Source organism: Cryptomeria japonica, chromosome 5 (assembly GCF_030272615.1).
Source record: "Cryptomeria japonica chromosome 5, Sugi_1.0, whole genome shotgun sequence".
Classification (NCBI taxonomy): Eukaryota; Viridiplantae; Streptophyta; class Pinopsida; order Cupressales; family Cupressaceae; genus Cryptomeria; species Cryptomeria japonica.
The window spans coordinates 627,364,542-627,508,720 of record NC_081409.1 but is presented as its reverse complement, the minus strand read 5'-3'; the positions used below and the strand labels follow the sequence as shown (position 1 = coordinate 627,508,720).

General features: G+C 35.7%; 1 protein-coding gene across 5 annotated transcripts; it reads right to left on the bottom strand.

The window, feature by feature from the left end:
- Window positions 1-47,833: 47,833 nt before the first annotated feature.
- Window positions 47,834-103,413, bottom strand: LOC131055051 (protein ENHANCED DOWNY MILDEW 2). Of its 5 annotated transcripts, none has more exons than XM_059221548.1 (21): window positions 103,202-103,413; window positions 102,666-102,814; window positions 101,928-102,454; window positions 101,693-101,833; window positions 101,493-101,589; window positions 100,743-100,796; window positions 100,435-100,598; window positions 94,159-94,255; window positions 93,953-94,051; window positions 93,586-93,827; window positions 93,394-93,477; window positions 92,785-93,288; window positions 92,530-92,677; window positions 92,311-92,412; window positions 91,880-91,972; window positions 85,463-85,504; window positions 72,488-72,598; window positions 50,185-50,256; window positions 49,875-49,993; window positions 49,596-49,659; window positions 47,834-49,485 (listed from the first exon to the last, which is right to left on the bottom strand). In XM_059221548.1, exons 3-21 carry the CDS (start codon window positions 102,263-102,265, stop codon window positions 47,932-47,934), a joined length of 4,125 nt encoding a protein of 1,374 aa, XP_059077531.1. In that variant the 5' UTR covers window positions 102,266-102,454; window positions 102,666-102,814; window positions 103,202-103,413; the 3' UTR covers window positions 47,834-47,931. The 5 variants fall into 5 exon arrangements, with proteins under 5 accessions (XP_059077531.1, XP_059077532.1, XP_057845647.2 ...); XM_059221549.1 differs by having other exon boundaries at window positions 102,635-102,796; XM_057989664.2 differs by having other exon boundaries at window positions 102,639-102,796.
- Between the last annotated feature and the right edge of the window lie 40,766 nt (window positions 103,414-144,179).

The window sequence follows — 144,179 nt, the reverse complement described above, 5'->3', positions numbered from 1 at the left end:
AGATATCGTGGGGTCTACCAATCAAATGGGGATGCATTTTGAAGTGCATGGTGACTAAGAGTACCCATTTTTCATGGGGGGTATGTATGTTATCTCACTTATACTATGAATTACATCAGGTGGTCTACGATGATGCAACTAGTTTGTCAACTGGAGTCACACTACTTCGGATTTGGGCATGGGAGCACATCCCTATAACCTGACCAATTTTTGAGTGGGTGAGGGCTCTTGTACAGCTATATATATGTGCATATTATGGATTTGTCTCCCATTCCAAACAAAGAAAGCTAGAGTTCTAGAGATATGCTCCTAATACCATGGATTATGTGATATGGAGGCCATATGTAGATTGTGAGACATGAACAGATGATCCGAGAGTGATCTTTATGTTTATTTGGCTTGATGGTTGATTGGACACACTCCATAAGTTATTGAGAGACACTTGGTTTAACAATTTTTTAGATAGTTCAGACACACTTAGGGGATTCCACAAGGCACAACCTTGTATGCTCAGACATACAAGGATAGATTAGATTGGGAACCATCAGTTTGTTTTGAGCTTGCATGAGCAGATTTTATGGCACTACCTTATCAAACTTGTGATCTGTTTCCACATTTTTTGGATCCCAGGATGACTCATTATTTTGCACAATACTTTGCAGAGCATCCCTTTCCTAGGCTTATTGATCCTACTCAACCAACACCATGTTTTGATGATGAGGATGACCAAGGCCACCCAGAAAGGAGGAGATGATAGATAACTAAGTTAGGTGGTGACGAGGGTCGGGGTGATGAGGGTGGAGTAGATGATGGAGGGAGAGGAGGTAGGGAGAGATGGTGGGAGGAGAGGTGGAGGTAGAATTTCGGGTAGGATGGGTGTGAGGGTAGCAGACAAAGTATTAGTTAGAGGAGGTAGGGATATTGGCAAATGGAGAGTTCTTGTTAGAGTTGTAGAGGAGGTTGGTGGGGATGGTGGGGATGGTGGAGATGAGGAGGAGGGGGAGGAGGGACCATTTTTGGTCTAGAGGAGGAGAGTGGTTCGACCAGGTGGAGCACAGGTACCTGCCCCATCTCAAACACAACAAGAGGGATAGGGACACTAGCTAGTAGGGGCACAATAGGAGGGATAGACATAACAACTAGATGATAGTGCGACTTTGAGAGCACAGATACCCAACTCCATGAGAAGGTGTGGGCACTTACTTTAGAGAGGGGATACATCTATTGAGCACTATGGTAGAGTTATGAGTCTCCTAGAGCACATTGATTAGTTTGGAGCCTACGGTCTACATGGTGATAGTATGATGTCCATGCTACATGCTGGTAAGGAGATCGTGTACTGATGCCAACTGTATGAGGTAGTTGTACTAGTTGATCAGAGAGCAAACGACTATGTTCCTAACTAGCAGTGGACATCTCGATGGACACAGATAGAGAGTGTGGGTGTCATGGGACCTCCATGAGAACTACGAGATGATCCAAGAGTCAGTCCATCGGGTGCTAGAGGAGCAGAAAGTTGGTAGAGATCAACACCTTCTCAAGGGAGCACTTCTTAGCTTTGACTTGATTTATTTGTTGTTGTACCATTTTGGACTAGATATTTTAGATTATCGATGTCATTGTATACTTGGAATTTTTTTTTTTTAATGATGATATACATATGGACATTGGACTCTATGTGTTATGAGTCTATTTGATTTTTTGGTGCATATGATATGATATGATGATAATGGCGTTTATGAGTTAGATGATGATTTTGTATGATGACATTTTATTCTATCATGCTTATATACACTGATATGATGAGCTACATTATGATGTTATGATGATGATGTTTGCAATATTTAATGATGTTCATATGCACTATGATTGACTAAATGATAATGGTGAATGCTTAATATTCATATGGTTGCATGCTTATAATGATTTCTATTCATGCCTATGATTCTTATACCATGCAACGATGTGAATTAGTTGATGTTGATGCAATGATATTTATGTAATGATGATGTTATATACATATGAGATAGACTTAGAAATAGATATGATGATGTTATATGTATATGGATATATGATGTACTAATATAATTTATTGATGTCATATGATGAAATGGATGCATCTATCATGTTCTATATGCATTGTTATTATGATTCTATATATGTTTGATGATTTGACCTATGATAATATGATTAATGGATATGTTCATTTGATGATATTGACAATGGATAAATACAAATGCACCTAAATGATGAAAATAATACAAATGATGTAACTAATATGAAAATGATAAAAATGATGCAACTGATAAAAAAAAATAATGCATTTTGATTTTGTTATATCCAAGTATACTCAATAATAATTTTACATAACAACCATTGATCCTATAGCATAATTAAAGGATGGCCTTATGAATGAAATACTTATAATGAATGATAATGGAATGCAATTTACAGAATCTAAATTAATTAATTGTCATCTTTTCAACATACTTTTGTAGTGCTTTTTCATCATTGAGCTTTAAAATATTGTAAGAAAGTACAAGAACCTAGGTATAATTAAACCAGGATGACCTGAGTATTTCTTACATGGATTTTGATATAGCAAGTTAATACAAGCATCTAGGTATAATGAGATCAAGATGACCTGATTATCCCTTGCATGTAACCATACACATGGATTATCCCCTTTCATGTATAAACCCATAATGTCCTTGATGATCTTTTGTCAATCATGTCCTACGATGAGTGCATACATTACTAAATAATAATCCACAAGCAACAAACAATGAAAATAATCATGCCCCATCATAGCTCCTCTAGTCTAAGACATCATCGAGTAGCAATAGGAAACGTGATTAACAAAAATCAAAACACAACCGTTGAAACTTCTTTTCCAAAGATATGTTTTCTTGTCAATATAAATACGAGCATCCTGATAGGTATTTTTGATGTGTAATGTTAATATTGTATGATTGAGTTGCATGTCAATATTCAATGATCCATGTCATGATTTTGTGTTAGGCTCATTATTAGGAATGCGAATAGGATTACGGATATGATCAAATAGATGAAAGGAGGAGATTTTATTATGTATATATACAATTGTTATGGATATGGATGAGAACCTAGAATCCAAATAGATGGAAGGCTAATTTATCACAAGTAGCACCTATCAACAGGTTTTCACCACTTGTTTTTATTGCACTTTTTCTTGTTATTTGATTTTTTTTGTTTCTTGTTTTTGTATTTTTTCCCCTTGCATTAGGGTTTTTAAAAAATCTTAAGTATAAAACTTTTGAAGATGCATACCATTGATTGGATCATCCAAAAACTTACCTTCTAGTGTAAATAGTTGATAGGCACACGATCCATAAGCATCTACAATAACATAAAGACCAATCCATTTGGGCTCAACTTTCCCCTTCTCTCTGTCTTGTTGATTCCTAGGATTTTCCTTTAGTACAAGATCACCAACTTGAAACACATGGGGTTTAACTCTATGATTATATCTCTTGGACATGCATTGTTAATAAGCTTTTATATGACTAAAAGACTTCTAACATCGCTCATCCAACAACTCTAGTTCTTGTAGTCTGGAAATACGATAATCTTCATTTGGTATCAAGTCTTTCAGTGAAAGACAAAGAGAGGGTAACTCAACCTCTATGAGAAAAGTAACTTCAGATCTATAGACATTGGAATAGGGTGTGGCATCAATGGGTGTTCAAATACTTGTTTGATAGGCCCATAATGCTAGATTTAATTGGAAGTTCCAATCACGACCAACATCATTGACTATCTTCTTCTTTAAGATTGTTTCATTAGAAGCCTCAGCTAGTTCATTTCCTTGTGGGTACTAGAGTGTGGAGAAAAAATGTTGGATGTGGAATCTGATTCTTAAAAGGTCTTCCAATATCAATGATAATGGTTAGAGGGATCCCATAGTGACAAACGATATAATCTGTTTTCCTGTGACAGTAGTGAGGGGTATGTCTTCTATCCACTTTGTAAAGTACTCAATGGCAGTTATGATAAACTTATGGCCATTAGATGAAGGTGGATGGATCTTTCCTAGAAGGTCAAGTCCCCATTAACAAAAGGGCACGGAGATGCTTAAGGTTGTAACTCTTGAGCTGGTGCTTGTACAAGGTTATTGTGAATTTGACACTTCTTGCATTTCTTGAGAAAATGGAATGAATCTATTTTCATGCTCGACCAATAATATGCTAGGTGAATGAGTTTCTTAGCCAAGGTAGGACCAATAGAGTGAGTCCCATAATTACCTTCATGAACTTCTTTTAAGGCGCTTTGATATTCATCACGCTCCAAACACTTGGGGAGAGTACAGTCAAGACCTTGTCAATATAGGGTATCAACAATTATGGTATAGAGGGAGGCGTTTTGAATAAGGGTTCTCTTTTGGTTATTAGATAGGACAGGGGGTAAGGAATTGTCTTTCAAATATGCATAAATGTCACCATATAAGGGGGAATCTTGTCCAATAAAATGACTTATAATGCAATATTCGAGATCTTCATATGCAAAAGTATACAATTGTTGCACCAAAAACTCATAATGCGCTTAATTTTCTGGTATCTCAAGAAGAGAAGCAATTGTTGCCATGGAATTGGCTTCTTTATTTTCCAATCTTGGTACTTGTTCAAAGTGAATGAGGACAAAATACTTCTTTAAGTCATCTACCATACACTTGTATGGCATCAACTTTTCATCCTTGGTCTGATATTTATCATTCACTTGATTAATGACTAGTTGAGAATCTCCATAAACATTCAATTCTTCTATCTTCCACTCTATTGCCATTTTGATTCTTGTTATGAGTGCTTCATACTTAGCCATATTGTTAGTACAAGGAAATAATAATCTGTAGGATTTGGGTATAGTATCTCCTTGTGGAGTAACAAATAAAATTCCAACTCCTGATCCATGTTGTGTATAAGACCCATCAAAGTAGAGTTTCCATGTTTGATCTGTGATAGTAAGAATAGATTCATTTGTAAATTCTGAATGTAATGGATAATTGTCAACTAGTGGTGCCTCTTCCAACTGATCTGCAATCACCTGACCCTTGATAGCCTTCTGATCCCCATATTTTATGTTAAACTCACTCGGAATTAAAACCCACTTTGCTAATCTTCTTATGATAGCAGCTTTACAAAGAAAACATTATAATGTATCTATCTTGGCCATAAGTTTGATAGGGTGAGTTAACATATAATGGCATAATTTTTGGGAACTAAAACCAAAAATGATCACTCAACTAATGTATAGTTTAGTTTATAGCCAACGAGAGTCTTGTTGATGTAATAGATTTCTCTTTCTTTTCACTCAAAGTCTTCTTGTGCTAGAAGATCACCAAGAGATGTTTTGGTAGCCAATATATAGAGAAAAGTTGGTTTTACTTCCATTGGTGACATCAAAATTGGTGGATTCATTAGATACCCCTTTAGTAACTGGAATTCTTGTTCATACTTTTCATCCCATTTAAAAGATACATTTGTGTGTAATAGATGGGAAAAAGGATGACATCTATCTACCAATTGCAAAATCAACCTATTGATGGATTACAACTTGCCTTGAAGTGAGTGCAACTGACTAATGTTCTTGGGTGGGGTATCTCCATTATTTATTTCACTTTTGTCAGGTCCACCTCTATTCCATTTGCAGAGACTATATATCCTAGAACTTTGTTGGATGTGACTCTGAAAACACACTTCTTCAGATTTAGGCAGACATTGAATTTCTCCATGCACTGAAAGATCCTATCTAATATAGTTAGATTCTCCTCTTTGGTGGATGAATTTTCCAAGATATCATCTAAATAATCTTCCATAAAGGTATGCATCATGTCATGGACGATTGTGGTCATTACTCTTTGGTATGTTTCTCTTGCATTCTTTATCCCAAACAATATCGCATTCCAACAATATTTACCCCGTGGATAGGTAAAAGTTGTTTCGTCTTGATCTTCTAGAGCTATCTTGATTTGATTGTAGCCAGAAAATCTGTCCATTAATGATAACATAACATGTCCAGCTGTAAAATCCACAATGATGTCTATGTTGTACAAAGGAAAATCATCCTTTGGGCCTGCTTTATTTATATCTCATAAATTTGTACATACTCTGATACTTTTGTCTATCTTTGAAACAGGTACTATTTTGGATATCCATTTTGCATAGCCAATTGATCTGATAAATCCTACATCTAATAGCTTCTTCAATTCTTCTTTCACCAAAAGGGCTATATGTGGATGCATCTTTCTTAGTTTTTGTTTTATTGGCTTGACCCCTGGAGCTATTGATAAATAATGTGTGATGAGATTTGGATCTAAGCCGGGCATATCCACAAAAGACCAAGCAAAATAATTTGTGTCTCTTTAAAGAACTTGAAGAATTTTTATTTTTTTGTGGTGATAAAGAAGATGTGAGATGAAGAATCTTAGGAGTCTCCTCTATTCAACTATTGATAGGTATTGTTGGTTCAATAACAATTAAAGATCTCTCCTAATATTTTGGTTGGGGAAGAATGTCAAGCCTTCCATCATTTGGTGCCTCAAAGAGGTTTTCACCATTGGATGTGTCCTTTATTTTTCCTTTTTCTTGATCTAATATTGTCGTATTATGGTTTTCACCGTTAAATCTATCTTTTATTATCATATTTTTGCAACTAGAAGGCTTAGAATTTTCTCCAAAATAATTCATGTTGTTGAGTTCATAAGTTAAGTGCATATCATAATCTCATGCAAATGAAAGATCCTTGGGATTCAAAAAGTCTATTATAGCATTGTCATTGTAAAAGGTCTCAAGCTTAGGTGTGGTTTCTTGCCCCCAATCTATGAGTTCAGGGTGCATAAGTGGAAGGGGATCATTGGGTTGATTGGTATCAAAGGATATGATGGTTAGGAAATAGAGATTTTGAAGGTCTATGATGATATCTTCAAGGTCAAGATCAATAATCACCTCAAGGTTATTAGTTATCTCTAACATTCGACCCTCCTTGTAAGAGTCACTCTCGATATACTATGGATATTTCTCTAACGGTCTAGACCTTGAACTTTGTCCCTCATCTTCTAGTCTATTATAATTGTAAAAATAAATCGCATATATCTTCTTGTCTTCAGAAGATACCTCAAAAAGTCTCTCCCATTCATGAGAATTTGTCTCACTATCATCTTGCAACTTTTGAATTTGGTCAATCATATTTGTAGTAGCTTTTTCTATGATATCTCCTTTGTATCCCAATCCTTTTGTGTCTTTTGCGAATGAAAAATAGGTTGTATGGGCTCAATGAGTCCCTCTATTCTCAATCCAATTGGACTACGTCCATCGTATCCCATATTTTGTATTATAAAAAATCCTTTACCATATTGTTAAACTAATTGTATTTGTGATTCAGATGTCCTGAAATTATCCTCCTCATCTCTATATATCCATTCTTTGATATCTTTTCCTCACTTTCATCTGATAGAGTACCCCATTTATTAAAAGGACCATGAATTTGCTTCTTAAGAGCCAATGATTGTTGTTTTGCCTTAGATGGTTTTCCATATGACTTGGATGAAGGTGGTAACTGGGATATGCATAAAGGTATTTTCAATGGAATATTCTCCCACGACTTGTCTTTAAGCTTAACTTTAGGTTCTGTTTATTTAGATGTTGATGGTAATGAGGTAGTCTCAGCGTGATAAGTAGAGGATGATGTTGCACGATTATTTGGGACAATCATTCTTAGGTTTTGGCTTGATGGTATTGCAATACTAAAAAGGATTGGGATCTCTTTGGATGGTTATTTTTTGTCGATTACATAGAAACTTCAAACATTGGTGATATGTAGATGGCATTGCTTGCATTGTGTGAATCCAAGACATCCCAAGAGTATATTATATGCTAGGTCAAGATCAAGCACCCTACAAACAACATATTTTCCATTGGTCCAACCCTTATTGGAAACACAAATGCACCACAAGTGATCCTTTTGATGTTCTTTCTTCTTCATCATAAGCCTTAATAGTGATCTTGTTTTTGGGATCCACAACATTTTTAGAAAACTCCAATGCAAGGACTAATTTGAAAGTACAGATATTTAAACCAGCCCCTCCATCTATTAGGACACATTTTATTCTATGATTAAGGATAATTGCTTCTATATGAAGAGGTGCATTATGTGATTGGTTTATGGTCATATAATCATGTTTAGTGAAAGACAAGAAATGAGGAGTGGTAAGATGTCCCACCATGGCTTTAAATTATTCCTGGTTGAGTCCTTGTGGTGTGATGGTTTCTTGTCAAACCTTTTCTAGGATTTTTTTATGGGCTGGTAAAAAACGTAAAAGTTGTAAGATAGATATCTGGGTTGGTATCTTTTTAAGTTGATCTAGGACATTATATTGATTGGGTATGGAAGATGGATTAGGTGGCACTCCTTGAAGGGTAACCTTTTCTCAATGTGTGGTAACATTACAATCAAGTTTATTTTTAATGGTAATCACATCTGCATATGATTCACTTTGAGATATGTGATTAACAACATAGTCATAAGATGCATTTGTGTAACTGACATTGTTTTTACCTGGCTTTGAGGGAGTTCCCTTTTGTAGTTTGGAAGGGGATTCTTAAATTCCACATGCTCCTTATTAGATTTATGTTTGTCGACTGATATATCTCCCTAGTCAATCAAATCTTGAATAGTATTTTTTAGCCTTTGATAGTTGTTGGCTTTATGTCCTTTGCTTCTATGAAATTCACAATAATCTTGATCATTCCACCATGTAGGTTTAACCTTTGGCTCATAATGTCTTGCTTTGGGTCATGTTATAAGGTTGTTTGAAATGAGTTTCCTCAAAGCAGTTTCAAGTGGTTCCCCCAATGGTGTAAATTTTATGTTAGGAGCATATGGAGCTCTTGGTTTAGATGTATTATTATTGTGATTGTTTGTGTTGTTTTTTGGACTTGATAAATTAAAGATGGGTCATTTTGGTTTGAGATTTTGTGCATCTACAACACCATCATTCACAATTTTTTTGTTATTGGTCCAAAATCTTCATTTGTCATTGATATTGCTTGAACTAGTAGTATCCTTATAAATTTTGATTTGTCCCTTCTTTATCAATGCTTTCTCCATGAGAAGGACCTTGTCGATGACCATTGCAAAAGGTGGAGATTGTTGTTGTAATTAATAACTCAATTTAACATTTAAATTGTAGATAAATATTTCAATATCTTGTTGCTCTGGTATGTCATAGGGACACTTGCTTACGAGTTGTCTCCACCTTTGTAAGAAACTAATGAAAGATTCTCCATTTCTTTGTTTACTATTGCAAAGGTCTAATATCAAAACCTCATGCTTAATATTGTAAGAGAAATGAGTGATAAATTTATCCAATAGTTCATCAAATTATTTAATCAAAGGTGGTAAATGATAAAACCACTCTATAGCTACTTCCATGCATGCAACGCAAAATTCTCTAATGTGATCACGTGGATCACCTTTCCCCTTGTACTTGTCAAACTTTGGAATTTTAAAATTAGGAGGAAAGGGTAACATTACCAAGATTCTATCAAATTTGTATGGAGATATATCCTTAAGTGAATATTGTTTTGGTGAAGATCCTGATTGTAACTTGGCAAGTTGTGTTTGTAAGTCTTGAATTTGTTACACAAGTGTACTTAAAGCATTCAATAATGGATTATCATCCTTCTTAATCTTATTCTTATCATTCACATCAGCTTGGTTTATGTCATCATTGGTATTCTTATTGGTGTTGTCATTCGTCTTGGAATTTGTTTCATTTCTAGTTGTTGCTTTCAACTTTGAGAGATCAAAGCTAGGTGGGAGCTTTACACCTTGATTTGCAAGCTGAAGGATATATTTATCTCTATCCTTTTCCATGATCTTTTCCATAAGCTTGTGAAATTTAGGATCTTGTGCAACCTCAAGAAAATGTTCCTCATCTATATCACTAGATGCCTCATAATTACTATTGTTGTCATACAATGGTCTTGAAGTCTCTCCAAAAATATTTATTGAATCAAATTTAGGACCCTTTCCTTTTGTAAAGAACTCCATAGTTTCCATGATTCCCTTTGTCTTATTGTTTCTACCATATGATATTTTTGAAAATAGTATTTGGGTGAATTTTGGTGGATGAATGCTTATTGTTTTGATTTGGATGAATAAAGACTTTAACCAAGGTATCTACAGTTCTATTTTCAAATGATAATCTTGGATTATTGAGGAATAGTGATACAAAGCAAGTCAAATTGGAGATGATAGATCTCTCTATGATATTGACTAACTTTGCCAAGATTTGATACTACTTTAGCTCCTAGATTGAAAATTGATGGAATCCTGATAGGGGAACTAACCAAGTTATGATAATCTAAATCTCAAAAGCACTAAAATAATCTTGATTTTTTCCTCAAGTTGGTTTGTATTTATGGATTGTGTGAAAAGTATGGAATGTTGGAAATCTCCATGGTTTGAACCTAAACTGAATATGTGTTCTCTGAAAATGTAGTCCTCATGAAAAAGGGTATCTGAATCTGATTTTTGTTTTTCCCTAGACCTATGGAATTATTCTCTATCTCAAATTCACTAGAGTACAAAAACTAAAAGAATTTGTGTTTATGATATAAGATTTCTCAAATGCACTACAAAATTACTCAAAATTGTTATTGTTTTTAACAAATGCGTTATTTTAATTGGCAGATGCGTTAAAAGATATGTTGGAAGCGGTAACTGATTATTCAAACATGCTAGAGTATGCTTCAATTGCACAACATTATGGTTTAAATGCACTAAAATGTTTACTGAATGCGCTAGTTTGGGCATCAAAAGCACTACTCTATGTTTCAAAAGCATTATTTTGTGTTTTTCTAACAAACAAAAATTTGGCATGTTTTCTGATAATTTTTTGTTGAGTTTTCCTACTTGTCTAATGTTTTCTGGGATGATTTTCTCTGTTCTAACAAGAAAACATAGCAGACACAAAAGACACAATGTTTGTTTGAAAAATAAAATAAAAGAACATGTCAATCCTAAACAAAAGGTTTGGCCAAGACAATGCTTGTTGAATCTTCTTGCAATAAAATACATCACTCAATTGGATAGATAGAAGCTTGGTAGTGCTGGATCCCCCTTGCACGACACTCACTTCTCAAGAATACCAAGCTTCAAATTTCTAAAAATCCTAAGATTTCTAGAAATTTTCTATCTTAAATTAAGGATTACATGAAAGGTTTCTTCGAAATGCATGTATCACAATTCCTGAGTCAACAAGTGGAAGGTAGGCTGCTAATACAAATGGTTACTATGAAGGGAGCTTTGGTCAAACCGGATGTCTATCCATGCAGCGATGACTCAATTAAGAGCCTATCCCGAAGGAATTGTCAGTGCAGACGCACGTCACCAAGAAGTCACGACTTTTGCCTAACTTTTTAATTTGTATAGTGGGTTGAAGAATACCGCTTGGGTCGTATCCTCACACTTGGTCTTAAGGGCTTCTTGGGAGGTAGGCCCTCCAAATAGGTAATAACAAAAATTTAAAAGAAAAGTGAGTCTAGTTTTCTACACGCAATTAAGGGGAGAGCATATACCTATCACTTTTTTGCAAATCACGAATAACACTTGTTTATTTATCCACCTAAATTAAGCTATGTGCAACTATTCTAACAAAACAAAGAGATTGTATGCAATTTTTTATGTTGTTAATTAACCTCCTACTTAAACTATGTTGAGCAAAAAATGATTTACAACCTCCTAATTAATCTAGGAACCTAAATGCAACTAAATGTTAGAATTCATGATTGTTGAATTCCTACAAGCCTAGATAATCATCTGCAAGAATACTTGTTACATACAAAAGATAAATTGCACAAAAAATGAGAATATTTAAGACAATAACAAGAACTGGATGCTTGATTGAATATTGCTTGATTTATAATGTTCAAGGATATGTCATCCTTATAAAGAAATCTAATTCTAAAGATAGAAACCCTAAAAAGCAATTAATAATTAATAATTAATTAATTATTAATATACCTAAGGGATGCATGCATATTAAATTATTATTAAATGCCTAAAAAAACTTCCTAAATTTAGCTTAAGTGAAAAAAGAAAAAGGAGACTTATTAATTAATCAATATGATTAAATTAATTAAGTAAATAAAACCTTTTACTCTAACACCCCCCTTAAGATGAATTTAGGGAGAAGCTAAAAAGCTAAGTGCATGAATGCAGCTACATACAACAAAGGCAATTACATGCAAATTTAGCTCCCGACAACAAGGCCTAATGAGGTACCCAATCACAACATGCAAATATCTGTAAAGTGGAGAAAAGGAGAAAACCCAATGGGAACAAAACTCTTCTCCAAAAAGAGACGAAGGAAGACCATGAAGCCCTCAAAAAAATGTAGAATCTCTAGTAAATATTCCTCCATAGGAAGAATGACAACTAATGTTGCACCAAAAATGTCAAAGTGTGACAAAACCAGGTACCAATATCGATAATGATGAATCGCTCACTGTAAATGATAAAGATCAGGCACGCAAACCAGGTATTGGAACCATCGATTACACAAACATACTGACATGCTCAATAGAGGAGATAGGTCAAAGGTCTGATATCAAATTCCTAATCTACAATACATAAGGATTGCATCATATGTGTCATCAAAAGACGAAGGGCAAAGAGGTGTGGCACTTTATGATAGTGTGCGTACAACATAACTCAAAGAAGAAGATCCAACATGAAATGCAAGTGTGCAAAACTGGAAAACATGTAGATGAGGTTGCCACCAAATGATGCCATGTAGAAATCTGTGCAGATGATATGCCCTCTAGTTGGAATATAGCCAAGGGTGAAATTAAGGAAGCCAAAACTACCCCCACCCAAGGTTGTCGGTTGGAGAACACAGCATATAGGTTAGGTGAAAATAAAACATGTTTCCAATTTTGCTTATTATGGCAAAATTAATTTTTTAATTAAAAATAACACAAAAAAAATGTCCCCTAAAAAAAAAATTATGCATTAAAAAAAACTTGATTAAAAAAGCAAAAAAGCACATGCAAAAAAAAAACTTTTTGAAAAAACGAAAAAAAAAAAATTGTTTGCATAAAAAAATGATTTAAAAAATAAAAAAGAAATATGCAATCAAAAAGGTTTTTTTAATATAAAAAGAACTAATAAAAAAATGTTTTTTATTTAAATTTGGGGGTGTGAGTATTTTTTTTTCAATTTATTAGATTTTTTTTTTTTTAATCTTTCTTTTTTTATTAGTTTTTTAATAAAAACTTTTCATCCCTTTTATTTTTTTTTAAATCTTTCTTTTTTTATTAGTTTTTTAATAAAAACTTTTCATCCCCTTTATTTTTTTAAATAAAATGTTTGCATTTTTTTTATTAAAAAACTTTTTTTTTTTTTTTTTTAATATTTTCTTTTTTATTAGTTTTTTTTATAAAAAAATTTCATGTCTTTTATTTTTTTAAATATAATGTTTGCATGTTTTTTTATTAGTTTTTTTATTAAAAAAAATTATTTTTTTATTAATTTTTTTTTTTTTTTTAAATCCCATGCGAGCGTCGCAGGTATCTTGTGGACGTAGGGCCTATCTTAAAAAGATGAACGGGGTCTTCAGATATGGAGCTCTGATACCATGTTAGAATTCATGATTGTTGAATTCCCACAAGCCCAAATAATCATCTGCAAGAATACATATGACATACAAAGGAGAAATTGCATAGCAAATGAGAATATTGAAGACAATAACAAGAATTGAATGCTTGATTGAATATTGTTTGATTTACAATGAAGGATATGTCATCCTTATAAAGAAATCTAATTCTAAAGATAGAAACCTTAAAAAGCAATTAATAATTAATAATTAATTAATTATTAATATACCTAAGGGATGCGTGCATATTAAATGATTATTAAATGCCTAAAAAAGCTTCCTAAATTAAGCTTAAGTGAAAAAAGAAAAAGAAGACTTATTAATTAATCAATATGATTAAATTAATTAAGTAAATAAAACCTTTTACTCTAACACTTAAACCCTGCAAAACATTGTTGGTAGTTTTAGAATCTAGTCTTCGACATTCATAAACATCTGCAAGTAAATTTAGATGAAGAATTACCGACACAAGTAAAATAGATTGTTCTTTATAACGAATGCGTTAAAACAATATTTAAATGTGCTACTAGATTTTCTATATGTGTTAGATGATGTAATCCATGCGCTATTGAAACTAACAAAAGCACTAAAATGTTTTACAAATGTGTTATTTTATGCAACAAAGGTGCTACAAAATGAACTAAATGTGCTAAATCATAGTGTAAATGTGCTACAGAATAAACTAATTGCACTAAACTGGGTATGAAATGCGCTACAAAAATGCCTAAATGTGCTAAATTGGGTTACAAATGTGCCAAAATATGGATTTTTCTTAAAAAGTATCTTTTGTTATCAGTTTGAGAAAATTTGTTCTCAGTCACAAAGGCATTAGTCTGGGGAAAAAAAGTGCTAGAATGACTACTTACACCTGCAAACACTAAAACTCAAAATACAATGTTAAAAACAGGGTTGGGTCCCACGATGGGCACCAAAAATGTGATGAGAAAATTTTTACTGTAAGAATACTAAAATAAGCTACCACAAGACTTTAAAATCCTACAAAATGACCAAATCACCAATGAAACAAGTTAAATGAGTAAACTACAAAGTAAAACTCCATGTGTGTCCCATTGTGTTCTATCAACTTTTGATCTTTGTTGATGTAGTTGTTCTCAAATTGCACTAATGCTGCTTCAAGATGAAAAAAGTTGAATGAACTTTGTTGTATTGAAATGCAATGCAACTATGATGAAGGAAATGTTGATGATGCAAATGGAATGGGTAGATTATGATATGAATATTGCTAAAATGCTCCTATACTAAGCCAAAAGCACACTTTTTTATTGCTTTGATTTACTAGAATGCTTGTATGCTTGATTGCTCTAATAGTGACTAGCTTCAAATGTTGGAAACGGGCTTTCTTTTATAGATCTTGCAAGACCAAAGTCCAAGGTGGCAAGAATGAATGGTTGAAAGTGAATCCCGACAAAATAAATGGTTGAGAAGAATTTGTCGAGATGTGAGACAAGAAGGGGGAATATGTTCCTCCTATGATGACAAGGTGGAGGACAAGGTGGAAGGAGATCACACATGGCATCATGCTCTCCTTGACCAAGGATGAAGGCCCCAAGGATGTAGAATAGTTGGAGACAATATAGGTTTCCCAAGACATGAAGGAGTCAACAATTTAGGGAGTTTGGAGAAGATTTAGGTTTCCTGGACAAGTGGACAATGAGTCACCTTGACCAAGTTGATGTGGACAAAACCACCATCTAGGATGTAGGGGTGTGAGAGAGAATATAGGGGATAGGAGGACACATGGGTCTCCTCATCCTATTGACTAGGGATGATGTTGAGGATAATTATGGATTTAAATATTAAAAATATTTAATTTACTTAGCTACATGATGATGAGATGGCAGGATGTCATGGAAGGATGAGATGATGTGGATTTATCATTGAAGAGTTAGATTGGATGATTAATTAAATAATTTAGAATTATTTAATCAAGATGGGCTTTAGAAGAATCATGATGAATTCTAATTAAATAATTAATATTTAATTAATAAATTGGCTTAGAGGAATAATAAAAGTGAACTGAATAAATAAATTATTCATTTTATTTATTGATAGAAGAATGAAGTCATTAAATAAATAATTAAATACTTATTTAATTATCTCATCGTTTTAAGGTGTATACACAATCCAATCTCATCCTCTTGTTTTGTAGTGGAGAGAAATACAAATCCCTCATCCTAAGGAGAAAATCAAGTGAACACCAAGGGCACATCTCCACTTCCCTCTCAATCAAAGGAGGTGAAGAAAGAAGGTGAAACAAAGTTATTTTGTATGCTTTATGCTTTGTTTTATTTATTTAATATTGCATGCATTTGATTTTGGCTAACCCAGATTTTGTAATCCTCAACAAGATCCCACCAGAGCTAGATAGATGATCTAAGAGTCATAGAAGGATTGGCTAACTAATGGAGTGCCTAGGGTTTGACCCCCATTTTCTCCAAGATGCACCAAAGGGGGATGTGAGGCCTCTAGGAGATAGTGAGGAGATGTTATCAAAGAAGCATGTTGAAAACCCAATAAGACTAAGAGGGAGGGTGAATCAATCTAAAATTTAAAATAATTATTAACCAACTAATTCAATGTCAACACTTTAATCATCAACACACCAACCAAAAATACATAAACACATGAACACTAGATTTACATGGTGTTGGAATCCAAGAACACTGGTGGGGAGGGGGGGGGGGGGGGTGGTTGTGAATCAGTGTTCTACCAGAATGATCAATTGTAACCCTATTAAAACATGCATACACCAACCGGTATACCGATACATATAGAATTGAAAGACGTAAAGCAACCAATAAGCCAATCACATGAATGGATACCATAACACAGAATTATACGTGGAAAAACTCAAAGAGGAAAAACCACGATGGGATTTGTGACCCACAATATCAATTCACTAGCCATATGAAGAGATATTACAAAATATAGGGGCATGCACATGCAAGAAGGCTTACAGCCTAGAGCACACTGCTCAATCACAAAAGGAGCCTCACTGACTACATATAAATCTAAACTACAATCCGAAGAAATGAATGAACTATTAAGATAGCATCTTCTATGCTTGAATACATTTCTAGTTAAGCTCTGTTTGTTTCGGTCTGAAACCCTAAACCCTTACCAGAATAACCCTTTACAAAAATATCCTCACATACATAATCTCTCTCATATGTTTCGCATCTCCTTATTATTTCCTTTCCCAATCACATGTCCCAAAAATGATCTAACCTACTGAATTATATGCCCTTTACAATTTATCATGCCTTACGTCAGCTTACAAATATATTTACAATATGAATATACATGTCGAGATAATATAAAACATGAGTATCAAAAATAATTGTCGATGTCAGATCCAAAAGATGTCGGTCTCCAATATCAATAACTTGATTCTAAACCATGTCGGCCTGTATTGTCGATAACCAAAGAAATCCCTTCCAACCGGTAAAGATACATGTCGGTGTCAATGAAGTGTCTGCCAGTACACAACTGAACCAAAACATGAAGCCGGAACAAGTTGTCATGTTTTCATCAATGACAACATATTGAAACCAACCAATTGAGTGCCAATTGCCAACAATCTCCCCCTTTGGCATTGATGGCAAAACTCATGTAAAAAATGATCATAGTTTCATCTTTTAGTTTCATCCTGAGCCTGCTCCCCCTGAGCTGAATATCCATCAATACAAAATACTTCATACTTCCATAGTTTTCCATCTATACTCCCCCTAATGTATACAACTCCCTCTTTTTCTTTTTCACATCAATATCTCTCCCCCTTTGACATCAATGCCATCAAAAATAACCCAAAAAAATACCAAAGATCCAAAACCGGGACGAAGAATGAAAGATATTGTACAATGAATATCCCAAAAATACCTTACCAGAGCTTAATATATTTGAAAATTTTTGAATAGGTCTTCTCCAAAATCTCTAGATAAGTATCCCAACCAGATTTGAAAGTGAGAAATAGATACAAGTCCATTTAACATATGGGCAAATGCCTCTTTCTCATTTAACTTTGTTGGTGTGGGCTCACCAACCATATCTATACACTCCTTATGTACACTAAGATAATCCAATCGGGGACTCACCAAACCTCTAAGACTTCTAGCTCTTCTTATGATTTTGTCTTTTTCCTTCTCAAGAGCAGAAACTTGGGCTTCCAAAACCAAATTCTGACCATCAATGGATGTAGTCAATGAATTCAATCCATCAAAAGAATTAGCTATACCTACAATTTTCTCCTAAGATTCCCTAATCCTCTTATCCAAATCAATTGTAAGAAAACCTATGTTACAACATACTCTGTAAATACTTGTACACTGCTTTAAAGAATTATCTATAAATTTCAACTTATCATTGATTTCCTTCCTTTCAAACTCAATCATTTGATCAATGCAGCTCTTTTTGTCTGTGTGAATCTCTCTAGTACTTATCAGTTTGATATTTGCTACAATAATTGAAAATCCTTTGAAATGTGCTTAGTGATTGTCTTAAGCTTTCTGGATGGGCTCGCTTCTCTGTCAAACTTGCACTTCGGGACTAGTCTATGCAAAAAAGTGATTGACTGATCAATAACCCCTTTATCCATAGATCCCTCCTTCAACATTTTCTATGCAGCCATCATCATTAGTTCAGTTGAGCTCATCTCAGTTATGATTTTCTTTTCAACCTTCAAGGTGTCAATTGACAACAATGATGGACTCACTACCAATTCCCTATCGGATTCCTCTTTCTTCTCTTCTGATATTTTTACCTTTATAGCTTCCTCACTTGCACTGGTGGCTTCATCACTTGGTGCAGTCTCAGTAACTATTTCCTCCTTATGAACTTTATCCTCATCCTGTACAATCTGATCCGGAGGACTGTTGTCCTCAACATTAGTAACATGTTCATTATCAACCTTTACACTTTGTATTTCTTGGTATCTCAACATTTTTTTGTACATTTGTATCTACCAGGGGCTCAATTTCCACTATCTTAATGTTTTTTCAAAATTGAGGGTGAAGTACCCATAATACCCTTTCCTTTTCCTTCAATTGGGATGTCTACAGTATCTTTTTTTTATTCTGGTGAAGTATAAAAACCACGATTCTCTCCAAATAACTTAACCCATGCCTTGTGGGTCTCCATAATTATCTCATTTACCCTTCCTAACATAAGACTCATTATTCTATGCTTGTTGTTAAAGAATTTCCTATATGCAACCTCAAGTGTCTTATCCATCTCCTCTGGAGCAATAGAAACACAAACAGATAACAACTCTTGTATCTTTATATGCTTGTCCTCTTGCATTGTTGATAGTCTGCTAGCATCTAACATATCATACAATTGTGTTAATATTTGGTCTTCAATTTCTAATAGGGCTTTCCTATAAATATCCAAATATAACAAAATTGCTTCCTCTACCTCTCTTTGTTCATTATTATCTAAACATTCATTATATAACTGTACATTCTTTAGCATACAATCTTTAGTAATCTCATCAACTAACTCTACACAAGTCTTTGGTGGAATGATAGTTGCATTACCAAATTCAATTGTTAGATCAATGTCATCCTTCTTCTTTCTCCTTCCAGTACCGGATGGGGCTAAAGGTGTTTCTTTAGGAGCTCTTCTTTGTGTCAGTACCTTGATAGTAACTTTCCTAACGGGTTGCTTCTTAGCCTCTACCTTAGTTTCTTTAGTTTTCTTCCTTATTACCCTTTTGAATGCCAAGGGTGTGTCATCTTCAGATGCAGATTCAGCTGCAATAGGTTCAATAAATATTTCTAGTTCTTTTCTCTTCCTGCCTTTCTCCGAGACAGCATCAATCAATGCTTTGATGTCCTGCGAAACCTTTTCAACAAAATTACTTGCATTACCTTCCTGCTTCTCTCTTTTCTTCTGGTTCAACTCGGTTTCAACCTCTTGCTTCTTCTCCTTTGCAGTACCATAGGGTTTCTCAGCTTCATCAATAGGTGCATCGATCAACATCTTTGCATAAGAATCTAGAATCTATGCATCAACTTCATAACCCATCTCCTCAATCCAAATCTTCTGGGGTTTGACCGCTTCCATGAGTGTTTCATCTTTCTTAACCATGAAGCATATCTCAGTCGAATATTTCTCAACAATGTGCTCAGGAACCCTCATCCTAGAATTCATAGCCTTTTTTAATTCCTTGAATTAACCCCAAACCTGGTCATATCTCTAACTACCCAATGAAGCAATTGACTGTTTTAGTTACCTCCCTACCAGGATATCAAATGCCCATTGTCTCTTCCCAAAACTAGGAGTTTCATTGATGAAAAATAGCATCAAACAGACAATTAGGTTACCATACCAAAAAGTTCCTTTCTTTTCTCCTTTAATCTTTCCTAGGTTTATCAACATTTCATCCAACATCCAACCACATAGATCCAAATTCTCATTTTCTCTAATCATCTTATGTGTTGCATAAATGCAAAAGCTAAAAAAAGAATTTAGATGGTTTGATGGAGTTACCTTATGCCCAATAATCATGCTTCTGAATCTGATATCTCTATCGGTGATAGTACTGATCCTTATTGATCGCCTGGCTGAAGTTACGCCAGTGATTTTGTTGACATGATCATTAGAAACCTTCTTCTTTGGATGCTGCCCAACTTGTAGTAAACCAGTGATTTCCCTAATGGCCTCCTTGGTAATCTTATATGGTCTATCCCACTAGATAAACTCTCCATGCACTCTACTTAAAACATACCTAACAATTTCATCTTTGAATTCTCGAATGTCCAGAATGTCGATAAATCTTAGATCCTTAATGTGCTTCTAGTCGGGCTTAATATTTCCAGAATCTCCCATTAGCTCATTCATGTACATGCTCTTGATATCACTGGTTCCCAAATCCTCAATGTGGAAGTAAATGTAAGCTCTAACATCTTCAACATATACAACTCCTTTCGGAACACAAGAAAATGTGCCAACCGAATTGTCCTGGGTAGCAACATGCGGATATCGCTTGAAAATTAGTTTGGGATGGTCCTTGACCTCAACAACAGTTGGATTTGAAACAAAGATAGGTACAGATGATGATCTTGCTTCCATGATTGAGGATAAATACCTGTGAATTGTTGTCGGTGAAAAACCCTAAAGACCTCTTCCAATTGCTGGTGAAATCTCTCAAGAAGATATTTGATCACATTGATTCGCCTTAGACTCCATCTGAATTGCTCTTAATCGCTCTTAATGCAATGTGAAAAAAATGAAGTAGATTCAACCTTTTAACTTCCAAAAAAAAAACCCTAATCCGTCATTGATATAAATGACTTCCGATGAAAGATATCGGATATCGGTTAAACATCTTCATGCCGGATAAGCATCTCCAATGTCTGGAACATCTTCCAGAACCTCTTCCCAGGGTATATGTAGCATCTTCATGAATTTTGCCTACCCGTAAGGCAGATTAAGGCATCTGCCTTAGTTACTGATTGAGCTTCCTGCCGATGCAGGAGCAACCTCCTCTGTTGGTTGACTAACCGGAGCATTCCCATATGTAGATTGATCTTCTGACTTCCTAACCCATCTCTAGGTATGATCTTTCTGGATTTCATTAACCTTTTCTTTCCCTTTCTCATTTAATCCTCCATTACCAACTGGTGGATTTTGGCTTCTACAGAATTTAGCAATATGTCCAACCTTATTACACGCATAACATGTAACATTGTTCTTTTGAATTGCTTTGCTAAAACCGATATAATTGCTTGACCTACACTGATTAGCCATATGTCCAAATTTTCCACATGCATAATATTTTACATTCATTCTGCAATCTTCTATTTTATGACCATTCTTATTGCATTTAGAACATTGACCGGGAGCAGAATTATTGTTTTGATTTTCTCTATTTCTACATTGCCTAGCCATGTGACCAAAGTTATTACAAACAAAGTATCTACCATTAAATTTGTAAGCATTAAACTGCCTTACCGATGCCTTATGCTTTTGATCTTCATTTGCAGTATCGGAACGTTGTCCTTGTTCAAATCCAAGTCCACTACAATCTCCATTCTGCCTTTGTCTCTTCAATAACTCATCTAGTTGTGTTGAACTAATCTTGAATTTTTCTCTATACTCACTTGCAATAGTTAGATCATCTCTCAAAATTATCATTTGTCTCTCAAGCTCTTGTTCATTACTCTGGGATTGTACTAAATCAATTTTCAATGTATCATTCTCATGAACCAACCTATTAGATTCTTCAAATTTGTTCTTCAGAGATACAGCAAGATTTTCTTCTTTTTTCTTCCGGTCTTCAATCTCCTTATAAATTCTCATAGTTATAGCTTGCCTTTCATTTCTCATGACCATGTTCTCTTGACTCAACTTCTGACACTGTTCCTTAAGTGCATCTTTCTCTTCATCATCTTGAATTTGCAAAAGTTCCTTCCTCCTAGCTTGAACAAATGATAGCCTGTCCTGTAGGACAAGAATGAATTCCTGAGAAGAATTCAATTCATCTTGTAACTTCAAGTTTTTCAACCTTTCAGCATCATAATCTTCAAGTGCTACCTCAAGTTGTTTTTCCAAACTCATATCCATGGATCCTGGATTTAGGGTCTTCCTCAAGCTGTTAAACTTCCTCTGAGGCACAAGGCTCTGATACCAATTGTTGAAATCCAAGAACACTGAGAGGGGGGATGAATCAGTGTTCTACCAGAATGATCAATTTTAACCTTATTAAAACATGCATACACCAACCGGTATACCAGTACATATATAATTAAAATAAGTAAAGCAACCAATAAGCCAATCACATGAATGGATACCATAACACAGAATTATATGTGGAAAACCTCAAAGAGGAAAAATCACGGTGGGATTTGTGATCCACAGTATCAATTCATTGGTCATATGAAGATATATTACAAAATATAGGGGCCTACACATGTAGGAAGGCTTACAGCCTAGAGCACACTGCTCAATCACAAAAGGAGCCTCGCTAAATACATATAAATCCAAACTACAATCCGAAGAAATGAATGAACTGTTAAGATAGCATCTTCTATGCCTAAATACAGTTCCAATAAAGCTTTGTCTGTTCCGGTCTAAAACCCTAAACCCTTACTAGAATAACCCTTTACAAAAATATCCTCACATACATAATCTCTCTCATATGTTTCACATCTCCTTATTATTTCCTTTCCCAATCACATATCCCAAAAATTATCTAACCTACTGACATATATACCCTTTACAATTAATCATGCCTTATGTCGGCTTACAAAGATATTTACAATATGAATATACATGTCAGCTAGATAATATAAAACATGAGTATGAAAAACAATTGCCGATGTTGGATCCAAAAGATGTCAGTCTCCAATATCGATAACCTAATTCTAAACCATGTCGGCCTGTATTGCCAGTAACCAAAGAAATCCCTTCCAACTGGTGAAGATACCTATCTGTGTCGATTTCGGTGAAGTGTCTGTCAATACACAACTTAACCAAAACATGAAAACGGAACAGGTTTTTGCCATCAATGACAATATATTGAAACCAACCAATTGAGTGTCAATTGCCAACACATGGAAACCCCAAATAAGGAAAAACCACGATGAGAATCTAATTCACAATATTAATAACAAGGTTTGCAGCATTTTAGGCTTTCAGCCAAGGAGCACTAACATCCAAAGGACTTGCAAAACTAAGGCACACTGTCTTAGCCAAGATATAAAAAGGACTTGTGCAATTGAAGAACTCTTCTTTTGGACAAGATATAAACTATTGTCGAAGAACTCACTGTCAATCAACAATGAATGAAATGGCTAAACTAAAATTGATAAGGATTCTCCTGGTCATGAAATTGTCCTTGAACAATAATCAAGTGACCAATAATATGGAAAACATCTCTAATGATACCCACTACCACAACACTCTATCTTGTAGAATATATTAGCTTCAAATCTCTTTCAAACTAACTTTCGCATTAGCACAAACTTAAATCTGCTTGAAAATCATTTGCATACACTTCTCACACAATTCACTCCTCATACATACTCAATCCATCCATCTTCACATCTTATATATGAGATACAATATTTATATCCTAATCAAGGGTCGGCCAAAACAGAATAAGCAATATTTCACAAAATAAGCCACCCAAACCTAAAATACTTAGATCGGTCCACTCCAGGAGAAAAAGGGAACCAAAACATTTCATAATACATCATTCTATGAATTATTGATAAACCACACATACTAACACATATTCCAAAAGATGTTACAAAGCATAATGTGTAGATGTAATCAAATAGTAAGCGACATAATTACTTCCAATGCAATAACTCCATGTGGATCTCCACAAATCAAAGTGAGACAAAAATAAACATCTCAACACATCTTCCAACTCATATGGAGACCATAAGAACATGATCCACTAAACTAAAATGCAATTCACAACATATCCGGAGGGAACCAAAAGTATTGTGGACCACCTTGAATACAGGATGACACAACTAACACCAAAAGAGCATCCAGACTAAACTCCATCTAGATAACCAAGGTCTGACAAAGCATATCTAGACCAATATCCATCTAGATAACCAAGTTTGACATCATTGAAAATCATACAATCTCATGCTAACAACAATCTCCAACAATATTTCCCTTTGTTATTGATAGAAACACCAATAAACCAATAACCAACAACACCAATTAAAAATAGATAATCTCACAACAACTCTATCCAATAATCTCACAACAACTCTCTCCCCCTTTGACAACAACGACAAAGAGTGCTTAAAAATAAACAAAATCATATTGACCACTCACACCACTTATCCCCCTTGTTGAGAAAAATGGTGTCTCAACCTTGCATTTATGCGAGGTTACTATTTATAGTAAGTTTTCATTTGAGCACGAAATGGTGTGAAACTCTCCCTGAAGCTTCTGGTTGGCTAGATAAGCATTCCGGTAAAGTTTCGTCGCAAGGTCACAGCTAGTTTTGAAGATATTAAAGTTTTCGTCTTGGAGGGGTGCAATCAAATATTTAAACTTAATTTTGGGGACTTTAGAGGCTCCGAAATGCCCTAAAAAGTGGTCGTAACTGGCGAAGCGGGTTACGAGGTGATAGAACACTTCGCGAGCTTTCCGGCGCTTCAAACGGTTCGTCAATCGGACACCCGGTTCTCAAGTTATGGCCTCCGAAAGTTTGTACTCCTGAAATAGGAAAAATAATTTGTATCGAATACATAAATGAGCAGTAAAAGGGAGCGACATGTGTTGATGTGTGCTTTAACATGTCATAGGGAATCTAGAAGGGAGATAAGGTCAGCTACACTTTATTGGGTGGTTTTAGCCCATGGTTTTGTAATACCGTTTGATGGTTTCTTGTATTGTATCTCCTATTTATGAGGTGTGTGAGATAGAGGTTGTGTGAAAGAGTCCTATGGCTATTGAGTTGCCTCTGAATCTCTGATTAGTGATACTCCTGCGAAGAGCTTGCTCTGCAAGTATTTTGTAATCTGTTTTTGATTGCTGAATAAAATATTGAGCTGCTTTTGGAGGGTGGGGTTTTTCTCCCGAAAGGGTTTTCCCCACGTAAATCATTGTGTTGTGGTATGAATGCTATTATATCTATTTCTATTTTTTGTAACTATTGTAATGATCTGAAAAAGTTTTGCATTACCCTCCTCTCAAGGTTAGTGTAGGAAGTTGTTTCCGCTACTTAACTTCCTTACAAGTGGTATCAGAGCCTGATCACCTTTGGTTTCAATTGTGGGCAGTTGGGTTTTTTGAACTAATCCAGATTTGAGTGGGAGCTTGTGCAGAAGACACTTTTGATCTTGTTGCAAGAATATTCAGATGGCGAGTTCGTCAGGGAGAATAGAGGTGGAGAAATTTAATGGAAGTAATTTTGAGATGTGGAAGCTGAAGATGGAAGATCTACTAATAGATCGAGATCTTTGGGATGTTGTTGATGCGAATGTCCAAAGGCCCTCAGATCCTACTGCGGCAGCTCAGTATGATGTTATGGACCGAAAAGCCAAGGGTCTAATCAGACTGTGCCTAGCAGACTTTGTTCTAATCAATGTCCATGAAGAAAACTCTGCAAAGAAGCTATGGACTAAGCTTGGTGAGATGTATCAAGTGAAATCTTTATTAAATCAAATTTTCTTAAGAAAGAAATTGTATTCCTTGAAGATGGAAGAGGGTGGACGAATTGCAGACCACCTGGAAGCATTCAATATGTTGGTGGCTCAATTAGTATCCGTCGGTGTTAAGATGGATGAGGAGGAGAAATGTCAGATCTTGCTTTGCTCTTTGCCTGATTCGTGGGATTCTCTTGTTATGGCTATCGGTAGTACTTCTGTTGTTTTGAAATCTGAAGACGTGGTGGGTGCCCTACTTGGTGAAGAGATGCGAAGGAAGGTATCCATCAGTTCAAAGGAAGCCCTAACCGTTCGTGGAAGACCTAAGGAGAAAGGCAAGAAGAATGAGAAGCGCGGCAAGTCCAAATCCAAAGGGAGATCGAAATCTCCTGGAAAGTCCAAAGTCATTTGCTGGAATTGCGGTAAACCGGGTCACATCCGTAAGGACTGCAAAGAAGAAAAGAAGAAAAAGAAAAAGTTCGATTCTGATTCTGAGTCCGACAAGGAAGATGGCGATGCATTTATTGCGGCTTTGGCGACTCATGCAGGTAATGATGCCTGGCTAATTGACTCAGGTGCATCTTTTCATATGACTTCCAATAGAAATTGGTTTTCTGAATATGAAGGATTTAATGGAGGTAAGGTGTACTTGGGTGATGATTCACCTCTAGACATTGTTGGTCGAGGTAAAGTTAGAATCAGGTTTTCTGATGGTAGAATAAAAAGGATTAATGGTGTGCTGCATATCCCTGGATTAAAACGAAACCTGTTATCTGTGAGCAAACTAATAGATGCAGGTGTGCAGGTAGTCTTTTCTGAAACAGGATGTAAGATGATTAAGGGTGCTATGGTAGTTGCTAGAGGTGTCAGGTTTGGCACTTTGTATAAGCTTGAAGCATACACTATTGAGTGTAATAGCACTTCTGTAAAAAGTAAATCTGCGGATACTTCACTGGAAGATTTGAAGGTTTCACCTTCAGCAGATGGAAATGGTTTTTGGGTACCTAAGGGTGCTCTTTCGTCTAAAGCAAAGTTACCTGCAAAGAAGACTATGTTATGGCACCAGAGACTTGGCCACATTGGAGAAAAGGGTCTAAGGACCTTGAAAAATAAAAATCTTGTTGAAGGTTTGAATGATTGTAATCTTGACTTTGATTTCTGTGAGCATTGCATTTATGGAAAACAAAACCGCGTTCAGTTTTACTCGAGTTCTCATAAAACTTGTGGTGTTTTGGATCTTATCCATTCTGATGTGTTTGGTCCAGTAGATGTCTCTTCGATTGGAAAATCCACATATTATGTTTCATTTATTGATGATTTTAGTAGAAGGACATGGGTATATTTTCTAAAGAGTAAATCTGAAGTTTTTAGTCGTTTTAAAGAATTTAAAGCAATGGTTGAGTTGCAGACTGGAAAGAAAATAAAATGTTTGAGAACTGATAATGGCGGTGAGTTTTGCTCTAATGATTTTGATAGATTCTGTAAAGACTGTGGAATTAACAGGCAGAAGACAACTCCGTATTCTCCACAGCAGAATGGAGTTGCAGAAAGAATGAACAGGACACTGATGGAGAAGGCTAGGAGTATGTTGAGTGGTGCTGGTCTCGAACAAAAGTTTTGGGCTGAAGCTGTTGCCACTGCTTGCTACCTGATTAACAGGTCTCCTACATCAGCTCTTGTTGATAAAATGCCTATGGAAGCATGGTCAGGTCACAAGCCTTCATTGAGACATCTTAGAGTTTTTGGTTGCGAAGCATATGCACATGTGCCAAAGGAGAAACGAACAAAGTTGGAGAACAAGGCTGTGAAATGTATCTTCATCGGGTATAGTTATGGTGTGAAAGGATACAAGCTTTGGGACCTTGTTGCACAAAAGGTAATTCACAGTAGAAGTGTTATTTTTAGAGAAATTAAGTCTCCTTTTGTTACATTGCAGCCAGAACAGACTAAAAAAGAAGATGTGATTCAACTTCCTTCTACACCTAAAAGAGTTGAATCGAGACCCCTAGATAGGCAAGAATTTGAGGAGAGCTCGTCTAGCTCTGAATCTTCAGAAGAGGAGGAAGAACCTCCAACTCATCTTGTTCGAAATTCTACAAGACATAGACAACCACCTGAAAGGTATTCACCTGATGATTGGAGATGTATTTTTGCTCTGAATACTAGTGTGGATGAACCGAAATCTGTAGAAGAGGCATTAGGTATGAATGATGCAGAATCTTGGAAGATTGCTATGGAGGAAGAAATGGCAGCTTTGAAAAAAAATGATACATGGGATCTTGTACCATTGCCTGAAGGACGAAAACCTGTTGGTTGTAAATGGGTGTTCAAGAAAAAGATTGGTTCAGATGGAAGCATTGAGAAGTATAAAGCAAGGTTGGTTGCAAAAGGCTACTCTCAGGTTGAGGGTGTTGATTACGGTGAGATATTTTCTCCTGTTGCAAAAATGACGTCCATTAGATTTTTGCTTTCTATTGCTACTGCTTATGATTTAGAGGTTGAGCAAATGGATGTGAAAACTGCTTTCCTTCATGGTGATTTGGAGGAAGATATTTATATGACACAGCCAGAGCACTATGTGGTGAAAGGCAAAAGTAATTTGGTCTGTAAATTGAAGAAATCTTTGTATGGCCTCAAACAAAGTCCTAGGATGTGGTACCAGAAATTTGATACATATGTGTTGAGTTTGGGATTTGAACGTTCTAAATCAGATCACTGTGTTTATTATAAATCTTATAGTGATCATTTCTTATTCATTGCATTGTATGTTGATGATATGTTATTCATTGGTAAAGGGAAAGGTATGATTTCAGAACTGAAGTCTCAGCTTGCTACTAAATTTGAAATGAAAGATCTTGGTGCAGCAAAGCACATTCTTGGGATGGAAATTAGAAGAGATAGGGTGAACAGAAAGCTATGGCTAGGCCAGAGTAAGTATGTGAATTCAGTGTTACAGAGGTTCAACATGCAAAATTGTAGACCATTGAGTGTTCCTTTTACAGTTGGAATGAAACTATCTATTTCAGATTGTCCTACATCCCCATTGGAGATGGAAGACATGAGCAGAGTGCCTTACCAGAGTGCGGTTGGAAGCTTGATGTATGCTATGGTCTGTACTAGACCAGACATTGCCCAAGCAGTGGGAGTACTTTCTAGATATATGTCTAATCCTGGTAGAGTTCATTGGGATGCAGTCAAAAGAGTCTTCAGATATTTGAAGGGCACTTCAGAGTATTTTTTGTGTTATCATGGTAATTCAGTTGGAGACATGACTTCCCTTGATATCCATGGTTATGTGGATTCAGATTGGGCAGGTGATATTGATAGCAGAAGATCCACCAGTGCTTATGTGTTTACTTTGTTTGGTGGTGCAATTAGTTGGATGAGTAAGCGACAGGTTGTGGTTGCTTTATCCACTACTGAAGCAGAGTATATGGCAGCTACTCATGCTTGTAAAGAGGCCATTTGGCTTAAGAGACTGTGTTCGGATATTGGAATAAAACAAGGTACAGTGACAGTTTACTGTGACAGTCAGAGTGCAATTAGCCTAGCTAAGAACCCGCCATTTCATGCCCGGACCAAACATATTGATGTTCAGTATCATTTTGTTAGAGATATGGTCGAAGATGGTAGGGTGAAGCTAGTTAAGGTGGAAACTTTGATGAATGTTGCAGATGCTTTAACTAAGGCTGTGAGCACAGAGAAGTTCAGATGGTGTTCAGAGTCTATGGGCCTTGTGGCCCCTAGCAATTGATTCATTGTGTTGACATTCCCTTCCGCTCCTGCAAGGTGTTCGACAAGTGGGAGATTTGTTGAGAAAAATGGTGTCTCAACCTTGCATTTATGCAAGGTTACTATTTATAGTAAGTTTTCATTTGAGCACGAAATGGTGTGAAACTCTCCCTGAAGCTTTTGGTTGGCTAGATAAGCATTCCGGTAAAGTTTCATCGCAAGGTCACAGCTAGTTTTGAAGATATTAAAGTTTTCGTCTTGGAGGGGTGCAATCAAATATTTAAACTTAATTTTGGGGACTTTAGAGGCTCCTAAATGCCCTAAAAAGTGGCCGTAATCGGCGAAGCGGGTTACGAGGTGATAGAGCACTTCACGAGCTTTCCGGCGCTTCAAACGGTTCATCAATCGGACACCCGGTTCTCAAGTTATGACCTCCGGAAGTTTGTACTCCTGAAATAGGAAAAATAATTTGTATCGAATACATAAATGAGCAGTAAAAGGGAGCGACATGTGTTGATGTGTGCTTTAACATGTCATAGGGAATCTAGAAGGGAGATAAGGTCAGCTACACTTTATTGAGTGGTTTTAGCCCATGGTTTTGTAATACCGTTTGATGGTTTCTTGTATTGTATCTCCTATTTATGAGGTGTGTGAGATAGAGGTTGTGTGAAAGAGTCCTATGGCTATTGAGTTGCCTCTGAATCTCTGATTAGTGATACTCCTGCGAAGAGCTTGCTCTGCAAGTATTTTGTAATCTGTTTTTGATTGCTGAATAAAATATTGAGCTGCTTTTGGAGGGTGGGGTTTTTCTCCCGAAAGGGTTTTCCCCACGTAAATCATTGTGTTGTGGTATGAATGCTATTATATCTATTTCTATTTTCTGTAACTATTGTAATGATCTGAAAAAGTTTTGCATTACCCTCCTCTCAAGGTTAGTGTAGGAAGTTGTTTCCGCTACTTAACTTCCTTACACCCCTAAGATCAGCATCAACATCAATCCAAGAAATGAGATTAAGCACCGAGTCTCCCCTTGGAAAGATGCACCACCAAAACTGCATCTAGTTAGAAAAAGGAGGAGCAATAACCCATAAATTTTGTTTGAGATACTCAAAAGTATCATTTGTCAATGCCTTTGTAAAAATGTTTGCTATCTAATCTGTTGTAGAAATGCATTCCAATCTAACTTCCTTTTCTGCAACCTTCTCTCTCAAGAAATGATAACGGATTGAAAAATATTTAGTTCTTGAATGCATACCTGGATTCTTTGAAATGTTTATAGCAGTGGTATTATCACACATAATAAGAATAGTTTCATCATATACAACTTCAATGTCCTTAAGAGTCTGCTTCATCCATAAAACTTGACTACAACAAGATGTTGGGACAATATATATAACATCAATAGTTGATAATAATAATGATTCTTGTTTTTTACTCATCCATAAAACCAATCTATCTCCCAAAAAGAATGCTCCAACACTTGTACTCTTCTTATCATTAACACTTCTGACGCAATCAACATTTTTATATGCTCTCAACATAAAATATCTATCTTTCTTGTAACATAAACTAAAATCATAGGTCCCTTTCAAATATCTAAATATCATTTTAACTGGTTGATCATGATTCTACTCTAGACTATCTTGAAATCTTGCAACCAAACATGCAACCTACATAATATCTAATCTAGAAGCAATAAGATATAGTAGTCCTCCAATCATAGATTGGTACTTATTTTGATCAAATCTGGAGATGCATCATCTTTTCCTAACTTGCATCCAACAGCTAAAGGGGTAGTAACATGTTTACAATTTTCCATATCAAAATTTTCTTCAACATCTCTTCAACATACTTAGCTTGAGAAATAAAAATTCTATCATCCAGCTACGTAACTTGAAGCCCAAGAAAAAATGACATTTCTCCAAACATAGACATCTCAAATTCTTTATGCATTTCTTCTGCAAATTCTTTGCATAAACCATCACTTCCTCCAAAAAATAATATCATCAATATAAACAACAATCAACAACTTAATACCTTCAACCTTAAAATACAAATTGTTGTTTGCAATACCCTTCTTGAAATTGTATTGAACAAATGTTTGTCCATTCTTGCATACCACACTCTAGCTGCTTGTTTAAGTCCATGTAATGCTTTTTTAAAATCTATAAACCATGTCTAAATTATCTAATAGTCTAAATCCATCTTGTTTCTCAATGTATACTTCTTCTTCCAATTCTCCATTTCAAAATGTTGACCTAACATCCATTTGATACACTGTAAAGTTCTTGTAGGCAGAAAATGCAAAAAACATTCTAATAGCTTCCATACTAACAACATGGGCAAATGTTTCTTCAAAATAAATACCTTCTACCTAAGAGTAGAATTTACATACCGATCTTTCCTTGTTTCTTACGACTTGTCCTTGTTCATTCAGTTTGTTCTGAAACACCCACTTTGTTCCTATCACATTCTTATCAGTCAGTCTAGGTACCAAGTCCTAAGTCTGATTCTTTTGTAGCTTATTTAGTTCTTCTTCCATAGCTTTAACCCAACTTTCTTCTATGCTTGCTTCTTCATATGATTTAGGTTCAATGAGTGAAAGAAAACAATAATTAGTTTTCTCATTTACCTCTATAATACTTCTTGTCTCAACTAATTTATTCTTGTTTCCAATTATCTGGTCTTTTGAATGTTTCTTCTGCACACATTTCAGGGTCCTAATTGTTTGTTCCCTTCATCTAGTTTCTCTTCATTGCTTCCTTCTGGAGGTGTCTTTTCTTCTATAGCATTAGATATGATCTCAAACTAAGCCTCTTGAATAGGTTCTAGGGCAATATGATCATATGCTTCACATACTTTCACATTTGTACTCTACACTATCTTATTCAATCTTTTATTGTAACACTAGTAAGCCTTGTTGTTTGTAGCATATCCTAAGAATATTCGTTCACCAGCTCTAGTATCAAAAATTTTGCAATCATTCTCATCTCTTTTGATATAGCACTTACTTCCAAAGATTCTAAAATATTTTATAGTAGGTGCTCTTCCATACCACAACTTATAAGTTGTTTTTGTATGATTTATCTTTATCTGAACCCTGTTAAGAATGTAAACAATAGTAAGCACAACTTCTTTCCAATAAACATTAGCCAAGTTAGCATCTTTCATCATAGTTATAGCTATCTCATTAATAGTTCTATTCTTCCTTTCTACCACACCATTATGTTGAGGGGTTCTCAAAGCAAAAAAATGTCTCATAATGCCATATTTCTCATAGAAATTGTCAAATTAATTTGAAGTAAATCCTTCACCTCTATCAGATCTTAAACATTTGTATAACATCGTAAATTGCACCCCATGTAATTCCACATCACATAAGTGCATTTACTTTAGGCCAATTGGAGTCATTTGTTGTCTATTTTTCCTTTTGTCCACATGGATTGCCTTGTTAGCTTATAATCTGACCTTTTCTCGATCATGTTGACCATTCAACTTATGGACAATAAAACATTGCGAAGATGTTTGTGTGTTGCACTAGTGTCTTGTGAATATATCGGTTTGCAGGTGGTTGTTTGAGAGTTAAACCTGCATCTGGAAGAGTTCATAATGCCTTTGTTTGTGGCCACTGACATTGGGATTCTTCTTGGAGATCTACATCTCATGTATTAGAGATGATTTTGAGTCTTCTGATCATTTAGTGAATTTCTCAAACTCTTGGCATATTTTCTACATGTCTCATAGGTTTTTCTAGCGTTCATTGTCCACCATTGTCATAACTACAAGGAATTTTGGGTGCTTGACTTCACTCCTTCAAGTGTCAACTTCTTGGGTGTTGAAGGGAAGTCCTCTCCCTCTTTTTATTCATACTTCATAATATTGTGTTGATTATCTTCTATTTATCATATCCATTATCTTACCTATCTATTTTTATCTCTATCATTATTCTTTCAATCATGGTTATTATCTTAGCTATCTAAGGAGGTGGAAACACCAAAATGGGGGTCTGACTAACGGAGACCTCTTCACACAACCCCAACATTTTCCTTTTTTGCTTATGTACATGTTTGTGATCGAGGGAAGGAGTTTACCTTTCTGGAGACTTCAATTGTGGACCAATTCATCGTCTTTTGGTTATTCACACTTCATCCTTTTTATTTTGTTTAGCATAGCATTTTTATTTTAATCATATTAATGGGTTTGCATCCACTGCATAGTCTATGCACTATGTCCATACAAGACGTTAGTGCATTGCGTTGGTGTCCTAGTTCTGCATGTTCGTCCTAAAGACAATGATTTAGCAGAGTCGTCTAGAGGTTTTCTTTGTGACTTGTTTGTTTAGTTTTGTAGTTTGCATCCCATGGATCACTTTTAGCACTAGTTTAAGTGAGGTAGAGTGAAGGTTGGTTTGTTCCTTGAAATCCATTACTTTGAGGGTAGCAAATCTCATCCTCTACATTTTGGTGAACCTGACGTGAACTAGTTGCATTTTTAACTTTCTCATTGTGTGTGTTTTTATAATTTACAGTAAATATTATATATATATATATATATATATAATTCAAACCAAGTTCCTTCATCATTAAGTGTTGTAGAATCCTTGTAGTATGCTCGTAGAGTGGTTGAGGTGTTGTAGAGCTTATCTATGAGTTTTACAACCTAGCCTGCCACAAGAGTCATTGTAAGGACTGCTAGGAAGAGCATTCCCCCGAATTGCTATAGTCCTCCTTGGCTAGGTCCAATGTTTAATGATCTACTTCATGCTCTGAATGACTTCATAGCCTCTCACATTGTTAAGACCATTTTTATAGGGGGCTCATTCTCCATCTAGTTTACGATCAAATTATAGGAATAACACCCTAACGAATTCTCCCTCGTCTTCTCCTCCTACCATTGATCATGACTCTGCTATCACTACCGAGTTTGACTGGATTCATATGTTAGAGGAGAACTTGAGAGATTTTGAAGGATTTTTAAACTGGGAAAATGTCCTCCCCCAGGCTCGAAATTTTGTGAATACTCTGAGAGACGTGCTAATCTCAGACATAAGAGGCCAAAAGATGTTGAGGGAATTATCCTTGATTGTTAAGAGTCATGTACCTTTAGCAGGTACTCCTCCCTAAGACAATTGGTTTGTCACCTGTAGTTCTCAAATTGGTATTAACATACCTGGGATGGCATCACACATGGTTGACTTTGCACCCATCATCCCTAGTATCAATGTGTCTACCATTCCCTTAGGTTACACCGACATGGCTAGAAGTTTCACTACCACTTCTATTGCAACACATACCACTTCTATCAACACTAGTTCAAGTGTTAGTGCTAGCCTTGGTGGTGGTACTAGTCCTCATGTTAGTGCTGGTGGAGGTGGTGGAATGTGTGGTGTGCCTCCACCTGCTAATCATGTGTTGAACACCATCTTTCAAAATATGGGACAATTGCAGCAGTAACTCGCGAACCTTGCGTTCGTCTCTGGCCAGTCTTTGATGCCTTCTTATTATTGCAAAAGCATGCTTGACATTACCATCCTTAACACCATCCTTCCCTAGGGGACTGAGTAATTAAAGCTTGATTGATTCAATGGTGATGATGATCCTAATGTGCACATTGATTCATTAATGAATGTGTCGCGATTACCATAGTTTATATTTTGTCATGCTTTAACTTTTATCACGTTCCCTTAAGGGGACTGTGTTAGAATGGTATAGTTTGTTACCTAACTAGTCCATCTAGACATTTAACTAGCTTATGGATTTGTTCCTCAAACAATTCTAGGCTAACATTGGTAGCAGGGTCACCATTGCAGACCTTGTTCATTATAAACAAAATCCGAATGAGAAGGTTACAGATTTCATTTCATGGTAGCAATCTATCTCTACCAAAATCCATTTTTCCCTTCTAGATAGTGACTTGCAAAGAATGTTCATTATAAATCTGCAATCGGCATTGAGGGAGAAGTTGTCTCTTAACCAATATCATAGTTTTGCTAACTTGTGTTGTGTGCTCACTAATTAGTAGCATATGATGACTCGGTTCAACAAATGTACTTCAAACCTTCATATCGTTTCCTTTGGGGACATGTCCACAGAAGGGTCTAGAAAGAACAAATCTGTGACTAATGTCGTAGCTACACGTCGATAGTTGTTGCACAGAAACCAAAGTGTAATAGGATCTTCACCAAGTTGAATTACTTCTATTTGAGCATAATAAAAAATTATTAAAAGACAACATACCATACCCTCATTGGTATGATCAAACTGAATTTATGTCAATATCATTATGTACCTAGTCCTGACAATGAGTGTTGTTATCATCTTAGACATATAGTCCAAGACCACATCGATACTGAATCTATAAAGGTCGGTGATAGGAAACATAAATCCAATATATTTGTTGATAAGATGAACAATGAGTTGTAGATTTACACGGATCCTTTTCTATCGTATTCATCTAACTTTATCTTTGTATTAGATTCAAGTCTAGTACTAGATGATGGCACATACATTAATATGATTACTATCACTCTAAGCTCACCTCCTAGACAGAGGACAAAAATATCTAACATATCATTCACCCTTGTAGATGCCCCATATTGTGCAAAGCCTGCTTCTTTGTACATCCTTGCAAAGCTTAATGGTCAAACTATTATGGGTGTAATGGTTGACCCTTCATGTAGAGTCGATGTCATCACAAAGGAGACTTTGATCATAAATGAATGGCATAGGTTGAGATATGATGAGTGTCATGCTACCTGGAGAATGCATAATGGGTTGTCTCTTTCTCCTTTGCGTAGTATCACCTTGACGGTCCTTGTGGGATCCAAGGTTGTTTCAACCATGTTCGTTATCATTCCTAGGTCGAACCTCTTTCGTGTCAAACTAAGTATTCCCTGGTTGATAGCTATAGTTGTAGTTCGTTTGGTGATCCATAAGTGCTTAAAGTTTCCTCATGAGCGTTTGGTGCATGTCGTCCAAGATACTAGATATTGATCACTAGTAGCATGTGAGGATTTTTCGCTTTGGCTTGCTCTAATTGGGCTTATGCTTCCTCATGGTGACTTAATGTATAGATAATATTATCAGTATATAAGACAGGGGAGTTGAATCCTAAATCAGTTCAACCTAGCTATTTGTTACCCCTTCCTGCATCAACCTTTGCTCCATATATTCCTAGGTTAGAGTGGTAGTGCCTTATACCCCTTCATCATCAAGGGCTGAGGTTAATCATGTTCCTCCAAGTAGACCTCTTCGTCCACCTAGGACTACACACCCTCCAGTTGTGTCTTATGTTCCTACGGTTGCACCTAGTGCAGACAAGGGAAAGGCATCAGCATTGTTAAAGTCTCTAGCCCACCCTCCCTTTGAGCTCTCAATCCTAGCAGATTCCCTCAGCCTACTCAATATGAGAAGGGGAAGTGCTCCCCTCATGCTAATTCATCACCACTTGCTCCTCCTTCACATCCTATGTAGGCACCCTCTATTCCTCCATTTGTTCCTCGAACAAAGTGAGGTAGTGGTGCAAGAGCATTTCCTGTGACATGGAGGCACATGAAGCCATTTTGGTATAGAACATGGAGTCAAGGGTCTAAGGGACCTAAAAATGATGTAATAAAGCCTATTAAGGCATTTGAATGTAATAGGAAGAATGAAATGAGTTATGAGTGCAAATAGACCTAATAGGGGTCATTAAGTGTAAATATGTAAAAATGGCACAAAGGATGCCTAATGAGTTTAATTAGGTTGTGTTGAGTCATGTTGATGTAATAAGGCTCAAATAAAGCCTTTGGTGTTGATAAATTGGGTTTAAGGGTATTGTGTCTAGAGTTGTCAAATGCAAATTTGAAATCCAACGGTTAGTTGGCCAAACAAGAGATTTAAATGTTTGTTAAGGGGAAGGGTAGTTATGGTCGGTTTGGCCGGATTTGTATTGTTATATAACTCATGCTACACGACCTGGAAAGCAAGATTGAAGTTTGGGAAAGGAATCACAATTACATTGTACGGACAACAACTTTTGTAATACAAAAATTTGAAAGTTGCTTGATTTGGATTGTTTCTTTCATTTTGAGGATTGGCAATGGATTGAAGGTGATTCCTTTGGTTATTGATGAGAAATTTAATCCATTTTGAAGGTTTTTACATCTGTTTTGATCATTTATTTTGACTATCCAAAAGAACCTTGTTGTAGGTGCTCTTTTTGTGTTAGTTTGGAGTCAAAATAAGAAGTTAGGGCTCTTTCCTCTTTATGTCTTTACTGTCCCTTGAGGAATGAGACCCTATCAATGTATTTTTAACTAACCCAATGACAAGAATGCATGGAAAAGAGATTAAGGTGATCACCAAGAAAAGTGATTGTTTGTGTGAGGAAAAGCATGAAAATGGAGGCATGAGTATAGCAGCAGAAGAAGAGCTTAACAAGGTGGTTTTTTTATGCTGGAAGATTTTTGTGGGGATTGAATACAAGGTGAAATGACCCTGGGTTGAGTGTGGAAGTGAATAGAGGAGTGGTTTTGAGAAAGCCCTAGGTTAGGAGGCCTAAAAAGGAGGGTTTGATATCTAGCCTATCAAATGAGTGTGTCTTGCCTTGAAAGTTGTAAAATATATTGTTTTGGAACATTTGTCAAGACTTTTTTTTGGTTTTGTATCGTGGTCATACCATTTGTTGGTACTTGCTTTGAAAAAAAGGGCTAATTGGGCCTAGTCGGTGTGTAGCAGGGAACTGGTCAGGGTATTTCGTCCAAAAGAACCATAGTTGAGTTTCACATATGTTATGAAACTTCCAAAAGGGTATCTGGAAGTCTAATTATTTTTGTAAGTTTTTGGGGAAAATTTTGAATTAAGTGGGGAAAACCAGTCCGGCAGGGCTACTAGAAGTAGGTCTAGGTTGCACCCGGGTAAGAAGGTTTTGTGTAAACCAAGCAAATGGGGATCTGATGGTTTTTGATGCAATTTGGTTGGGGCATGTGAATACCTTAGGTGATGTTAGTTTGATTGATTGATTCGGTAATCCAAATTTGAGTTCTTTGGTGAAGGAGAAGACTAGAAAACCTTGAGGGATTCTAAGGACAGTTTGACAAAACAACAAGTAAAGTGTATTGGGTTGTTTGTAGACCAGTATCCTCTGCATTAGTTAGGGTGCTCGTTGTTGTGAATGTAGTGCCTATTTCATGTGCACCTCTTGTTCCATCAGTCGAGCGTTCTCTTGTCCCCAACATGGTTTCAAAGTCCTCTACTATGGAGCATGATGCTCTTAACTCTTATCGGGCTTCAGCCCCTGATCCCCATCTTCATCGTAATTAGTGTGTGTGAGCATAAGCGTCATCGACAGGCGATGGCTCAAGAATGTGATGTTGCTTTGCAATCTGAGGGTGAACCTTCGACACCTGCTCTTGTCATGTCTATTCCTATCTCTTCGAATGTTCTAGGCTCTGCGTCATTTTTTGTGTTGTTATTGGCTGCTTATGGGACTCTTAATGAACCTCCCCCTAAAAGGGTGCAGGTCTCCTTTGCTCCTTCTTTGGAGCCGCCTCTCATCACCTCATTTTTTTATGTACCTCATGTAGTGTCCCTCCTAGACTTATCTTTAAATTATGCATCGATAGACTTGATTTGACTCTTACGCGATATTTTGATTGATGATTATGACTCTATCTATGCGATTAGATGTTATGAATGATGATAGACCTTTTATATTGACATATCTTCGGTTATGATGATGATGGATTCACTTGATGATCTTATATGTGTTCATGGTTCATGATGGATTCGCTTTGCTTATGGGATTTTGATGATATTTTGGTTATGCTAACCCTATTCTATGATTATAAGAATTCAATTGATGCTATAATTATTGTGAGTGTCTTCTAATGTCTTCGTGATAGAGAGGATGTCATACCACTCATTGCGAGCATGTTATGGTGTTGAGATTCTCTATCACTTGCCTTATTATGAGATATTATTGTATGTGTTGTATCGTGGTTATTGGTGGTTGCAGGATTGCATGTACTAGACATTGACTCCACCTAGTCTCGCAGGTCTGAGCGTGTCTTATCCCAATGGCAAGTTGTTGGAGATGGCATAAATTTCCTTGTACTCTAGGACCTAGTTAGTCTTGTGTCTCAGTTGAGCTATCTCGTGGCGCCTTGCAATATGTTGTTCAACCCTTGTGTCGGGTGGTTGTATAGCATTGTGAGTATTTGATTATTTAATTAATTAATGATTGATTAATATAGTTTATTTATGTTAATATTAATTTATTATGTAGCTTGGTTATTTGATGTATTTATTGCCCTTGGTTATTATATATATTTTTGGGCCTTTGGTTTATTATTTATTTGTTTATTTATATAATTATTATAATTAATTATATCGGTTTTGATTTATTTGATTATTGGGCTTTTGCATTTTATTTTGCCCATAAGGTTATTTTATTTAATGGTTTTGTTTTAATATTTCTCTTGTTACTATTTGGTTAATTGATGTAATGTATTGTACCTACCCTTCTTTCCTATTGGCTCATTTGGTGGGGGTAAGTAAATAAAACTATTTTATAATACTTACCTCAAAACAATGCAAGGTAGGTAAATAATATAGTTTATAGGAATATTTTGATTCGTCGATATTCTTCTATAGTTTTGATTTCAAAATTATTTATTGAGTTTCTTGATAATGTTGTTGGGTTTGATTCTTGACTGGTTTTCTAGGATTTTGGGGATTTTGCTTGGATTTTGGATTGGAGAAATTTTTTGGATTTGGATTTTGGATTTTTCTCTTCTACAAATCGTATTGCCATAACTTCTATTGATCCAAGATGGAGGATTTTTACTCCTTTGCAATTTTGATTTCTGGAAAAGAAATTTGTTTTCTATGTGTTTGCAAAAGATTGTCTTCCTTGTGATTGTTGAAAAATTGTTTGTTAGGGGTAATTTTTAATGTGAAAAGGTTACAATTATGTTTTGGGAATTGATTTATTCATATAAGTATGTGTGTGTGTGACATTGGCAAAACGGGGAAAATGGAGTGTTGTCGGGAAAGTATGTTCCACATTTTCTACTTGATTCATTGTAATCCCTTGCTTGTGGCCTTGTTGAGTTTTAAATTTCCTTTCTAATTGATGCTTTATTCCTTTTTTTTTGCCTCACTTCATCTCTAGATGTCGCTATGTGAGTTTTGTGCATTTCTGTGCATGACTGTGAAAAGAGGGTGCAGAGAATTGAAGTCAAATTCTCTATGTATGGTCTTATCGTCATGTTTATGTGTTGTCTTAGCTTTATTTTGGCCTCCCGCACCTTCTAGGAGCATTATGTGTCAATTTTGTGAGTCTGTGCAAAACTAGGCATTTGTGTCACTTAATATTTTCGTTTTTCATCATTTTTGCTCTCTATCTTCAATGCACTAGAGAATGCCTCATATGTGCTAAAGTTTGCCATGGATGTGTTAGAGAATTACTTCTATGCACTAATTTGCACCCCATATGTGCCAAACTGGTCCTTTGATGCACTAAACTACTCCGAGTTGTTCATTTTGTCAGTTTTGCCTAATGTGGTCACTTTTCTAGATTTTGGACTTTTACCAGAGGCTTTTTGTGTTTGTCTTGAGTTGAGAGATGTCTTGTGATGTGGTATTGATTATTTCATAATGGTTTTGGGCTCCAATAAGATGGTTTGTGCCTTACCGTTGAGGGATATGCTTATAAGTTGCATATCTCCAGGAAGAGGAAGAATGTAAGAGGAAGAATGTCTTGTTGTTGAGGAATAAATTATGTGAGCTCCAATGAGAGGATTGTGCCTCACTGTTGATGATGCATTTTATTTATGTTTGAGTAAGATGAATGTGTACCTTACTCTTGCTTATTGTTATGTTTTTAATGGAGAAGGCTCCTTTATTTGATGGCTTAATTATCCTATTGTGCTTCAGTTGTGATAATGTGATTATGTATCATTTTATGTTGAGTCTTCATGATGTTGTTGAGATGTCATTGTGGTTTATATTTCACCCTAACATCTTCAATCATGGATAGGGAGAGTGGACTCTTGCATGTGTAGAACCGAGGTCATGAGTAGTAGGCTTTAAGAGGTTCCTAGAGAGGATGCTTAGAGTCTAAACCTGTCATGGAACCACATGAAGAGTTTATGTTTAATTTGCAAGTGATAACCATAATAATTGATTAGTGGGTTGGGTAATTAAGATTCACTTAATCAAGATAATGCATAGTTGTTGTGGCCCCACCTCATGTAATTGTGGTTTATATTTCACCCTAAGTTCTTGGTCCACGGATAGGGAGAGTGGGCTCTTGCATGTGTAGGACTGAGGTCGTGAGCAGTAGGCTCTAAGAGGTTCCTAGAGAGGATGCTTAGAGTCTAGACCAATCATGGAACCACATGAAGAGTTTATGTTTAATTTGCAAGTGATAACCATAATAATTGATTAGTGGGTTGGGTAATCAGTATTCACTTGATCAAGATAATAAATAGTTGTTGTTGCCCCACCTCATAGCCCTTGAGGAGAGACTCGAGATGATCTTGGGAAGACAATTGCGACAATAAGCCAAACTCTCTTGATTGCTCATAGGTTGAGATGGCTCCACATGTCTATCAAGGTGTTGATTGGCCCCTTCTTTGTGAGGATAGCATGTGATGACACTCTTTCCCTACATGTGTCCATGATTCTTATGTCTTCATTGATTGGTATGTCTCTGGGAGTTTATTGATTTATGATAAGCTTTGTGATGTAATTTGGCTTATTGTTGTTTGGTTGTTTATCCTTTGTGGATGTTGTGTTGAGTCACTCAGTTGTTGGGCATCAGCCTAGGTCTAGAGTGTTAGTTGGAACCTTGTGTCATCTCCTAGCATAGGGGGTGGTTCCTTATTGATTCCACATGGTTGGACGGTTTGATGCATTCTTCCATTGGCATGTTCTTCTTGGATGCTACCATGCGTGGATGTGAATTTATATCTTCTCTTCATGTAGATGGATCTTTGGAGCATAATCTATGTAATTGAGATTGGAATCGCATACCCTATATCATGAGATGGATGCAATTGTAAAGAGGGATTATGTAATTAGTATCTTGTGAACATATGTAATAGGGCATGTAGTAGGATGAGATCATGATGTATTGTGATGGTTTATAAGCTGAAATTTGATATTCTTTATGTATGAGGTTCTAGATTTGGAGGAATTAAATGATTAAGTAATAGGATTGGAATATCTTGGGTATATCTATGGTTAGTAGTATGATAAGCAATTCGTGTATGTTTATGAGTCAAAGTTCTAAATTGGAAGATGTTAATGTTGGTTATCTTTGTAATAAGGATGGGAATGAGTAGTGTTGTGAGGTATTCACACATCGCCCCATTGCAAATGTGGACCCCCACTTTTTTCTACTTTCCAGGGTAGTGTTAGAATCCTTAGCTATTGACCTTTGCATTGAAGAGGTATAGATGGTCAAGAAGCCAGGGGTCGGATGGATAGCCTTGTGTGAGGTATGAAATGAAGAGTTATGAGATGAGTAAGTGGTTGTCAGCTTGATTGGTCAAGGTCTGTAGTAGAAAAATCCTAGAAAGGAGAGGTCAAGTGATGTCAATTTGAGCATAGCAAGTGAGGAAGGTCAGTTGCGGGTTGAAAGGGCAAAATTTGACTAAGTACATGAAGATTTCATTTGCTCCCTCTCAGGAGTGAATACATCTTCGAATGCTCATTCATACGCCTTCAAGTGCTCAAGACTCTAAGCGAAATTCCTCCTAAGACCTCATGTTGAGCATGCCATGACGTATCGGAGTTGAGAAAGTGAGTGTAAGTGAGCGAAGGAGAGTTTAGAGTGTTGATTTGAAATTAACTTCAAGTACTCCTTCTTTGGAGCGAATTTCACTTCATGTGCTCTTTGATAGGAGCGAAATTTCCTTTTAGGCCTTCCATGAGGTGAGTTTGACATGTTTTCATGAATGAATGTTTGAAAGACCTAAGGTTTGAGGTGATGGAGCAAAGAAAAGTGATTGAGAGCGAGTTTAGTTTCGATTTGAAATCCACTTCAAGTGCATGTGATTTGGAGCAAACTTAAGTGCATGTGAATCGGAGTGAACTTTAGGTGCATAGGTTTTGGAGTGCACTTCATGTGCACACCCTTTAGAGCGAACTTCATGTGCATCCGCTTTGGAGCGAACTTCATGTGCATCTACTCTGGAGCGAACTTCAAGTGCATCCCAGTTGAAGCGAATTTTACTTCATGTGCTCCACTCTCGGAGCGAAATTTCTCCCAATGAATGGTTAGTTTGTCATGTTTTCATCAATGAATGGTTGAAAGACTCAATGTTAGAACCCATAGAATGAAGAGAAGTGAGTGAAAGCAAGTTCAATGACAAGTTTGAAGATCACTTCATGTGCACCACTCCTGGACCAAACTTCAAGTGCTCCACGTTTGGAGCGAATTTCCCCCTAAAGCCTTGATTAAGTGTGATATAGGTCATCTGAATTGTCATTAGTGAGTGAGACTTCATTTTGGAAAAAAACTTCGAGTGCTCCTCCTTTGGAGTGACTTCAACTTCAAGTGCTCCTTCATGAGAGCGAATTTTCTCTAAATGCTCCTATCAAACCTACAAATCACATAAAACCAAAAATCATATCAAATTAAGTGATTATAGAGGCTATATGTCATGTGTTTGATGCTCATTTGTTTGTTTTACAAGAGATGAAGAAAGAAATCAAGGGGATCATGTTGGTGGAGGATCAAAACAAGGGTTCTAAGGAGGAAATTTCAATGTCAAGGTCAAGAAGACACCCTCAAGAGGAAAACTTCATCAACGAATACAAAAACATCAAGGATGGTGATTGCAAAAGAAAAGGAGGAAGATTGTAGGATCTACACCACCATGCAAAGGGGAAAATTTCATTTACAAGCATGAGAATGCTCAAGAGGAATTTCAACTCTCATCGCACCAAGTAGACATGAAAATATCAAAGGAGTGTGAAGGAGAAGTTACACAATTACCCCAAGGCAAGCAGACGAGGACGGAGGAATGACTTAGCTACATCAATGAATCAAGTCTACAAGAGCAAGTATAGGTGGCATCACAGTCACCACTCACCAAATCAAGGAGTTTCACATTAGCACGTCTGAATTCAATGAACCAAGCTCGTCCATGATGGCACAAACTTCAAGGCACCTACCCGTATCATCTATTGGTCGTATCAAAATGTTATAATTATTTCATTGGCCATAATAGAGTTTGTTATAAAAATCATTGTAAAATCTTGATCATTGATCTCAAATCGATCTGAGACAATGAATTGTATTGAGAGCATTATAAAAGTCTCAAGCTCTTCATTTGTAAAGGTTAAGAGATAGTTTAGAAGAATAGTGAAGAGAATAATAGAATAGTAAGTAGTTCAAGAATAGTTCAATAGCAGATAATAGCAGTGCATTGTTTCTTGTCGGATCTTCATGTTAGATGATGATAATTAGATTGAATGGAAGAATTTGTTGAATGCATTTATGTGGAATCCGTTTAATCCATACCACTAGCCTCTTGTTGATTGTAAGAATCCATTGTGTGGTCAACTGGAATGAAATGAACTTAACTTTGAATTGTTATGCTTTCATTGTTTATGCATTAACTTGAATGGTAATCAATGTTTGATGGTAATAATTTGAACATCTTTGAATTATCCCTAGAAGATTGCACTAAGCTTGTGTGAAATTGTTCAAGTTGATGGTGAGACATCGCCCAGTAGGATTCCATTGAATCATTCACCCATTTTCTTGCATTCTTAAGATTAGAATAAGCTTCCTAAATCCTTTCCTTATGTCCTTTTTTCAACTCAAACTAGTTTTGGATGAAAAAGCATCACAAGATTGCAACATCAAATGATCAAGTTCCAACGATTCAAGCATTCAACAATTTAACGTAAGTCCCCTTGTGATTCTAACATAATCACATCAAACCAACAAGTTTATCCAAACGTCGTGACCCGACACACAAGAACCTTGGAGTTGTCTCAATTGATCCTCATGCGAATCTTCGACATTTGTGAAACCTTGTTCAAGAGAGGATAAGATACTTTAGGATATTTTATTGTGTTCGCCTTGTGTTATATGGTTGTACTTAATGGAAGTGATATTCTATGTGAAAGTCAAATGCTATCATGATAGATGGTTAAAAGGAGCTAGGAACATTTGATTGGTGTTTTCAAATGAACCTGAGGAGTTAATGGGTATATGTTAGGATATGCATTGATAGTTATTGAATATCATGATAAGGAAGATAATAATTAATTGATTAGTGGGTAGGGTAATTAGGATTCACTTAATCAAGATAATGAATAGTTGTTGTTGCCCCACCTCATACCCCTTGAGGAGAGACTCGAGATTAGCTTGGGAAGACCATTGCGATAATAAGCCAAACTCCCTTGATTGCTTATAGGTTGAGATGAAAACAAACTCCTTCGTTACAACTGTTACCACTTGGTGATGAAAAACAAGATCATTCTAAAGTATTTTCACCTGTTAAGTTAACAAGGCCTCTATTATAAACTAGAGACATAGGGTTACATTGATGGGTGTGTGGATAATTGTACATACACCTAAACAATCACCATAATTGCTTTAGATGCCAATCTATCATGCTATCATCCAATGTTTCTAGTAAATGAACCCTATGAGAGAATTGATGTTTGTGTAAGGCGAAAAAGTGCAAACTTTTTTGTGGATAATTGTACATACACCTAAACAATCACCATAATTGCTTTAGATGCCAATCTATCATGCTATCATCCAATGTTTCTAGCAAATGAACCCTATGAGAGAATTGATGTTTGTGTAAGGCGAAAAAGTGCAAACTTTTTTGTCTATACCTTACTTGTTTTTGAGCAAATCATTCACCCAATTTTATTGTGTTTGCCTTGTTAGTTTCTATGCATCTCTCTTTTTACACTATCCTCTCCTATTCCTTTTGCACAAACCTTGTTCCTCCATACATAATGACTACACACAACACTCCAATCTAGAATGCTTCTACGGCTTCCCAGTTTGCGCAAATCTCATCCACCACACACCAACAATTGAGGAATCACAATTTAGAGCCACTATTATTTAGTTTGGACTGAAACATGCAAAATAGAGGCTAGACTAGCAAGCTTGGCCCAAATAATATCAACCATTTTTCCTTCTTCATTACACCATTCGCTTTTCCTCACTTATGCAAGCACATCCACTGGTTCTGCAACCATCACCAAAAAAAATCAATTTTAACAAGCCACTTCAAGAAGCTTTGGATCATCACAATCAAGGAATAATGGTCTACAGCATGGAACACTATGGCCACTAGCATGCCTAAAATGTCCCTAGTGTGCTCTTGGGTCACAAGCAAGGGTCGTCTTTCAAAATATTCGAAGACATCCAGAACATCTTCAATTGCTCCTATACTGCCTTCCAATCTTACAAATGACTGCTCCTATAGATTTAAATCTTCAAAATCAGTGTCACGAATCTATAATTTCTCGTAAGGAAAGTCCTGCAAGCCCAAGGACACGTAAGATAAACGTACGCACAATTTCAAGACCCAAATAAGTCACAATTAAGCATCTTCGTACTTCTGATGGCATTTTGAGAACATGTATAGCCTAGTTCACAGGGCCATTTGGTTTTTGAAAAGGTCATGCTTAAAAACCTGCACGTTCTATCCTTATTGAAGAACATGATGTCATATGATCTCTTATACAATCAGGTAATGATCAAGACCTAAAATTGAAACCATTACAATAAAGGAATGAAAGCAGAACTACAAATGTCCTTGAGGTATAATCTGAAATAAAGGAAATAAAGATGCAGATTTCACATGTCAACAAAAGACACTACTGCTATAGCGAAGACTGCAAGAAGATAGCCATTGTTATTTAACTTATAACTTCAATTTCAATGCACTGAATAAATAAAAGTGCATCACTAATGCTTCACTGTCCCCTTTGTCTATACCCATTTCAACAATTACCTACCAATTTATAATGATAAAAAGTAAATAATTTGCACTTCAAGATCAATTAAAACACGCATATTGTTTATGGTAGACAACTTCCATTTCTTTGGTAAGACATTAATCATAGGAATAGCACATATTAATATTTTTGATAATCCAAGCACTAATTTTCTGCTCTTACTACTTCCAATGATCACCTATAATCCAACATGAATTCTAGCCTGCTTGTCTTGCTGCGAAAAGGAGAAATAAAGTAGCACTTCAAAAGTGAAACTACACAAACAAATGTCAGACATCTACAAAAATAAAATTACCAAAGCTATATTAAATAGTTATCCACCGGAGAAGAAAACCACAAATATAATATAGTTGAGATGCACAATTGCTTTGGATGCTTAATCGTCAATCCAACCTGAGGAGCTTTGATGTGGATAAAGGTTTTTTGGTCCTGGTGCAAAGGCTAATGGATCAAAAGGAAAGCTTTCAGATCCACGTGCTTGCCCAACTCCAGAGGAACTGTTCCCACTAGATCTTGCATAATTCATATTCTGGTCAAGACGAGGAGCATAACGCTGCATGACTGATGAGGATATTTCTGAACGCCCGAAAGTTTCGGACTGATATGTTCCCCTAAAAAGATGTGAAGGCTCCTCATGCTGTTTCCCTAACAATAACGAGTTATGTAACTCGGGAACATAAGCATCACTAATACGAGATGCCTGCTCAACATGATATCTGCCTCTCTGAGAATCCCCCATTAACCAATCAGGAGTTCTAGGATCTTGTAACAAACTTGATCTTTCCGAGTCATAACCATATTGAGCCTGTCTATTGTACAGTCCATTGTTCTGCATTCTTTGAAGATCTGACGGAACTGAATAGTCAGATTCCAAACAAGGCAAACTTCTGGAGAAGCCTCTAGTCACTTCTGCCGGAGCGTATTCTTCGTCTCTATTTGCAGAGTGACTAAGTTGTATTCCACGCACATAATCTTCAGAAGCACTGGTATGTAACCTCCCAAAACCCTCACTACCACCACCGGACTTTCTATGATAACCTCTAACATAGCCTTCCTCGACACCACCAGGTAGTAATCCTTGGAAACCTCTTCCAATATCCTGCCCCAGCTCAGTTCCACCAACCTTAAGCCCTCTTGTCTCATATTCTCTATTACCACTACCAGGTCCTCCGTCAAATGTTCTGCCAAAACCATTTGTAGCATTGATGTGTCCAGAACCCTGTTCTCGCATATAACCATTATACTCATTCTCATCGTCCCTCATTGAATCCATTTTCTTTAAGGGCGGTGACGAAACAATTCTCTCCTTTTCAAACTTGCCTCTGTCTGGCCTCTCTCTTTTTCTGTCTCTGTCAAACCTTTCACTCTCAGACCTGGTCTTTTCAGATTTCTCTGCATCATGTTTTTTTTTCTCATGCTTCCCTTTGTTGAATCTTTCTCTCCCTACAGGATCTGCTCTCTCCTTCTCTCCCACTGGTGACTTTTCTTTCTTACCATTCATATCAGCATCTTTGGCCTTAATTTGGGTTTCAGAACTCCTCTGGCTATAAATGTTCTCTTCATGGTCTTTCTTATCTGGAATGTCCAGTTGATGTACCAAAGATAAAGAATCAAATTTGGATTCCTTCTCACTGTCTCTGACCACGCCAGACTTGTTAATGGTCTCATTTCCAAAAGCAGCGCACTGCTGATCCTTCTCAGCATGTTTTCCTAAACCAAGATTCCATTCAATTGACTGGGAAGGTATTGTTTCAAAAACCTCAGGCTCCATTGTTATTGTAGGATTTTTCACATGTCCTTGCTTTATTGATATTTCCTTGTGCACTACAGTCCAATCAGGTCGGCTCCAGAGATAAAGCGGTGGTGGAACTGTATTCCATTGGCCTAGTTGATTGTCATCAACATCAACAGAACCTGGCATGTAAAATGACTGGGAAATATGCAAATTGTTATGAAAGGAACATAATCTAGGAGAAACTTTTCTTAATCTTGCACAATTTATTGATATGGAATTTAGAATCACAAGACCAGCAAACAAACCTCTCCTTTCAATAGATCTGGATCCTCCCAAACAAGATCATATCCCTCTCGTTTCTTGTCTAATCTATTTAAACAATTTACAAACCAAAAAATTTAATACCAGAGGCAAAATTCAATGCTACAGGTCAAAGATCAATTCAACATGCGTTTCTGCTTATTTTGTGAAATCTAATTCTTACGTAGAAAGCTTTAATGCCACATTCTACTCATTTAAGCTCATGAGTCAAGATATACATGTACTAGTTTAAAAACATTCTACAAAAGACAGAGATGACTAACCTTTTTGTTTCCTTTGGAACAATAAGTATGACTAATTTTGGTTTGAACTCCAAAGCCTTGTCAATAAATTTATTTGCAAGGCAAGCTTGGACACCAAATGGAGGATTCAATCCCATGATCTGAATGGATTTAAAATATACCCCAATCACAAGAAATAAAGAATAACTTAGTAAAGTACACAAATCTTAAGTACTAGACTTTTCCTTCATCCTCTGGAGCAGTATATTCTATGAGATAAATAATGTAAAATTAATTGAAAGATCATTTTCTTTCATTTCTTAAAGAGAAGCAAAAACAAAATATTGCTTACCAATCTGCTACCTGTTGCCAATTCATCTGTTTGGACAGTCATCCAATCTCTCTTCTCAAATTCAAAATCATCCTGAAAATGTCAGAAAAAATTCATCCATATTATAGACCAATATAATCAAAAACAAATGTTTGTCTTTGCTTGGATTAAAAAGAGTTGTGCATCTTTGCTTAAATATTTACACTAAGCAATCAGTTTGAGATATCACTGAAATTTGTAAGTGCAGCCCCTAAACCAGACAAATGTGTCACTTCCTTAAGGCTGGAAGTGCCATGGTAGGATAATGACCACAATGAGCATGCGCATGGCAAGCCAACAACAGCACCATAATCAATTATGCATGATGTGCCAATTAAAATATGTGCCAAGGCTCCATTCTTCAGCACCAACAGTATCTTAGCCACAAGCCATTTTCGTGCCAAATATGAGTTGCACCAAGCCATCATTTCCAAATTCCAAGACTGGTGCTTAAACTGATCTAGTCAGCAGTGTTCCTGCACTTGTTTTTCCAACCACTGAATAATTTATCATCAATTTTTTCACAGCACTTCAAAAAACGGCCCAACCCACATAGCGGTGTGTGACATTGTCACTCAAATAGCAGCAGTTATAAATTTCTATAACGGGTGGAAATTAAACCGCTTGTAGGAAAGAACAATCCTAATTTTGGATCATAGCTGCTATAAGACTTTTTCCATAGTGAAAGGATTACGGCTCTCCATTTTGTCATTATGCTGTTTCTTTGAACTGCAAACTTTGATCTGTTTATATTGTCAGATAAGTTATACTAGATTGTTGTACTGCATACTCTGATCTGTTTGTATTATTGTCAGAAAAAAGTTATATTCAACGTTTTTCATCCTTACCACTCGATTTTACATGTTTGCAATTGATAAGTTCTCCATTGATTAAATACAACCCAGACCAGTGGAATCACTGTAATCCTGAATGTTGAATGGATAAGCACATGAGTAGCACTGCTGTAATCTACCTTACTACTTGATCTTCACAGCCTCAAAAGACTTCAATGTTTATGGTTGAAATCTGCCATGTTCTTGAGATTATTAAATGCATTAGATAAAAAAGGCCTGCCTGTCCAGAAAAAATCCCAATTCGTTTGACAAAGCAAAAACAAAAACAGCAAATAGAAAAAAGCAGCAACCGAAGATTCTGGATTTGCAATTCCGCAGCAAGGCATGGTGCATTTAGAGCAGTAACAAGTGAATTTGGAGAAGCAAATTTGGAAGTAACTTATTTTCCTTTTCTCTTCTTTTTTTAATTTACTATTCCATTTTACTCTCTTTCATTTACCATTCAATTTTACTCCCTTTATCATTTACCGTTCCATTTTAAACTCCTTTTTTCTCTTTACATCTATGTCACAGTATTTGCCACATATCGGCCAGAAGTTTGAAACCTCATATCTCTATCATTCATCTGTACAATTGCATAAGATTTTATTCAGGAACCCTAAAAACTTGTTCAAATTTATTGCTTCATCATCCAGAAATTTAGGTATGTGTAGAACGGTTTGCAAAATTGAATCAAATGTAGAACTGGAACGCACAAAGAATAGTCACAGAAAGACAAAATCAAAATCAAACAGCATGTCCTCTTCTGCTGCAGATCAATAAAGACAAAAAAGGAGATGAAGAGCAAAATAGCACACATTCACAGTGCAGGTTGCCTCGAGTGTTAGACCCTCTAGTCATATTTCAGAGAGTGCCACAGCAGACGATATGTTTAGTATTGATCTCCTTTTGTCTGTGTATGGCCAGCAGCACGTACACAATTTGATTATTTGTGCAACACAATAAGAAATGATTGGCTCAATCAATGACAAACTTTTGTATATAATTTACATTTTAGATTTTTGCAATATTATAATTAATGCATCTGGTTTACAATAGTTTTAACAATTACAAAACCATTAGAATTTATATTTTAGGTTTTAATTTCTAGTTTTAAATTTTTAATAAAATTTTATTTTAATTTGAAACATAATATAATATTCAATATTTATAAAAACATCTAAACAGTAATATTATTGACTAATAATGTGATTTGGCAATAAGTATTTCAATGTCATAATAAAAATAATTTTAACAATTAGATTTAATTTGAACTAAATCACCACTCTTTTTTTTCAAAATTTATCATTGATGAATTTGTTCTAATTTTTTTCTTGCCAAACTCGAACATGAACATAAACTTTGACATGACATTCCATTCTTTCGCCAATTCTCTTCGTTTAAATCTATGAAGAATACCTGTAAACTGCATACTTGGAGTGGATTTGAGAAAGCTGGTCTTCGCTTTGCTGAACTTTTCTCCCAGTTCAGGTTTCTCAAAGGTATATCTTTTCTAACTCATTTTTCCGTTTGTCTGAATGTTAATTGTTTTTTCAATCCTTGCAAATTCATAATTCAATCTACTACAAAGAACACAAGTAATTCCACTCAAGGAGGAGGAAGAAGTATTCAATTGGCTCCTAACAAGGAGATTACTGCAAATTAGTGACATTGCAAAATGGATTACAATACTATGCAATGTTCATTGCATGTTTCTGTTCATGTGTATGGTTGCATGTTGACAAAATGAAGTAAATGAAAACCATCACATACATCGTGGCAAGATCTAAATTATACCATTTGTGTCGTTTAATTGGCAAAATTGACAATCAATGAAGTAAAATCTCCACATCTGTTAAAAGATCACACACAGCCTTCAGTTAGCCATCTTTGCTAAATTACCTGGTAAGTGCATTTTGCTTGCTGCACCCTCACCAGGTTTGCCCAAGGATATGCCCTAGGTGGCCCATGTGTACACTCTGGGCACACACACACATACCCCAGGCATCGGTTACTCAAGAAAAAAAACTGAAAAAAATCTCTCATAACGTTTTTCTTCCTGTGACAGATTTGTTGGGTTTCGGTTTCTAGAAATAAACTGACAAATCTTCAGTTCTTTTGCCTGCAACTTTTCTTCCAGCCTACAGATTTTCCTTTTAACCTGTGTGATTTTCCTTGGGCATTCCTGGGAGTTTTTTGCCTGCAATTGCTCTTTCTAACCTGTGCAATTTTCAGGGCCTGAGTGTGGATTCTCTATGCGTATTTTCTCTTCTGGCAGCCGCAGCGGCAGCATGGAGACAAACCTTAATTTTAATCATCAAGCATTAAACTTTTATATTTAACATTACCATATACTTATTTATTTTTATATAATAATAGTTCATATTTATTTTCTTCAATGTAATTTTTTATTTCTAATTATTTTAAATATTAAGATTTTAAAATAAATTGTGAAAATATATATAAGTTATTTTTCTCTATATTTAAATTTTAAAGTTTTTAATATTTTTTCAATTAATAATATAAATAAATATTTATATAAATTTCTTTTTAATTCCTTTTAAATGGAAATTTATATAAATATTTATTTATGTTATTGATTAAAAATATATTACAAACTTTAAAACTTAAATATAAAGAATTATTTATTATTACATTTATTTTATTATTTGTATCTGTATAATACTTGTAAATTTGTAATATCAATTTTTTTATAGGTTTCAAATTCTGCATCTGGCAATTATGTGCCCATATTGCTTCTAAGAATTCAAACTGATGAAAATCTCTTCAAACAACTTTAAAAATTGTGTTATACATATATATGGGCATTTTTTAATGAATGTAGTATCTTGCTGTATCCATATTTGGGATCTCTTGAAAATGGCTGCATAGTGCATACATATTGGATACCAACCCATACCCGTATTCGTGTCCATGCAACTTTGGGTATATATTACATGGCATATATCATGATATTGAAATTCTAAACTATCAATTGGCATTTGGCATGGATCAATGATGAAGTATCATCATACAATCAAATGTATTTAGTTTTATAATTGTTAGAATAATAATTCCTTATATTGTTAATGGTCGATACCATAATTAATATGTCTACAGTATTAGGTAGATAGCGGTAGGTATCATAATTAATATCTACAGTATTTTTTTGTAACTTCTTTATATTGTATTTTTCCTCAGTTAATTTCAACTAAGTTTTTACCAGTTCATTTTGCTGATTGCTGAACATGGTATCAGAGCATAGGTAAAGAAATTTTTCAAAAATCCTGGTCCACTATAATATTTTTGAAATTTTTCAAAAACCCGTCTAGGGCCGTCTAGGGTTTTTTTGTGCCTGGCTCCTATGTCTATTTTTTGTGGGTCTGTCTTGGGAGTATTTTCTCCTACCCACATCCGTTTTCTGTCAAGATTCGTGGAAGGGTTTGACGGAAAAAAAAATTTGTCAAAATCATGTTTGTATTTTCTCAGTCCGCAATTCCATCTTTTTTTCTTTCGCGCGACTTCTGTTTTTTTGACGGCTAGGGTTTTCTGGGCAGCGGCTCTGTATTCGCGCCTAGGGTTTCATTCTCTGGGGCTGCAATTTTTTTCACAGGTTCTACATTTTCGGCTAGGGTTTCACACTTCATTTCAAGTCAAAAAAATATTTCAGTTGCACAAACTTTGTGGGTATTTCGAAATCTGAACTGCATTGTCGTTGGATTTTTCTGGGTGCATCATTTTTTGTGCCTTGGTTTTTGAGCCCGTAGATTTGACGCTTCAGTTGAAAAATAATTCTAATTACAAATTCCTTGTGGGTTTTTCGAGTGCTCTTTTGGGTCTTTGTTGGATTTTTCTGGGTCTTCTGGAATTTTTTTGCCTCAAATACCATGCTAGGTTTTCAGTTTCTGCATTTGAATCCAATTTGCGTAATTTTGAAGAATCCTTTGTTTTCATCTGTTGTTTTTCGTGCCTTGGAATTTGTGCCTTCACCAGTCCGACCTTGGGGTACGTGATGGCATCTCTGACGAATATAATGCTCGAAAGCAGCCAGAAGTTCAACAAACGCAACTACAACACTTGGAAGCAGGGTATGCTAACCATTTTTTAGTACCGATGTCTTGATGCAATTGTTCTGGGCACATCTCAACATCCAACCACTGCCGGAAAAGATCAAGACAAATGGGATGAGCACAATTGGGAAGCAGTCATGCTCATCAAACTCTATCACATACGAGCAGCTACCTCAGATACCGTCCGGCAAAACTATGAAGGAGATATGGGATCATCTGAAGAGTCTCCATGAAACCTCTGACAAGAGTTGAGCATTCTTTCTAAAGAACATGCTCTTTTCAATTATGATGGACGAAAAGACCTCTACAGGATCACTTGACAAAGATCAAGGACACTCGTGACCAACTTGAGGCGATTGGTCGCACAATAGAGGAAGAGGATATGGTCGTCATCACTCTAAAGAGTTTGCCCAAATCTTATGAGTGTTTCATCGAAACGCTCAATATCACTTCTATTGACGTCGATTTGAAGTTTTCCAATCTTTGTAACAAGCTTTTACAACAAGATCGGTGGCACCAGCAGTTTGGAAGCAGTACCAGTTCCCCCTCCACCAAGCAAGCGCTCTCTACTAAATCTTCAACTAAGAACAAAGGGAAGGCTCAATCTTCTCAGCCGAAATGCTCTAGTTCTTCTCAGGACAGCAAGAAGAACCAGAACGTTCAGTGCAACTATTGTCATAAGTTTGGTCACATAATGGCCGAGTGTTGAATTCAATTGGCATCTGAACAAAAGAAGCAACAAGGGTCTCAACAAAAGGCAAATCTCGCAGAGCACTCTGAGCAGAAAGAATCCCGTACACTCTTATGCTTGGTATATTGATTCAGGGGCTTCGCGGCATTTTACTCATCGTCGGGATTGGTTCACAAAATTTGAACCATTCTCAGATTCAATAATCTTTGGAGGAGGAGAAGACTACACAATTGTTGGTAAGGGCACTATCCAAATTCACTCAGTAAGTAGAAATTTAATTTTTCTTGATGTCTACTATGTTCTAGGCATGGAACATAATCTCCTCTCCATTAGTCAGATCATGAGGCATTCTCGTCAATTAGATGTTGTCTTTAGTTCATCCATCTGCAGCATTGTTGATAGGGAGACTCGTACTACAATTGCTATGGGACTCGAGGATCATGGTTTGTATAGACTTGCTGATTCCAGTGGTTCTTGGGAACACGCTCTGGTTGCTAGGAGTACATTCATCAAAACACTTTGGCATCAGTGTTATGGGCACTTAAACGTGCACTATCTCTCTCAGTTATATCGGGAGGGTTTGGTTACTAGTCTACCTGAGATTCAACCTAAAAGTCATGGAGTTTGTGTAGCCTTTCAAGCTGGGAAGCAGCATCGGACACCATTCTCGGATGGTGATTCTTGGCGAGTCTCCAAGGTCCTTCAGTTGGCTCACGTTATTGGTTGCAAGTACTTGTTATTTGTTGACGATTCAAGTAATAAAATGTGGGTGTATTTTCTGAAAAACAAATCAGATGTGTTCAGTAGATTTCAGCAGTTTAAGGCCTTAGTAGAGAAAGAATCCGATTATCAGATTGTCACTCTAAGGTCAGATAATGGGGGAGAGTTTTGTTCCAATGACTTCTCTACATTTTGTGCTACACATGGCATTAAACACCAGCTCACCACACCATACACCCCTCAGCAGAATGTTGTAGTTGGAAGTAGAAATCGCACCATTACAGAAATGGCTCGTTCTATGATAGAGCATAGAAATGTTCCTAAGAAATACTGCGCTGAAGCAGTTTACACTGCAATCTATCTCCTGAATCGATCACCTACACATGTCGTTAGGAAGATGACTCCTAAAGAAGCCTAGTTAAGACGCAAACCTAAAGTGGGCCATTTGCAAGTCTTCGATTCTACGGCTCATGTATGGATTCCAGACGCTAAACGTGCTAAGTTGGATTCAAAGAGCCAAACACTTATGTTTACTGGTTACAGCGACAACCACAAGGCCTACAGGTTGATTGATGTGGAGACAGATCGTCTCATTTTCAATAGTGATGTTGTGGTTGATGAGACTACTAGTCCATTTATGCCTTCTACTACTCCCAGTCCTGTGACTCCGTCTATGAAGACTACTGATGTTGGTATTTGTCTTCCTCTTGGTTCCCATGATGGGAGGGCTTCAGAGCATTCCGACTCTAAAGATGAGGAATCTACCAATCCAACACCCCCTGATTTTTCACAAGATTTACATCCAGATGACTTTGTTCCGAAAACTCCGAGGGATGTTATTCCTCCAATGCCAGATGTTGGTACTTCTACCCTTCGGCCTAAATGGTGGGCCAAGACAATAGGAGATCTTCATGATGATGAGCTTCTTGAGGATAGATCAGTTCGCCGCAAGAAAAAGCAGCAAAATACAGTCCACAGCATCCATGAGCCCCAGACATATTCTGAGGCTAAAGGCATTCCTGAGTGGGAAAAAGCTATGGATACAGAATAACATAGACTTCTAAATAATAACACTTGGGTTCTTTCTGATTTGCCTCCTAGGAAGAAACCTATCAGCTGTAAATGGGTTTACAAAGTCAAGTATCATGCCGATGGTACTTTAGATAAGTACAAGGCCAAATTGGTTGCTCAGGGCTTTACACAGCAGGAGGGCATTGACTACGAGGAGACTTTTGCTCCTACTGCCAAGATGAGTACAATTCGTCTTCTTCTCGGTATTGCAACTCAGTTTGAATGGAAACTTCATTAGATGGATGTTAAGAGTGCATTCCTCAACGATGAGTTGCAAGAAGTTGTTTATATGACTCAACCTCATGGCTTCAAGGTTGTTGGTAAGGAATAAGGTTTGCATATTAGTAAAAGCCCTATATGGCCTGAAGCAAGCCCCTCGAGCTTGGTACTTCAAGATTGATCATCAGTATTTGGTTGAACATGGTTTTCAACGCAGTCCCTCTTTACACTAATCTGTATGTTAAACTTTCTGGTGATGATATCCTCTTTCTTGTTGTCTACGTGGATGACTTGATCATTACTGGCAATTCTGCACATTTGATTACAGCCATCAAACAGGACTTGTGCCAAGCTTTTGACATGATAGATTTGGGGCATTTCCATTATTGTTTAGGTGTTGGAAGCGTGGCAGAATGATGACAGTATCTTTATTTCACAGTCCAAGTATGCCTGCAATTTGCTTGAAAAGTTTTGAATGCAGGATTGTAAACCTGCTTCCACACCTATGGAGAAAGAGCTAAAGTTATCAGCCAAGTTTGATTCACCTACAATAGATGAAACCAAATTCAGGCAGCTAGTAGGCAACCTCATCTACCTTACTGCCACTAAACATGACATATGTTTTGTTGTCAGCTACATCTCTCGCTTCATGAAAGCCCCAAAAGTTGATCATCGGATTGCAGCAAAGCGAGTGCTGCAATATGTGAAAGGCACTTCAGACTATGGCATTCTGTATGGCAGGTGCAACGATCCAAAGTTGATTGGTTATACTGACTCGGATTGGGCAAGATCAGTGGATGACAGAAAATCCACTTCTGGATACGTAATCAGTTTGGGTACTGGTGTCGTCACTTGGAGCAGCAAGAAGCAAACAGGTTGTGGCTCTTTCCTCGGCCGAAGCTGAAACTGGGGAACAGTCAAGGCCGCATGTGAGGCAGTTTGGCTTCGAAGGATGTTTTCTGAAATGCAAATGCTGCAAGCAAGTCCTTCTCCCTTGTATACTAATAATCAAGGGGTGCTCAAACTGGCCAAAAATCCAGTCTTCCATGAACGTACCAAGCATGTCGAGGTTCATTGTCACTACATCCGCAAGCTAGTTGAAGACGGATCAGTTCAGTTGCAGTATGTTCCGACAACGGATCAGACTGCGGATATTCTCACCAAGTCTCTGAGCTCGGATAAGTTTGTAAAATTCAGGGAGCAACTTGGTGTTTTTCATAGATTGACCATTAAGGGAGGGTGTTAGAATAATAATTCCTTATATTGTTAATGGTCAATACCATAATTAACATGTCTACAGTATTAGGTAGATAGAGGTAGGTATCATAATTAATATCTACAGTATTTTTTTGTAACTTCTTTATATTGTATTTTTCCTCAGTTAATATCAACTAAGCTTTTACCAGTTCATTTTGCTGAACAATAAATCTGTATATTTCTTTAAATTTTATACACACACGAATGTAATGAGTTACTATACCCATACTAGTGAAGCCATTAATAGGGTCAAGGAAGCCATGAGAGCCATCTATGGCGGTGTTAATAATGAATTCCGTCCCACATGGATGATCCTTGATTGGCTATGGCACAAATTTTAAAATAATAAAACCCATTATATGCAGCAGAATATTTCTTGAATCCAACACTAATCATGCTTGAATTTCAAGCCTAACAATAAGGCTTTGAGAGGGCTCCATGTGTTAATAGAGCAAAAGAAGGCAAGTTCAGAGATGAAACCAAGGATCGTCTTTGGGATTGAGATCTTCAGGCTTGCAAAAGCACCTCTTCGCTCAAGATACGTACATGGTAGTATTATTGACATTGCATCCATGTAACAGTTGTTTGAGGTGGAAGTGTTAGATAATTGTCATTGATGTCAAAGCTTGATAAATGCAGAATGATACAAGAACCTGCTCTCACAAAGAATATGCTGCTGTGTTAGAAAGAATTTGCCTACTGCTGTTAGAAAGAATGTGCTGTTGTGTTGGAAAGAATTCGCCTATTGTTTGATGCTGCTGCATTATACACAGGGTGCCAAGGTGTAGAAGATTTAGATAAAACAAAATCAATTTTTACAGCTGCCAAGAAAGTAAAGCAAATCACATTAAGCTGGCTGCTACTTTTAGAGGGAAACAAAAAAAAAAGTTTTCAGATATGATTGGTTAAAAGTAAAACCAAATCTGATTTATGTAATAAAAAAAAAAGATTTAATGTGATGTCAAAAGAAAGATTTAATGTGACATACCAAGAAAGATTTAATGTGTCATTAAAAAAAAAGATTTAATGTGACATAAAAAGAAAGATTTAATGCAGATATTAAAGCAGATTTGATAAGGTTTCATGATCGGATTTGAACACCCCAGATATTTTAGAAATCTTCCATTTTTAAAGATCTCTCTTGTATCAGCAGCTGTTGATGACCATCCACTCAAGATCCATGATGGCATCACACAAAGGCATGAGAAAAAGGCTGATTTACTGATTGGGGAAAACAGCTCCTTATCTTTACAGAATCATGAATTGGTAGCCCATATACATGAAGATGTTATTGCTAGAGAAACTTCCAATGCTGGTACTCAAGATTTGAGAGTCAAACATGAGGCATTGATTATGGATCCAAGGCACAAGAGATCCAAGTTTGCACATTCCAGCATGGAAGATGTAAAGAAGACACAAAGCATGTGTGAAGGAGGGCTACAACAAGCAAGGGATGCAAAGCGGTGGGGCTGCCCAAACAAGACAGCACTTACAAGATGTCAAGAAATGCTGCAACCATATAGATCAAGCAGGACAATGAAGAGAAATTTATCTTCGTTCACTATTCCTTCTAAGTAAAGAAAACATGGACCATAAAAAAGATGAGCTCCTCGAGATGAGGAAGCAAGAAGAACATGATGTGTGAGAAAAAGCAAAGAGGTATGATCCAGGAAATTTTACTGTGATCTCTTCTTTGCATCATGAGATTCATAAGTTTCCTCCTTTAGAGAATCCTTTGAAAGCTGAAAATCATAAGAGAAGATGGGATAGTGGAGCACACATTGGGAGGATAAGCCGCTATTGTTACATCTACACATGTAGAGGGAGACATAAGTGAATTGGACTTGGTTAGGCCTTTGATTGCTCATGGTGAGTTTGAGGAGTTATTTCTTTTGGAGGCACACATGGTAGAACATATATCTTTTGGACCAGCCTATGTAGTATGTACATGGATGGTGGTATTGCTGATTCAGCTTTGCTCAAGCATGTGGACTCTCTTGGTAAGATCAATGATGGAGATGTTCAATTTTCGGAGTATGAGGAATGCACGGTCAATGCTCTTCATATTATATGGCTTTTACTTTGGGTGGATAAGTATCAACTGAGCTTTAATGCGAGGTATATTGGAGTACGCATACAAAGAAGCACTTCAATCCTAACTTCTAGGGTTGTAGTCCACACATTGGCATTAGGCAGCTGTTATATATTTTTAACCACAAAGATGTCAAGTTATCTTTTTGGTATAACAGCTAATTGGAGTTGGAAAGGATTGTATCATCTTTCTCTTTTTGGAGGTTGGATTATTGATGAACATCCATCATCCCTTGTCATGTGAGGTACTCATTGTTTCACTTGGAGTGAGGTTCTCAGTCAGATAGATGCTGTCTTTCGTTTATAAAAGCAGCACATGGTGTATTGACATAATTGAGTTTGCACTTAGGATGATCATTAACCATACCCTTGGGAACTCATACAGATGTTGGTGGTCACTGAGTATTGATGGCATGATGAGAGGCATCTACCCCTCCACTTTTTGTTGGTGTGAGAATGTGATGATTTGGGATCTAGTGAGCAGCTAGTTAGTGGGACTGCTTGAAGATAGAAGAGTTGTAAATTTCATCACGGTTTGGTGCATCAGAGTGGAGCAACAGAATGGTACATTGTTTTTTTATATGGTTAGTTTGGGATCCAGGTGGAGTAACAGAGAATTGCTTGAGGAATCTTGGGGAATACTGCTACAATACAACTTACCATATGTCGATTGGGATGTCCCCCTTTAAAGCATTGTATGGCTATGATGCAACTTCTTCTGTAGATCTGATCTCACTAATAGTAGACCACCTAGTGCTAAGGCTTTAATTCAGCAAAGCATGGATATTCTGGAAGCCCTCAAAGAGAACTTACGTCGTCAAGCCCAAAGTCAGCAAAAGTTGTATGCAGATAGACATCAAACAAAGAGAGCATTTGAAGAGGTGATTTGGTGTTTTTGAGGTTAAAGCATTTTAGACAATCATCTATGAAGGGAAGTGGAAAAGAGAAGTTAAAACCATGCTTTTATGGTCCCTATTGGGTGATTAAAAAGGTGGAACAAGTTGCTTGTGAGTTGGAATTACCTTCGCATAACAAGATTCACAATACTTTCAATGTTTCATGCTTATAGAAAGCCCTTGGACAGCAGATCAACCCATCCAAGCAGCTCCCTCCACTGGACTATGAAGGGAAATTGATCCTTGAACTTGAATCCTAAGTTGCAGGGTTCGCCCCTGGGAAGCCCTGGTACGGGTCCGGGTTCGACCGGGTCCGTGGTACGGGTCCGGTTCGACCTGGGTTCGACCTGGGTTCGTAAAACCCAGGGTGGGTTCGACCCGGGTCGAACCCGGGCGGACCCAGTCGAACCCGCGTGCCTGGGCGGCCCAATAAGTTAAAAAACAAACCAAATTTTTTTTTTTTTTCAATTCCGCCTTTAAAAAAGCGAAAATTATAACCTAAAGAACACTTCTAAAACATCTTATTGACACATTTCACCTCATTTGTGTTGCAAACAAATTTTTTATGAGAGCAGGTTGAAGAGAGGTTGAACAAAATTTGGCTTCCAAGATCAAAGAGGAGGAGTTGAAGACTGATTTTAGAAGCTTCAACAAGTGTTGCAGTATCATTTCCATACATTTTCAAGCTTCCATTGGCAGCAAGAGGTAGGTTTTTAAACATTTTTTTCCAACTATTTTTGTTTCACAAATTGTCAAACATGAAACTTGAATTTTTTTTCATTATTTAGTTTTTGTTTTTGAATATGTTTATTTTATTTCTTGCCATAGGAACTAGAATGGCATCTACATCTTCCTCCATTGGCAATGAACAAGTAATTGCAAAACAAAGAAATGATCCAAATTCTCCCTTATGGAAATATGTGGACATTATAAAACAACTTCCGAGAGGTGGGGGATTCCGTTGGAAATGCCATGGATGTGATATTGAACGTAATAGTTCATATTATCGAGTGGTAGGCCATTTGTGTGGAATAAAAGGAAGAGGCATCAAAAAATGCCCTAGCAAAAATGGTAAACCTATACCAGATGAGATAATGATGAAATATATTAGGGAGCATGAGGCGGCAGAAGAGAGGGAAGCCCGTAGATTGAACCAAACCGCATCAAAGAAAACAAGGGGAATGCAAGGCCCTTCTAATCCCAGTATTGTAGTAGAAGACCACCCCTTCTTTGCCACAAATGAACCTCAAAGTGAACCACCCTTGACACGTAAAAGAACAAAAGGGCCTTTAGAAACCGCATTCCAAAATGAGAGTAGAGACAATGCTGATCAAGATATAGTAAGGTGCATTTATGCAAATGGTTTGTCATTCAATGTTGTTCGCTCCCCATATTGGAAGCAAATGATAAAAAGTGTTAATGAGGCACCAAGAGGGTATAAGGGCCCCGGTTATGAGAAGGTACGTGGAACATTATTGGAGAAAGAGGTGAAGAGGGTTGAAGATGCATTGAAACCCATAAGGGATTCGTGGGTTGAGACAGGTGTAACAATTGTTTCAGATGGGTGGAAAGATGCTAAAAACCGTCCCTTGATCAATGTCATAGCGGTGTCCCCTAAAGGGGCAATGTTTTTGAGAGCTGTGGATTGTGAGGGCCAAATAAAAGATGGCGAATTTATTGCAGAAATTCTCATCTCTGCCATTGAGTCTGTGGGACCCCGCAATGTTGTCCAAGTCATAACGGACAATGCAAAAAATTGTAGAGCTGCTGGTTTGTTGGTTGAGCAACGCTATGATCACATCTTTTGGACACCTTGTGCGGTACATTCACTCAATCTTATGCTACAAAGGATTGGGCAAAAAATAAAATGGATCAGAGATGTGTATGCAGAGGCTGAGGACATCCAGATGTTCATCACAAACCACCACATGTCTCAAGGGATTTTTAGAACCTATTCGAATTTGGAGCTATTGAAGGTAAGTGAAATAGTAATTTAATTTTACATTTTCTGATTTTTTTGAATTTTCAATGTTAATAATATCGTTGTGTAAGCTATATTGTGTATTCTTCTTTAAAGTTTGGCTTTATTTTTTAATAATTTGGCATTAATTTGTGTTATAGGTTGCTGAGACCCGTTTTGCATCAAACACAATCGTCTTAAGACGACTTGTGAAAGTTAGAGTGGCACTATGCAATATGGTGATCAGCACCAATTGGACTGTATGGAAGCAAAGTAGCACTGAGAGGGCAGGAAAAATTAGGGATAGAATATTGGATGAGAAATGGTGGGATCTTGTTACATATCTCCTAAGTATCACTGAGCCCATCATGAGCATGATTCGCTATACAGACATGGATAGGCCTTGCATAGCTGAGATTTATGATGGCATTGATTCAATGCTTGAAAAAATAAAGTTCACTATAAATGAAAAAGAGAATGATCCTGAGGAGAAATTCTTGGAATTAATTATTGTAGAGAGGTGGAATAAGATGACCACTCCTTTGCACCTTCTTGCCTATGCCTTGACACCTAAGTACTATAGCAATCAGTTTCTTGATAAACCAGGAAGGATTCCACCATGGAGAGATCTAGAAGTATCTGATGGGTATAAGGCAGCATTTCTTAGACTATATCCCAATGATGATTTGCGAGATGTTGTTACAAATGAGTTCATAGAATTCGCAAATGGGAATGGTCTAAGTGTTGATGCACTTCGTCATAGATCCAAGAAAGATGCTCATAGCTGGTGGTACTTCCATGGCACATGCTTCCAACACCTACAACCCCTCGCTATAAAAGTTTTATCACAAGTAAGTTTAATTAATTAAAATTTTTAATTTACAAGTTTTAGTTTATTTATAGTTTACTTTGTCTTCATAGGTTGCTAGTAATTTTATTTTTATTAATGTATAACTTTAATTGTTTACTTTGTCTTCATAGGTTGCTAGTTCATCTGCTTCAGAAAGAAATTGGAGCACATACTGTTTCATCCACTCAGTAAAGCGCAATAGGCTGCTATCAAAAAGAGCGGAGAATTTAGTATATGTGCATTCCAACCTACGTCTTCTTTCACACAAACAACATGACTACACACAAGGGGAAACAAAGATGTGGGATATAGAGCCAGAGCATACTGATTTGGATGCTCCTGCTTCTCAGCTTCTTGCATTGACACTTGATGACTCGGAAATTGAGCCAACTTATAGTGCAAGTGCAAGTGGCATTGGCTCATGTAATGTCAATGTCAATGAGGATGAGGAGGAGGAGGAGGAGGAGGATGAAGAATTAGATGATCCATTTGATGATTAAACTTTAAGTTTATATTGTTGAAAGTTGAAACAATGATACTTGAATATTTTGTCATTTTGATATTAAACTTGATGTATATGATGCTATTATCAATTATGGTATGATCATGATGCTATGATTACAAGTTTATGTTTGTTTTGTTGTTCATATGATGCTATGTGACATGCATATTTTAATTCATGCTTATAGGCTTTGATATATATATATATATATATAAAATTTACATGTTTTTGTACTAACGAACCCAAACGAACCCAAACCCCTTTTCAAAATTTTGCCGTACCGGCGTACCGGGTTCTTCGAACCCGAACCGGAACCCGAACCCGAACCGGCAACTTAGCTTGAATCTGTTTTGGATGTAAGGGAGAAGAGATTACATAACAAAGCTATTCCAGAATACTTGATCAAGTGGACAGGACTACCACTGACAGATGCAACCTGGGAAGGAATTGAAATCTTCAAACACCCTAACCTGAAATTGCTCAAGGACAAGCAATTAGGGGACAGGACTGTGATGAACCCGTGAAAGATGAGGCGACCTGGCCTGGATGGCAGTATTGGCTGCCAACTGTGCATGTTTGTCTCCTTCCAAAAAAATCAGAGGAAGAAATCAGATTTCTGCCAGCTGTTAGTCTATCTTTAACAAGAAAAAAGAATCAGATTTTTTCTGGAATCTTCTATCAGAACCATAGACTTCTTGCAGAAGCCTAGTTTTGTTTTGTAGTGACAGCCTAAGTCACAGAATACAGCGATTTTCATAGATAAGGTTCAAATTTAATCAAATTTCAAACTTTTATAAAACAATCGTTCAAATTCGACCATTAATTCATACGGACACTGATGTCAATTTTTTAGGGTTTCAAAAGGCTTTTAGGGTTTGCGACGCATTTTTGGCGGATTTTTTTATAAAACGCCTCTCCCCTCTGTAAAAAGATGAACCCCTGTGAACCAGTTAATGCATTGGATTTTTTTGTCAATGATGAATAACGCGACTTATCTCTGTGGTAGCCAAGCTCGAGCAGGTTATCTTTGTCTGGGGCGGCGATTTCTGAGTCTGTTGGGCGGCTTTGCCAACCACAATTTGCGTCTGCGGCAGGTTCTCTGTATCTACAACAAGTTCTCTCTGTCTGCAGCGGGTTAGCTTTGTGTTTGCTGTCGTTGCCGTGCATAGGTCCTCCATCACTGCCATTGGCCGTGTTCAAGTGGCTTATTTAATTTTTAATGTTTTGGTTTGCCCGACAATATAATTGATATAGACCATACTTTTAATTACAGTCATTTTTCAATTTTCACACAGTTTTATTTTTCAGTTGTGTCAAAATCTTTAATTTTTGCATTTTATATAGTTTTATTTTTTGTTTTACATGTGCTGTGTGAAAACTGGGCAACATTTTAATTTTCATTTGTATTTTTTAAATTAAATTTTCTAATATATGTTGTGTTGAAAATTATAATTTTATATTTGTTATTTGATATATTTTTATTTTAATAATAGATGTTTATAGACTTATTATTTGAAGTATTTTATTTATTTAGTTATTAAAAATGAAATATTTATTATAATTAGTTTTAATAGTATTTTATTTTATTTTTTCATTTTAAGCTAAAACTTAGTAGATGTCAAAAAAATGAAAGTTAATAATTTAAATATAACAAATACTATATTTAAATAAAGTTTTAAACTTATTGAATTATTTTGCTTTTTAGAGTTAAAAATTAACATATTATATATTTTTTGTTGTAATGTTTTTAAATAAAATTTAATCCATGTTTTAAATATTAAAAATCATTTTTGTTCTCAATTGTGCAGATTGTAATGGCTCCCAACAAATCAACTTCAGAGGGATGGAAACATGTGACCCGCAGTGGTACTTGTCTTCATTGTAACTTGTGCCCAAAAGTTTATACCGGAACTTTAACAAGGATAAAGGACAACTTGCTTGGTATTTCAAGGGGTAAAGGTGGAGGTGTTACTGCATGTCCAAATGTGTCCAAAGAAATTAAAGCTATTTTAGAGAAAGAGCAAGCCTCTTCGATTGCAGGAAATATGCAGGCGGCACAAAAGAAACAGAGAATCCTCTTCCTCTTCCTCTTCGAGTCTACCCAAGGCCACAGGGGCATCCAAAGAGAGTGGAACTTTGAAGAGTCTTTGGAAACCAATAGAGAAACAACAGGTGGATAATGCACTAGCAGATTTGTTTTACACAAGTGCTATTCCATTCAATGTAGCTAGAAATCCGCATTTTTGCAATGCAATTCAAAAAGTTGCAAAGTTTGGCAAAGGGTACACACCTCCAACTTCTTAGGCTTTCAAGACAAGTTTTTTGGAGAGGTCAAAAGAAAGTGACTAAGAAACTAGCTGAGATCAAAACCTCTTGTAAGGCAACAGGTTGCAACATATTCAGTGATGGATGGTCAGATATATGTCAAAGGCATTGATAAATGTTTAGGTGCCTTGTCCTGAAGGTGTTGCATTCTTGAAAGTGATTGACAACATGAACCACAAGAAAACTTCTAAATACATATTTCAAATATTAAAGGAAGCCATTTTTTAAGTAGGGGTGGAAAATGTGGTTCAAGTGGTAACTGATAGTGCAGCAAATTGTATGGGAGTTAGAAAACCCATTGTTGAGAAATACCCACAAATATATTGGAGTCCATGAGCAACACATTGCTTGGATTTGTTGCTTCATGATTTGGCTAAGTTTCCATGGATACATGAAGCAATTCATAGAGGGAGAGCAATTGCAAACTTCATAAGAAATCATCATCTCACATTGAGTCTTTACAGGCAGTATGCATCTAGGGAGTTGTTGAGACCTTGTGACGCAAGATTTGCTTCATTTTATATCACTTTGAAAAGAGTTGTTGAAGAGAAAGCAGCTTTGAGATTTGTTGTTTGTTCCACTAAGTGGGAAAGTTCAGCACTTTCTACAAGTGCTAAGGGCAAGAACATAGAGCAAATTGTTTTAAATGGTAGCTTTTGGGAAAGTTGAACAAAGGTTCTGAATATATGTGAGCCAATTGTTGATGTGCTTCGTATGGTTGATGGTGACAAACCTTGCCTTGGTGTGCTTTATGAAAGCATGGATCGTTGTAAGAAAGTTATTCAGAGAAAACCAAATAATGTAGATGCAGAGTACATGGAGATATGGGCGTCAGTTGATTCCATATGGAAAATGATGCACACACCTTTACATGCAGCAGCTTGCTATTTGGAGCCGAAGCTATTTCAGATTGATAGAAAAGCTGACTTTGAAATTATGGCAGGGTTTCATAAAGCCATTAGCAAATTTGAACTAGATCCAACAATTGCATCTCTAATCAAAGACCAAGGTTGGGTATACAAGAGAGCAGAAGGGGTTGTTTGGAATAGCAGGAGCCAAATATGATATGACACGAGATGTGGTACCTGGTTATAGATGGTGGACGAGCTATGGAGCACAAACTCCTGAACTTCAGCGCTTTGCCATTAGAATACTTGCCCAGGGAGCAAGTTCATCAGCTTGTGAGAGGAATTGGTGTTGCTTGGACCACATCCATTCCAACACGAACAAATTGTCGTCTGAAAAGTTGGGAGATCTTGTCTACATTCGCAGCAATTTGAAATTGTTCATGAACAAATCAGCGTCTCCACATCTTCTTCACAACAATGCATTTCACAAGACATAGAAGTGTCAGTTGCAGATGAGCCTGACTTTCTTCATGAGGAATTGGATAGTGATACAAATGATGATGCTACACCATCTGAGCCAAGTGCTCTTGATGACTTAGAGCTTTTTTGAAGTTCTGAAGTCTTTAACTTTTTATTCTAACTTCTTTGAAAAGAAAACATCTTCACAATCGTGATTTCAAATGTTTCTTATGGTTTATATTTTATAAATGTGCCATTTTTTTATAAATCTATTTAGCAATGTTAAGCTATTTTGATAATTTATTAGAAGTATACATATATTTTAAAATAAACAAAATTATATAAGGCGAATTTTATCCAAATTTTTTTTTTTGAATTTTTCCCTCATCAAATTCATCTGAATTTCATGGCTGTCGAATTCGAACCTTGTGACTTAGGTGACAGCTGTATCTATTTTGTCTTGTAGTGACAGCTATATCCTACAAGGAAAATTAGATCTGTTTTGTCTTTCGCATCAAAACGCCCTAGGATTTCTCTTTGGAAACTATGTGCCAACTGTCTGCAACTATTTGTAAACCAGAAGCTTCTACCAGCTTCAGCCAACTCGTTAAAAACTGTGGTTGGCCTCTTTACGGATTGGTACAGATCATCCACAACTTAGTTTTGAGTCCCTCACAAAGCTTCATCCCTTTCTTGGCTTACCAACTTCTACTGTAAACTTGGTACTTGGTTTCTGTATAGCCTACACCATATTCTACATTGCAATGCCAAGGCAACCTCCAACCATACAAGTTTACAACAAAAAAACATTTCATCAGTTCTTGCTGCTGAATGGAATTTCTGTCAGAACTTGGCAATGATATAAAAGTTCTATCGGCAGTTAAGTCAGATCAGGACTAAGTCTTCAGTTAAAACCAATAATGAAACTGATTCCATGTAGTTTTGGGTTTAAAGGAGAGTCAGCACAAAAAAATGGTTTCTTCTGAAATTTAAAACAGAAACAAGCTTTCAACTTTGGTTACAGGAAGAAGGAATACTGCTGCTACAATCTGAAAATTGAGGGGGTGCCCCCTCAAGTTTAGACCTGTTACAACCATGGGGGCAAAAACCCTCAAGAATGGGACCTGTGAATATTTGTAGGGCACCAAAGCCACTCAAGAATTCAGACCTGTGTGCTGGGCACTCAAGTGAGTCAAGATATAAATAAAAAAATTCATGCTGTTATCATTTGTGGATTGATTTATGTATACTTTTAGTTAGAACAATTGATTTATACGAAATATGATTATAAATTATATACTTCTAAATTTCTAATGATGCTAATATTAACAAGAAAACTGCATATTAACATCTCTATAAGAAATACAAAAATCAAATTAATCAAAAACTATAAAATAAGAAATTGTTGGCACCTGACCAATTTCAGAGAAAAGGCATCAAAATAATCTCCAAGGCATAAAAAATCTCTAGCTTTGCATAATGATAAAAATAAAGGGAAATTTTGGCCCTGATTTACCACAAACTCATCATGTATGCATTCAACAGTGGTTGGGATGAAAATGAACCAGGGACGCATTTATGAAAGCAGTTTGTTTGATTGTATAGAATGAAATTACTTCATTTTCACCTAGTCACTGACCATCTTAGTCACTGATCATCCTCGTGCATAAAAAAAAAATATAAAAACCTAAAAGTCTACTCGTGCTTTACCTTTATCAGGCGTCCAGCGATTTTGTGATGAATTGCAGGGATTTAGTCTCGCAATTTCACGAGTTTTAGGATATAAACTCCTCATGTGTTCTGCAATAAATAGTCACTAAGTATATCTGCAAATAACACACAAGGGGTTTCACAGTGCGAGTACTCGCATGTTTAGCGAGTCCTTGCCAAGTCTTGGAACCATGAGATAATGTATGTGAACTGAAGTGATGATCTACATCCAACAGTTCCATCTTGTGGTTAAGACAAACAACACTAATCCTACCATAAACTATCTCCTTTGTCTACAAGTAGTTAGAACCCTCCATATTTTGAGACCTTGTAGTCATAACACTTTGACATGCATTCACCTACATTCTGAGAGTCTTTATACTTTGTACATAGGCGAGTTGTGTTCAAAAGGAGGCACTGCATCCTTGGTCAGAAAGTCATATATTCAAACCATAAACTCTTACAATTTGTTCAAAACCTACAATAGTGTGTGCAGACTAAAGTAACAATCTACCTCCAAAAGTTCACTCTTGTGGCTAAGCAAAAACAAACAATGTTTAAGATAGGTTCCAATAAATATGGAAGTTCTAACATCACAACAACAATTCAATTGGCCTAACATCTGGAGATAGGTTCCACCCACCATGTTCATGCATGTAACAGTTTGACATGCTTTATTCCTCACAAGGTGATCAATCCAAATAAGGTGATCCAAGAAGGCCACCACAATAAATTTGGAAATTTCTCTGTTGCAACAGTGCTTCAATTAGCCTAACCTCTAAAGAAAGGCTTTACCCACCATGTCCATGATTGTTCATATTCTTATTCCACAACCCATTCTTATATTTGGTCTACTTATCATCAAGCATAATAACAATTGCGTAAATGTCATAACAAGATAGCCATCTCAAAGCTATAAATAAGCCCAAAACAGAGGCAAGATATTGCCAAGATTTATTGAGGATTTTGATATAGCCAATATGCCCAAGCAATCTATACTCTTCCATCAATAATTGCTTCAAAAACAGCTTGCATATAGAGGATTTTGATATAGCCAATATGCCCACTCAATCTATCTTCTCTAAATGTTATATCTTAACATCTCATTGTTACTCATTCCTACTCGTGCTCCTAACCTGGAAATGAAGAATCTTATTATGAACTGACCTATCTCCAGATACACACTTCACTTATGCCCTGTGTACTCTATCCCAATATATGCTACTGACTTGGGAAAGAGGAATCTCATTATTAATATTAGCTGACATATTTTGCATGCACACTTATTATATAAAACACAACTATATTAACCTCAATAATATACTAAGGTTCTTTTTGGACCCGTTACTAACTGTCTACAGAAATTTGGAAAAGTAGATAACCATACTGACTTCAAATATCAACATACAAATTGCCTTTATCAAATGATGCCAGAGATATAAGAGCAGTTCATCCTGAGATATGGATCTGTACCAAGAATTTTATTTTTATTTCAACCCTGGTCTAGTATGTGTACTAAAGATAATAAAGGAAGAACTTCTGTAACAAAGGAAACCCAACGAGAAATCTAAAGAGAGTACATCCTACTTCCAACATGTAAGTGACTTTACTTGCAAGGGTCCACAATGTTCAAAAATAAAACAGTGCTCAACATGAGAACACAATGAGCTGCATTTTTCTTCTAAACCTTGGATACTAAAGTGTTTCAGATATATGTTCAACCGTAAGCTTCCTTTCTATAGGTTATAAAAAATATATATATATATAAACACATGGATCTCACCTTTGGTTGAATTATGTCAAAGTTCTTAAAGAAGCATTTTTTCCCAGACTGGTCAAGCTTTGCTTTCATCAACCTCGAGAAATCATTAGCCCCACAACAGAAATCCACAATCTACAAAAGGTGTAAAATATCACCTGTTAGTCTCAACAATTTGTATCATACAAACAAAATAACTGACACTTTGAAATTAAGAATAATAATCATTGAATGTAAAAATATGGCCTCAATTGCCTCAACCAATCACAATGGAGAAAAATCATCTTTATGTACACTGTTAAAAAAATATGCAAGCTCACAGATTTATATATTATGAATTAATATTATACAAAAAATAAATAGCTATTAACTGGTAGATAGGTGCAATCAATAATCATTAGTTAATAGAGAAGTGAAAGAAATATTTCCCTTCAGAACTATTATACATAATACCTTAAAGAAAAAAAATTTAATAAATAAGAACATAAATCATAAATGACTAAAATACATCTCTAGCAATTTCAATATAAATTTGATCCTAACAACACAGAGACCAAAGAACATAGAAATGGAGGGGTATGTGCAGGAAAAAAGAATGTAATACATCAATGGATCTGCATCAGATGTTAAAAGATATGTGGGAAGCCTACGTAACACTAAGAACAGGAGCAAATCGGGCTAAGAAATGTGGTAGAGCAGGATGTTGAAATATGCATATGTATGGTGCCAGGAACTCACCACATGATAGCCTTGAAGATCTGGTTTGAGAGGGCATGGTAGCAAAATCCTTAAAGGATGCCATGTTCAGCCTTATCAGTTAGTTTGGTTTGTTGTTCTTTGAAATGCTGAAATCAAAGACTACAGACAATAAAAGAGGCCTTAATATTTCAAATATTATTTTTGGCAGTATGTTACATCCTATGACAGCAATCATAGCATAGTACTTTGGTGGTTATTCTACTACCTTACAATGAAGATAGCCTTAAAGTGCTTGAGAGCATATAGCCCTTGAAGTTCTTGACGAATGATATTGTGGCTAAATTCTTGAAAGCTTGAAAGATAAGACTACACTCTAGCCTACAACAGAGATCTTAATACTTAAATTATTCTAAATTATTCTAAAATGAAAATACTCAAGGCTCAAGATGTCATTACACAATGAAAGTTCAAATTATAATCGATTTTAATATTCATGTTTTTCTTCATCAGAGGCATCAAGGTCAATATCAACATTTGGTTCCATTTCATTTGAACCATAATCAATTGGATTGCCACTACCACAAGCTGTGTCAAGTGCAGAAGCTGGTTCAATTTCATTTTTCAAACATTTGACAAAATGTCAAATCATTAACAACACACAAGGAAAGTGATTTCACAAAACATAAGCAAACGGCTACTACATATGCATAATGTAAATCAACTGATATCAATCTCAGCAACCCTGTGTTCATACGTACAGCTCACAAATGCAACTGAAATGGTATTTAATTGCTTGCTCGCTGTCATATTCTGATTAAAAATGCTGTCACAAAGTTATGAGAGTGAAATTGAGGTTTTAATTTATAAAACTATGCTTGGGTATGGCCCTTGGTAATTCCTGGGTGCCTGGGTTCTCTGTGGGTCCTTCACAAAAGGACCCACAGAGAACCTGAGCACCCACGAAGAACCCAAACCGTCCCCAAGGCCGTACCCGTACCAGGACCCAGGTTAAAACAGAAGAACCCAATAACTTAGAAATTATTAGTTTGGTAATGTGCTGGCTTTCCATAGAAACCTCTGGTAGCATTTGTAGCATAGTAATCTAGTTGTTCTGCTGTTTCAGTTTGTAGCTGCATCCACTAGCGAATTGCTTATTAAAAGACTTCTGCTAATTCATGAAATCTACTTCCAAAATAAATGGACACCATGAACTTCCCATCAGTTTTGCTTTATCAAACCAAAAATATAGATTAAAAATCAAAGAAAGTTGAAAATTACATTTTAACAGGTAACCAATGTTCTGCAGAGTTCTAGAACAGGCACAGGGACCGGATTTATGGCCGGTGGGACTATGGACATGAACTTCAGATCAGGCAGAGGAAGGCGGTTCAGATTTGATACAGTATTTGGAAAATTAGTTATAAAAAACTGTAAACTAATAAACACAATGCATTGAAAATGTTGAATTTTAATATATTATTTATTTACAATATGATGGTTATATCACAGTACAATGGACAATGCCTCAATGGTCTAATCATCCCTTCAGATGCTATGTCAAAATCCTCATCAATAGAGCTCGGACCCAAACCCATCTAGCTGAATCTCCAATTAGACACCAACCAACCTTGCTTGTACCTAATCCTCATCAATCTGTGCAGATTACTCTAGTTTTCCATTTCATTCTGTTGTTGAGCTCTCCTTGCATGTAAGTGTGATGCAGTCCATGAGACACAACACAATAAGTGCAATGCTGTCCACGTAAGTGCTAGTTCCTCTACTTCTAAATCTCACTGCATTTGGGCTCTCCCTATATGTAAGCATGATGCAATCCATGTAAATGCTAGTTCCTCTAGTTCTATATCTTACTGTGTTGTTGGTCTCTCCCAAAGGTATGCATGTTTCCTTAGATAGAGTGAACAAAGTTGTAAGTAGATCAATTCCTCTTAACAGTAAGGAAACAAGAAACTTGAGACAAGAGGCAAATGACTAACATGGTTGTCAGTGAATGAGGCATGTGCATTGAGTATCATAATATTGGGTGATCCCACACCATGTTATTGGGTCTTCTTGCAATAGCGCCTCCTTATCCATTTTTGTGTGGAAAATTTAGTCCACTCGTAACAAATGTTGTCAAACTCCTCTGCATTGTACACCTTTGGAATCACCTTCACGAACCTTCTCATCAACTCTAAACCTGTCAATACATATGCAGTCATGTGTAGGAGCATGTTGAGCTTATCCCACCTTTGTCAAACAATAGGTTGGATGTATTTATTATAGAACTCCAAGGTGTGATCTTCCTTTTGTATAATGACCTTCATTTCACCAAGCATGCTATCAATGCACTCATATATATATGATGGAGACAGTGCATTTGACATCAACTCAAAAGGTGGCACTCTTCACCCCTTCCTCACCTTCTTTTCCCCTATGCTATCTTGGACTTGGTCCACCAGTTCCACTTATATGCCATGACCATTGCAACTCAATCAACCTCTCCAAGAGCACAAAATATGAGGCATATCTGCTCTCAACATGTTTGACAGTCTCTTTCTAGAAGATCCAAAATAGGGCATGCAATGGGTAGTGATTGCAAAATAAACATCTCTCGCATCAAGTACTAAATATTTGATCTAGTCACTTTTCGCATTACTTTGAGTGCATTGTTCATGACATACATGAAGCAAGAGATCCAATTTATATGTCTGTAGGCAACTTTCACAAATTTCTTTGATGACTTGCACACATTCATCACACCTAAGATGACCTGCATCACACTCTCAAGGCCAACATCCACAATAGCATCTTCAACGCCATGAAACTAAAAAATCTACATCCGTCCACTGCCATGTCTATTATTGGATTTGATAGTAAACCCAACAACTCCCAAAAATCACCTACAACCAGAACTATCACAAAATGAGAGAAAAAGTCATTAATGTGCTCATGAAACCTTAAGAGAATAATTTGATTAACAAAAGCATGACAGCTTTTGTATTGACTAATCTGAATGAATACTAGATAAATACAAAGTAAATTAAAAGTTTATAAAAGCAAATAAGAAACTCTAGATGAAACCCTACGTGAAGATTAGATTACATCATGACAAGCTTCCTCATCTAAGGACTTGAGGCAACATGACCTAAAATTAGCTCAATCTAATAATAGAAAAACACTCATAAGTTTAGCTTAAATGTAATAGAATAAATGAAGACAATTAATTAATTCATGAGTAATTAATTACTAGGTGATTAACCTATATACTCCAACATCTATAACTTACAACTTACTAAAGTTCTCACAATACTAAAGTATGAGACAATGTGTAGCTGAATCACCACATTCTTTTTCTTTCATCATATATAGGTAATTGTTGGAATAACTTGTGCCTTTTTAGCAATTCATACCATAGCTCTTTTGGACAATAATGATTAGTGGCACAATTATTACTTAGTTGTATAATTATGGTAGAATATAAGCTATAAAAGACGGGGTAACAGGATCTCAAGGACCAAATAGCCCTCGGTTATCTCAAATGAGCTATTTAAATGATTACAGGAGAATGATAAAGAATGCTTGTGTTACCACATAAATTGAAATTGCTTAATTACACAAGTATATAAAAAGATAGAAATGCTTAAACTACAGAAACAAAAAGTAAAAAGGTCGAAGATTTCACCACAAGACCGCTTAGCTTTCAGCCACAGATGCCAACACACTTCACAGATGTCTATGCGTTTGCACTGTCATCCCTATCAAAAAAACAATAACTTCCTATAGAGAACAATCCAGTCCGCTAAGCCTTCACACAAACAACATGTGGCTCCTCTCTTGAAGCAATCTAATACAAGTGTCATCAGTGTAGATGAGAGGAATCTTTACAACTGTAAGTGAGAGATGAAAGTATTCTAACAAAGATTTTGTGTGAGAGGGAAAGAGAAAGTGGAGAACAAAAAGTGTTCACAACTTGCCAAAAAAGATGTCAGAATGAGGAAAAGAGAAGGTTATATTGAATCGGATGGGGAAAAAATCTATTACAAGCAAACGCCTCCACATCACACTACCGTCCGACCAAATGGTTTTGATATTCAAACAATAGGCTGCTAATGCTTCATCATTGCAACCAATGAGGTCAGGATCGTGATATTTCAATCATAGGATTTGTCATAAATATTAAAGTAATATTGTAATATTGATATAATGGTAATCTTAGTCGTTTAGTTAGAATTTAGAAACTTCCTTTTATGTCGTTCGTATCTAGTTAGTTTTAGGAAGTTTCCTTTCTGCCTTTCCTATTTCTATTCCCAATCATTTCCATTATGGAAGGATCTTGTAATCTCTATATAAGGAGCTTTCATCTCCTTTGTAATTACAATATAGCAAATTATCATTCCATGGTATCAAAGCGGATTAAGATTTTTTTAACGAATTTTTTTGGATAATAAAATTTGTGGGTTTTCTGATTTTTTCTGAAAAAAATCATGATGGGTTTTCTGAATTTTTTTCAAAAAAAAACAGGATTGGCAATGGGTTTTTTGTTTTCTATGTGATTTTTTCAAACAAAAATCATAGGTTCTTTCTCTCATGGAGGATTTCCTGATTTTTTTTTTGAAGAGTGTTGCTGTTTTTTTTGTTTTTCGAGTTTTTACCGTTTTTTCCACAAAAATGAAGGTATTTGATTTCAGCATCACATAAAGGGTTTGCCGATTTTTTCACAAAATCATGGTGCTCTTTCTAACGATTTTGGGATAAAATTGTAGTTTCTTGCAGCTTGTTTTGGATCACACCTATGGTTTCTAGGGCAAACGGAGTTCTTCTATATGAAAGTTTTTACAATTCGTTTACAAAATCTTGGTTGTTTGCTTCTTTTGACGATTTTTTACAAAATCGTTTCTTTCAAAACTGTGAAGGTTTTTTTAAAAGTGTCTTTGGATGAAGGGAGGGATGGCTTCGTTGCCCAACATCATGTTTGAAGGATTATGGTAAACTTGGTCACATCCAAAAGTTTAACAGAACCAAGGAGGCTCATGTCGTAGAGCACTCTAAGGAGAAGGGGGCAACCTTCTTTGCATTCATGGCCAAATGACCTGCATATTATGTCAAGTTTTTTAGAAGGATGACCATTAAAGGAGGGTATTAAAGTAATATTGTAATATTGATATAATGGTCATCTTAGTCGTTTAGTTAGTTTCCTTTCTATCTTTCATGTTTCTATTCGCAATCGTTTTCGTTATGGAAAGATCTCTTTGTAATCTCTTTATAAGGAGCCTTTGTCTCCTTTGTAATTAATATATTACAAATTATCATTTCAATAAATGCCACAAGCATAATGCATTAGTGATAAATTGGCATCAGGTGCAATTTTTGACACTACATAGCTTCATTAAGGATGGCATGCTCCACAAGCCTATAAACCCTATGTAGCAAAAAATGTTTGTCCTTTGAATGTTGTAGGGAAAAACTAAACATTTTGTAATTTTGTCTAGCTCGTACAAGTTTGTAGGTAGTGATGGATTTTCCAAGATTTGGAAAAAGTTATTAAATAACATATGTCAAAGTGAATAAATGTTAGGTAATATGATTCTATGATGTATATGATGAATGCCTTGTCATTGAATATTTGAAATATTTTATTTTTACGATTGTCATCCCATAAAAAATTACCTCCCAAAAATGCATCCCCTAGCTTCCTTGCCCTAGAAACTTGTTGAAGCATAGGTTAGAACTAAAAGACAACTTAATTTATGTTGTCTTACTTCAAATTGCATGAGGAACGAAAGCAAAGTATAATCAAAAGTTAAATCAATGATCTATTGTATCATTGTGAATACATAAATGATTGTAAGAGAAGGGGCCACCTATAGCCGTTCATCAACATTTTCAAAACATGAAGACAACGAAGCAAAAAGATAGTCTCTTGCAGTAAGAATAAAAAACAACATATTTAATTTATAAATAAAACCTAAAACCACACAAAAATTCTAGATTGGGTCATATTCCTTCACTCACTCCATGGAAAACAAGAAATGAAGCACTAAAAACAAGAGAATTGAAGAGATGTGAGGCACAAGTACACAACCACATACACAAGTAAGGGAATTCTCTTATCAGTGAAATGTGCTCTAGTCCTTCATGAACCCAAAGTCACCTCAATTAGCCTCAACATTGTTCGAAACAATGTGATGGCAAAGTAATCAACATGCATGTCACAATTAGAAACTTGCAAATTTTTGTTTTACCATAAATTTTATTATAAAAATTCCACCCTTCACCAATAAGCATGTGTGATGCCTATTGTGACGTTTTCACACATCGCCCCATTGCAAATGGGGACCCCCACTTTTTTTTGCTTTCTAGGATAGCAGTAAATCTTTTGCTATTAAAGTTTGCATTGAAGAGGTGTAGTTGGTCAAGAGGCTAGAGATTAATCAAGTCAAGAGGGTCACATAGGGCAAAATTTGTCTAAGTATGGGAAAATTTCCATTGCCCTCTGCCAGGAGTGATTTCCATTGCCTAAGTTTTGAGCGACTTCCTTTGCCTTGTTTTAGGAGTGAATTTCCTTCTCTTGTCCTCTAGCGAGTCCAAGATACCCTTGGTGATTACAAATTGCAATGAGGAGCTTTGGTCGAGCAACAAGTTTGATCTTTTAACTTGGCCCGATGCAAAATTTGGCCAAGTACATGAAGATTTCTTTTGCTCCTCATTTGGAGTGAAATTCACTTCCATTGCTCCAATTTTGGAGCAAATTTTGCTTCCTTTGCTCCTTCTCAAGAGAAGGAGCAAAATCCCTCTCCAAGCCTTCTAAATCATATGAAATTCCCTCTAGTCGTTATGTGATGCCTTAGTTTGAGCAAAGGATTCGATTCCCAATCAACAGACTTGAATTTGGGCTATGTACAAGGACACTTCCTTTGCTCCCCTCCAATAGTGAATTTCACTTCCATTACTCCCCTTTGGAAGCGAAATTTGCTTCCTTTGCTCCTTCATGAGAGTGAATTCACTTCTAAGGCATTCATTGAAGGCTATTTGATGACCTTTTGTGCATAGAGACTAAAACCTAAGACATGAGTTAGTGAATTTGAAGTGATTTCCTTTGCTCCCCTTTAGGAGCGAAATCTACTTCCATTGCTCCCTGATTGGAGCGAATTTCTCTTCCTTTGCTCCTTCATGAGAGCGAAATGACTTCCCAAGCGGTCATTAATGGTAATTTGATAAACTTTGGCACGTGGAGACTAAAAACCTCGAGGCATGATTGGTAAAAGAGAGACAAAATGATGAAATAGGACTAAGACCAGATTAGAAGGAGATTTGAACTTAATTTCCTTTGCCCCTGCTTAGGAGTGAAAAATCACTTCCATTGCTCCTCATTAAGAGCAAATATGCCTTTGCACTTTCATGAGAGTGAATTTGCTTCCAAAGCCTCCCTTAATGATAATTTGACACATCTACACGCTAGGAGAGCAAAACCACAAGATCTAAGTTGATAAAAAAGGGAGAAATTGATAAAATCTAACTAAGTGGTGAATTTGAGGGTTACTTCCATTGCTCCTAGATAGGAGTGAAAAACACTTCCATTGCTCCCTGATAGGAGTGAAAAGACTTCCATTGATCCTCAATTGGAGAAAATTTTGCTTCCTTTACTCTTTCATGAGAGCGAATTCACCCCTAAGGCCTCACATGAAGGCAATTTGATGCATTTGAGTGGGATGGAATGAAGGGTAAATGGAGGAAATCAAGCTAAGTATTGAATTTAAGGTCATTTCCTTTGCTCCCCTTCAGGAGCGATTTTCATTTCCATTGCCCCTCATCTGGAGCGAAATACTCTTCCTTCGCTCTCTCATGAGAGCGAAGTTGATTTTAGAGCCCTTCCCTTGGAGTCAATTTGACACAATCACACGCATGGGTAAGCAAAATCACAAGGCATGAGTTGATGAAGGGTGAATTTGAGTTTATTTCCATTGCCCTCCCTTTGGAGGGAAATGTGCTTCCATTGCTCCTTCTCAGAAGCGAATTCACCTTCCATTGCTACTTCATGAGAGAGAAATTCCCCCCTATGCACTTTTGATGATCATTTGAGGCATTTTACATAAGAAAGATGATAAAATTAAGGCATAAGAAGGTAAAATTGATGAAATTTAGTTAAGTGGGCTAAATATTGGAGAACTTCCTTTGCTAACTAATTGGAGCAAATTTCTCTTGCATTGCTCCCTTCTAGTAGCGAAAGTTACTTCCATTGCTCCCCTATAGGAGCAAACCTCCTCCATTGGCACTCAAAAAGTCCGAAATTCTTCTTTAGTATGATAGGGAGTGTATTGATTCAATTAATTTTGTTATTTCATCAATATGATTCAAAATGTCTTATTTTCCAGGTTCCAGGTTTGATTGAAGAATCAAATTTGGGAGTGAGGAAGCACATTCAAGATTACACCAACATGGAACACAACACAAGGCAAGCATGACATTCAAGAGGAAGGATTTCACAAGCAAGTACAAAGGTATCAAGGAAGGTGATTATACAAGAAGCATTCACTTATACAAGAACACGATCCACACATCCAAGGATGTTGATGAACGAATCAACAGCATGAAGGGAATCACAAAGAAAGAATTTCAAAGGAGTGAAGAAGCAATAATGACATCAAGGGTTCATTCCAAAGCAATATCAAGATTAAAAACTAAGAGGGAGTCAACATCTACACCTTGCACCTTCATGGCTTTCAGCATTGAGATATTCCAGAAGATAGTTTCAGAAGAGTTAATCAAAGTTAGAAGATCATCTTGAACAACATGATATAATTTGAAAACACGCCTTCATCATCGTCACTGTTGAATAAGTGACTAACGTTGAGTATCAAGGGATATTGCTTGTGATGAGATGTGAGGTCTACACAAACAAGTTGAGGAGGCATCCTAGTCACCACTCATCAAATCAAGGAGTTCCACATCAACATATCCAGATGCAATGCACTTGACTCATCCATGAGGGCACAAACTCCAACGTACCTACCCCTATTTTCTATTGGTTCACATTCAACATTGAACCTAAATGTAATTTTCTCATTGGCCAGACGGAGTTGTTTTAACAAACCCTAATTAGGGTTTCATTGTTAAACCTTGGCCATTGATCTAAAACAATCCTTGCCACCCATTGTAATGAGCTCTCTATAAAAGGCTCAAACTCTTCATTTTTAAAGGTTAATAGAAGAGAGAATAGTTAGTAGTTCGATAGCAAATAGCAGCTAGAGTAGAATAGGAGGAGAAGGCAGAAATTGTTGTCAAAGTTGTAAATAAACTGCCTTTTTATTGAAGTTGTGGTGGAATGTGTTGTTTCTTTTACACTTGCATAATTTCTTGTTGGATCTTCACATTAGCTAATGATAATTAGGTGGATGAAAGAACATTGTGTATGATTTATGGAGAAACTCCTAATCCATACCACTAGCCTCTTGTTGATTGTAAGTGTGCCTTGCGTGGTCGACTGGAATACTTGAATAAGCTTAAGTTCATTTTTTATTCAGCCATTTATATGCATTCAATTGATGGTGTCTATGCTTGATAATGATTTGAAAATCATCTAATTTCCTTAGAAGATTGCACTAAGCTTTGTGGAGTTGTTGCTTTGCATGTCACAAAGCAAGGCTTAGTCGAGTTTCACCAAAAATTGTCTGTCGTTTTGACATTCTTAGACTTCCCAAACCTATCTTTTGCCCTTTTTTATTCTACAAGCAAGTAGATAGAATCTAAGTTCCAACAATTCAAACATTCATGTATAACGTAAGACCCCTTGAAGAAACAGCAATCACAACGACCAACTGTGCTTATCCACACGTCGTGGCCCGAGTCACTTTGATCAAGAGAGGATAAGATACTTTTGGGTATTTTATTTTGTATTCGCATGTGCCTAAAAAACACATCAACAACACCAAACACCTAGAGTGTGTTGTTATTTGTGGCATATAGGAATCTAGATAGCAATTTTGCCATTGAATGTCATCCAAAGCATATAAAGAAATCAAATAAACCTCTAAATAAGACTTTGGACATTATTGCCATGGTTATTTATTTTTGAAACCTTTACTAGATATCACTTTGTTCAACCCTCATTTCATTCAAAGAAAGAAAACAGAAAATTAAATAAGAGAAGCCTTGAAGATAAACATATTACTTCTTCATAAATTAGTGCCAATCCAAATGTAAACAATAATATAGAACCAAAAAGCAACTATATCTTGGCTCATAACCAAACTTTCCACACTTTCACTTTGTAATATCCCCTTTTTTGAAATAGGATTTAATAATAAATAAAATTAAAATATAAAATAATAAAAATGAATTGAAGAGTTGTGACACCCTCAAACATCAGATATAAGAGGGAGAAGAGTTCATTAGAAAGGGGAAATGGAGAAAGGAAGAAAGAATGGAGCATGTGAATCAAGAAATGGTTTGTAGAAGAAAAAAGGAATGGAAGAAAATAAGGAAGTGAATCCTTCAAAAGGCAAAAATTATGAATGGCTGTGCTCTTTCAAAGGGTGAAATTTGTTAAAGGTTGTGACTCTTTCAAAAGGAATTAATGATGAAGAGTTGTACTTTTTCAAAGAGTGGTAATGGTAAAAGGGCATGACTCTTGCAAAGGGAAAACATGATGAAGAGGTGTCACTTCTTCCTCACATTGGAAGATATAAAGGGGACAAGGTTTCATTTGAGGAGGACATCCAAGGGAGATCCATTTGGAAAATAATTTATTATTCTCAAAAGGCAGTGATGGAGAGTGGTGACTTAAGTCTTATGAAAGGTGGTGACCCTTTCACCAATGAAGTATAAAAGAGATCATTCCAATCATTCAAGGATTATTTATCAATCATCACCCATGAATCACAAAAGCAATCATCAATTATCAAATCAAGCAAACAATCAATAAGCAAACTACTCTATCAAAGAAGCATTCATTCAATCGAGCCAACGTTGATATTTTCATCACTCATCAATCATCTAATCAACAATCACTTAATCATCACTCACCAATACCTCAAACCATACAATCAAAGTAGTTCATTCAATCAATCAAGATCAGTTTTTATATATATGATCTGCACTCAAGGAAAGCAGACATTTGAATTAAGCAAAGGATTTGGTATGAAAATGTGGTTAAGTCTATTGTCTATCATATCTCTTATGAACATTTGATTTATTTATTAATTTGAATTATCAATCTATCTACATGCTTACAGTTAAAAAATTAATCAATTTATCATCCTACTCACAACCATACATGTGATTAGTAAGGAAACAAGTTAGGGAGAGGCAATAGACCAGTGCCCACAATGTAAGTAGACATTCCCAAGTTGGATGGACTGGAGGTCCTGCCACTTGTGGGCCAAGGAGTTGAATTGTCTTAGTTGGATGTTCCACACCCTTGGGATTAGTTGTGGTGAACAATTTCCGGGCACCCTCTCTTGCTTTCCCCTCCAATGTTTAAGTAGACATTCCCACGTTGGATGGACTGGAGTTCCTGCCACTTGTGGGCCAAGGAGTTGAATTGTCTTAGTTGGATGTTCCACACCCTTGGGATTAGTTGTGGTGAACAATTTCTGGGCACCCTCTCGTGCTTTCCCCTCCAATGTTTAATATGGAGGATTGTTGGAAGTGAAACTATAGAATGGATCCAAATAGGTGGTGATGTCTATCATTTCAATCATGTTAATTGTTTATTTACTTTTAAGTTCTATAGCAATTATATGATTTAGTTATAGAATACTATTTGTAAACAATTTGTATTGTTGAAATTGTTGCTTTTGGACAAAAATCAGGTATACCCAAATAGGGGACATTACACACTTCTCTGAGAGACTTTACAATTAGCTTGATCTTATGTAACCAATGCATTAGTTTAGATTTCAAGTTTCAAACAAATTCAAAAGCTTGCGATTCACTTGTTATAGTTCTTAAGACTCGGGTTATCTACAAACATTTCCCCGAATTTGACATCCCTAACACGTGAGATTGATAGAAATCTAATTAGCATTTTGGCAAACAACACACTAAATTGTTAAATATAATTTGTAAAATTATAGAATGCAAAAAAAAATCTACTATAAGATTGCAAACATACATTATTTAAATATTTTTATATTTAATAAAAACCAAATAGAAAAATGCATATGTGCATATAAGAAAAAAAGGAAGGTTATGCGCATGTACATATAGATTGGCATACAGAGATTTCTTTCAAATAAATGATGCAAAAGATACAGATTAGATATTCATGATAGCAAAAAGTATAAAAAGGAAGCTCCTTACCGTATCACCATCCTGCACATACCAATGAAGCCTTTCAACCACCTGTATCAATTAGATTAAGTTAATGGTCCTCCATAAATATTAAAAAACAACGTATCACTCTTGGAAATATAATTAAACAACTTGATGCCCAAAAGATTTAACAAAGAAACGTGTATCATGTTGCTTTTAGAATGACTCATGTGTTCTCTAATGCAATCTTTGACTATATGAATTGAAATTGCTTCTCAAGATATTCAATCACACAGCAATGAATTAAAATGTATTTTTTTCATGCATGCGTACCCCTTTAGTCAGTTATGCTACACCAGAACCAGAGACCCCATAAGTAATCGGAGATACCCCATAAGTAATCGGAGATGAATTGCCATATCTGACTGTGTCCCAATGATAAAGAGAATTCAGTATATAAGTGAGCTAATGCTGGTTAGAGTATCTATGAGTGGAGAATTGTCATGCCCCCGATCTAACATCAGATGAACAGCAAACTGTAATATGAAATTGTCTTACGCACCTATCTCAGTAGTTGCGGATGTTACACAATAAACAGCAACTGTTTTAAGGATCTACCCTCTCCCCTATGGTGCAGCAATCTCATTCATAATTATTAATTAGTTTATAAGGATTAAAGAGGAACAGTTCAAATAGGATGAAACAAAGCATCTCTTAGCTAGGGCGGATTATGAAGAGGCAGTGATCAGCCATTAAGAGGAATCTCTCTCACAACCATAGAAAAGATCATACCTTGCCAGCAGCAAACGAAGGATATAAAGGATCATTCCAGCATCCAAGAGCAATGATCAAACAGGATCAGATTGGATTTAAGGCAGTCATATTCAGGCATACAGAAATTTAATATTATAACTGTGATTTGGGCAAAAACTAGGGCATTTACAAAAGGGGACATTACAAGTGGTATCAGAGAATTGTTCCTACTAGCCTGAGGGACGAACAATAGTTGATGCAACTTAGTCAAAGGGTTTTAAGGGCTATAGAAAGGGAAAAGAAGAAAATTGCAACACAAGACAACACAAGGGGGGAACAAATGGAACATGAATTGCGCACTTTTATTGAGAAAAATGAACAAATAACTCAATCCCTTCCTCAAACCCTACAGAATATAAACACCACCATGAATACTTTTAGATCTAACCGAAGAAATGAGAGAGATGTCACTCCTAGCCAATCCGAAAGTGACAATAGAACTACATTAAGATTAACCCCAGAAACAACTCAGCCTCCCTTCTTAACTAGGGAAAGGTCATCAAGGAAATATGAGGAGATAAACACACCCAATCCTAATTTGAATGAACATAATCAAGCATATGCAAAGCTTGACCCAAAAGTCAAGAGGAGCATCCCCTTCACGGTATATTATGAGGCTGGAACAAAGAGGATTCATAGAAGGGGAAGAATCAATCTGATCAAGATTTACAACAGAGAGTAAGAAAATTGACCATTCCTAACTTTAAAAGGTCGGGAAAAAACCCCCCCAAGCATGGATCCAAAAACTCGATACCTACTTGACAATTAGCCCAATGATAGAGGAAGATGCACAGTTTCCATATTGCATCTAGAAGGGGTCGATCATGATTAGTGGCACCATGGATTAATCACCCCAAACCATCGAAGCCAACAGACCTATAATGCCTTCAAGGAAAAACTCATTGAGAGGTTTGACCAAAAACATCCCCAAAGAACCTTCAAAGAGTTAACAAGAATAAGGCAAGAAGGAACCCTCAGAGATTTTATGACACAGTTCCAAAGACTGAGAGTCGTGGTACTTGAAATATCTGAGGAAAGGCTCACCTACCTATTTTTAGAGGGATTGTCTGATACCACTAGTGGCTCGATAAGCGCCTTGGTCCCTACCACACTCCAAGAACTAATCCTAAAAGCCATAGTATTAAGACTCGTGGGACTCACCACGGACTCGCGAATCCATTGGCGGGCCGAGTCAACTCGCCAAGGACTCACAAGCCGAGTCTTGGTGAGTCTTAACAAAAGACTCATGGACTCGCACAAGTTTTTTACACGGACTCACAAGTTGTTTACAGAGACTCACATCGCCCAGCCACGTTTTAAAGTGGTTTTTTTTTTCATTTTCACTCATTTTGCATTCTTACTTGCTGAAAACAGATTTGTAGGGTTTGAAGGAGGAGAGGAAACACGTCAAAAAATTATCTAAATTTTTTTTTTCAAGTCAGTCTCATTCTCTTCATCGGAATATATACATGAAATATAACATTTAAGCATAAAGCACATTTATATTTCTTATATTAATTTCATGTATATATTAGCAGGATGTTTGAGAGTGGTTTCAATCTCTAGTAGTTATAATGCAAATTCTAGGTTTTAGAAGATCTTTTAAATTGTCAGACTTCAAATTTCAGTAATCAATAGGCCCCTATTAGCATTCTCTTGCTCTCTCTATCTCACTCACTTTATCTGCCCCAAATTTTAGACCAATCTATCTCCCTACCACTCTTCCTCTATCCCCTCTCTCTACCACTCTCTATCTCACTCTCTCCTCTCTCCCCCAAGATCTAGACCTATCTCTCTACCCCTCTCTCTCTCTCACCCTTAGACCCTAGCAAGTGGTGCTACCCTCAACCTAATTTTGGCGAGCAAGAGAAGCCACATTGGACTCCTTGAACTAGACCCTCTAGTTCTATCTCTCCCTTGGTTTTTAATAGAGCTAGGAAGAGGAAGATGTAATCTTCTCTTTAGTTTGTTCGTTGTTGTTTTTCACATTTGGACATATCATTATATGTAATTTTGTAAACATTTATAAACTTATATTGCTATTATACATTTTAAAGTTTGAAACTATGAGTATGAATGATGAAATTTCAAATATTAAGTGTTTGAAGATCATATGACTGTTATGACGTGTAATGTTTCAATTATGGCTCTTATGTTCTCTAAATGCATTAATTTCTTTATGTTTTTTTTGTAAAACTACAGTTTTTATTTTTGTCAAGTCCTTTTGCAAGTCTTTCACGAGTCTGAGTCCGAGTCCAATTTTTTGGTTTGCCGAGTTTGTGGCGAGTCCGAGTATTAAAACTTTGCTAAAAGCTACTCGGCTTGATAATGCCAAAGCAAAGGAAAAAGATCACTCCAATAAGATGACACCAAGAGATAAGCACTTCTATGGAAAGCCCAAGCGCAAGAGAGCATTCCTTTCTAATGACAACCGAGAAGAACTTTGAAAGAAAGGTCTATGTTTTGATTGCAAGAGAAAATGGGTACGCGGGCACACTTGTAAACAAGAAAGAAGCCAAGATAAAAAGTTGTGTTTTAAGTGCGCAACGATACATGGAAGCATGGACATTTTTGCAATCAAAGGGAACTTAGAAGGAAAAACTTGTGCTATAGTTGCAAAAAGAATTGAGAACCAGGACATGTATGCAAGAAAAGAAGCCAAGCCCATGATATTGAGAATGACAGGAAAAGAAATGAAGGAAAAGAAGACCCAAACAAAAGAATGAGATACAATGCAGAGGATGAGGAATGTAAAACCTTGGCTTCCATCTCAAGAGCATCCAAACATCAACCTTTTAGAATTCGAGGAGTTATTAAGGGGCAAAAAGTAACAGCCCTTGTAGATAATGGAGCCACCCACAATTTTATCAATGAAAACTTGGCTGCAAAACTAAAGCTAGATGCAAAAGGCAATTCGAAGAGTTATTAAGGGGCAAAAAGTAACAATCCTTGTAGATAATGGAGCCACCCACAATTTTAGCAATGAAAATTTGGCTGCAAAACTAAAGCTAGATGCAAAAGGCTTTAAAGGCTTTAAGGTAACCTTGGCTAACGGGTCTACTACCCCATGCACAAAGAAAATCTCCCAACTAAACATCACTTGGGGTAAACATCCAATAAAAGACAAATTTTACATTGTAAATATGGGGAGGATAGTGATGTTATTTTGGGTAACCCATGGCTACACTCATTGGGCTGGTACATCCTAGACTTCCCAAAATTAGAGATATGTTTTGAACATAACGAGGAAATGGTACTTAAAGGAGGACTATCCAATGGGTCCCCTAGGGTGGTCTCATCTAAAAAGATGGTGAAAATCCTTAAGCACGAACAAGTAGAATGGGTTGCCCAATGCTTTAACCCTAAATAAATCCTCCACCAGAGAAAAATCAATTCATGTTGACATCCAACCACTATTGAACAAACATAAGAGGGTTTTTAGTGACATCCCCCAAGGACTTCCACCAAAAAGAGGCTTTGAACATTCTATTGAGTTAGAGTAAGGGGCAAAACCTGTTTTTACCACTACTTACTGCCATCCTCGTAAATCCAAAAAAGGATTGAAAAAGCAATAAAAGAATATCAAACCAAGCTCTAGCCCTTTTGCCTAATAACTTGTACTTTCAAAAAAAAAAAAAAGATGGCACAATGAGAATGTGCATTGATTATAGGGAACTAAACAACAAAGCAATAAAAAACCAATACCCCATTCCCGAAGTCGATGAGCTAATTGATGAGCTTCACAAGGCAATCTACTTATCAATAATTTACCTACGATCAAGGTATTACCAAATCACACTAAGGAATATATACCCAAAACAGCCTTTGCATGCCATTATGGTCATTTTGAATTTCTTGTCCTACCCTTTGGGCTAACCAACAATCCAACCACTTTCCAATCTTGTATGAACTACATAGATGAAATGTTGGGAATACGTGAGCAACATTCACTATTCGCCAAACTATCCAAATGCGAATATAGGATGGAAAAATTTGTACATAGGTCACAAAATCAGTGCTTGAGTAAAGATGGATGAAGAGAAGATTAAGGCCATAAGAAGATGGTCAAAACCAAGAACTTTAACACACCTCGAAGGTTTCTTGGAACTTAGCAACTATTATCAAAATTTGTCAAAGGTTTCTCAAAGTTGACTACACAAGAAAGGAGCATCTTCTTGGAACGAAGAAGCACAAGGAGCGTTTGAAAGACTTAAGCAAGTAATGAGTTCCTGCCCCATTCTGGCAATACCAGACTTCTCTTCACCTTTTGAATTATATTGTGATGCTTCTGGGGAAGGAATTGGGGCCGTGTTAATGCAAGACAAACACCTCATAGCTTTCAAAGGTGGAAACTCAAAGAAGCATAGAGAACCTATTTTGTCTCCGACAAAGAACTACTAGCAATCATGCATGCCCTAACAAAGTTCAGACAATACCTAACCTGTGGGAGATTTGTAGTGAAAACTAACCATAGCAGTCTAAGGTTCTTTCTAAACCATAAGGACTTGAACAGTGGTTCAACCGTTTCATTCACCATGGCTGCTAAAAGATGGAAAACAGCATTTTCATTTTGTTTTTGACCTTTTCATGTGCCTTTGGTCAGAGGGCACACGTGGGAGACGGCCAGAAACCTGGCATGAGACAGGAAAACAATGGGAGACATGGAATTGAAGTCTCCAGACAAAATTGAAGACTCAGGAAGCATGGGAAGTCTTTGTGACACGTCTCAGGGGAGCCAAGACGCATCTCTGGGTTACAGAGAATAAATCAGATTCACAACCCAAAGTGATGCACCTATAAGAAAAATCAAATGGTTTGTTCTCAACTTGTTAATCGTTAGTGTGTCTATGGCATAGAGGAGACATGAAATGCACAATAGTTGAATGTTTAAATTGCATTAGCTACCACATCCTATTCTGGGTATGTCATACAAGCTACTGGGTAAATATGACAGAAGAGATACCCCAGTCATAATTTACCAACCAAAAATAAATAAAATGCATCCAAAACCAGTCAAGTCAAACTTCAACTTATGTCACAATTGCTATTAGAGCAGTATGAATGCAAACATGGACATATGCTATTTATCAGATCAGTGCCACTCAACATTACAGAATTCAAAAAGATCATGCATCAGCCCATTCAATTCGAATAAGTTGATATGATGAAAACTTATAACGAATTACTTGTTGATAGTTTATATCTGGAATTATAGTTTATACGTATGTTTCCCATTCCAAAAATTACTTAATTAATTAGGTTTTGTTACAGTAATAAGCCCTCAGCGTATGTACATGTTTAACAATGATACCCCTGAAAAATTCAGCATTCCTGAATAAGACATGTTATCTCAACTCTTTACACCATTTGAATTATTTTACAAGCAATGTTGCTTGACTTTATGTCAAGCTGTTATCAAAAGCTTAGATAAGGATCTAGGGTGCCATAGCAAGTGAGCATTTCCATCAATTCAATGTTTACAGCAAATCCAGAAAAGCTATCAAAAACCCAAAGGTACAATACCACATTTTTCACTCAAAAACTCAATGGCTAGTGTTCCCTTTCCCCAATAAATGCTAATAGTGTTGACAACTGTACAAGGAAATGCAGAACAATATCAAACAGATGAGTACAGATAACAAACTAAAATACCTCATTCAGCTTCTCAATTTTGGTAAAATGCCGACCATATGATGTATAGCGCATCCCATGTAGAAATGGTGCCAAATAAACTTTTAATTTGTTCTGCACAATTTTTAAATAATGAGCATGGTCTCCACATGTCATTCATAGCTTAGAGCAGACCAAACATAAATATTGTACACTTTTGGAAAAAAGACTAAAATATCCTGGCTGTCTTTTCACTTTGATGGAAGAGAAGAAAATTTTCCTAATTTGTTTGGCTTGGTATTAAACAAAAGGTCCTTTATCACAAGCTATTAAGAAATAAGTAGAAAACAATAAAAAAGTGGAATTCCAATATCTAATTGCAATGCACGCATCCTACATACCATGACAGGAAAATGCCAAAATCTTGAAATGTTAAATAATTCTATACTTTGATTTACTACTCCAAATCTTACCCTCCATTTCATCATGTGGTGGAGTATATCAGCTCCACAAACAGCTTTGGCATCATCAATATTGCCACCTTCTTCAAGCTTTCTCAAAGCTGTGCGAACAGCCTGCATAAAGCCAAAAGCTTAAATTGAGGCAATCATACATCAAATGGAGATTAATGATCATGGGAATAGATGCCTAAATGACTGATCTTACTTTATTTGAAGTAACCGCAAACATACCTCCACAGCTCCCTCTACCTTTCCTTGAGTTATAGATTTATCCAGATTCCTCATGTTGTAATTCGTGTGCGTTGATGGTACTTGATGCTTTTTATATACACCATCCAGACTTATCCCAGATGTTGATCTCTTAATGATATCCATGATTCTGTCAGACAAAACATAAACTGGCTGAGCACACCAATTGAAACAATTATTTGATAAAAAACCCCACACATATAAATTGTTAGAAAGACTAAGTTTACAAGCACTCACGTTATTTTAATGTCATTTTCTACAAAAGTGGGTAGAACAACAGCAGGTTTCTTCTGATCTTGTTTAGAAGAAGTTAATCCCTGGGCTGTTTTATTCTTATTCAAATCATAATTATTTGATTTACTCTGTTTAAGACCCAGACTCTTCTTCATCTCCAAGTTAGCATGTTTATCCTCCTTCACTGTAGAATATATATCCACCTCCTTCATTGCTTTCTTAGGCAACTCAGGCACACCACGAACCTTTGGAAGTATGCCAGTAGATGTAATCTTTTCTTTCTTTACAGATGGTTTTGGAGATGCTCTTTCTTTGATAGATTCCAAGGCAAATTTTTCACTAGTAGAAGATGGTGACTTCATTTTCTTTTTACCAACAGTCTTTCCCACACCAGATTCAGGAGATATAACATGATTTCTTTTCACAATTTTATCAGCAGAAGGCACCTCTGGATATATGATGTGGTTCCTTTTTGGTGTTGCTAATTCTTGATCAATTTTATGTTTCCTGTAGCAAGAGGCAAATGTTGCAGAGTTATACTATAAAATGTAAGTCATTTCCAAGGGCAGTAACTCCTGCACAATTTCTACAATGTAAACATGAACTACTTGCCTGCAATATATGAGAATCCTATTTGGGATGAGATCGTCCCAAGCGCGTTGTGGTTCATCACCTACATCTTCAAAATGGATGGATCTGACATGAAAGAATCATACAATTTTAACATATATTTTACAATATAAAAACTTCATCAAAGCACTCTAAAAGAGAGAAAATAAAATAGCCAAAACAGGGATAACATACTTTGGTAAACACTTCCTATGATATGCTTTGGGACAACGTCTGCAAATTGCAAATTGCATATCTTCATCACCCTTCTGCTCTGTCTGCTTGCAAACAATACATCTATGCACGGGACATGTAAATTGCAGTCCATCACCAATTTTCTTCTCAAGCTCTTCTGCCTCAGCTTCCGGTGCAATCATTATTGATACACAACGTGGATGGTAAAAGAGACCACAAGTTGCAGAAACACAATTGAAAACCTGAAAATAATAAAATAGCAAGAGCATTAACTTGGTTAGGGGTCTTCCTCGCTCCAAAAAAAGATTGCTGGAAGAAAGGATCAAGGTAGAAGCAGACAACCAATTATCATGTAGCTCTAGCTTACCTCTGGTCTTAAAGACTTGTCAGATGAACCCAACTTTCCACAAATAAAACACTGATGCTGCTTATACTTACAGTTGCGACAGTAAAAATTTTGAATTTCCTGCAGCACAAAGTTGAAGGAACATGGAAAAATCAACATTACATATCTGAAAACTATAAAAATCAGATCTTATTCCAAGTAATATATAGCATATCAAAAATAGTTACCTTGACTTGTGCCTTGGATAAACCTAACGATTTACAGTTTGAATCTTCACCTGCTTCTTTATTTGGATGAAAAGATCGCATGCAAGGACCCTCACAACTAGATCAGGCAAAAACAGAATATCATTAATAGTGATTGCAAAGACATCAATATAATGAATCTACCAGTCACGAAGACAGACAAAATTTAGGGGAAACACAATGGCATTCAGTCCTAAGTTGCCAATTCAGGTACAGGTGCAGGTACGCTAGAACAGCAACTTTATTCTTTGGGTACAGGTACGGTAAAGAGGATGAAGTGTGCAAAGACAATGTTTTAACTGTTACATCCAGCACTCTCAGAGAAAAACTACAAAATTGGACACAAAATGATGAGCATAATGTGTATGTACCAAACACTAAAATGCCAATAGAAATGAAGATATCATGTCTGATTTTGTTTTCCAGCAGTACTCCGTTCATTCTTGCATGATTCCTTAAATCAGAAAATGATAAATGGTGTCATGGAAGCACCTCAAGTCTTCATGAGTCCACCATCCAACAAACCAAGGACCACATTAATTCTATGTTCCACAGCGGTTCGGAGATGGAGACGGGGGATGGCAGGGGACGCGTTTCCAGAACATCCCCAAGAGGGCCATTTCTAGGGGATGGCAATATATATATATATATATATATATATATATATATAGAGAGAGAGAGAGAGAGAGAGAGAGATGTCAATAACTGATAACAACAATACCATTTGTAAATAAATCTTGAGGTTAGTAGTACAACAGCATAATAAGTTTCAATAAAGCATTAGTATCAAACATCAAAAAAACCATTGTGTCAATATCCAAAAGTCTCAAACATGTATCCAAAATTCTGAAACATCAAAATGCAACAGTCTATGAAACTCAACCTCATTCAAGCTATCAATATGCAAAGACTTAGAACCATTTGAGAGACTATCACCCTCTAGCAGAAGTGGACCATTCAATGGTAGCCCAACCAATCCTAGTTGTTGCATTCGTGTTTTGTTTGATTTTTAACTCTTTATGTCATTTTAGAGTTCTTTTGTAGTTTAGAAATCCTTGTGGGCCACAATCAGACCAATAGAAGCAAAGATAATGAAAAAAAAAAGTGTTTTTGTAAGCCTAGAATCGTTCCTAGCCATGGGGAACGGCTAGCCGTTTTGGGGACAGGGGGGCGCCAAGGGTATGTCCCCTTGTTGTCTCGGGGATGCTTCCTAGGATTTTTGGTCAAGCGGGGATAGCAAGGGGACATCCCCTTGGCATCCCCCCTCCCCAAAACGACAGGGGGTAGGGACACCAAATTTTGGAGCAGGGGACACGTCCCCTTGTAACATAGCATTAATTGATAGGTCTGTTAGTTAACAAAATATGGCTGGGCAAAAAAAGCTTAGACAAGCTATGGTTGTTCACATGGGTATGTCCCAGGTTTACCCAGGGTATCGCCCAAGGGCTTGGTTACGTTATGTGTTAGACTTCCCAAGCGCCTAGGCAAAAAAACTTAGACAATATATGGTTGTCCGCCTAAGTATGTCCCAGGTTCAGCCAAGGTACTACCCAGGGGCCTAGTGTTAGAGCATATTTAGCTATTAGTTGTTTTCTTACAGCTAGTTATGCCTTTTTGCTTAAGTTCACTTAGGAGTGTGTATTTTGCTTGTGCATCTAATTTAGCTTTTATGCATCTAGTTTAACTAGAGTTGAGCTTTATTTAGCTCCTCATGCTTGCACTTTAGTTCTCCTAAATTTAGCTCTATGCTTTCTTTATAAGCACATCATTGTACAATTGTAATTAATCCTATAATTCTGTGTTCTTTGCTTTGGAGTCATAAAGCATGCATTTGTGAATCTCTCATTTGCGGAAGGTGTTATTGATGGGCCTTTGATCTTGCAAGCTTGTGTTGCAAAATTCAACATGGTATCAAAGCTTTGAAAATTCAAAATGGTATCAAAGCTTTAAAATATTCTATTAGAGAATTGATGCAGCAAGCCCCTTCTCAAGTTTTGAGGGTTTCTTTACTTTAAAGCGTTGCAAGGTCCCAGGTTTTCTTTCATGTGAATTTGGTAGAGGGCAAATTTTTTATTAGCTTCAGAGCCAAACGAGCATCACCATCATGTCCACAGCATCAAAAAACCTTGAGATTAATAGTTGTTTTGTCAAAATCTAAGCAATTCAAATTTGAGATCAAATTGGCTGAGGGCAAGTTTTTTGAGGCAAATTCTAGAGGTAGCTGAAAAATTTGGTCAGTTTCAGACAAAACGTACATCACCATTGTGCTCAGGAGGCTTGAGAACCCTAAAATTTGCATGTCAATTTGTCAAACTCAAAGATTACAGAATTCTTTGCAAAAAAAAATTTATAAAGTTTCCATTTTTGGAAGGTTTATGTTTTCAGCAAGTTTCCGTTTTTGAAAACTTTCTATTTTTGACAAGTTTCTATATTCGAAAGCTTTCTATTTTCGAAAACCTCCTATTTTTGAAAAGTTGCTATATTCAAAAAATTCACTTTTGGGATCCCTTCAAGCCTTCCAAGCCCTAAAAAGCAACCTTCAGTGTTTTGCTCATAACTTTGTCATACAGAGTCAATATCGAACAAACGAGATATCATTGGAATGCTGGTTTAGAGGGCTTTCCGATTCTGCAAGTGGTTTGATAAGATTCAGCACCAATTTTGCATACCAAACCTTCAAAGCCAGCCTTGTTTTTCGCACTTTCAAAGGCATAACTTGGGCAAATAGACTTCATTTTTTAACTTCTGCATATCGTCGAAAAGCTCTCAAAATCCTCTATTCAGATCTACTGTTAATTTTTCCAGATATTACCCCAAGTAGCTTTTATTCAGTCTTTTGTATTTTTCTCTTAGGCTGTCCTACATGTATTTGGAGCACTTTACCCTATTTGGGCATTTTGAGCATCCTTTTTAAGCACTTATTTGCTTGTAGACACACTGAAATAAAGTGTCACTCTTGTGTGTGGTTGTAGTGTTGATTTCGAATCAAATCTGAGTTTAGTTCTTTGAGAGAGTTTCTATTTTTAGTTTGAGTTCATGAATCAAACTTCATCTTTCTTTCTTCTTTCAATTTTTGAAACTTTCTAAAACTTTCTTCTTTCCCCTAGCTCAAATTTTGAAACTTTCTTTCCTTCACCATGGAGTTAGTAAAATATTTTCCTTTCTTGCTGATCAGATTTTCAAGGTAGGGCAAACTTCATGAGAATCCTTTCCTTATGTTGACCAAGGTTAAAGAGTTTCTCCCCTAGGGCGGACTTGATGACAAGTCTTCCATTTTCTCACTCAATGAGGAAGGACTTCATCTCCTTCGTTCCCCCCTTAGCAAATGTTTTTCTTCTTCTAGGGGCGGACTTCATGAAATGTCTTCCATCTTATCAAGCAATGAGGGCAGACTTGGAAGAACCTCTTCTCCATCTATATGGCGGACTTGGCAAGAGTCCTTCACTTCTCTTCAAAGCCTTCTACCATTGCCAGGCATACTTTATTAAACCTTTGCACCTCTTACTTGAAATGTATTTCACATGTGGACAGACTTCATGGAACTTGTGCACCTCTTACTTGCCATGTTCTTAACCTCTAAGCGGACTTGATCAATCTTCTTCAAGGAGGACTTCGTAAGGCACATTCTCCATGGAGGATGGACTTGGTTGATTCCATGCACCTCTCAACTTGCTTCTTCTCTCACTTTAGAGCGGACTTGATCATACCTTTGCATTTCATGCTTCAAAACGAACTTAGACATGTCTTTGCACTTCTTTTTTGGCGGAGTTGCTCATATCCTTGCACTTTACAAGGCAGACTTGAGGGGAGTTGTGCACCTTTCACTAGCATGGCGAACTTCATCAAACTCATGCACCTTCTCCTTGGCGAGGTTCATCAAACTTGAGCACCATGAGGGCAGACTTAGTTCATTTTGTGCATTGATTCCAAGTGGACTCTATGACAATTGGGCACCCAGGTGAGCGGACTTGATCAATCCTATATACCATGAGCATGGACTTCAAGAGACCCTTGACCATACGAACCCCTTTGTTGGGCGAACTTGGAGAGAGATGATCTTCATGAGAACCAGATTTGAAATCTCCATAACTTATACAATTTTACTTGAATCATCTTGAAATTTCAAATTCATACACAATTTATCCTCTCAATTCCTCTAGATCCCTAAAATTTAGGAACTTAGCTTTTTCGGACAAAACTTGAATTTTGAGTAGAATTCTCAATCATTTTCAATGTAACTCAAAGCCAACAATGCAAACCCTAGATCCCCTTTCCAAAAATAGAAAAAGCAAAAATCCCTCAAAAATAGGAAAAACTTTCTAAAAATAGCCATTTCGAGGATCGTGCTTAGAGTGCCAAAAACGAAACCTCCTAAAAAATAGGAAAAAGCAAAGAAAGCAAAACTTTGCATAAATAAAAAGTTGTCCAAATTGACCCAAATCAATTGCGATCTTCGTCTTTCGGACTTTCTAGGCACATTGACGATGTCTAGACTTTGTTCTAACCATGGCTTGCACAAACTAACTTATGACTTCCAAAACTCGGACCATTCCAAACTGACAAAAATTGGGCGTCAGGAAGGTTGCGAGGCTCTAACAAAAACCCTAAAAGGCAAAAACAGGGGGTCCCCATTTGGAATGGGGCGATGTGTGAAAAAGGTCACAACAGGTACCTAATCAGACCTTTTGTTGTTGTGACCCATTTCTCCATTCATGCATTTAGAGTTTTTCAACTCACCTTAACTTTCACTTAAGAGGGGTTGTTATAGCATATTTAGCTATTAGTTGCTTTTTTACAACTAGTTATGCTTTTTTACTTGAGAGCACTTAGGGGTATGCTTATTTTAGTTGTGCACCTTGTTTAGCTATTAAGCTTTATTTAGCTACCCTCTGCGATGTCCTCTTTTTAAATTAGGATTTAATAAAAAACAATAATAATAAAATTAAAATGTAAAAGAATAAAAAAAAAAAATTTAATTATAAATATAAAAGAATCAAATTAAACATAACCATAACTAAAATTTAGTTAAGTTTAATGAATAGTCAAAAGGCATGCGATGAAAAGTTGTGACTACCTCAAACATGAGATATAAAAGGGAGAAGAGAACTTCACTTGAAAGGGGGGGAAAGAAGGAGGAAGAAAGAAAGAACGAAAGATGTGTAAGAGGAATGAGAAGAAAATAAGAAATTGATTCCTTCCATAAGCAGAAATGATGAAGGATTGTGTCTCTTTCAAAGAGTGGTAATTATGAAAGGTTGTGGCCCTTGCAAAGGGGTAGACATGGTGAAGGGGTATGACTCTCCCTCACATTGGAGGATATAAAAAGGACAAAGTCTCATTTGAGGAGGCCATCCAAGGGAGATCAATTTGGAGAATAAGTTATAATTCTCAAAGGCCAACAATGAAGAGTGAAGACTCATTTCTTATGAAGAGGTGTGACTTCCCACCAATGAAGATATAAAGAAGAGATTAATTCAATTGAGAAGGGGGAATCGGAGGAATCATCCTAAGATCAAAGATGAAAAGAAAGTCAATGGATCAATATCTAATATCAGAATTTATAAGGGTGAAAATTAGCAGACTTTGATATCTACAAGGGCAAGATTTAGGGCAATCCCAAAAGGGGACATTACATCCCCATGCTTGCACTTTAGTTCTCCTAAATTTAGCTATGTGCTTTTTTTATAAGCATCTCATTGTACAATTGTAATTCATCCTATAATGTTGTATTCTTTGCTTTTGAGTAATATAGTATTCATTTGTGCATCTCTCGTTTGTGGAAGGTATTCTTGTTTGCTATTTGATCTTGTAGGCTTGTGTTGCAAAATTCAACACCTAGGTCCATTATGTGTTAGGCTTCCCAAGCACCTAGGCAATACCCTAGGCAAACCCGAGGCCACACTCGGACCCAGGACGAACCTGCACATGCACCCAGCCTCTGACCCCCATACCTAGTAACATAGGCATTTACAAATGACAAGAAAAAAACACATCTATAATTGATTTATGAAATGCACTCATGTTTTGAAATAGTTATGCATTTGCTTGTGAACTGTTTTAATATCTGTTAGACTTATTCAGAAAGGTACTCCAGAAATTTTCAAACTATTTACATTAATTCACACAAAATAACAAAGAACATTTGATTAACCAAGCAGTTTGTGCAAAGCCACATTTAGATGCTCAACGGAATAAGATCACACCATCTAAGTATCCCATATGATAAGCAATGAAAGGAAAAATTTTAAAAGAGCTCACCATAAAAGGTCCCCACCATTGTCACAAATGGCACACACTGAATCAAATAAATCATCTTCCTCCTCGTCAGACTCATCCAAACCATCTTCTCCAAAGTCCCTGTCAGATTCTTCATCACTGACTAAAAATTTTGCTCTTTTAGCTTTGGAATTATTATCCCCATCCTATCACAAAAAAATAAACAATCTAAATATCAAATCAACTACTAATCCTAAACCTAACATGATAAAACATGAGGAAAACTTCTGAATCTGTAAAAACAACGGTCAAAGATAGAAAGTCCAACAAACATCATGACAAAAGCCAACCTCATCAGATGGCTTCCTCTTCTTAGATTTCATTTCCAGAAAAATTTTCAGAATCTGCCAAAAAACAAGAAGATAGCGATATTAAAGTTTGCAATTTCATGACTGCAGTATACAGTTGCAATTCCATGACTTCCATTCATAAAATTGACTCAAGTTGTTTCCTAGTTGGCTTCGCCTTCCAGTACTCAAAATAGGAAAATAAGAACATCCCAGAGATATCAATAACCAAAAACATTTTCCAAGAACATAACCACACAAGTATTTGGGTCATGCACTCGTAAAGAATCAGGATTAGTTTTGTTTTTAACTGTGTGCAATGCACGGCCTAGAAATCAAAATTCTGAACAGATGGCTAAAAATTTCATCAGCAGAAATTTCCACACTAACAAGAAAGCTTTCAACAGCCAACCACCATTTAATTCTCACATTTAATAAAAGACGTGATCGTGGGAAATGAAAAACATGTGTATCTTTGACAACGTGTAAGAATATAATAACCATCATTGTATAGCACATGCCTTTGAACTAAGAAAAAGAAAAAAGAGAGAAAAGAATCGTGCTGCAGATGGGAAGAATTCAGAGCAATCAAAATATATGTTTGATTATGTGAAACTCCACTTCATTTATCCATACCACCAGAATTGAATTTTTGGTGAATTAAGGATCTGCAAAAATCAATCAAAGCCTAAATGAAGAATACGATGTAGATCAATAATAAAGTAACACCATAACAGAAAAATTCTTACTGACATTTGCATTTTTCAATTTCTCGTCTCTCTGGTACATGCTTTCAATCATAGAAAAATGTTTTAGCAAATCAGATTCTGCCGGCTTCTCATCAGATGTGCTGCACAAGAAATCTTACAAATTTCAGGATTTAGACCAACAAAATATAGTTTTTGTCAACTTATCGTCAACAGTAAACTCAAATTACTAATCTGTAAATGTACCTAACGGATTTCCGTAAATGCTCCCAATATGCCTTCTCTGAGGCTTCAGGATTTCTCCTTGCAAAATGAAGAAAGTGAGCAGAAACAAGAAAGCTCCGTATTAACTCCTCATAACTTTTCCTAGGCTTCTGTAGCTGGATCCTGAAATATTGAAAAGAAGTATAAAAACAAAGTAGATAGAGCAAGCTCAAAATAAAAATATCCTACGTTGTACAATTTGCCCGGTTCCTCTTACCAGGTTTTGTCTTTAATCATAGCATATATAACAGGTTTTTGCTCCTCGAGATTTAGTTTCCATGCAACAGCCTGTTTATACACCTTTTGTAGTCCACCATCAGCAGTACCCTCTAAGAAAACTTCCTTATTTGACACATCTTTTTTCTCATCGCCATTCATATCATTAGGTAAGACTGTGAAGGAAATTGGTTCTTGATTCTCATCTGTGAAATAAAAGTTCTCAACAACCTTTGGTATGACTTCGGCCTCATCTTCCGAGGAATCCCCACCATCAACAGCCATTGCAATTTTTTCCTCCTCCGCTCTCTCCAATGTTTCAGCTTCAATAACGTCCATATCGGAAGAAACTTTGTGATTTGCCAAGGTGCCAAAATAGACAGGACAATATCACCAGCAGTATGAGGTCAAATCCAGAATCTAAATGGCGTCTAAATGCCTAGAAAACAAAATACCAATATTAGTTGTTACAGCCAGCTGTCAGGCCAATTGATGTCTGTTCCTTGGTGTCTGGTCCATCACCAATACCTGTGCAAGTTTGACAAAAAATAGTTACACCCAAATGCACATTATGGTTAAAAACAGTAATGCCTGCATTGAATTACAAGAACAAGGTATACTCATCATCTGCATCAAACTTAAACAGGAGAAAAACTGGGTATTTTATAAGAAATTCATAAATTAAATTTGCAATTAAAAATATTTTACCTACATATTAAACAATAGCATAAGTTCTCACTTTGGCAAGTTCATATGGAGCATGATAGAACGAAGTATCAGCGCTGGGCAGAAGAGGAGGGTAAACGGGCAAAAGGACAGGCAAGATTTAGGTCAAGACACTCTACATTGATCCATGGAACCCTTGGACACCTGATTAAAAAAAAATCTCTGTAAACAGAATACATTAAGAAAACTAGGCTTGGCTACAATAATTCCAGGAAAAGATAGAAAAATACTGCACATATATAACATTAAATTACAAACATGCTTTCCTATACAAGCTGATTTTAACCCCAAATTTTTTATCTTAAGAAAGAAAAAAAGAGAAACCCAACAAAACCCTAAGCAAATTTTAACGAAATTTCTACAGAAAATCCATTTCCTACAAAAATTTTACACTGAAATCATCCGTAAGAAAAGGCTTTACGGAGACACCGATAATTTGTTCACCTAACCAATAGACTACAAGAATCAGAAGAATTTTGCAACAAATAAATTCAATCATCCTGTAACCTAAATTAAATAGCAAAAATTTTGTTTCAATGTCCTGCTTACCCGGAAAAGAGTGAGGGTTCGTTCCAGAAGGAGTTCCGCAAGGAATGAAGTCGCAACACTTCACCTCCTGTGGTTGCAGATATGATGTATTTTCTAGCGCCACACTTCACCTCCTGTAATTGCAGATATGATGTATTTTCTAGCGCCCTGTATAACTCATTTCTTGGTCCAAATGACTATAAAGTCATTTTTTAATCGCTCCCTCCATTTTATATGGGAGATAAGGACATGGTTATTAAACTTTATCTTCAAATATTAGGCTTTTCGATTATCGTGGACGCGCTTGTTAATTAAATCTTTCACCTGGAATTTCAACTTATAGTTAGTCGGTGGAACGCCTTTTAATTAACTCTTTCAGCTACAATTTCAACTTATTATTAGTCGTGCAATTAAACTCATCGGCTAACAGCTCCTTTAGTGCTATTAAATGACTAGCAATTGCACCTTGGTGTGCAATGGGTACGCCGAATAAGCATAGAAGGACAATTATGCATCAATCTAAACACAATTAAAAAATTCTTTGAATTAGGAATATAATCAAGCTCAATTATCAACAAGAGCATGTTATGTTTGCAACAAGGAGAGAGGATGAATGGGGCAGAGATAGAGGGGTAAAGAGGGATATAGAGAGAATGAGAAGGAGAGATAAAACAAAGAGACGTAGAGGTGGAAGAGATAAGTATAATGAGAGGGAGAGAGGGAGAGATGGAAAGAGATGGATCGTGCTAGGAAGTGATATAAAGAGAGGAGTGGAGGGATATGGAGAGATAGAGAGAGGCAAAACATGTAGGTATAGAGGTATAGGAAGAGGGAGAGAGGGAGACATCTAGAAATAGAGGGGTAGAGAGAGATATAGAGGGAGAGGTAAGGTAGATTGATGTAGGAAGATAGAGAGGGAGAGGGAGAGGGAGAGGGAGTGATAAAGAGACAAAGATATGAGGAAATAAAAGAAGAGAGAGAGAGTGGGGGGCGGGGGGTAGGGAAGGAGGGAGGGAGGAAGATATGGGAAAAGGAGGTAGGGAGATATAAGAGGCTTGGAGAGGGAGAGATAAATAAGTAGAGGATGTCCAGAGAGAATATGGACAGTGAGAAAGGGAGAGAGACACATAGGGATAGAGGAGAAGAAGAAAAGGAGGGTGGATAGAGGGAGAGAGATAAATATAGAGAGAGGGTGTGTGAAATGGAGAGGGAGATATACACAGAGATATATAGATAGAGAAAGAGGGACCTCAATGAATAAAGAAGAAGAGAGGGGGTGATATATAGAGGGATATATAGAGAGATATAAAAGGTCTCAATTAAGAATTAATAGGGTTAAATACACTATGCATCTATTTATAAGGATTTAAAAAAAACAAAAATAAAATCTTCGAATCAAGGAGACGATAAGGATCCATTACTAATAACCTGATGTTATGTTTGCAATAAGGAGAGAGAGAGAGGGGGGGGTAAGGAGGTATAGATATAGAGGAAGATATAAATAGAGAGGGAGAGGGAGAGGGATATGGAGAGGACAGGGAGAGATCAAGAGAGAGGGATATATATACAAATGAAAGAGATAAATATATAGAGAGGGAGATAATGCAAGAGGGAGAGGTAGAAAGATATATAGAGCTAGAGAGGGTGAGATATATAAAGGTAGAGAGATATGGAGAGATAATGAAGTAGATATAGAGGGAGAGATGGAACAATAAATATGGAGACATGGGGAGGTAAATAGATAATAGATATAGAGGTCTAGGAAGAGAGATAGAGTGAGAGAATGAGAGGGACACAAATAGAGAGAGAGAGAGAGAGAGAGAGAGAGAGAGAGTAGGAGAGATGAAGTGAATAAGGGAAAGAGAAAACATATGAGGGATCGAAACATAAAATATTTGCAACTACAATATTTGCCATACCATTCATAGTTGTACTAATTGGTAAGTTAGATTTTGTAGAAAGAGAGTGCCAACAGATGAAGATACTTGCAAATTGCATAGGATGTGTCATTTTTCATTAAATATGTATGAAGCTACAAAATATAAATGTTGGTTTGACTCTGCTGCAATTGATCTTGTTATCTTCTTTTTCACTTCTCTTATTTGTACTTGTTTCTCACCTTTGGAAGTCTTAAATTACACCATGCTATGTTATTTGTACTTGTTTTTCTTTAGTTTCACATACAACCTTATGAGAATGAAGATACTATTTTGATGGTGTAAGCTTTATTACTATGAAGATACCATTAAACGTGTTCTCGAATAGTGATACATTATGAGTTCAAGTACTCTTAAGACCCATACAACCTCATATTGTTCTAATAACTTTTAAGTGTTGATAATCACATTTTAAAAAAATTTAACATTAGTTTTGTTTTTCTATTCAATAATCATATTAAATTCAATTTAATCTAATTTATTCTATTATATCTCTATATTATACAAATTTAACTATTAACTAAGAAACTCTTATTTTTATATTTACAACATATTATTAAATTTATAAATAAATAATTACAAAATAATATTAAATTAATTTATTATTTATTATATAATATTAAATTTATAACTTAAATTTATTTCTATAATCTATTCAAATATCATATTTTATTTTATTTTATTTTATTTTATTTTATCTAATTTAATTTAATCTAATTTATTTATTATATCTCTATATTATATATATTAAATTATTAACTAAAATAACTATTATTATTATATTGATAACAAATTATTAAATTTATAAATAAATAATTACAAAATAATATTAAATTAATTTATTATTTATCATATAATATTAAATTTAATAACTTCAATTTATTTCTACAATTATAAATAGTGTTAATTATTTATAAACTATTATATAATATTAGATATAATTATAAAATAATATTAATTGTTAATTTGTAATTTAAATCTAATACTTTAATTTAATCATCCCTAGTTATATCAATAAATATTTGTAAATAAACACTAAATAAAAAAGGTCAAATTGATGGTTGGACATTTAAATGAGTGAAAGAGGGAAAACAAAAGTGGTTAGAAAGCATATCTACAACTACCTATAATTGTGGTGGTGAAAGTGAAATCTAACTGAGCTAATAAAAATGGTCAAAGGAATATTTATTAAATATAAAGATGTTTAAATGTGTGAAAGAGAGAAAATAAAAGTAGTTAGAGTGCATATTTACAACCATGGTAAAAATAAAATCTATTTATCTTGATCTCATCTAATTAATTTGTTTTTATTACCAGTGATGTTGTGGAAAAGATTCTAAGTTAAAAAATTAAAAATAAATAAATATAAGGTGGGACACAAAATAAAATGATATATTAAAAAATGTTGTGACGTATAGATCACTTAAGCAAGAGAATGGTTTATGTTTGATCACAAATTACTTTTGGAAATATGCCAATGCAAAATAAAGTGAAGCTTATACAAAAATAAAAACTAAAGTGAAGCCTATTTAAAAAAGAAACATTAATTCATAAATTATCTATTTAATTAAGTCAACTTATATATGAATAATGATTATTAATTTTTTTATTTTAAAAACAATTATATTTATTAGAAACTTATTCCATATTTATATAAGCTAAATAATATTATTATTAATTTTTTTATATGATATTAAAAATCAATTATTTATATATTATACTTATAATATAATAATTATTAAAATAAGTTAAAATTATATTAAAATTAAATTAAAAATTAATTCAACATATATATGAATAAAATAACTATTAATAATATCATTATTTAAAAAATATATATTTATTAATAAATTATTTAATATTTATATATAAATTAAATATTATTATTACTAAAATTTATATAACTTATATTAAAATCATTTATTTATTTATCATAGATTATAATATAAAAAAATATTAATTAAAATTAAAATTAGACATAATTTATTATTCATATATTATATTTATTATAATATAATGATATTAAAATGTATAATAATAAAAGTTAGAACTTAAAGAAAATAGATGGTAACAAAAAAGAACAAACAGATACCAAGAAATAATTATATATTTTAAAATGAGTATTCAAAAACTTGCATGCACGTAGCTTTGGGAAAAGTTAGGTGAGTTTAAAAAGTTTAAAATAAAAAAACTTGTTAATTTGAAGTCCTTTGTATATCGCACATTTCCCTAATGACTTGTGTAAGTACCTTCCGTCAGACATTGGGGGACGTTTATAGTTTTATAATTAAAAAACCCACGGGAAAATGATCCGTCCTTTCCGTCATTGGCATGCGAAGCAATAAAAACATTGGCGGAGGTTTATAAATCCAAATAAATCCAACTGTTGCAGACGTTTCAATCGTCTTGCACGCCTAAGAGCAAGTATCAACCATAGATCTGCAAAACTGAGCCGGTGCATTCCATAGTAGGAGACACCTTCGACGTAATGAATGGCATAAATATTTTAGGTATTAGGGGAAGGTATCAATAGTGGACATAGTTCTAATAGTGGACACTTTTTGTCAATCCAACTTCCGGTTACTAGATTGCAAAGGAGCCCAATAAATTGAAAATGGAAAGTTCATTAATGAATATCACATGTACCAAGGAGCCCAACAAATTGATAATGAAAAATTCATTAATGAATATCACATGTACCAATAGTGGATAATTTGGGACAAATGTCTCAGTAGTGGTGCACAAATGGGTTAATTATAGTAAAAAAATGTTAAAAAATGTGATCTGCTATTGGGGTATTTGTCCACGACTACTGCAAATTTTGAGTTATCTACTTTTGGTGCAAAGGAGTTCATATATGGGTAGACACTTTGAAATGACCATTTTTTGACCTTTCGGCACATAACGATTTCCACAACATGCATCATCACTACCCAACAATCGAATCTTTAGCTATAAGCAGTTAAGTCGTATACAGAGACAACCAAAAAAAAATTGAAATCCGACGTATAGTTTGAGAGTTCTATGTGCGCGAAGTTAGCTATGTCCACTACTGGTACCCTTCCCTTATGTGGTTATTAATAGATTTTACAAAATATTATATACTAGAGGGCTATGTGGATAGTAAGATAAAGGTTAATTAATTGAAAGGTACAAATCAAAGAAAGAATGATAATAATTTATAATATGACATAGTAAATATAAATCATATAATAAAACAATTAACTTTTCAAATAGATTATAGTTAATAGATTTGATCTTTGATCATTTATATCTCTTCTTTGTAAGGTTTAGGGTGGACTAATTAGGGTTAGGGTTAATGTTAAGATCAAGGTTACAGTTATTGTTAAGGTCACGGTTACAATTAGGGTTAGGGTTAAAGTAAAAACTATAATTGAATTCATAATTACTTTATTAAAAAAGTATTACAACAACAAAATTGTGTGGCTTTGTAGGAATCTTGGATGTCATGCTCATTTGCATGTTGAACATTGATTTTTGGTTGAATATAGAATTGGAGACCATGTTAATATAATGTATATTTTCAATAAATTTAAACTTATTCACTAATTATTATCTTATTAATAATATGTGTCATTCTCTATATAATTAATAATTTATAAAAATGAAGAAAATATAAGAAAAAAATAAGAACCAAAAAAAAAGCTCTACTATGCGAAAAATGTGAATGATGAAATTTCATCTCGATAAAACAAGCCCTACTCTCAGTGATGAAGAGGGAGAATGGCGAGTGGTTTTAGGCAAAAGAGCTAGGAGGCAAAATAAACTCCAACAGGTATTTTCAGGGTCAAATGTTGTCCCCTTAGGAGCAAGGCTTGTAGGGGATTTCTGTCCTAATCCTTCAAAAGCTCGACCTCTGCTTGAGGGCACAAAATATGTTGGTTTTCCACCCCTTCTCCCTCAATCGGTCAGCCTCATTGATGTTTTAGTAGGGCAGGCTCGGGAATATAGGAAAATCTTAAATCAGAGATGGCTAGCTGCCAGCCTTGAAGGTTTTTTCAATCCTAGGGTAGATTCTGGCAAGTTTCAGTTCCTTAGTAAAGCCCCATAGAAGAATACCCAGTATAATAGGGTTTCTCTCAACCCTTCTTTGACAAAAGGCCCTAATTTAGTGGCTAGGGAAAATAAGGAGATCCCGACTCCGAAAGCATCAAAAGCAATTTCATCAGAAGTGAACCACCATGACGGGCAAGGACTGATTGTGAATCTAGAGACAAATCTTATGGATAAATTATGTGGTTATTACTCAAATGTTGGGGTGATTGCCAAATGGAATTGACAGAATCAAAGCCTTCAGGATATGGCAGATTGGTGGAAATAAAAAATTCACGACAAGGTAAGTATAGCTTTCCTAGAAAATAATTTTATGTTAATTATCTGTAAAAATAAAGATACGAAGCATGAGATTATTGATGAGGATATTAAATTTTTTAAGGGTTATACTTTTCATTGTTTTGATTAGTGTGTGAATATTAATCCTCATACATACAAGCCTAACAAAGTTACAAAATGGATTAACCTAGGACCTTTACCAGTCGAATATCAAATTCCATAAATTATGGAAGTTATTGGTAATAAGCTAGGTATATTCTTAGGAGTTGAAGGTATCCAAGACAAAGATTTAACAAAAGATGTTAAGATTCTGGTAGAACTTACTTCAGAGGTCAAAACTTTAAAACCAAATAATATTCTCTTGACTTATAGCAATTGGGAAGTTAAACCCTCCTTTTATTTTGGGGAAATAGACATGTCTAATATTTTTGATAAATCCAGAAATAGTTCTAGGAAGTCTGCAACTATAGCAGGATCCCCCTACCTAGAAGTTTCTATGAATCTTAGGAATGGGGGAGGTTTCAAGGTAGATAGGAAGGATGAGGTCGAAGCAATCGTTAGCAGGCAATTTTCAATAGTATTCATAGTATTAGGGCATCTAAGATGGGTAGTGAGAGTGCAGACAACTCTGCAAGCATAGAAGAGCTACAACAATTGTTGAAAGATGTCGATGAGTTTAAGGCATATGTGTTGGAGCAGATTGAATTGTTGGATCACAAGTGGATATGTTGCAGGAGGATATATGTGGGGAAACAAAAATGCCTCTGATTTTAAAGGCAATTGTTGATATGATGTGAGAGAGCTCTGTAGATGTAGCAAGGGTTGAAGATGATTTTAGGGCCCAATATCTTTTGGACCACAATGTAGAAGCCATAAAGGGGGTAGAGGGTGGGGTGTGTGAGGAGGTCCAGCCAGAAGGGGGTATTGGTGGGACCTTAGATGGAGATATTATGGGTATTTGTAGTGTAGTCCAGGGCAAGGTTAAACCAAATTGTGGTAACTTTGCCAAGAGAAGAGGTAGGAAATCCCTTTCTAGGCTTAGGAACATTGTTGGGGAAGTTGCGGATCAAACAAAGATCACTACGATTTTGAATACAGGGAAGGGGAAGTACCTTCCCACCCAGCCATGAAAATCATTACTTGGAATGTTATGCCCCTAACAAGCAACGTATCTTGAAATGTTGCATCTTTTCATCCAAAGTCGAGTTAGTATTAGTACAAGTCACAAAATTAAATTTATCAGAGATTGAAAACTTTAGGAGAAGGCTAGGTTGTTTGAATTGGGAGGGAATTCCAATAGAGGGAGCTTCTGGAGGCTTAGGTATTATTTGGGATCTGAGGAGGGTCTCACTTGAAGATATTCAAGAAACAAGTTTTGGATCTACTCCCTTATAAGGAGTCTAAATAGTAATCTAAAATTCACTCTTTTTAATGTTTTTGGCCCCACTCCCACTTTAAATAAGAGGGTAGTATGGAATGAGATTGGTCAGATGCTTAATATGAATCCTAACTAGAATTGCATTTTAGGCGGAGACTTTAATGTCATCTCAGATCTATCAGAAAAATACAAAGGTATTAAAAAAGAGCCCCAATCTCTCGTTGATTTTATGAATTGGATTCATCATCATTGTATGATGGATATTAACACTGAGAATGGAACTTGCACTTGGAATAATAGGAGGATGGGTTTCAGCCAAATTGCAAAGAGACTAGATAGATTCCTTTTTAGAGGTTGTGTTTTAGACTCCCACTACCTCCTAAAAGCCTCAATTCTCCCCACTTCAGGCTTGAACCATTATCCGATGCAACTCATTATAATTGAGGACTCCAAAACCAATATATATCCTTTCAAATTTGAGAAAATGTGGATGAAATGCGAAAAAATTGTAGAGATTATTGAAAATTGGTGGAAAGAAGTTAAGGTTATAGGCTCTAAACTCTACTATTTTGTCACCAAACTTAAATATATTAAAAAAAAATGTTTACAATGGAACAAGGATTAGTTTGATGACATCTTTGCATCTAAAAAAACTATAGAAGCTGAGATGGCTCTCCTAATCGAAAAGGTGATTAGGGAAGGTATGAATCAGGATAGCGTCTTAAAAGTAAAAGAGCTTCTCCTAAAATATGAGGACATTATGTCCAAGGAATATATTTCATGAAGACAGAAATCTAGAGTTACCTGGCTCACAGAAGGAGATAAAAATACTAAGCTCTTTCACGCCACTGCTAAAGCTAGAAATAGAGTTAATAAGATTACCCATGTTAAGAACGGAGTTGGGGTAATTTTAGAAGATCTAGAGGATATTTCCAAAGAAGCAGTTTCATTTTTCCAAAGGTTGCTTAATAATGACAAGGCCTCAAACCTTATTGTGCAGTCCAACCTTTTGGACAATATTCCCTAGTTGATTTCTGATGATCAAAACAAATTACTTAATCAAAGGTTTTCAAAAGTGGAAGTAGAAGTTGCATTGAAACAACTTCATCCAAATAAGGCTCACAGTCTAGATGGATTCCTCGCATGTTTCTTCCAAGCTTTTTGGCATTTTTGGGGGGATGAAATGGTTAAGGCATTGGAAGGAGCTAGAAGCTCAGGTGGATTCTTAAGAGAAATCAATAACACTTTCATAACTCTAATGCCCAAGAAAGATAGTGTGGAGTGTATGGATAACTTTAGACCCATATCCGTTTGTAACACCATCTATAAGGTGTTTTCTAAAACATTAGCTAATCGGTTAAAATCTTTATTGCCATCTATTATTGCTGAAGAACAAACTGGTTTTGTCCCCGATGGATCTATATTTTATGGAGTCATCATCACACAAGAAACAATTCATTCCATTCAATGTAATCACTTGTCCTGTATGCTACTAAAACTCAATATTAAAAAAAAAAACCTATGACATGGTTGACTAGAGGTTCCTCTATAAGTGTTTAGAAGCTTCTGGTTTTAACAATTCATGGATCAATCTAATTTTTGAATGTATCTCCAGCCCTAAGATTTCAGTTTTAGTGAATGACTCTCTGGAAGGTTACTTTGACATCTCTCGTGGGTTGAGGCAGGGTGATCCTATCTCCCCCTTCCTTTTTATCGTAATGGCAAAAGCTTTAGGCAAGATCATTCAATAATCTCAGGACTTGGGTAATATTAAGGGGATCAAAATCACTAGCAATCTTCCCCATGTGACTCACCAACAATTCGTTGATGACACCTTGTTGTTTGGGGAGAGTAGCGTGCATGAAGCAAGAAATTTCAATATCATTTTGGAGTGGTATTCCAGGGCATCAGGGCAAGTAGTAAATAAGGATAACTCAAATATATTATTTTTTAATACATACGTAAACAGAGTAAGAGTCATTACTAAAATTTTAGGCTTTAAGTTAGGTTCCCTTTCATGCAAGTATTTTTGTTTCCCTTTAGAGAAAGGCATAAGATCTATGAATCTTTGGGGCTATGTCTTATCTAAATTAGATCAAAAACTTCAATCCTGGAAAGGAAAGTGGTTGTTTGTCGCAGGGAGAGTAATAATGTTGCGGTATGTTTTATCAATTGTGTCGACTTGAATTTCATCCTTAGAATGTTACCTGCAACAAGTTAGTTTCACAAAATACCAATAGAAATGTTGCAGGAAATCCAAACTCAACCAATGAAACTACATGAAATACATATGAAATAAAAATACTATTATTACCTTCATGATTTATGTCTCATTGTGTCCTAACTCCACTGTTCCTGGTTGCAGATAGTGTGCTCTCAGACAATGCACTGATAGCTTCCAAGATGGCATATGAAGAATGGACCGATAACTGATAGTTAACAAATGCTATGATATGCAATGCTACATGATTATGCTATAATGATAATTTATATTTACTTTAAGATTAAAACTCATGGATGGATAAGTTTTACAAATGATTTGCTTGAAAATGCACTTGAAGTCTCTTGAAGTCTTTTGAAGTCTAACTCTCTCTCAACTGAAGCTCTTGATTTATAGACCTTGAGAGGATGAGATGATGTGGCTTAGATCAACGGTCATGATCAGATCTGCAGATTTGGATGGCTGTGAGCAAAGGTGGAGGTTGAGAGAAAGGGGGAAGGAGAAGACAAGTGTCACTCATCTCACCTTGACCGGGTTGTTGATTGAGAGAATTTAGGGATGGTTGGAGAAGATTTAGGCATGATAGGACAAGTGGACTCAAGTCCTTCCTAAGATGTAGGGGTGTTGGAGAGAATATAGGAGATGGTTATGAAATATGTGTACGTACACAATATTCATTAAGTTTGGAGGTTGAAGATAAATGATGAATTAATATTTAAAAAATATTAATTTCCTTAGCCACGTGTTTGATGAGTTGGCAAAGGGAAGATGAAGTGGAGATGGAAGGTGAGTTGGATAAGAACGATTAAATAATTTAAGAAATCATTTAATATTTGAGACTACATGATAGGAGAATAACCATTAAATACTAGATATTTAATTGATTAGAGGAGATAATTAAACATTAGATATTTAATTAACTTGGTTAGAAGAATAATTAAATATTAGATATTTAATTATTTTAGAGGAATAGAATAGATGAATTAATTAATAAAATATTAATTAATAGAAAGACACGAAATGAATTAAATAAATTAATCTTTTCAAATTAACTATTTAATAGAAGAATAATTATTAAATAAATTTAAAATATTTATTTAATTGCTCATATCCATTTTTATGTGTATACATTTTGCCCCTCTTTGAATTGATGTCGAGACAACATTGTTTCAAAGATTAAATCAAGTCTCGATAATGCACCTGGCAAAGATTAAAAATCCTGATTATGTGCCCCCTCAGGAGATTAATCGTGAAATTGTTGAAAAATTTGGTTGAAACGATTGATCTCATGATAATCGATAAAAGGTTTCGTCAATTAAATTTATTTGTAAAAAACAAATTAAATTGTCCCATTGAATAGAATGAATTACTCTTCAAATAGTAAATATAAAATTAACCAAGGCTAATTTTAACTTCATTATTATCCTTGTCAGCTTTGTGAAGAAATTTTTCTTGGTGAGGTGGCGATATGGTGATTCCTGTGGAGAACCATCGATTTGAGTGTGTGCGACGATATCAATGACCTCCTGAATATGGGTATCTGATATGTATCTTATCCTGAGCTTTGTTTTCAACTTGTCATGCAATTTTTCATGTTTTATGCACGTTTTTTGAATTTTTGATTTTTTTTGTGATTTTCGGTATTAGGTTAGTGGTTTTGCGTTTTGATTTAGCGCATATGCAATTAGGTTTAGCGTATATGCATAGATTAGCGCTTATGCTCGTTTTGGTAGCACATATGCCAATGATGTTAGCGCTTTTGCATAGGATAATGCTTTTGAATTATTTGTTTGCGCTTTTGCAGCTAAAGTTAGCACTTTTGCTTTGTTTTGTGCATATGTTCTTAGGGTTAGCTCATATGCTAAGGATGATAGCGCTTTTGCATAGGATAGCGCATATGCTCAATATTGATGTTTTTGATAAGTGCAAAATGCTAAAAATCACTTTGATGATTAGATTTGACGTGTTTGATGTGCATGTATGATGAATAGGGACTTGATTGATTGGTTGATTGATTTGATTGAGTTGTTTGATTTGATTGAGTAGCTCTAAGAAATCGATTTAGTTTCTGATGCAAGAGCTTACCAGAGTTTTGATGGAACTCAGTGAGTGATAGAAAATCATGATTGACAAGTTTTAAAAATGATTTGATAGCTTAATTTGCTTCAATTTGATTTGATAGATAGATAGCGTAGGTTGCTTCAGTTTGATTTGATAGATTTACCATCAACATCTCGCAAAGCAGCATCCTTCCCTTAAGATCGAGATTGATATTTAGTTACAAGTAACGTGTTGATATATATATATATATATATATATATATATATATATATATATATATATATATATATATATATATATATATATATATATATATATATACGCATTCCTGATGTTCTCCAGTGTCGGGAGAAATTACCGGCAGTACGTCATTCAGTGTCAGAGCCGATGCAGGCTGAGGTTAGACATATAGATGCCTGTGGTTTACATCATCTATTGTATATGCCTGAGATCACACATAATAGAGGATTGTTGACATCGTTAGCCGAGAGATGGCATAGTGAGCATAACACTTTCCACTTGCCCACGAGTGAGATTAGTGTGACGCTCGAGGATGTCTATAGGATTCTGCACATCCCAGTGACTGGCGAGTTAGTGCAGTATATTTTCAGGATCGTGTTGGGACAGAGGCTTGCAGAGCCGTGTTTGTTGATGATAGCATCGCTAGAGGAGAGATCCGATGGGAGGACATGGTGATGTATTACGAGACTCTCCCTGTGATTCTTGCTACTTTGATTGGAGGATTTGTTTGTCTTGATAGGCAATCGCGAAGTTTTGCTATTAGACGGGGAGAGATTCTCCTGAGTATGATGCAACATTTTACTCGATATGCTTGGGGTGTTTGTATGCTTGCACATTTATATCATGATCTTCATTGGGTGGTGTATGATGAGAGTGTTAGTTTGTCTACAAGGTGTACTTTATTATAGATCTGGTGCTGGGAGCACATTGTTATTACTCGACCTATCCATCACAGAGTTTGTGGAGAGAGGCAGCCATATGTGTATTTTTATGCAGGTATCCTTAATCAGCATAAGTTGGGTAAGATGGAGTATTGGCGTTGGGTTCTTGATTCATTGGATAGCATTACTTGGAGACCATATGTTGATTGTGAACCGTGGATGGATGATGCACAGATATTACCATTTATCATGCAGAGTAGATATTTCATTGGTCGGGCTCCTTACATTGTTGAGCGACAGTTGATTAGTCGCATTCTTAGACAGTTTGGTGTCATCCAGCCTATGCCTACTGGTGTGATGATATATGCTCGACAGTACAGAGATAGACGAGATTGGGGACCTTCGTCATTTGAGATTGCTCACGCAGAGTTTATTGCTACTCCGAGAGTGGCTTATGATATGAGATTGCACATTCTTGATCATGGGGTTACTGCAGATTATGCTCAGTATATACTAGCTCATCCATTTCCTCGTATTACTGATCCAATAGATCCTCCTCCTACCTTAGGAGATGAGGATGATGATTCAGATGATCCAGGTGTGAGGAGACGTAGACGGAGATGAGAGCTCAGAGCTGCTTCGGAGGCTAGGGGAGGTGGAGATGAGGGTGGAGATGGAGGTGGTGGTGGTAGGAGACTTGGACGAAGGGGAGGTCGATTGAGAGTCTGTGGAGAACCATTTGGACCGGTTGGCAAGATTGGGAGACCACGTCCTATGGGTGGGAGGGATGTTGGACAGATTGGGAGGGAGCATGGTAGGGCAGGTATGAGATCACCGAGAGAGTTGTCATTGACAGGAGGAGGCAAGGTGACTGAACTAGATGGGGGTTGCGAGAGAGGTATTGATTTTGGTTAGATTCAGCCAGACCTTAGGGTTATTGCAGCTCATGGTGGAGATGATGAGGATCCAAAGGATCATGTTCCCCTTATTAGATGATGGATTACGAGAGCTACTTGAACGAAGATTCCATCAGTTAGACAGAGTGGTGGTGAGGAGGGGATTGGGGTTCATGCACCACAGCAAGATTTGCTAGAGCAGGATGCACCAGAGCAAGATGCACTAGAGCATGATATGCCAGAGAAGGAGACCATTGATAGTCTTAGAGCACATATTGATCAACTTCGAGCACAAGTGCAGACTCTTATGGCTGAGAGGGATAGAGTTGTTAGGAGATAGCAGGATACTCGGGGCCTTCTTGATCATATTCAGCAAGTTGGATCGGGTACTCTCTCGGCTAACACTGTTAGAGCATTAGTTCGGTCCGAGAAGGAGACTTCACACTGGCGACAACAATATGAGGAGGCAGTTGCAGAGAGCCAGAGAGTAGGTAGTTATCATACCACCGTGTTGATGGATACTAGCAGTGGTGGGGTCATGGGAGACAGACATCTGGAGGATCTTCTCGCCCACAACCACAAAGACGAACAAAGTTAGGTGGTAGTGGTACAGGACAGTCGTGACTTGATTTGGAGGCACTTGTATTGTTTATCTGATATCACTGTATACTTGGACTTTATTGTTTTATTATGATCTATATACAGACATGGATTCTATATGATGATGATCTTTATTATGTTACTCTATTTGATGATGATGCTTTATATGATGATTATATGGATAATGATATTTATGCATGTTATTCTATTTGATGACGATGCAATGATAAATTCTTTTGTTGATTTCTGATTTTGATGATATTGGATGCAAATGAAAAATGATTACTAATTTAAATGATATGTAAATGATGCAAATGCAATGATCTATATGGAAATGCAAATGAATGATTGATTGATTTGTTTTTTTATTTTTGATGCAATTGAAAATGATTGAAAATGCAAATGCAATGATTGATTGCTTTAATGTTTATGCATAATATGTTTAAGAATCTAAGTGCAAAGATGCAACTAAATGATCATTAATGGAATGATAATGCAAATAATAATGATGATACACTACATGATGAATGAAATGCACTTAATTGAATGCAAACTAATGCAATGATAAAATGCAACTAAATGAAATGGATGATGATTAAAATGTTTCTTAAAAAAAAATGAATGCACCTATAATGATCAAATGCAAATTGTTTTGTTTGTCAAAGTATACTCAATCTTTATTTATGACCGTTGATTTGTTAATGAAATGAAATGTTTATAATGTAACTAACCATGAATGCTTATAATGCAGATGAATAATTAGCTAATCCAAAATCATCTAACTAAAAATTGTACTGCCATTCTTCATATGTTATCTTGTAACAGTGCTTGATTTCATCATTGAGCTTTAAAATGTTGTAAGAATATACAAGCAACTTGACATAATGATTCAAGATGACCTGAGTATTCCTTACAAGGATTTTGATATAGCAAGTTAATACAAGCAACTTGATATAATGGATCAAGTTGACATGAGTATTGCTTGCAAAACAGACAAGGAGTATCTCCTTTCATGCATGACTTGGAACGTCCTCCTTGATCTTTTGTCAATCATATGCTGAGACAAGTTCATACTGAAGTAAGAGATAAACCATAGACAACAATCAAAGAAAAATAATCATGCCCCATCATAGCTTCTCTAGTCATGGACATCCCTGAGTCGCATAGAGTACATGATTAGCAATAAAATCAAGATATAAACATTGAATCTTGCATGTCATTCACATGTTCTTATGGTCATTAACTGATATAATCATCTTGATGAATGATCTTTGATAATCCTTTATTACTTGCTGATCGATTCTTCAGTTTCTGAGTTTCACGATTCAGTTGTTGATGAAATGCCTTGATTTTTGTTGCTTTGTTGCTCGTTATCTGTTTCAAAACCCCAGGTGTTTTTGGTTTTTCTCAGTTTTTCGAATGTTTTGGATTTTTCAAAGATTTTGGAAGATCACCTTACCAAAAGGAATTAGGATTTTGCCCCCAGTGAAAACAAAAATTTATTATGGATGTATGAATTGATCAAGATCCAAACCATGGAGGGATACAAATGTTGATTGATTGATTCTGATAAAATTTAAGACAGTGACTACAATGAGTATGTCAAAGATTGTTAACTGTTGGTAAGCTACATATTTCTTGCTAAATGGTTCAGAGCAATAGATGTGAAAGATGGAATGGATTAGCTAAGATATATGGAAGCGATAGATGCGGTAGGAGCGGATAGGATGGAGTGAATGGGTGTGCAAAGCGATCTAATAGATGGAGGAACTTACTTTGTAGATACCGTCTATTTACCAGGTTTTCACCATCTAAATTTATTGCATTTTTCTCTCTCTTTTTTTTCTTTTTTTTTAAATTTCTTTTAACTGTTTTATGCTTTTTAGGGATTTTCTGATTTTCTAATTTTTACTAATTTCTTCAGGACTTTATATGCTTTTTATTGATTGATTTTTAGGACTTTGTATCTCAAGCATAAAATTTCTTGAGATGGATAGAATTGATAGGTTCATCAAACCAATCACCTTTAGGGGTAGATAACTTGTATGCTCTCGATCCATATGTTGCTGCTATGACAAAAGGTCCTAGCCAATTTTGTTCAAATTTTCCCTTCTTTTCTCGATTTTGCTAGTTTCTTGGATTCTCCCTTAGAACTATATCTCCAATTTGAAAAATGTGGGGCTTGACTCTGTGGTTATAGCTTCTTGCCATTCTTTGTTGATATACTTTCAAATGATCTATTGCATTTTGGCGACGTTCCTGAATCAGTTCTAGTTCCTGGAATCGAGAGACTCGTTGTTCTTCTTCTGGTATAAGACCTTGCAAGGATACTCATAGAGAAGGTATCTCTACTTCTATAGGTAATATGGCTTCTGATCCATAGACCAAACAATACGGAGTTGCCCTTGTTGGAGTACGGATGCTAGTTCGGTATGCCCAAAGAGCAGGATTTAGCTGAATGTGCCAGTGTTTTCCAGCTTCATCGACTATTTTCTTCAAGATTTTCAAGATAGTCTTGTTTGATGCCTCAACTTGACCATTTCCCTGTGGATAAAATGGAGTAGAAAACCTATGTTAGATATGCAATTCTTCACATAACTCCTTCACATCTTTATTTTTGAATGGTCTTTCATTATTAGTGATAATGGTCATAGGAACTCCATAGCGACAGATTATACAATTCAAAATAAATGATGATATTTGTTTTCCTGTCACTGTTGTTAAAGGCACTGCTTCAATCCATTTAGTAAAATATTCAGTAGCTATCAAAATAAACTTATGTCCATTAGAAGATAAGGGATTTATCTTTCCTACCAAATCAAGGCCCCATTGTGAAAATGCCCATGATCGTGTCATAGGATATAACTCTTGTGTTGGCGCATGAATGAGATTCCCATGTATCTGACATTGTTTGCATTTTCTAGCATATGTGAATGAATCTCTCTCCATAGTAGGCCAAAATTAACCCATACGAAGAAGTTTCTTAGCCAATGTTAAACCACTTGAGCGTGTGCCACAAATACCTGCATGAACTTCATTAAGAACTTTCTCAGATTCTTCTTGTTCAAGACATATTAACAAAGTACCATCTAGACCATGCCTATATAGGATATCAGAAATTATAGTATAGCAAGAGGACTGATGGATAATATTCCTTCTTTGATTACGAGATAAGTCCAGAGGAAGGATATGTTCTTTTAAATATTGATAAGTTTGACCGTATGAGGATTGACTGGTCCTTGATATATGGAAAATTTGGTAGGTATGCTAGGATTGAATGGTAGGGGTTAAGATATCTTCCACGAGAAATTCGTAACATTGTTGATTCTCCTTATTTTGCAACAGAGATGCTATTGTAGCCATTGCATCTACTGCTTTATTCTCATTTCTTGGAACCTGGGTGAATGATATTTCTTTAAAAGTGTCCTTTAAATTCCTCTATCAGCTGTTTGTATGGCATAAGCTTATCATCCTTTGTTTGATATTCATCATTTATTTGATTGATGATAAGTTGTGAATCACCATAGACATGTAGTTCTTTGATGTTCCATTCAATGGCCATTTTAAGCCCAATAGCCAATGCTTCATACTCTGCAGTATTATTAGTGCATGGAAACCGCAGTTATATGATTTGGTAATTGTGTGTCCTTGAGGTGTGATGAAAAATATTCCTGCGCCTGATCCATATTGTGTATAAAAACCATCAAAGTACAATTCCCAAAATTTTGTACTTACTGTCAAGATATCCGCATCAGGAAATTCAATGTGCAAAGGCGTGTCATTTTGTAAAGGTGCATCAACCAATTGATCAGCGATAACTTGTCCCTTGATAGCTTTCCGATAAACATACTCTATATCAAATTCACTCAATATCATAACCCATTTGGCTAGTCTCCCTGTCAATGTTGACTTTCTCAACAAATATTTGAGAGGATCTATCTTTGCTATTAGTTTCACACAATGAATCAACATATAATGTCGCAGCTTCTGAGTTACAAATACAACTACTAGACATGTCTTTTCTACTAAGGAATAATTTAATTCATAGCCAACAAGCGTTCTACTGATATAATAAACTGCTCTTTCTTTTCCTTCATCATCATGTTGAGCTAGGAGAGTGCCTAATGATACATTTGTTGTTGATACATAGAGTAACAATGGTTTCCCTTTGATTGGTGATATCAGTACTGGAGGACTCATAAGATATTCTTTTATTTGCAAAAAGCTTCTTCACATTTTAGATCCCATTTGAATGGAATATTTTTATGTAGAAGATGGGTGAATGGAAGACATCTATCTGATAATTGAGAAACAAATCTCCTGATTGATTGCAATCTTCCTTGTAAAGATCGCAATTGACTTATGTTCCTAGGTGACTCCATTTCCATGATAGCTTTGACTTTTTCAGGATCTACTTCAATTCCATGGGCTGATATAATGTACCCAATGAGCTTTCCAGAGGTTACCCCAAATGCACATTTCTTTGGATTTAATCTCAATTGATATCTTTCCAACCTGTCAAAAATCTTGCTTAAAATGTTCAAATGTTCTTGTTTTGTATGAGATTTTGCAAGTATGTCATCGACATAATCTTCCATAAATGTATGCATCATATCATGGAAAATTGTTGTCATAGCCATTTGATAAGTCGCTCCTGCATTCTTAAGCCCAAATGGCATAACATTCCAGCAATATGTTCCCCATGCATAGGTGAAAGTTGTCTTTTCTTGATCTTCAGGTGCAATTTTTATTTGATTATATCCTAAGAAGCCATCCATTAATGAAAACATCTCATGCCCTGCTGACAAGTTCACTATGATATCAATGTTTGGTAGTGGGAAATCATCTTTTAGACATGCTTTATTCAGATCTCTGAAATATGTACAGACTCTTATGCTTTTATCTGGTTTTGATACTGGTACAATACTTGAAACCCATTCTGGATAAGCAACAGGTCTTATAAAACCCACTTCTAATAGTTTCTTCAGCTCGGTTTTTACAAGAAGAGCAATGTGCGGATGCATCTTTCTAAGCTTCTGCTTAACTAGTTTTGCTTTTAAATCCACATTAAGATGATGCATGATAAGATCTAGATTAAGTCTTGGCATATCTGCATAGGACCAAGCAAAATTTATTTGTCTTTGCTTAAAGAATTACATGTATTCATTCCTCTCTTGTTTTGATAATGAGGCAACATAATGAAGTATTTTAGGATCCTTTGATGTACCAATGTTTACTGCTTCTGTTGGTTCTATCATAATAGCAGATCTCTCTTGAAAATATGCAGGAAGAATGTCAAACTTTCCATCTTCTGGCACCTCAAATAGGTTTTCACCATCAGATACGTCCTTTGTTTTCCCTTTTGATTGATCTAGTGTTGCCATGGAATGGTTTTCAACAATAGGTCTCTTTCCTTGTTTTATTTCGCTTTTGCGATTGGAAAGTTTGGCATTCTCCTGAATACAAGAAACATTACTTGATTCTGCAATGGAAGATATCTTAGGTAGGATGGGTTCAACAACGTTAAGGTACACGGCTAAGTCATGATCATTGGAAAAGACATTCAGTTCGGGGTTGTCTAAATTATCCCAATCAATTAGTTCAGGATGAAGAAGGGGTAAATCATAATCACTGTCATCATTAGGTGTTTCAATGTTCATGACATAATGATCATAACTTGGCATAAAATAGGTACTGTCATAGATTAAATGTTTTGAGAATTGTCTTTCTCAAGCATCTCCGAAATTAGTTCTAACAAAATCAATATTAGCATTTTGTAGTTCACACTCAAGTGGTTCTTCAACTGACGTTTGTCCCTTAAATGAATGGATTATATCAACACACACGTCTTTAATAATGCAAATTCCTTCTTGATTGACCTCATTTGCATTTTGGAGTTGACATACTTGTGTACATGATAAAGAGGATTCTTTTGCTAGATTTTGTCTCCTTTCAAACTCAACTTCTTCTGGACTAATAGTCAATCCAACTTGACTATCTCTTAATTCTTCTATGGTTCTGCCACATCCGGATACATCTTGTTTCTCTTTTGATGATAATCTTGTATTTCCAAATGCTTGATCTGTACTTGTTTGTACTTCTCGTGTCATTTCTTCTTTGTCTTTGTCATTCCCTTTTCTTTTTGCATACACCTCTTTTCTCTGAATTCAGAGTTTTTCTTGCCTTCTTTCTAACTCCATCTTTTGTTTTGCAATAGACAAGTCTTCTTTTGTGATAGTTTCTTGGTCTTTGTTGTGTTATTTACTTGATGTAGTAGATAAGACATCTGGACCCCATTCATACTCATTTGAATCTGTCTCCGAATCCTGATCTAGGATTACTCCACTATACCATATTGGAATGTTGCATGGTGCAAAAAGTTCTCTGATTTCTACTATCTCTATTTTTACTGCTTCTGGAATATCTTGATCAGATTTTGCATTTGTTTGTATTTTCAGAACTTGTTGACAAGATTTTTCTTTACCTTGGATGGTAATCTCCTCTTATTTCTTTTCATGTTCTTCTTGCTTCTTTTGTTTATTGGTTATTATTCCAGCCGCTTGATGTAGCTTTTCTTGCCAATTTTCTTCTTTACAAACTGATTTCTTGTTCCATTTGTGTTGTTGATGATTATGTTGCCTTTGATTGGATTTTAGATATCCAAGCCCAGATTTATCTTCTTGGGATTGCGAGTGTGGACAAATAGGTTCTGAAATACCTTGATGTCGCTTACCAATTGGTCCTTTTCCTTCATATCCCATTTTTTTGCATGATTTCATAACCTTTGCCATATTGTTTTATGGGAATGTTGACTTTTGCTGCTATTGCTATAGTTTTATCTTCATCCTTGTACAACCAACCAAGAATGTCTTTGTCTTCATTTTCTTCTTCAAGAGTTCCATCACTAACAAATGTTCCTTTAAACATATGTTTTGATCTTTCTGATGTCTTTGATTGAATATATGTAGGCTTTCCATATGACTTAGGGGAAAGTGGAAAATTATGCAAAGAATATTTTCCCATTCCTTCATCGTTTAATTTGAGCTTTTCCTCAAAAGTTTCCCATAACTTTGTTTGAATTTATTTGGTAGGATATACTGATTCTTTGTTATGTGGAACTCTTGTATCTTGTGTTGGCTTCAAATTATTGCAATATTGAATAGAATCTGTAATTATAGTGATGTCTTGTTCTTCATGAGGAAATTTCACACATTGATGATATGTAGAAGGATTTGCTTGCATCTTGTGAATCCATGGTCGTCCTAGAAGAATGTTTTAAGATAGGTTCAAATCTAAAACCTGACACAATGTATCCCTTTCCACGAGTCCTATTTTTATTGGTAGCACAACAGTTCCTTTAGAAGAACGTTCTACTTCATCATAAGCCTTGATGGTTATTTTCTTTTTCAGGTCTACTGCATTTTCTGAATATCCCAAAGCTTTTATCAAACTTAATGCACAAATGTTTAAGCCATCTCCTCCATCTATGAGTACGCGTTTAACACGAGTTTTATTAATGGAGACTTCAACATGTAAGGGAGAATTGTGAGGATGGTGTAAGGATGTGCCATCATTTTTCAGAAAATGATAAGCAATGAGGAGCTATAAGGTGTCCTACCATGTTTTGGAACTGATCTATATCCAAATCTTTTGAAACTGTTGTTTCTACTAAAGCTTTCTCCAAAATTTCCTTATGCATAGGTGAAACCTTGAGAAGTTCCAAAATTGATATTTGAGCGGATATTCTTTGTAATTGCTCTACTAAATTGTATTGTTGTGATGTGGATGTTGAGTCTTTTGCTATACCTAGAAAGGTAACCTTTGCTTTGCTTCTCATAATAACATTGATTGGCTCTAAAGATGAATTATCTTTAACAATGATCACATTTACCACATCATCATATGTATAAGTGTAATTCACTTTGGCTTTTCCTTTGTCATCTTTTATTTGGGATGGTTCACCTTTGTCATAATTCGGAAGTGGAGTTTTGAAAGCTATGTGTGATTCATTTATCTTATGGCTATCCACTATGATGGTTTCATTATCGATTAGATCTTGGATAAGGTGCTTCAATCTCTAACAATCATTTGTTAGGTGTCCTTTATTCCGATGGTAATTGCAAAAATGATTGTCATTCCACCAATTTGGCTTGACTGGTGGTTCATAACTTCTTGCTTCTGGTAAAATAATCAATTTGCTGGCAAGCAAAGTTTTTAGAGCTGATTCTAAAGGTTCTCCAATGTTTGTGAATTCCCTCCGAGGATTGGAGAAAAAGGGCTTGGCTTTATTGTTTTTTGGATTGTTATTGCTTGGGATTTGACTTGATAGATTAAAAATTGGTTGTTGTTGTTTTGTAGTACTATTATCATCATTTCCTTCATTGCTGACATTCCTATTCTTTGACTAGAACTTGGGTTTGTCATTGTTGTTGTTGTTGTTGTTGTTGTTGTTGTTGTATGAATTATTGTAAAGTTTTAGCGCGCCTTTCTTTACCAATATGTTCTCTATTTTTAGACCATTCTCGATCATTTTGGCAAAAGAGGGAGGACATTGCATTCTTAGTTGATAACTCATTTCACTGATAAGATTATCAATGAATATGTCCATCTTTTCTTGATCAGGTACATCTCGGGGATACCTATTAAACATGTGTTTCCATCGTTGTAAGAAGATCATAAAAGATTCACCATTATTTTGTTTAACATTGCATAGATCCAACATCATTATCTCATTCCTTATATTGTAGGAGTATTGTGAAATAAATCTATTCACAAGTTCTTCAAAAGATTTGATTCCAGATGGTAATCTTGAAAACCACTCCATTGATTGTCCATTTAAACTCCTAGAAAAAAGACGCATAAGGTAAGTTTCATCATGAGCAAATTCCATGCTCATAGTACAAAACTCCCTAATGTGATCCTGAGGATGAGATTTTCCATCGTATTTGTCATATTTAGGAATCTCGCAATGTTGTGGAAATGGTATCATATTCAGATTCTTATCGAACGGATATGGGCATATATCTTCTAATGAATACTTCTTAGAGCTTGTTCCATTTTGCCTGTCTTGTATCTATTGTTGTAAAGTTTGCATTTGTTGAGTAAGGTTTGAAAATGGATTATCCACATAGTTTCTCCTTGTTTCTTCATGAGTTCTTTTATCACTATGCTCTTTTCTTGTGTCATCTCTTTCTTTCCTTGTTTCTTCATGACTTTCTTTGTTCATATATTCATTATTTGGATCATTTGTGTTTTGGGTGTTACTTGCCTCTACATCTTGTTTCAAGCTTTCTATGTTAAAGTCTTGTGGTAGTTTAGCCCCAGATTTTGCCAACATTAAGAGATATTTCTCTTTTTGCTTTGCCAACAATTTTTCCATTAGCCTATCAAATTTGAAATCTTGTTTGAGGTCTCTAATGGTGCTATTGACTGCTTCTTCGTCAACAATGGTAAACCCAAAAGTTTGAAATACAAGATTATCTTCTTCCTCCATTTGTTATTGTTTTCTAAGTTGTTCATATTGGGCTTTAGTCCAAACTCGCATGTGGTTATTTCAAAGGTGTTGAAATTTCCAAAGGACAGAGTCAATAGGTGATTATTGGTTTAGGAAGATATGCTTTGTTGATTTTACCGCTATTGTTTGTTCGTTGTGATAAAGCGTCTCTTTGTTGAAAAGCATGTCTTTGTAAAATTTCACCATCAAACTCTGTACCACAACCACGTAAGTAGTGACGAAAACGGTGTAGGAATGTCCTATGTTTTAATAAGATCTTGCGATTGATATACAAGAATCTTATTCTTTTATGAGTAGCTTTATAACTGGGTTTTCTTTTCTTAAGGTGATACTTAAAAGTCATATAAGCATTTGATAATTTACAAGTTTATTTGATTCCAATGTTGGTGCATTTCTGATTTTGATATAACCTAGGTTCAAAATAGGAAAGATATATCCAAGATTATGGACCTAGTATAGATTGATCAAGCTTCGTGATAGAGGATTTGATTATCCTGATGAGAGACTTGATAATGATGTTGATTTTTTTGCACTTAAGATGTTTGAATCAATAGCTTGTTGAATGTTGATGTTTATAGAACTTCTTGGGAATAACCTGTGGGGTTAGTGACCTAGTTGTTTGAGCTAGTTTGACAATACGTGATGGTTTAGAGACAAACCTACTTCAAGAATTATTTTGATATTGACGTTTTGATACTCTGGTTTTGATCTGGTGTTTCAAGTGTTGGAAAGCTTTTTTATTACCCTTTTGATCATACTTTTTCAGTAATTTGTTGGATTTTTGCTCACGTATAGACGATAATTTTCTTCAATTTTTTTACCATTTGGAACATGTAACAGACATAGAAGACACAATGTCTAATAAACAAAATGCACAAGCAAGTACAAATCTTATGGTAGGCTGAGACAATAGTTGTTGAATCTCACATGGGGTTTCCCTTGAGGCTACGCTATTCAAAGCGGGTATTTAGATGCTTGACCCCACTAGCTCCACCCTCGGCACTCACTTCTTCGAGGCAGCCAAGCACCAGTTTCCATGAAAACTCCCCATGGAAAACTTTATATCTCTACTAGGAACCATATGTGTGTGAGCCGCTTCAGAGGTCTGACCTCCTGCGCCAACAACTAGAAAGATTTTGGCAACTAGTACAAGTGGTTTTTAGTAAAGGCTTCTGGTCATGTGGCCATACATGCAACACTTTCAGCTCTGTAAACATAGTGTCGGTATGAACTTATCAGCACATGTTGTTTGGGACTTTCGTCACAAACACAATTTATTTATAGTGGATTGGAAGGACTTGGTATTAGCCTGTTTCCACTTTAGATCGTTCCCCTCTCATTGGCCCCCTCAAGGCAACTCAGGAAGGCAGGCCCTCTAAAGGATTTAATTGCTTGAAAGTAAAGAAAGCATAAAAGAGTGGGTTTGGCTTTTTGGTCACCCAATTAAGGGGAGAGCATATACCTACCACTTTCGAGACACGAAATATAAGTGTTCTTTTTAACCTTTTCAAAGCAATTGTTGGCTAAGTCCTATTTGGAGATGTTGCTCCAACAAGCATGGTGTTTATTTTAGCCTTTTTAGAAGTCTATGTGCAACTATTTTAGAGAAGTTACTAAAAGTGCAAGTTGCATGCTGTCAATTTATCCTCTTAGTTAGACTAAATGAACAAGACATGATATATTACTTCCCAAAATAAGGCCTTTAATTAACTAGATGAAGAAATGCATAAAATTTGCCTTAAACACCATCCTGCACATGCATGTTAGTAGTTTGAAAAATCTAATTTCTTGGACATTTGGGCCTGCAAGAAAATTTTGTTAGTTGGAAACAAAAGTGCTATTCTAACATATGCGCTATCTTTTTCCTCAAATGTGCTAATTTTCAGAGCAAAAGCAATAACCTAGACTACAAAAGCGCTGCTTTGCGGATACAAAAGCGTGATTTATTTAATAAATGCACTAATCTAGAGGACAAAAATGCTAACCTAGAAGACAAAAGTGCTAACCGACGATGCTAATGCACAGATTTTCAGACAAAAGCGCTAACCTGCATGGCATATGCGCTAACCTGTGATGCAAATGCGCTAACCTATGAGCAAAAGCGTTGTTAGAATTCACACATGCGTGAATCTGCATTACAAATGCATTAATTTTACTTTTTGTATGCGAGGTCCATGAGCCCCACGGTGGGCGCCAAAATATGTCGACTTGAATTTCATCCTCAGAATGTTACCTGCAACAAGTTAGTTTCACAAAATACCAATAGAAATGCTACAAGAAATCCAAACTCAACCAATGGAACTATATGAAATACATACGAAATAAAAATACTATTATTACCTTCATGATTTATGTCTCATTGTGTCCTAACTCCACTATTCCTGGTTGCAGATGGTGTGCTCTCTGACAATGCACTGATAGTTTCCAATATGGCATATGAAGAATGGACTAATAACTGATAGTTAACAAATGCTATGATATGCAATGCTGCATGATTATGCTATAATGATAATTGTTATTTGCTTTAAGATTAAAACTCACAGATGCATAAGTTTTACAAATTATTTGCTTGAAAATGCACTTGAAGTCTCTTGAAGTCTTTTGAAGTCTAACTCTTTCTCAACTGAAGCTCTTGATTTTATAGACCTTGAGAGGATGAGATGATGTGGTTTAGATCAACGGTCATGATCAGATCTGCAAATTTGGATGGCTGTGAACAAAGGTGAAGGTTGAGAGAAAGGGGGAAGGAGATGACAAGTGTCACTCATCTCACCTTGATTGGGTTGCTGACTGAGAGAATCTAGGGATGGTTGGAGAAGATTTAGGCATGATAGGACAAGTGGACTCAAGTCCTTCCTAAGATGTAGGGGTGTTGGAGAGAATATAGGAGATGGTTATGAAATATGTATATGTACACAATATTCATTAAGTTTGGAGGTTGAAGATAAATGATGAATTAATATTTAAGAAATATTAATTTCCTTAGCCACATGTTTGATGAGTTGGCAAAGGGAAGATGAAGTAGAGATGGAAGGTGAGTTGGATAAGAAAGATTAAATAATTTAAGAAATCATTTAATATTTGAGACTATAGGATAGGAGAATAACCATTAAATATTAGATATTTAATTGATTAGAGGAGATAATTAAACATTAGATATTTAATTAACTTGGTTAAAGGAATAATTAAATATTAGATATTTAATTATTTTAGAGGAATATAATAAATGAATTAATTAATAGAAAGACACGAAATGAATTAAATAAATTAATCTTTTCAAATTAACTATTTAATAGAAGAAGAAGAATTAAATAAATATAAAATATTTATTTAATTTCTCGTAACCATTTTTATGTGTATGCATCAGCCATTCCACTTTATCAAATGACTCGCTTCCCATTAATAGGTGTTAAAAGTAAATTAGATAAAAAAACTAAGAACCTTCTTCTGGCAAGATTTAGTAGACAAGAAAAAATTTGCGATGACTGCTTGGGATAAGATTTGCCAGCCGAAGGAGGTAGGGGGATTAGGATTGAGAAATCGGGCTTACCAGAATAGGGCATTAGGAGAAAAGCTAGTTTGGAAGGTGTACACGGATCCCCACAGGAAATGGGTAAAAATCTTGTTTCACAAATATCTAGATGCAAAGGATCTTACTAGTATATTCATAACTGATCACCCACCTAAGTGGTCCAAAATATGGAATTTTTTAGTCAATTGCAGAGAGGTCATTACCAATCAACTATCATGAAATATAGGGAAAGGGGATCAAGATCTTTTTTGGGTAGACTCATGGGGAGGCTACTCTCCTATTCATAATATGTTGAATAATCATGCTTTGAAGGAGGCTCTGGAAACCAGAGTTGGTAGATATGTGAAAGATTATATAGTTTTGAACTTCGATGACCCAACCCTTGGCTGACAGTGGAGGTATTTTGCTTCCCTGGACCTTCCCAGCATTGAGACTCAACAACTCTTAGATTTAGTAGAGCATAGGAAGATCACCCTTCATAACGGTCCATACACTCTCATATGGAATAAGACCTTGTCAGGGGAGTATAAGGTCAAAGAGGGTTAAAATTTAATTAACAACAACCGTCTCCTGGACAAAACAAAATTACCTATCATCCTATGTTGGGATAAGATGTGCCTCCCAAAAGCAAGGCTTTTTATTTGGGTGGCAATGCAAAAAAGAATTTTGACTATGGACAGGTTTAAGAAATTTGGATATGTTGGTCCTAGCAGATGCCCTCTTTGCCTGAAAGTCAAAGAAACAATAGATCATTTGTTACTTGACTATGAGTTCACCTATCAGTATTGGTTATGGTTGATCAATAAACTCAATTGGCACATGGTAGTGCCTAACTCATTCCATGACTTCATATTGGGATGGTCTATTCATCTTAGATACGGTATTTATGGCCTACTATGGATAATTTCTCCATCTATCCTCTTATGGGAAGTATGGAAAGAAAGGAATAGAAGGATTTTTAAGGATCAAATGATGACAATAGAACATTTGTTGAATAAAATAGAAGCCTCTATTTATTGAACTTTCCAATAGCAAACTAAGTACATGCCAATTCAATAATGTTCCTTTTATGCTTAGGGATGAGAAGCTTTGGAATAATTGGAAGGCTCTAATCATCCCTCCCTTTTTTGGAAAGGGTGGCCAATCTACCTTAGTTAGCAGGAAAGAGTGTAAATGGTTCCCCCCGAATAGAGGGTGGTTCAAGTTCAACTTTGACGGGGCCTCTAGAGGCAACCTTGCGACCGCAGGCATTAAGGGAGTGATTCATTACTTGGATGGGGCTGAAGTTGCTAGACTTTCTGAACCAACAAAGTTTGCAACTAATAACGAGGTTGAATTTCAAGCTCTTGCTGAAGGTATTTTACTATGTAAGGATTTGGGGATTAGGAAGTTGGAAATTGAAGGGGATGATGCAGTAGTAATCAATGCTTTAAGGACGGGCAAAACCCCAAATTGGAAACTAAACAATATGGTAGAAAGAGCATTATAATTGCTAAAAAAAAATAGATACACCACTATCAACCACATTTATATATACATATGCCAACATATGTGTTTTTAGATACAAAGATATTCACAGGTACATACATACTTCTATGTTTCTCTTGTTTAAGCACTATATCTCTATGTTTGTCGATTAAATATTGATGAGGGATCATCTCCTTTGTGTTTCGGTTGGTTCTTTCTTAGTTTGTTGCGCTGGATATATTTATAAGTCTGTGAATTAATTAATTAATTATATATATATATATATATATATATATATATATATAGAGAGAGAGAGAGAGAGAGAGAGAGAGAGAGAGAGAGAGAGAGAGAGAGAGAGAGAGAGAGAGAGAGAGAGAGATCTTCTATCATATAAATATATATACATATCAATGTATACTAAGACATACAATTTTGTTGTCCTTTTCCTTGTTGTGATCCTTGGTTTATAAGGATGTATACATATATATTTATTTTAAATATATATAGTTTTTATATCTCTAACCATATCCTTTATGTGCTTTGGTTGTATTAATTTCCGCCTCTTTTAGTCTCTTCCTTGATGACACTACCATCACTGTACCACTTGGTACCTTGCACGTCTGTAAATAATCATTCCCCAGTAAGGTTGAGGTTGTGGTGACATTATGTGATGACATGCCCTCTTCTTTATTACTTCTGGATTGTTCTAGCAGCTTCAGCGCTAATATTATTACCCTGGATAGGTGTTGTAGGTTAGTAGCATTTTTGTTTGTAAGTTAGACACCATGGATACTCCAATTAGGTTGTGGGGACTAAAGTGACAAATGGCTTTCTCTAGTGAGGTGAAGGTTGACAGGCTACATGGTATCATAGTCTTTACTCATCAGTTGGTTATCAGGGTGGTTATGCGGGTTCTTGGGGATGATTATATCCCTAATGATGATAAAACCAAAGCCAATTCAAATATAGCCTCTATGTTTTGGCTATAGCCATGCATTTTGAACCCAATAGAGAGCATGTGAAGAAACCATGTTGATGTGTTTTTAACAATGACATCCTAGGGGAATTGAACCGAGTGATGATCAACATTACTAAAGATTTATTCATCCCTAAACCTAGGCATTATGATCGCCTGATGTGAAAGATAAGTCGGTGCCACGTTACCCAATTCTGGAAGTTGAAGATAGGGAGGGTTTTGAGCAACAGAGGCCAATTATTGCTCGAAATTTGATTTTTTTTCTCTGGTTGTTGCATGTGAAGAGACCTTATTACAAAGAATGGTTTGCCCTTTACCTGCGCGAAGAAGGACTGGATTTTGAAACAGAAGTGTTAGACATGGCTAATGCATCCTTCCTCAATAAGGAAAGTTCTACTATTAAATCCAAGTAATTAGAGGTTTTCTTTATTATTAGTTGTTATAAATGTTAATAGGTTTAGCGACTTAGGGCCATTTTGGATAGTTGTAGTATAGGCCTTGAAAACTCAGCTTTCACCTTATCATTGACAATGGAAACTCTATATGATCACATATGATACTTTATAATACATATATATACATATTTAATTGGGACTGTTTGTTGACCTTAGCGAAATGAAGTTTAGTAGTTTTCGGGGCGACAATCTTTTACGCTCTGGTTTCTATCAATTTAATTAGGATGCTATACTATATCCGAATCTTTCTCCTTGCTAACTAAATGCTCCCTCTTTTTTCTATATAACTCTGGTTTCTTTTACACACACACACACACATATATATGTATATATACGTATATACATATATACACACACACATATATACATATTTAGATATATACATATACATACATATATACATACATACACACACATACACATACATACACACACACACACACACACACATATATATATATATATATACATATATATATATATATATATACATACATACACACACACACACATATATACATACATACATACATACATATGTATGTATATACATGTACACATATATATGTGTATGTATGTACACATATACATATACACACACATATACATATTTAGAGATATATATATACACACACGCGTGCACATATATACACACACACACATACACACACACGCACACATATATATACATACATACATATGTATACATATACACACACACATATATGCATATATGTACATATATACATATATACATGTGTGTGTATATATGTATATATATACATATACACACACACATATACATATATATGTATATATGTATGTGTATATATACATATATGCATATATGCATATATATACATATATACATATGTGTGTATATATACATATATGCATATATGCATATATATACATATATACATATGTGTGTGTATATATATATGTATATGTATATATGTGTGTGTGTGTATGTATACACATAGACACATATATGTGTATGTATATGTATATGTATATACATATATATACACACACACACATACATATTTATATATACACACACACATATACATATTTACATACACACACACACATATATATAAATATATATACATACATATATACATATGTAATGAATATTTAATATATATTTAGATGTACACATATACACACACATACACACGCGCGCACACACACACACACACATACATGCATACATATGTACATACATATACATATACACATACATATGTATGTATGTATATTAATACACACACACACACACAGAGATGTGTGTGTGTGTGTGTGTGTGTGTGTGTGTGTGTGTGTGTGTGTGTGTGTGTGTATGTATATATACATGTAATGAATATTTAATATTTATTTTAACCCCATTCCTCCTGTTAATTAAATTCTATTTAGTTAATTTCTTCATATTCATCTATTTGATTAAATGAATTACTCAAATTATTTAATTAAATTCACCTAAGCCTTTTTCTAGCCTCTAACTAAATAAATCACTTTATTTAATTAAGTCCCCTTTCTCCCTTTTTAATTAATTTTGCATTTAATTAAATTGATCCTTGCAAATAAATGAATCTAATTTATTTATTTAAAATCCCCCACTTGCATTTATGCAAGTTGCATCTATTTAGTTGAAATAAAGTAATTTTATTTTAATTAAAATCATTTTCCCTCCACTTGCATTTTCCTACATCTCCCACTTGCCTCCTAAACCCCTTCTAGATTCTTATAATCAATTCCAATTTAGCCTAATCCATCTCCTAATTATTGTCACATTCCTAAGCAAAGAGAAGCCACTTCTCAAAGCCTCTAAAGTCTTTGAAAATCATTAAAGGTTTTATGTCCTCGACAAGTTAACCCTCAAAGTCTTCATAACCATTAATGGTTAACTCAACCTTCTTGCATGATTAGAGACTTTCTCTCTAACTCAACCCTCATCCAACTCGAGGGTCTCATCAAGCATTCATTGCTTTAACCTTGGTTATCCCTTTAACCCTTGCACAAGAGTTTATCCCTTGAGTATGGCTTTGTCCAATGGATAACCCTAACCTAACCTTAACCCTTACCTCCTAAGGTAACCATCATTTCTTCTCAAGCATTTAATGCTTCTTACATCTTCTCTCAAGCAACCTCTTGTTGACAATTGTCACCATTTCATTGGTGAGAATTGTAAACATGGATTGATTAACTTTCAATCCTGGCCCTTGTTAAGATTATTCAATCTTGACCATCCATTGCCCTATTTTTCCTATAAATAGAGCTCTCATTCTCTCATTTTTAGGATCCAAGTCTGTGTGCATCAAACTTATAGTCTAATTACTAAAGCATTTTAGCCTCTCTTTGTTATATCATCATAGTAGCATTTAGAAGCATTTTAGTATCATAGAATATTCATGTTAGGCTAGTATATCATTGCTAGGATAATTTGCTAATCTTATCGTCATCCTTATGCTAGCTTGATCATCATAGTTTCAATATCATATACATGTTAGGAATGCATTCATGCTTATAATAAAACATCACTCGTTCTTGGAGTTGTCATTCCTAAGTCACTTTGCTCAGTGATCTGAGAGCAAAGACATTGACTTCACGTATTCTGTGAGATAGAGAACAACAAGACACCCTTTGAGAAGTTGAGCTATTCAATATAGTTCCTATAACTTGCACCAAGAGTCTCATTGGTGTGTGGGCCCTTTTGAATCAGACTTTTGCATTTTTTGTCACCCTCATTTCCTGCACACATTTCATGCACCCTTTTGAATCAAATCAAAGACCCATATCAAGAATCAAAGACCCATATCAAGAATCAAATCCATATCGCAAGCATCAAATCAAGGATCCATATCGAGAAATAAATCAAAGACCCATATCGAGAGAAATCAATCAAAGACCCATATCGAGAAATCAATCAAAACCCATATCAAGAATCAAACCCATATCGCAAGCAATAAATCAAGACCCATATCAAGAAATCAGTCAAGATCCATATCGAGAATCACTAACCCATATCGAGAAATCAATCAAATCAAAGACCCATATTGAAAAATCAATCAAATCAAAGATCCGTATCAAGAATCAAATCCATATTGAGAAATCAAGCAGCATCAAAGATCCATATCAAGAAATCAATCAAAGATCCATATCGCAAGCAATCAAGTAAAGACCCATATCAAAAGCAACATCAAATCCATATCGCAAGAAACAAATCAGGACCTATATCAAGCAACATCAAAAATTCATATCGAAAGCAACATATCGGAAATCAAATCAGGACTCATAATGCAAGCATCATATCAGGACTCATATCGGACATCACATCAGGACTTATATCGCAAATAAAATCCATATCGAAAAGCAAAATCAAGATCCATATCAAACTCAAAATCATGATCCACATCAAAAATCAATCAACTTGGCACTCCATATCGAAAGCAATTCATATTGACAACAGCAGACTCATACCCAAATCGGACATCGTCACAAAGCAGGACTCACATTGGCTCAAGAACCATAATAAAATGATTAGCAAACACATATCAGCATCTACGCCTTCTCTCTAATCTTTTCGACTCATGACACATTCTTCACATTCTTTTTTTCATCAACTTTGGACCCTACACACTAAACTAGGGCTCCTACGTGCTACACTACCACCTATGCGCTAGCCTTTTCCATCAATGCACTAGGAATACAACCCTATGCGCTAATTCTTGCTACACGCTAACTGGTACTTCCATTGCGCTACCCTATTAACCATAGGTGCTAACCTACTCTACATGCTGACATGTCTTCTGTCTGCGCTACCAAAGGCTACTCAGACGCTAACCTACCTAGGTTAACCCTATGCGCTAACATGTCTATCGTATGCGCTATGCGGTTTCACCTATGCACTAACACGACAAATTCTGATACAAAAATTAAAAAATGTGATCAAAATAAACAAAATCAGTCACAAACAAGGAGAGATTTCGACCACTTACTGGTGGGCCATAGGCGGTGGGTCTCCGGTGTCGCCATACGCGCTCAAATCGGTGTGAGGAGTATGGAATCGACATTGTCGTCAGAGCTCCAAATGTCACAATCGCAGAGAGACAAGTGTGCAAATGATTTTTCAAAATCACTTTTTACCTTTTTATAGGGTAAAATCAACAAGGTTAATAAGTGGGGCATGTATTTTTCTCACTTTTTCATTTTTAACCTTATCAACATCATTTTCGTGAGATGAATCAATAATATGCATTCAACGCGGTCAATATACTCAAAATACAATTAATCCAAAGACGCTCATCAACTTGACAATTTTTCACTAAATCCTTGATTCATCTCCCGAGGGGGCATCATCAATATCGTTCATCAAATCTACATATGGGGCATCATATCGACAGTTTGACACACAACATCATATCGATCAAATTTTGACAGCATATCCGACAAATTTTCTTTGAATCAACATGTGCACACACGTCACTTCAAAGAGGGGCAAAATGTAGACGTATAAATTTGACCACTTTTCTAAATGAATATTTGATATTTATTTTAACCCCATTCCTCCTATTAATTAAATTCTATTTAGTTAATTTCTTCATATTCATCTATTTGATTAAACGAATTACTCAATTTATTTAATTAAATTCACCTAAGCCTTTTTCTAGCCTCTAATTAAATAAATCACTTTATTTAATTAAGTCCACTTTCTCCCTTTTTAATTAAATTGATCCTTGCAAATAAATGAATCTAATTTATTTATTTAAAATCCCCCACTTGCATTTATGCAAGTTGCATCTATTTAGTTGAAATAAAGTAATTTTATTTTAATTAAAATCATTTTCCCTCCACTTGCATTTTCCTACATCTCCCACTTGCCTTCTAAACCCCTTCTAGATTCTTCTAATCAATTCCAATTTAGCCTAATCCGTCTCCTAATTATTGTCACATTCCTAAGCAAAGAGAAGTCACTTCTCAAAGCCTCTAAAGTCTTTGAAAACCATTAAAGGCTTTATGTCCTCAACAAGTTAACCTTCAAAGTCTTCATAACCATTAATGGTTAACTCAACCTTCTTGCATGATTAGAAACTTTCTCTCTAACTCAACCCTCATCTAACCCAAGGGTCTCATCAAGCATTCATGGGTTTAACCCTGGTTATCCCTTTAACCCTTGCACAAGAGTTTATCCCTTGGGTAGAAGCTTTGTCCAATGGATAACCCTAACCTAACCTCAACCCTTACCTCATAAGGTAACCATCATGTCTTCTCAAGCATTTAATTCTTCTTACATCTCCTCTCAAGCAACCTCTTGTTGATAATTGTCACCATTTCATTGGTGAGAATTATAAACATGGATTGATTAACTTTCAATCCTGACCCTTGTTAAGATTATCCAATCTTGACCATCCATTGCCCTATTTTTCCTATAAATAGAGCTCTCATTCTCTCATTTTCAGGATCCAAGTCTTTGTGCATCAAACTTATAGTCTAATTACTAAAGCATTTTAGCCTCTCTTTGTTATATCATCATAGTAGCATTTAGAAGCCTTGTAGTATCATAGAATATTCATGTTAGACTAGTATATCATTGCTAGGATAATTTGCTAATCTTATCATCATCCTTATGCTAGCTTAATCGTCATAGTTTCAATATCATATACATGTTAGAAATGCATTCATGTTTATAATCAAACATCACTCGTTCTTGGAGTTGTCATTCTCAAGTCACTTTTCTCAGTGATCTGAGAGCAAAGACATTGACTTCAGGGATCCTATGAGATAGAGAACAATGGGACACCCCTTGGGAAGTTGAGCTATTCAATATAGTTCCTATAACTTGCACCAAGAGACTCATTGGTGTGTGGGCCCTTTTGAATCAGACTTTTGCATTTTTGTTGCCCTCATTTCCCGCACACAATATGTATATGTATATATAGAGATGTATATATGTACACACACACACACACACACACACACACACACACACACACACATATATATGTGTGTGTGTGTGTGTGTGTATGCATGTACATATGTACATGTATACATATACATATACATGTGTATATGTATATGTATATGTATATGTATATGTATATACACATGTATATGTATACATGTATATAGTATATGTATATGTATACATGTACATGTATATATACTATATACATATGTATATATGTATACATATAGATGTATATATGTACATAAATATATGTATATATATCTATATACATATATACGTATACATGCACATATATATACATATATAGATGTATATATGTACATAAATGCATCTATGTGTGTGTGTGTGTAGATGTATAGATATATAAATGTATATGTGTACACACACACACACACACACATATATCTGTGTGTGTGTATATATATATGTGTGTATGTGTATGTGTATGTGTATGTGTATGTGTATGTGTATGTGTATATATAGGGTTTTATAAGATATAACTAATTTGGTTTCGTATAAAGTGGTGACAGTTGGTTGTTTTCTACTATGCTAAGATTTTCTTGTCTCTAATCCAACTAAAAATAGTTAGGACATTTAGTTGAAGGAAAGCTTCAGTGGTTATGTTTTCTCAAGATTATGGGTGATAGTATTATCTAATTAACATATAGTACTAATCTTTGTATCTAGAGGTAGAATGCGTGTTACAGGTTTGATTTTAGTATGTATTCAGAACAGTTGAGTATTTTATTTGGAACACAAGCCTATAGAGATAATCTGTTCTTTGGCGGCTTAGATTTCTTGTACAAAGAACAAGAATCTTGTAATTAGATTGTCTCTAGGAAGATGAAGGAAGGTCTTTTTTGATGCTTGTATTGTTATCGATGGCAGGAAGCCAATATATGTAATTCTCTTTGGAAACGATTGTTTAGTTTTGATTCTAGGAAGTTTATTCCTTGAGCAAGACGGAAGGTTTTCTTTACCTGGTTCTTTCCTATTGGTGCTCACACTGAATTGGGTTGTAATTTTTTTAAAAAAATTAATAAAATTATTCGGCTAAGGCCCATTATCTATCAAAGAAAACAAATAATTTATATAAAAAAAAAATCTAAAATAATCTTTAACAAAGTTTTACTGTTATAAAAAATAATTTATGAATGTGGCAAAATATATTATTCCTAAATAAAATGAAATTTAAATACTCTTCTTATTATTTTTTAAATATATCAACATATTCTTTGAATGAATAAAATGTCTTCAACAAATAAAAAAATCTTTTTTTTTTTTTCAAAATGAAACAATTCATTCGTGAACTAATTGTAGATACCTAAATTTGGCTAATTAATTTAAACAAAGTTAAATCCTATTCTTCCAATTAATTAATCTAATTAATTAATTTCCCTGTCCCTTTCTCCTAATTAATTAATCGACCAATCCTATTCATCTAATTAATTAATCCAATTAAATAATTCCCCAACCCATCTTCCTAATTAATTAACCCAGTTAATTAATTCCCTTGTTGCCATCCCATTTGATTAATTACCTTTAATTAATTAAATATTTCCTTTCCAAGCTCATAAATTAATTAATTTGGTTCAAACTCCTATTTGAGCACATGGCTCCTAACTTTTCTCCCCAACCTCTTTCCAATCATATCCTAACCAACCCTATCCTTCCAACCCACTTCCCTAGCCCATTCAACCCTCCAACTAACCTTATCCTATCCCTTCTAACCTCCCACACATGTGTGCGTGTCCTAACCAATTCCATATTTTGGGGAAAATATCCTATTTTGGGTGGCTTTGCCGAAAATAGACACGTGTCCTTCACTCTTCCTATTTTTGGGTGGCTTTGCTGAAAATAGACATGTGTCCTCATGGACACATGTCATTCCTTTTCCATCTAGTTGAGCCACTTGTCCTTTTTAGGAAGACAAGTATTTCCTCTTCACCTCCCCTTCCATTCCCCATCTTGCCTATTTAATCCCCCCCATTTTAGACCAAATCATCCACCTTTTTATATCCATATCATCACTCTGCCGAAATTATCTCTCACCATATCCATCATCATTTTCATCAAATCCATTATCATTTGCATTATCATCTTCATCAAATCATGGAGCACAATCAAGCATCCAAATCAATGTCATGAACACACATCCAATCACAGAATAATCAAATTAAAGTGAGAATTATGTTTGCATTTGTTTATCATTTTGTTCTCCGTTTTGATTTTAACATTCTTATCTTGAGGTGTATGATGTATTGTGTTTGTTCAGTTATTTAGCTTGTTCTTTTAACCCTTAATTTAGCATGCACATTTTTCATCGCACACTAATTAACATGAATGTTTTGGTTTTAAGTTTTTTTAATATTAATTCATAATCTTATTAATATATTAAGTTTATTAATACATAGTTTAACATGTTATTAACATTCCTACTAAGTTTGTTCTATATTAAATATGGTATTAATTATTCATTAAATATAGTTTGTTTTCAATAGTTTATTTTATATTTTATTTTATTCAATAGACTGACATTCATAAAAAAAAATCATAATGATTAATATTTGAACAATGCAAAGTATATATGTAACACACATCAAAAGTCCCAATAACCTGCATCACTTCATGGGACGCCTTATGCCAGGGCTTGTTCTAAGTATTTTTCTCCTCCAAGTTATTTATCTAACCTAATGTGCAGGTGGTTGTAGTTCAATCAAGCTCTAGGGAAGATTGCCCTGCAGTTTATTGAAGTATTCACGTAGCTGGATTTGCATCTTTGCATGTCTTTTGTACAATAATTTTGTACTTTTGCCTTGACCTTTAGAAGATGGGTTGATTTAATTCAATTTCCAATACATATTTTCTTGCAAGTAGGTAAATAGCCAAATCTTGAAGGATAATGCATAGTAGATATATATGTATTCTACAAGTATCTAGATGCTTCTCAATATCAATAGAGACATCTCTACAATCCACATGGTCCAAGAGTAGCATGAAATCTATTAATTTGGTTGAGGAGATTTTGTTTAAAAGAAGGGTAGACCTTGATATTATAGAAATAAAATAACTTTGAAAGAAATAGATGAAAACCCAAATGTAAAAGGGGAAATTTGAATAAATAGTAATCACTATAGTATTGATAGGGAGCATGTGGTAGAAGCATGACTTCTCAACGATGATTGCAGAATTATGCATACTAAAATTTGGAAATAAAACTTATAGGTAGATGCAATTTGCAAGTGTAACACATTTATTGGAAAGCAACCATTGCAGGATATGCCCCCAATTGAATTTCAACTGGTCTCCCAGTGAAAGCATAGCTAGCCTTAAAAGAAAAAATGCTCCTGCCCAAAATAATTAGCCACTCTCACAACTAAATTTTGCCTCTCTCATCAATGTTCACCACCTCTTGCTTACATGCAGAAAGACCCAGACCCCATTAGGCACCTTGATGCAGGAGCATCCCCAGTCGATGAGCAATCTTGCATCAACCCCCCCCCCCAAAAATGCTTTCAATTTTGTTCTTATTATGTGTTGCACTTTTTGTGTTTCTTCCGGAATTTTTCGATAGTTGTTCCTTTTTCATTGCAGATAAGATTTTTGGCTTCTAGACTAGTTCTTATTCCTTGTTCGATATTTTCAGTTCATTTGGATTCTTTTCCGGCATGTTATTGCTTTTGGATTGTCTGTTTCTTGGTTCCCAGAGCAGTTTTGAGCTTAACAGCTAGTTGGAAATTTCTTCTCATGTGAAGCAATTTCTTGGCTTGCGGATCTGTTTGGTACCATGTTCAATGTTCCTTAGCCCTTGGATAACCTTCCTTGGTGGTCCACACTTCATTTGTGTTCTTGGCAGAGGAGATCTTCATGTTTTGGGGCCGACCTATTTTACATGTTTCATTTTCCTATTTTGGAGAATGTGATCTTTTGTGGCCAACTAGGATGTGTTCTAGATGATATAGAGGTAGATAAGAATAAATGTGATAATTTGGTTTCATGATCTATAATTTGGAGATCTGGATGATTGTAATCTGGAATGTATGATGTAATTGGTCCTGCAAGAATGTTTTGATTTCCAAATGTTGTCGGTTGATTTATGATGAATAAATGATGCTATGGATGTCTTTGATTGCATTTTATATGTTTTGTGTTCGTGCTTCCATTGTGTTACTCTTGCTGCATGATCAGACTGTTCTCTTTGAGGGCCTTCCAGACCATGGTTGCATCACACCCGAATAGTCCTCCATTTAGCATGCAAAAATGTGGAAGCATTTTAAAGGAAAAAATGCATCGAAAAATGTTAATTACATGAAAAAATCCAAGCCCATTGATCTTATATGGTATAATGTAAAATTACCTCAATATAAAAGTGCACAAATGAATTAATTTTTAAATATTTGATGATTTTGTCAATTACATTACTAACTCATGAGTATACACACTACACAATCGTGGCACTGCCAACAATAATTTTTTTACAGAATTAATTTTTATCAAGAAACATTATAAAGAACACTTGCTTTTACAAGGGTAAAGTTATCAAGAATCCTTCCTCTTAATTGTTGCCTGAAAATCCCTACAATATAATTAATTTCATTTTAAGTCAATATAACTATTCTAATGTATATTATATACCTTAAAATAAATTACGATAACAATATTTTCATAAAATAAACTTAAGGTAACAAACTATTTTTACTTAACTTGGATAACCAACTATTTTTACTTTACAATAA

What these genes read in the sequence shown, in the direction of transcription:
- LOC131055051 (XM_059221548.1), bottom strand. Translation starts at nt 102,265, where the DNA reads ATGGACGTTATTGAAGCTGAAACATTGGAGAGAGCGGAGGAGGAAAAA. An exon ending in ACCACATGATGAAATGGAGG is followed by an intron (nt 91,973 to 92,310) that starts GTAAGATTTGGA and finishes AAAATTGTGCAG; the next exon opens with AACAAATTAAAAGTTTATTT. An exon ending in TGGCAACAGGTAGCAGATTG is followed by an intron (nt 49,994 to 50,184) that starts GTAAGCAATATT and finishes AAATCCATTCAG; the next exon opens with ATCATGGGATTGAATCCTCC.